At 47.1% G+C, this 144179-nt stretch overlaps 4 protein-coding genes and 1 long non-coding RNA gene across 6 annotated transcripts in view; 2 read left to right on the top strand and 3 right to left on the bottom strand.

The window, feature by feature from the left end:
- LOC135824569 (UPF0193 protein EVG1 homolog) overlaps positions 1 to 7654 on the top strand; it is a 15443-nt gene extending 7789 nt beyond the window's left edge. Inside the window, exons 5-6 of the mRNA XM_065337301.1 lie at positions 3525 to 3625; positions 7570 to 7654. Coding sequence (XP_065193373.1) covers positions 3525 to 3625; positions 7570 to 7635 — 167 coding nt within the window. The 3' untranslated portion in view covers positions 7636 to 7654. The remainder of the gene's footprint in view (positions 1 to 3524; positions 3626 to 7569) is intronic.
- A 12273-nt stretch (positions 7655 to 19927) lies between these two features.
- On the bottom strand, positions 19928 to 24736 carry LOC135825258 (uncharacterized). Its single transcript, XR_010555041.1, has 2 exons — positions 24549 to 24736; positions 19928 to 20501 (listed from the first exon to the last, which is right to left on the bottom strand). It is a non-coding gene; the product is annotated as an uncharacterized LOC135825258 (long non-coding RNA).
- Positions 24737 to 27123: 2387 nt separating this feature from the next.
- LOC135824591 (uncharacterized) lies at positions 27124 to 70621 on the bottom strand. 2 transcript variants are annotated; one of them, XM_065337324.1, is made up of 13 exons: positions 70509 to 70621; positions 63932 to 64007; positions 61661 to 61969; positions 57309 to 57386; positions 54949 to 55056; positions 45796 to 46185; positions 43285 to 43368; positions 41784 to 42104; positions 38905 to 38994; positions 33550 to 33639; positions 31405 to 31674; positions 28334 to 28618; positions 27124 to 27575 (listed from the first exon to the last, which is right to left on the bottom strand). In XM_065337324.1, exons 1-13 carry the CDS (start codon positions 70551 to 70553, stop codon positions 27565 to 27567), a joined length of 2157 nt encoding a protein of 718 aa, XP_065193396.1. In that variant the 5' UTR covers positions 70554 to 70621; the 3' UTR covers positions 27124 to 27564. The 2 variants fall into 2 exon arrangements, with proteins under 2 accessions (XP_065193396.1, XP_065193397.1); XM_065337325.1 differs by lacking the exon at positions 70509 to 70621 and adding an exon at positions 65201 to 65419.
- Positions 70622 to 82677: 12056 nt separating this feature from the next.
- Positions 82678 to 105234, top strand: LOC135824779 (uncharacterized). The gene is made up of 8 exons (XM_065337485.1): positions 82678 to 82797; positions 84396 to 84521; positions 90704 to 91069; positions 94370 to 94693; positions 96384 to 96419; positions 99037 to 99129; positions 101879 to 101968; positions 104831 to 105234. Exons 2-7 carry the CDS (start codon positions 84410 to 84412, stop codon positions 101965 to 101967), a joined length of 1020 nt encoding a protein of 339 aa, XP_065193557.1. The 5' UTR covers positions 82678 to 82797; positions 84396 to 84409; the 3' UTR covers position 101968; positions 104831 to 105234.
- Positions 105235 to 140437: 35203 nt separating this feature from the next.
- Positions 140438 to 144179, bottom strand: part of LOC135824471 (28 kDa heat- and acid-stable phosphoprotein-like) — a 7474-nt gene continuing 3732 nt past the window's right edge. Inside the window, exons 5-6 of the mRNA XM_065337206.1 lie at positions 143136 to 143299; positions 140438 to 141053 (exon numbers count right to left, since the gene is read on the bottom strand). Of these exons, the coding sequence (XP_065193278.1) occupies positions 141025 to 141053; positions 143136 to 143299 (193 nt within the window). The 3' untranslated portion in view covers positions 140438 to 141024. The remainder of the gene's footprint in view (positions 141054 to 143135; positions 143300 to 144179) is intronic.

The raw sequence follows: 144179 nt of genomic DNA, 5'->3' as shown, positions 1-144179 counted from the left end.
GATGCCCTCTTGGGCGGACATTTGCAAAGTACTTGAAGTGTTAGGAGAGAGTTGGAGAGGGTATTCTTTTTTTTCTCTTGTGTAGCCAAGGACTTGGCACGCCTGTGCGCGGTCGAAGTTCATAGCCAGATTTCTGGTTACGAAATACGGATGTCTACCCTGTATTACACAGTTAGTTGACCATCGTAGTACAAGCAATAGGTATTGTTTTGGGTGAACCGCGAGTACCGTTAAGTCTTGCATAAAAGCCACAGCTTCTATGACTTTCTTGGTGAAATTTTGCAGGCTTCTATATGAGACAGACTTCTATACAAGACAGGTATTTCTATGTATGTCAACACTAAAACCAGGCTTATGTGTGATTTGATGGGCCCAAAATTGCGGCTTCTATTCAAGTGCGGCTTTTACGCAAGACTTTACGGTATGTAAAGTATGGCTTACACCGGGTGAAATACGGTGGTTGATAAAAAAATTACTTCACACCCTGAAGCTCTTGGGGTATTTTTCTTTTCCTTTTTTTCACGTGGACAACCAATCATCACATGTACCAGAGGTCAAAAGAGACAGAAGCGGAAAGGGCTAGCACTATATTGCTGCCCTGTACATGAGCTCGAGTCAACTGCTGCACATAGCTGCCAAACAATAGCTCAACTACTGTTCTATTATTATCAGAGCTCAAAATGGACAGAAGCGGAAAGGGTTAGCACACAACATTGCTGCCCTGTACGAGAACTGTTCTATTATTATTGATTATTACCATTATCATTATGAAGCTGTGGTGTACCTGCATGGGCGGTTAACAATGGTGATATTGAGTGGGATGACGAAAGTGATGATGAAGCTGATGCAGACAAGGGATGTCCAGATTCTGTTTTCAATTTTTTTGGCATTTTGGGGTAAATCTACCCCACTTTTGCATTTCCGAATTTTGCCTGTTTCTGCACGGTTTCGACCCAGAAAAGGGCGGTTTTCCTGTGTTTTTTTGCTCTACGTCACGAAGTGAGAAACTTCGCAAGAAATTTCGCACATTTGGCCGCGAAACTTGCAGGGAACGCGAAATGAAAACGTGCAGAACACAAGGTTCGTGCGAAACTTTCGCTCTACGTCACGAAATGAGAAACTTCGCACGAACTTTCACAACTTTGGCCGCGAAGCTTGCAGGGAACGCGAAATGGAGCTTTGTTGTCATGGTAACGAACGCATTTTTTCCGCGGTTTGGCTAAAACAAATTGAATGTTTTAGAAAATTTTAGAAAAGCATAAAAAAGACGATATGCATTTTGATAAGATTTGGCCGCATTTTGCATTTCAATTTTTCCACAAAAAACGCGCAGAATCGGGCCAACAGGACGAAGAACGTGATGATGTTGTTGCAGAGGATGTACGAGCGCCTCCAGCAAGAGAGAACATCGCCGGCAGTGCTGACTCGAAGAAATCATTCAGCCGAGAAAAGAAACTTTCCGTACTTACCTGGATGCGGAACAAGAAGACCAGCAAAGAAGAGACTGCTCGGCATTTCGGCCTGCCACATCACAACTATATCAGTCGCTGGTTGGCGCAAGAGCAGCAGCTGCTACAGGAATCGCGCGGAGCTCGGAGCATTGGCTGAGGACGAAAAGCTCAGTGGCCTCAGCTCGAAGAACGGCTTCACGCCGAGTTTCGAAAAAAGCGCGACGCCGGCATCAAGGTAAAGGGCTGGTGGTTCGTGACGAGGGCGAAGCAGCTGTTTCGTGAGCTGTATCCTGAGAAAGTTGGAGACGACGACACCAGCCCGTTCAAAGTTTCAATGTATTGGTTTCGGCGATTACAGAGCAGATGGAACGTCTTGATGCGGGCGACGACGAACGAGCGCAGGAGGAACCGGAGAGAAAACGTGTACATGTCTGTAAGTTCCATACCGACATCCGCTCAGCTGGAGAGTTCGAGAAGAAGAACATCGCTAATATGGACCAGACGCCTCTGCCCTTTGATCTGAATGTGGGCAAGACGTACGCGGAGAAGGGCAGCAAAACTGTTTAGTGTCGTAGTGTGGGAGGCTCAGGCATGGATAAGCGCCAGGCAACTGTTCCGCTCACCATATACGCCGATGGTGAACGCCGCGTTAAGCCCCTCATAATCTTCCGGGGCACTGGACAGCGTATCACACAGCAGGAGAAGCAGCAGTACGATCATTGCGTGACTGTTCACTTCCAGGAGAACGCCTGGTGGGACGAGAGTGTCTTCCTTTTCTGGGCACGGCATATGTGGCGGCGCGACGTTGCGACAGAAAAGCTTCTCGTCATTGACAGCCACCGGGCCCAGATGACAGCTAGGGCGAGGACAGCGCTGAAGGAGGAGTGTAACACCGCTGTCGTCTACATCGGAGGTGGACTTACCTCAACCCTCCAGCCTCTTGACGTGCTATTCAACGAGCCGTTCAAGCAAAGAGTCGTTGACTTGTTCAATGAGCACCTGTCATCTCACCTTGACGAGTATGTGCAGGGTACCATTCCTGCGAAAACGTCGTCGTGTCCTCATGACGAAGTGGGTTGGCCAGGCGTGGGCTGACGTCAGCAGGTCGCTCCGTTCCGCCGTGCAGGAATCATTCTTGTCCACAGGCATTGCTGTCTCTGTGGACGGAAGTCAGGATGAAAAGATCAAGCTTCGGGGTCTTCCTGACTACACGTATGCCGCACCAGCTGCTGATTGAAGATGTTTCATGAACTGCCAAGAAAGTTTGCCCAATTAAAAACCTCCATGGATATTGTGTGTGTGCGTGCGCGTGCATCCAGTGAGGGGGGGGGGGCGGGAGGGGGGGGAGGGGGGGGGGCGGGGGGGGGGGGGGGGCGGGGAGGGGGGGCATTTTTCAGGCAGTATTCTAATCTGGCTAAATCTGCCTGCAGCAGACGCCGTTACAAAAAAGAAGGGGGGGGGGTATTATTTTCGGGCACGTACTTATTTACGGACTTTTACGGTATGATTATCCTGAGCTCAACATCTCAATTTCTCAAATTTGGCGCTGGGCGTGTTTTGCATCTAAACCTTTCGTTTGTTCTTGGTGGCCAAGGTACCAAGGTACGGAATATCCAGGGTTGTGCAAAGCTTGCTGTGTTTCTCGCAGCTAGAGAGCAATCTGACTATGATGCTTTGAGCCGGTTTTTGGATACTTTGTTGTTGATCAGACTTTATTGCTATTGGTTTGGCCAATAACTGGGCTCCGCTGACGAGATTTATCAAGATTCCCGCTGCGCCACCAGAGGTATTCATGGTGTGATCACAGGTGTATTACCGATGCCTTTGTGGGATGCAACGTCATGTGATAGTGCTGAGGTTTAAAACATCTATTAATCCACGATAGCAGAAACGTTTTTTGCATGTGTGTGTGTGTGTGTGTGTGTGTGTGTGTGCGTGCGCGCGCGTGCGTGTGTGTGTGTGTTATGTGTGTGTGTGCGTGTGTGTATGTATGTATATGTGTATGCGTATGTGCACGCACACTCGCGTGTGCGTTGCTGCCACACATTTTTCCGCTTCTGTCTTCATATCCAGTTCTTGAAGAAATTGAGGAAAGAAAAGTGTTCCTGGCAGACATGGAGGCGGTGGGTCGGGGTGGCGAATACCGCGCCATTATCAACACAGAAATCTCATTGGTAAGCGTGCGCGCTCATCTGTCACTCACTCTCAAGTGAAATCCTTTTCCGTTGTTTTTGTGCAGAACACGTTTTTGCAGGAAGTTTTTTCTTGCCCGTCCCATATCTGACTCTACGTAATTTTGGACAATGTCTGCTTTTGCCGGAAGCCAGTCTGCCAGTCGCCTGCATGCTCGAAATGTTCAGCCAGAATCGAGAGTTTCAGACGTAACTATCATGACCTTTCGCGGATAGCTGGTGCAGGAGATTGCAATGATGTGATGGTACTCTGGCAAGCAGGCGAGTAGCTCGCATAGGTCACCGGGGGGGGGAGGGGGGGGGGGCACATGCCCCCCCCCCCCTAAATTTTCAACCTAGGTTCAGCATGCACATAATGACCATGAATGACATGCACCAGCCATCCTACACATATGCGGCTGTGCACCCCCCCCCCCCCTGGAGTGGGGGGGGACCAGCTACGCCCCTAGGGATGGTATTAAAATGTAGCACATCGGAGGTCCATCATAAAGCCGTTGACGCTGATCTTCAGTCGTTCACCTACCATATTCCCCCATGTTAAGCCGCCCTGGATTATATGCCGCACCGGGATTTTTGGTCACAAAACACAGACATCTATAATGTGTGTCACTGTTAGTTTGACCATCGTGTTATAATGAACTCGGATGGAGAGCCAAGGGTGGATTTAAAGTAACGAAAAAAGGACCAAAGAACCAAGACCAAGAATGAGCTGATTGTTTAGTAACTGGTGGTGTTAGTGGACAGTATAACGTAACTTGTAGTTTCTTGGTCCTTTTTCTTTACTATGAATATCGTATTATAAGCCGGACCTACATTTTCTAGGAGTGAATTACCTCTAAGTATGGATTAATAATAATAATAATAATAAAACAGGTCGCGTAATGAAGCAGCATAACGATAGATGTGCAACGTCATGATGCCTGGTCCGCTTCTGTCCTGGGTTCACTACCCCGTGCGTTGCAGCCGCGAGCAAAACCAGCTCAGGCTGAGAGTTCCCTGCATGATTGCTTGTCCAAAGCGCGCATTCTGAGCCCACTCAGATCTCACTCAGAAGTATGGATTACTGGTGTTTAAAGTGCGACTTAAACTCTGGATAACCGAAAACTCAAACCATATAGACTGTCAAAGCCATTATTCTAACGAGGCGCATATAATAACGATTTCCCAAAATTGACTGGTTTACGTGTACCAAAGGTAACGATTCTCACACATTCTCAATGCTCAATAGGACAGTATATGAGTCGATTTCTGTATAACGATTTCTATTTTAACGACAGATTTCTCCTCGTTAGCTGGTTACAGTAGCACTTCGTTATACTGTATAAGCAGAAATATTCGTCTGGAATTTAATTTCGTCTTTTTCGTCCAAGCAACTTTTGGACTAAATTAAATGTCGGACTAATGTCGATTTGTCCAGCCTTTCTATACACTCTTATGATCCATGGTCGAAATTTTCAACCGGACGAACTCCTTTTCTTTGGAGTTGGACGAAATTTTCTGCTTCGACAGTACATTAAAAGTATGGCTTTTACAGTAGATGTGGATTATTAAAAAAAGTCTGAAATTATACGTGGTCCCATGCAGTTCAGCTAGGGTGCACACTATGTTAACAAGCAAGGTCAAAATTAGTACAATCATGTAAGTACAGTAAAGCATGTCATGGCGACCACTAGAACATGGCGACCACTCGACCATGGCGACCACTCGGGTATGGCGACCACTCGGGTATGGCGACCACTCGAGTATGGCGACCACTCGGGTATGGCGACCACTCGGGTATGGCGACCACTCGGGTATGGCGACCACTCGAGTATGGCGACCACTCGAGTATGGCGACCACTCGGGTATGGCGATCACTCGGGTATGGCGACCACTCGGGTATGGCGACCACTCGGGTATGGCGACCACTCGGGTATGGCGACCACTCGGGTATGACGACCACTCGGGTATGGCGACCACTCGGGTATGGCGACCACTCGGATATGGCGACCACTCGGGTATGGCGACCACTCGGGTATGGCGACCACTCGGGTATGGCGATAACTCGGGTATGGCGACCACTCGGGTATGGCGACCACTCGGGCATGGCGACCACTCGACCATGGCGACCACTCGGGTATGGCGACCACTCGACCATGGTGACCACTCGGGTATGGCGACCACTCGGGTATGGCGACCACTCGGGCATGGCGACCACTCGACCATGGCGACCACTCGGGTATGGCGACCACTCAGGCATGGCGACCACTCGGGTATGGCGACCACTCGGGTATGGCGACCACTCGGGCATGGCGACCACTCGGGTATGGCGACCGCTCGACCATGGCGACCACTCGACCATGGCAACCACTCGGGTATGGCGACCACTCGGGTATGGCGACCACTCGGGTATGGCGACCACTCGGGCATGGCGACCACTCGGGCATGGCGACCACTCGGGCATGGCGACCACTCGGGTATGGCGACCACTCGGGTATGGCGACCACTCGGGTATGGCGAGCACTCGGGCATGGCGACCACTCGGGCATGGCGACCACTCGGGTATGGCGACCACTCGGGCATGGCAACCACTCGGGTATGGCGACCACTCGGGTATGGCGATAACTCGGGTATGGCGACCACTCGGGTATGGCGATAACTCGGATATGGCGACCACTCGGGTATGGCGACCACTCGGGTATGGCGACCACTCGGGTATGGCGACCACTCCGATATGGCGACCACTCGGGTATGGCGACCACTCGGGTATGGCGACCACTCGACCATGGCGACCACTCGGGTATGGCGACCACTCGGGTATGGCGACCACTCGGGTATGGCGACCACTTGGGCATGGCGACCACTCGGGTATGGCGACCACTCGGGTATGGCGATAACTCGAGTATGGCGACCACTCGGGTATGGCGACCACTCGGGTATGGCGACCACTCGGGTATGGCGACCACTCGGATATGGCGACCACTCGGGTATGGCGACCACTCGGGTATGGCGACCACTCGGGTATGGCAACCACTCGGGTATGGCGACCACTCGACCATGGCGACCACTCGGGTATGGCGACCACTCGGATATGGCGACCACTCGGGTATGGCAACCACTCGGGTATGGCGACCACTCGACCATGGCGACCACACGGATATGGCGACCACTCGACCATGGCGACCACTTTTCCTTGTCACGGACGCATTCACATTCAAAACAGCTCGGATAAGGCGACCACTCACTCAACGCGACCGGCGATCACCCACCCGCGACCGGCGATCACCCACCCGGGACCACGTTGCACAGTGCTAGTACATGTAAATGTATGCATTGCATGGTGCACCATGCATGGTAGATCTACACATCAGTGCAGGAAGTGTAGATGTGCATGGTGCATGCACGACAATCGACAGGTCTGAGGACCCCAGGCAAATGCGTCGTGCTAGAGTAGCATAGGTGTGTGCACTGTGATACACTGATCAACATGATGTATCACATGTGGATATGGTCACGTGACCCACTGATAAGAAGACTACCTGGCCACGGCGACCAATTGTTCTCGTCCCTTGAGGGGTCGCCTTAGACAGGTTTCACTGTCAGTTCTCTCTGCATGCAGCCAGCAGGTCATGGAGTCGTACGGACCCCGCTTGCTTGTACAACTCCCGAATTCTAGCTTGCCATGTGCAACCAGATACGGCAAAGCTTGTTGTACACATTTGAACCAGTTTGCATACAAAATCATGCACCGGTATGCGTATCGTGAGGTCCGGTTATGTTATATGCAAACATAAGTATGCTGTAAATCGGTAACCAATGATTTTTCCTCCGGGTGACGAGGGATCCGGATAAAACCGGATAAAACCGGATAAAACCGGATAAAACCGGATAAAACCGGATAAGCATTGTCCGACAGTATCCTTTCTCTCCATCATGTTTTTCTGCAGAAAATCCGCGAGCTCGACGAGATTGATCGGAAGCGTTCGTCAGCGCTGCGAGATCGTCTCCTCTGACAAGATTAGATGCAACTCACACATGCAGACCTTGCCTTGTGGAGTATGCCGTGTGGTGTACAGTGAACTGTGTGTGTGTGTGTGTGTGTTTGTGTGTGTGTGTGTGTGTGTGTGTGTGTGTGTGTGTGTGTGTATGTGTTTGTGTGTGTGTGTGTGTGTGTGTGAGAAAAGGAAGAAAAAATGGAAAAATGAAAAATAGGGATTCACTGGCCAGAAAAAGTCACTTCAATCAGCTGTGTGGTGGATACCAGGCTAAAAATAGTGGCGGTCAATTCATCAGCCTTGCAAGCTGTTGAATGGTGTAATCCCAGCACAAGTTGCTATGTCTAACATACCGGTAGCTGTTTGCTATCATCGCTTCCGCGATGTGCAGGTCTGAGGTCTGAGGTGTGTTTGTGTGTGTGTGTGTGTGTGTGTGTGTGTGTGTGTGTGTGTGTGTGTGTGTGTGTGTGTGTGTGTGTATGTGTGTGTGTGTGTGTTTGTGGGGGTGGGGGGTGGGTGTGCGGGCGTGCGTGTGCGCATGTGTGCATGGTGTGTGACATTTTTTTATTCCAACGTGCATGTGCCGAGGGGTAATCGGTGGATAGTCTGCCTCGCGTTCCGTGTACAGGCCGAGTACAGTACCTGCCTCGATGGACACGCTTTAAACTGCCAATCTGTGTGCGGTCATGGTGTCGACCTGTACCGTATTTCCCCGATTATCTCTTAATTTGCTGGCCGAAAATCCTATATATAGGATTTGAAAATGTGTGCCTTTTATGCCGTTGTTATTGGTCATCACGACCAATAATAACGGCATAATGGTTTTCATGGAAGTTGTAAATATGTTTGAGGCATGAATATTTACATTTTAGATTCATAGGGTGATAATATTTCTGATGAATACCCATTTTCAGCAATAATTGGAAATTTGAGCATAATTGTTCAGCTGCTGTCATGGAAAGGACTGAAGCAGTGAATGTGCAGAAGAACATTGCAGGTGTGGCACGGGGTGGTTTCATGACGACATATCGCACATGCCGTCATGAAACTACCAGTTTTAAGGATAAAACAAGGTCCAATAAAATCTCAAATCCTATATATAGGATTCGAAAAATAGGGCATAGGCCTTAGTAATATTGCACAAGGAGATGAGCCTGAGATGTTAGTGTTTGAAAAAATTATCTTATTCAACTCTCGATATCTACTAAAACCTAGCAAGGAAGGATTGGTCACAAACTTTTTGCTATTCTCATGCCACACCCATTTTGAGTTGAAAAATATGACCAAAATCCTATATATAGGATTTAGCAAATTAAGAGATAAGTCGCACCCCCATTTTCAGATTTGAGCCATATTGTTTTGATAGTCACATTCAGTAGTAAGTCATGCTGGATTGTAGGTCGTACCCCCCCCCCCCTTTATAACCCTTCGCTTTTAGTGTAAAAAGGTGCGACTTGCATTCGGGGGGAATCCAGTAATCATGTCCCACGGCTGCAACTTCATGTCGACGAGTGTGGCCCCGGTCCTGGACAGTCTGATATCACGCGGTGCGGTACAGAAGCGGTGCACAGCGAGTTGGATCTTTCAAGTCAGCACTCAGTCTCTCTTGCTGTATACAGACAGTTGGATCTTTCAAGTCAGCACTCAGTCTCTCTTGCTGTATACAGTCACCTGCTGCCAGGCTGCTGGAAGTGGAGTTGTGTTAGCCCATTGCGCAATGACGTAATTTATACCATAAACACCCCACACAGCCACCTGGGCATGGTCGTCCGGGGTATTGAAAATGATCCCAGTGTACTCACGTGCATTACTCACGCATTCCAAATTTAGCAATGCGCAATGGGCGTATTACCAGTGATGCATCGCAGCAAGAGTACATTATAGCAATAAAAACTGCTTTATGGCAGTTTTCTAAAAAAAGTTATTGTGTTCTAGTCCATGGACCCCGTCTGAAAAGTAAGAAATTAACGAAATGTGGTAGCTGAAAATTAAAATTTCACACAAAACCTCACAATAATCACAACACTTGAAATGCTGCTTTCAACTTTAACTTGTACTGCACCAACAATTGGCAACATGCATGCATAGGAAAGAGGATCACGAGGGGAAAAGGTCTTTTACATGTAGCTTTTAATTCTCGGTGTGATTATTGTGAGGTTTTGTGTGAAATTTCAATTTTCAGCTATCACATTTCGTTAATTTCTTACTTTTCAGACGGGGTCCATGGACTAGAACACAATAACTTTTTTTAGAAAACTGCCATAAAGCAGTTTTTATTGCTATAATTTCTTTTGTTTTTTCTGTCACCAATCAATGGAATGCCCTATAGCTATATACTCGTCTCGTGTCGTCAGGTTGAGCATCTATCCGTTTTTGTTTCGCTCTGTAAAGAGCACTTAGGGTTCCCTGTAACAAGACGGCAACGTCTGTAGGGCCTTCCCTATCAAAATAATAAATTCTACTACTACTACTACTATATCAATATGTGAATGATGGCCTTCACATCATATCAAGAGGTTTATGTACTCTTGATCATATCAATACCGTATTATACGCATTGATGTGCAAGCCTTTTCTTGCAGAAAATGGCACTAGCATAATGCATGTTCTTCTGCGGGGAAACATGTGAGTAGTGGTGGTGATACTTTTTTTATACGGAGGTCATTCTGTGCTTGTTGCTGTTGCAGAATTTCATGACTCTGTCATAAATTTGTCTTGCCTTTCAGATATTTCAGATTTCCCCACCCTCGATCAGATTTATTTGAGAATTGTAGCCATGCGCCAGGTGCGTGTCGCAGATGTTTTTGTTGATTCTGTGTTTATAATGGTTTATAATCATGGGTTATCGTGATAAGGTCATCCAGCATCATATTGCACTGAAATCGTAATCCTGTTGATGTCGATAAAACTTTTGGAAGTGGTTCAATGACTTCAAACTGTTAGTCCAAAGATTTTCTAAAACAACACAGCAAAGGAGGAACAATAAACATGATTGTATTAAAATGTAAACAAATACATTGCTGAGTCCGACACCTCGTTCCAACAACTACACTAATCCTGAGGATAAAAGGGTCAAGGCTATGGGTCAAAGTGGAGGTACTGATACTGAGAGATAAACAAGGCACTCCATGATAATAAAATCTTACACATATTTTGGTGAGTATGAATGATATCCAGTCGAACCTCTTTAGGACGATCACCAAGGGACCGATGGTATTTATTATGTGAGTTTGTCTTAACCTATTTTATAACCAGTGAATAAAATTATTTCTCCAATAGACATACGAATAGATTTCTTCTACAGCGAAAGATTCTAAGCCACACCGACTCATCTCGTGTGAAACAAGAGTCACTACAGAGGTTCTGCAAAACGAAAATGCGTACAAACTTTTGCTCTACATCATGAAGTGCAAAACTTCGCACGAACTTTCGCAACTTTGGACGCGAAACTTGCAGGGAACGCGAAATGAACTGTTGTAGGAAATTTCGTGAGATCGCGTCATGGCGTACGTGCACTTGGCCCGCGCAAACTACGAAAATGTGCAGAACGCAAAGTTCGTGCAAAAATTCGTACACATTTTGTTGTTGTTGATTTTTATTTTACTTCGCGAGGCATTTTCGCAAGGACTGTCGCGAAACTTCGTTCGAATTTTCGTTTTGCAGAACCTCTCTACTGAACCTTTCTTTAGCAACATGACGGCAACTGAAACAGCAACAGAGAAAGTACGACACATGTACTGCACATTCTTGCAGGTGCTACAGGTACTACAAACAGATTGCAGATCGTAATTCTTGCTTTGGCGGCACGAAACTTTATTTGGGGCAGTGCAATCTTGGCGGTACTCACAAATCAAACAGCCCAGACTCGAGTAAACAAATCCAATCATACAAGGACGAGATTTTCACGAGACTGCACCCATTGGCTTGTTTCGTATGAAGCAAACAAGTTACTAAACCTCTCCACAATGGAGATTTTCCCTGATATGCGAATTTATTTGGCAAACTCGGTCAATGAGTCCTTGAACCTTTCTCTCCAGATTGGGAACTGCCAACGATAGTATGCCACTGACCAGTGCCTTACTTGTAACGTACTAATGTGCAATGAATAATATGAGTACTTCGACAACACATAATTATAACATAAGCCTTACCGTCAAGAAGGTGAACTCGCGTTCTTCGCACACTGTAGGCAAGGGCAAAGAGATAAAAATGGATTTAAATCCGAATATATCAGCACACGCTTCCGTAAATGAAAGGGTGAGCATAAGCAAATGAATCGAAGGAAACTGGTCAACTCGGAGATCACCTGTCATCGAGTATTCCGTAAAAGCAGGTCTCGGCAGCGGAAAAGCTAAATATAGATAGGAGATCCTGTCAGCTTTTCCATTATTTATTGCATTCCGCCCAAAATCAGCAAACTTTTCGTAAATGAAAGAGTCAACACAAGCAAATGAATCAAAGGGAACTGGTCAACTCACCTGTCATTGAGTAATATTCCGCGAAAGGAGGTCTCAGCAGCGCCGAAATGAAATAAGCCAGGCCAGGAGACGAAATATCCGAAACAGCTCATGCATGCACATCCGAAAAGGCAACAACAAAAAGTCTGCAATGCACACGCATGCGGCCAGCCGGCCGCGCGATGGTAGGAGCCATGGGCATGTAGTAGCTCCCTGGTCCAGGACCAGGTACCGAGCATCTTACGTAGAAACTTACGTAGCTACGTAGACAACGTGTCTGAATAGCGGTGTCGTTAGGTAGCGCCATGTGAACACAATAATAGAAAAGCTGACAGGATCGCTTTTCTAAATAACCCCCTAGAGTGTGCAACGCCGATCCAGCTCTGTGTAGGGTCTTGGTCGAGCGGAATCGGATCTTCTGATGTCATGCGTACACTTCACACCAGCGCAAGGCCGGTCTCGAGGCAGGGCACCATTGTTTTTGATCCAAGAGTACCCGCGACTCCCCGGGTTCCCCTCAGATGTGTACGTTATTATGATGCAAAGATCCGATTCCGCTCGACCAAGACCCTATGCAGAGCTGGATCAGGCGTTGCACACTCTGGGGGTTATGTACTCTTGATGTCACATGACACGACCCGATGGCCCGGCGATGGGAGTCTCGTAGCACACACTGTGAGTCACACGCCAGGATGATTGATGTCAATCACGTGACCTGACATGATGTGTGTCACATCATGTCATGTGACTCGCAGCACGTCATGTGACTCGCAGCATGTCATGTGTATAGCAGCACGTCATGTGACATGCATCATGTCATGTGACTCGCAGCACGTCATGTGACATGCATCATGTCATGTTAGTCACATGTTTGCTTTCTTTGAGAAGTTTGAGGTATAATGTATCAGATTGCAACGACCAGGAGGCTCTTAGTAGTGGCTGCAAATGACCGATATCCGTCACCAGGGTCACTTGCAGCTCTGCATCAGAGAGCTGTAGCTGGCCTGAAGAGTTGTAAAATTACTCCTTCGTAGCCGGGCGAGTCAGAGCGAGGGCGATTCACGGCTTGGTCAAAAAACTGTCGGCCTGGAACGTAAACGTCGATCTGCCGACACAGTTCACCTGGTTCACACGCCTGACCTGGCATGCTGCCTTGCGTGAAAGGAACATTTTTCGGAAAGCAAGCTTCTTCTCCAAATTTCGAAATTTCCTTCCAAAAATGCCGTCGTCCTTGACCTCGAAGCTGAATGTTGTTAGGATAGAAAATTAGCGAAGATGTAGCCGACCCATTCTGGCAAGTCGTGTGCCCTCTGGATATGCAGTTGTTCGCCATGGTCAACAATCTTCTTCTCCTTCGTTCGTACTTTCACTTTCCTGACCACGAATACAAGCGGTACCCATGCTCAGGTTAGTGTTTATTTGTCTGTCTATGCACATACATGTAATACAATGTACTGTTCGTGCTGCAGGCACTGGCCGATCATGGAAATAGAGGAAGCAGCCAGCTTTCTTTGAATTCTCGTGCTTTCAACAAAAATATGTACACACTTTCCTTGGCTCCTGATCCTCTTTCCCACCGCCACCATGCATGCACAATCGAGCTTGCTTTAATGCCCTGCATGCAGTGCAGAATGCTCCCACCACCGCAACTACCACCGCCGCCACCACTACCAGCACCACCACCACCACCACCACCACCACCACCACCACCACCACCACCACCACCACCACCACCACCACCACCACCACCACCACCACCACCACCAGCACCACCAGCACCACCAGCACCACCACCACCACCACCATCACCGTGACCACCACTATAGAAGCATTGTCGTGCACGGCACGTCTGCAAGAGAAAATAATAGTATGCCAGTGCTGTAATGCCCTGCAGTGCAGTATGCTCCCGCCACCACCACCACCACCACCACTATGGAAGCATTGTCACGCACTGTACATCGATCCACAAGAGAAAATATGCCAGTGACTTACTAGCACCTCCATGCTGCATGCGGACCTGGACACAGCACTGTTCCCTCTGCAGGAATAGGGGCGGGGGTGTATTTCATTGTCCCTGCCTGAAGTAATAATGACTACATGACATGATGTCCAGCTAACTTTGCCAGTAACGAACGACCCTTGATCGGGCATGAGAAAAGTGTTGCTATTTGGGAGTTGTCGTCATTCACGGGTTGAAAATATACGGCTATATTGTTACTAGGTCTGAAGATAGTCTCACTATCCGTGGGTTGTTATACCCGTGGTTGACTGCAGATACGTTTGGATTATTCTATGAGTATGTGAAGGGTATACTGTAAAAGCAGAAATTTTCGGTGGTGTTTTACTTTCGGTAACTTCGGTGCCGACAATTTTTACCAAAAATAAAACGCACCAAATAATTTCGGTACAACCGATACTGTATACGTGTAGTACTAGAAAAATTACCTGGAGAACGGGTTTTACCGAAAATTTCTCTCTACCGAACCGCCGATTTTGGAGAATACCGAAAATATTACAACACCGAAAATTTCTGCTTTTACAGTACGTTAAATATTTTCCCGAGGACATAGCACGAGGAAATTATGGGGAATGCAGTACATGTATAGAATGGTGCAATCCATTTCCCAAGACTCCTTCCAATACTCCTTCCAATATTCACTCTTGGTGCGACCCATGTGAACTGAGCGGGGTGTATCGTTGAATATACCCCTCTCAGAACGTCTACTGATTGGCTGAAATCGCCCAAATCATACCGTGCCATGGATCAATGCATGTCAGGGAGTTTAGCACCCAAGGAAACAACACGAGATCATGATACCCAAAATGATGTACTGTAAAAGCGGAAATTTTCATTGGTGTTTTATTTTCGGTAACTTCGGTGCCGACAATTTTTACCGAAAAAATGCACCGAAATTTTTCGGTACTACATATACTTAGTAGTACTAGCACCCTTACCTGGAAAGCGGGTATTACCGAAAATTTCCTTCCACCGAACCGCCGATTTTGGAGCATTCCGAAAATATTACACCACCAAAAATGTCTGCTTTTACAGTGCACAGATTGGATCCATGGAGATTCTACATGAACCGTGGTTTATGCAACTCGTGATCGCGGACTTTACCCACTGGCCCCAAGCATGGGTCAGTCAAGCGATGCTATATGCGAGCATGTATGTATCGCACTTGCCCCTAAGGCCCAGCCTTATGCTATGACTCCATAATGCATATGTACAGAAGAAAAAATCCAGGGGCTCCGTTGATGAACTATAATTCTGTTTTGTCAAGTGGGCATTTTTGATTATTGTGAATGGCGTGTAGTGCCATAGTACAGTTCCTTTTGCTACGTAACATTTGCACAAGTCACATTTCGGCAATTGAACTAGGAAGATCTATGTCTCTGATCTTGTCATTTGGCCCGGCTGGTGCTGTGCATTAACAACCATTGTCAGGCACCTTCGAAAGACCAGCAGCGATGAGTTCATGACCCAAGCATTATTTGGGCCGTTAAGTTGACTAAACGGGAGTGTAGCAAGCTTTGATCGGTGTACTTCCTTCCGTACGTGGTGAAATGTTATCCGAGCTGAATAGATTCTATCTCCTGCGGTTTAGTACAATAGTTTCACACCTAATACTGTAGATTCGACGTCTCCAAGAAAAATCTCCATGGAGACTGAAAACTATAGCAGATCATAAATGATGCAGCAGCTCAGCTGATTCCCTAGCTCGTGTCTAGGTTCATGTAATTTGGTCGACGTGTTGTGGCAGACTCCATGTGCAAAGCTGCATACTCTTGGGGTTATTGATTCTTGCTGATAATTCCTCACTAGTTTGAGGGAAAGAGATAATTCCATTAACGTTATTGCATAGATATGAACATCATAATAATTGAATGTTGGCAAGACCCAACAAGGTGTCCCTAATGACTTACATCAGATCTTCACAAAATGCACATACTGTAAGACATGTATATATAACGAGGAAGCAAATCTAACGTTTTAACGGATGACATTTCTTCGTTATAATAGATCCGTTGAGGCCGTACTGCTTCATATATGCTGTGTGTGTATATGGCAAAATACTGCAAGATTGTTAACATATCTTCTCATTAACTTATGAATTTTGGACAATCGTTAAATTTGCGACTCGTTATAATAACATGTCTTTCAGTACATCTTGAAAAGCCGTATTTTGGTTTCACATACACGTCTCATTTCTATCACAGAGATCAGTAGCCATGGGCCATTGTTGGCAATACTGGTAGGAGTCGCCCGAGGCTTAGCCAATAATTTCCGTTCTATACCCAATATACATACCCGAACTGGGCACAAATCTATCCCATTCCTTGGTGCTGACCCCTTTGATGCGCCCCCGAATCCCTTAGCATTATTAGTACCTCCAATTCATTTCATCATCAGCTCACCGCATGCTCAGTACTGTGTTGTAAAGTATGCAAATTTTCGACGATTTTAAATTGCAGCCTCCCCAGGGCAAAAACACATCTCGGCCACATTGAAATTTCAGCCTGTACTGCTGATGCCTGTATGCACTGTCACATTGAACCTTGCAAAACAAATTTTAGGCTGCAAATGCCCAGTAAATAAAGGGGGAGAAGGCACTGAACGAAGTGTCAACCTACGAATACAACCTCAGTGCAACAACGTGCTCTTTCTCTTTCTGCTTGTGCAAGCCGAAAGAGCATGTTGTTGCACTGAGGTTGTATTCGTAGGTTGACAGTTCGTTCAGTGCCTTCTCACCTTTGGTTACGTAATCTTGTTACCTTTTGCGTTTCCTCTAGTAAATAAAAGGGGGGTTGTCAAATGACAACCGCTCTATTCAGTTGCTATTCACTCCTGGCGCATGCGCTGGACGAAAAATTCTTTTATTAGTGATGTCGAAAAAGTATGCGGTTTTCAGTTGACAAACCCCGTTTTATTTACAGTTGCGTGATGTCCACCACTTTCCGAATTAAAAATGCACAGGCCGATAATAGCCGAAAATAAAATATGCGCCGAATATGCAGTACCTTGCGCACTCTGTTAGAAGACATTAGGGCTACTGGGAATGAATGCCCAAGTAAAATGATGAAGTACAGTAATACAATACTATAGGGAGTGCATTTGGCATGAATACACCAAGCCAACTCTCCTATACAAACAGTATAGTGTTGCTGCCAAAAATATGATTAGCTAAAGTTGCCTTTTTGCATTATTATGGTTGAACTTTTTTTTCCTGTAGCCTTGTTCCCATGCTGTGGATTTAATCACGAAATTTGTTAGCAAGACGAAGAGGTTTTATGTGAGCTTACTATTATTCTACCTGCACTTGCTTTTATCTTTTTTGTGCAGGACTCTGAGAAGCTGGAAGGACCCCACAAACCTCAAGCATTGAGGATACAACTTTTAACCAAGAACCAGGCAACATGATGTGCATGTATCACGTTCGCTGTGATTGCATCGTTTCAGGGTACACTGACAACATACTAGTACTAGTAACTAGTCCTTGATTAGCAGCAGTGGCCTGAATTATTGCCTGGCCGCTATTCATATAATCCTTTGGTGCTTACTCATCGCCTTGGTCTGTCTCTAAAATGGCGTATGGGTGTTCCGAGGCTTGTAATATTTGCTCAAGCCGCGCATTGGCATTGGTGTATGTCGGTAAATGCCAGCCACTGCTGCCTAGCTCAACATGTTTTGTATGATGTAGAATGCGCTCTGTGTATCTACAATCGAGTGACCTGCTTGTGTGGGCTAACTGTAACTACACCAACAGTTGCACTAGTATGTGCACTGTGCAGGCACAGTGTATCATACTCAGTCTTGTCACTTCTTCTCCCACGTTTACTGTATTGTTTAATTCACTGTACACATCTTGCCCAGCTCCTCTAAGGCCACACAGAATTAGTTTGTTGTTTTGGGCCACTACACTCAGCTGATGTAAGGTTGGTCTGCTTCCCTCTTCCTTCTCTTCGACGTGTCCAGCCAATCATTCATGTGAAGCTTTGCATAACTTAGATCACTGTCTATACAGTCACCTGGCTGGAAACGTCCATGGCTGCAAAAACACATCTTTCTTGAGGGACCCCATTTTATAGAGTGGACGACATTCACTTTCCTGATAGACTCACCTCAGATGTTGGTATTGTACCCATCCCTGATTTGTACATGCACCACTTTTTTGGCAACTCCGAACAGTGAGAATGTCTGCTGTGGATAGTTCTCATGCTTTAAACTCATTCTTAAATTGAATGTAAACAAGTACGGTATAATACCACCAAAATGTAGTTCATTACAAGCCGTCGATTGTGATCCTTTGTTGAGACGAAAGCTTCGGGACCTGGGAGTACTTGTGGCATACCCATGTCATACTCTCTCAGGTTCTGAAGCTGTTTGCTGTGTGCCAGGGGTTATGGCGATCGAGTGCATGTATGTTCGGATAAGGGCGTGGGAAAACGCTCATCTAAAACATACTCATTTCCTCATGCATACTTTCATTTCTCATTCTTTTTGGCACACACTCCAGCTCCTCGAAATTATCATGGGATGCATGTTGATGATAGCCTGCTACCATGCAGCCTGAGCAGTTCGGACAATCAATCATTCGGATAATCGGCATTCTATATTACTACAGTTGTAGCAGCTGTATTTCATGTACAGTACTACAGTAAAGTCAGGCGCCGAAGAACGTGTTGCCCAAGAATGTCCAGCCTGAAATGCTAAGAACGCCACCGCCTAAAGTTTAAAAGAATGGCGGTGTTGGTTTTCCGGCAGCTTTCGGGATACATAATTATGATCCTAACATGATTGTTTCTAAGAACATGCTACAAGAGCGCAGCCGGATGGCTGAAAAATAAGAACACCCAAGGCTAACCTCTTGGACACAACGTTCTTGGACGCTTGACTCTACTGTAGTATGGAAGAACGCTCTTCGGCAGGGATGTTACATGTTAGAAATCATGCGTACAAGATGCCTATTTAAGTCTGCTCTTCTTTTATGACAAGCTTTGGCATGCATGCAGCTCTTAATTAATCCCAAAGGTGGAGTGCAATGACATGTTTAAGAAGTCCCAAAGGCGGAGTGCAATGACATGCATTTGGAACCGTGATCACTAAAACCCTGCGCTTAATTCTAAGATTTAGAATTATAAGTGATGTTGCACACCCAAGAACGTCGTTCCGAGGGCCTAGGTCGGGGGCGTTCTTGGAAGAACATCATGCTGGATTGTAGATAAACTATATAACCCGCATGTGTATGATAACAAAAGTTGCGGTACAGTGCGGAGAAACTAGTATAACATACTAATATCACCAGTAGGTTTTCTAAACTTCTTGTTCTATACTGGAGAATATTCCAGCGAGTGAATCCAGAGCAAGTGCTATGGAAATGGACTAGCGAGAGCTCACAATAGCCAGACAGATCCACGAGTCCTTTCTTGAACCGAACAATAATCATCTATGGCATTCAACATGCAGTTTGGGAAGCCATGCAGTCCTGGGACAAATATCCAAATGCATTCTTGTCTCCAGACCAAACAACGATTGTTATCATACTTGACAATTTCCAACTCTACGACCACCATGCCAGCTCAAGCAAAAAGAAGCAAAGAAATGCCCTTTTCGCACATTCACACTCCAGTACAAAACACAATTATGCAAATATGTAATGCACATAATGTAACATTCTACGCTTGAAAGCAGATCAGCATTCGAACTTTTTCATTGCCTTCAGGCTGCAACAGCATATTGCAAGAGGGCACAATGGCCCAACCCAACATCTTCCCGTGAACACCATCGGCCATGGCAGTACAGACCATCTGACATCACTCACACCACCCACATAGAAGAGAAGAAATGTTGATACTTCATAGTTAACACGTTACAAATACTACTGAGAGTGCATATAGGCAGTACACCAGGTTCAGGATGCATTGATCCATTCTTCTGCTTCAACTACCTTAGCTGCTCATTTGATCTATGGCTATGCATGCTGTCATCAGTGAGCCACACCATTGCGAAAGACTGATGACGGAGAGATCATTGCGCGTGTGTAGTCACAATACTATCAGAGAAATACGTTTGGCAAATATAGGAATACTGTGGACAAAATTGTACACAATAACCTGCCTTGAAGCAAATCTCAGAAAGAAAGCGCTGTGCAATGCATGTCAGCCGCTTCAGATTCAGTCACTTCGTGAAATCCAATATTCTTCCAACTGTACTGTTCAGCCTTCGGTGATCCACAGAGACAGACAAACAATCTGTTCCGTCCTTCCACATGAGAAACAGAGAGTGAACATGTTCCAGTTCATTCCAGTATGAAGGTGGCGGATACAGGCAATGAAAGTCATCGTTGGGCCAACATGACCAGCCTTCAGACATGAGTTCTCAGAGACCTTCGCTCATGATAATGGTATTCACCCTTGGCTACTATCCTGCAAAACACGTGAAAAGATTGCAGCAAAACAAACTGAATGTTATAAAGAAGCAATTTAGGAAAACTAAGCCTATCGTATTTGTAGTACAGTGAAGCTAAGATACAACACCCAGCAGGCAGGCAAACTTGCTAATATCCGATGAATTAGCATGCCTGGTCATGGCACACCGGGTACCAAATATTTAACCAGCATAACGTTTCCACCAGTATTGATAATCTATCGTAACGTTATTATAAAACTACATAACTGCTAAGAATGTGCAACTACTAACATAAGGTACGATCGGGTCTTAATCCAATGATTATGAGCTAGCGCGCATATATTTCTACATGTGCCATGTACATAGAGTGTTTCATCAGGTTCAGTAGGCATGGATCCACAGTTCATTGTTCTGCTTCAACTACCGTAGCTGTGATGTACAAGTTTTGATCTCTGGCTACGCATGATGGTATTAGTGAGCCCAATGGCCCACAAAAACCGAAGTGATGAAGCTTTCTGCCGTGGGCAGAGGGATCATCGAGTTGCCCACTCTTGGTTATGTACTCATGCCATGACCAACTATCAGTGCACAAGTACTGCTACGCCCTCACTATGATCCATTGCAACAATATCACCAGGCACATGCATGCTACTGCACCCATTAAACCAAGAGTCGCAAATAGGAAAATCTTTGCTGTGAACCACAGCTATAAGGTGCTTTGAGTCCAGTTTTGTGGGAAAGTTGCGCTGCACGATGCACAATACCACATTGAGCGAAATTCTTTTTTTCACATAGCGTGAAGTGTCTCTCGAGAAATGCAATGCACAATGCATAGCACATCGCAGAAAAATCTTGTATTGCACCTGCAGTCTAAAACTGCTTGCCAGCCAGAGCTCTTGAGTCACATGCACCAGCATGCAGGAAGTGATGCCCATCACGTGTCACCCAACCTTGAAGTGGATCTGGACTCAATTTCCCGTGATACGACCTGTGATGGAGCTGCAACAACCAGCGATGCAAGTTTGCAGTCCAATTATTTGAAACTGGTCCGCTATGTTGCTGAGAACGTACTCAAGGCACCATTGGAGAAATTACCTTTCGAAAAAATGTTCGGTACAAACCTGGTCGGAAATTGTTTACGGTACTGTGTGAAGAAAACAACTATTTTATTGCATAGACTAAAGGAGCTATCCAGCATTATCGATAATTTCCACGAAATAAAAGAAGGACCCGCCTCCACCCCCAACCCCCCCCCCCCCCCCCGATTGATGTCTGTAATATCAATATTTTTTCGAAATGATACTCCCCTTGACCCACCCACCAACGAAACTTTTTCTCTTCGTGTAAAAGATCGACAATTATGGACCCGGCATTATCGATAATTTTCACGAAATGAAAAGTTAAGTGATGAGTAACTTGTGACCGTCCCCCACCCCCACCTACTCACCCCACAACGAAAAATAGCTGGAATGGACTAGTGTTTCAGCTATCAATATTTTTCATTACGAAACCCTTCTTGACCCACCTGCCCATGAACGATTTTTTTTCGCGTTTCGTGTTAAAGATAGATAATTATGGACGGCCCCTAACGTGCCAGGTTCGAATGAATGGACCGTAGAAGATTGTTTGTGATATCACACGATCAGAACAGGTGACAACCAACACTACATGGCTGTATACTTGATGTGCTGCATTTACTGGGTGCAACGCAGGGAGTTGGAGCATCTAGGTAGACGGCACAGGCGACTGTAAAGCTAAATGACATGGGGTTCGACCCAGGGGTTCCTGTTTCAGCCACCCCTGGGGCACCATTGGGCAGATCTATACACGCTCGTACATGGCATTGCTAATCTGGGCCGCTCTCAGGGTCAGTAGGTCAAGGCCGTGATCGCGGGTTGCACAGATCACGGAGAACCTCCAAATCCAGACCCAAAATTCTATAAAAGTATTGTGTAGTCTCCCTACAGTGTAGGTGCTTTGACTCCCTAGTATGTACCCGCTGGTAAATAGACAAATTGCAACCAGGCCATAATTTGGATAGAGCAGACGATCCTGTCCTGGACCCTGTTCCACATTCAAAGTATCTAGACTCATTATAGTGAGGGAGGAATATTGTGGTACTGACTCCGATTTTCATGCGCTAAGAAATTATCAAATACATTGTATATGTAACTGTAAGTGATAATCACTCAAAGTACGAAGCTAACAGTAATATTCACTGGTTAGAGGGAAAGGCACAAACGAGAAAGGTCTGAAGAAAAAATTGACTGTCACCACCAGGACTCGAACCAAGGACCTTCGCTTGAGGCCAGCGATGCTCTAATCACTGAGCTAAGGTGAAGACGTCATTCCAGCCGAGATCGTTCAACATTTTCTTCAGACTTCATAACGCACACTAACAACATCAGCTGATGGTATATTATGTACTCTTTTTCGATTGTACATGCAAGCTCTACCTTGTGATGTTGAGCTCTCTTCGTTTGGTGGGGGTACTCCGATCGTCTGATGTGAACCACAGTCCACCTACAATTCTACATTTGCAACGTTGTCCAATGTGCATCGGCACGCATTGTACATAACTGTTACAGCAGAATGTAGATTATCCGCACCCCTCGGGCGCACGCTTTCTCCAGGGGGTTCGGATGGGGAAAAATTCGGATAAGGGAGCAGTCACACATCCATCTAAGACTTGCACATACCTTCATGTTTCCATTATTTCTCACATTCTCTTCACAGGAACTAGACACACTCTAGCTCCTCAATATGACTCCACGGTGATACATTGTTGCTCCAACCTGTTGCAAACTATCTTGTGCACCGCTTGAATGGTGCTTGGGGTTGGGGAAAATGAGCAGAAGCTCATTTTCGTCCCTTCAATTCAATGGAAACTGGCATTTCGAATAAGTGATTGTTCGGATTATCGGCATTCTGTACCGTAAAGTCGCAGATAAAAGCCGGGCTTATAAGCACATAAGCCGCTTTCTGCATCAGGCTTTAATGCAAACCAGGCTTGTATGCAAACCATGCTTATGTGCACTACTGATATTTTTGCCAGACTTGTATGCCAGGCTTCTACGCGCGGCACGCGTAGATCTACCACTGACTACCGGTATGGCGGCAGTTTTACTATGCACCGACATAGCGCATGCACTCTTGACCCACCCGATCTGCGCTTGCATAGAAGCCAGGCTTCTACGCGCGACAGGCTTATATGCATTTGACCCGTTTGATTTTCAGGCTTCTATCTGCGATGTGCTTGTATGCAAACCCGGCTTTTATCCGCGACTTAACGGTATTCATATTCACGCTTTCGGTACAGTCTGGAACAGGAGATCCTAGTTCGACTCGGACTGCCCTTTCCATGATACGTTTCCCATGTACTCGCAGTTCTTTTATCGGAACATCTTTTCTTCCCAACCTCAAATCCTGTGCAACACCGGTTGGCTTTCCTCAGTTTTCTGAGTGGTGTTACCTCTCAATAGAAGCATGAGTGGCCATTCAATATACCGGTATAGTAAAACATGTCCATAATTATCGGAGAAAGGATCGGATGTGGCTAAATAATTTGAAACTGTCCACCTCTCCTCACTGCTCTTGGCCCACATTTACCACACCATAGCGAGGAAGTTCGTTCTTGGATAGATGCTCTACACCCTCCAGACATCTATCCAAGAACAAACTAGTTACTTCCTCGCTATGGTGTGGTGAATGTGAGCCAAGAGTGCAGTGGTGGGCAGTTGCAAATAATTTTACTACAATGTGCTAAGCAGAACAGAGGCACTAGCACCTGGGTGGAAACTATTCTGAATTTTGAATGCCAGGGAAGGCTGAAGGATACCCATGAAACCACTGTCAAAGCAAACACGAATTTGAAAAGAAGTGCATGCATGGTGGCGGTGGGAAAAAGGAGCCAAGGAAAGTGTGTACATTATTATTTTTGTTGAAAGGATGAGAATTCAAAGAAAGCTGGCTGCTGCCTCTATTTCCATGATCGGCCAGTGCCTGCAGCACGAACAGTACATTGTATTACATGTATGTGCATAGACAGACAAATAAACACTAACCTGAGCATGGGTACCGCTTGTATTCGTGGTCAGGAAAGTGAAAGTACGAACGAAGGAGAAGAAGATTGTTGACCATGGCGAACAACTGCATATCCAGAGGGCACACGACTTGCCAGAATGGGTCGGCTACATCTTCGCTAATTTTCTATCCTAACAACATTCAGCTTCGAGGTCAAGGACGACGGCATTTTTGGAAGGAAATTTCGAAATTTGGAGAAGAAGCTTGCTTTCCGAAAAATGTTCCTTTCACGCAAGGCAGCATGCCAGGTCAGGCGTGTGAACCAGGTGAACTGTGTCGGCAGATCGACGTTTACGTTCCAGGCCGACAGTTTTTTGACCAAGCCGTGAATCGCCCTCGCTCTGACTCGCCCGGCTACGAAGGAGTAATTTTACAACTCTTCAGGCCAGCTACAGCTCTCTGATGCAGAGCTGCAAGTGACGGATATCGGTCATTTGCAGCCACTACTAAGAGCCTCCTGGTCGTTGCAATCTGATACATAACATACATGTACCTCGAAGTTAGTAGGTTTGATCACGATGCCTTTGCTGGACCATCCAAGAAGGCCAGAAACAGAGTCTAGAAATCTCGATGCAGAATGTGATAATTCCTGAGAAATCAGCAGCATCCAGCATTTGATTCAACACTAGCTGGAAGCTGATTAAATATTCGTGGGTGATCTGTAATCAAAAAAAGTGTCAACAGTGATGGCTGTTGTAGTTTCAGTAGAGGAGAGCAGGTGTCTGGGTTGCATAATCTACGGCTTCTCGTGCTTTGCGTCCAGTTTTCTCCAAAATTCCTATAGTTGGGTCGCCGCTCTGAATTTTAAGTCAAATCTTTCCTGGACGAGGTGTCAAATGGCTCCTGTTAGATTTCTGGACCTGGCTCCAGGAATCGAATAGCAGTACATACTGTGCAGGCGCTGTGCATGCTCACCCAGATTAGAAACTCGCATGTGCGTCAAGGTGGCCATAAAGTCGAGACCCTAGGTCGGCGGAGCTCCCTAAACCTCACCACCACTGGCACGATTCAGGTCGTGCGTGATTCCCCTAGCTGCATAGCATGTTTAGTGTTTAAGTGGTCTGGGTGAAAAATTTAAAATATATAAAAAACGTCGCAAAAGTTGAACTTTCTTCAACTTTGCTGACTGATATCGACAGCTCGTGGACTTCCGTGTCGCAACTGTCGAAAGTCTTGCGTCGCATAGCAAAAAGGTGATATTGTGAATCGGCTTTTGCAACCCCAGATGTCAGGAGGAAGGATTGGCAGAGCAGAACAATGCATCTACTGTTGTGCAAAAGATGATGCTCGGAGAGCACTACATAATGCAGCGTTTTAAAAAAATCGGAGCCGAAATTTCAATAGCCTAGTCGAGCTCAACTGACGAGGGGTGAATTCTCCGAAAACACTGTGTATTGAGCAGTTTAGTGGTGCTTTCGTGCAGGTTAACCGAGTGGAAGGTTCGCTGTTCTGGATGGCAGTCGTGAGTAAGTCAAGTGTCATGTCTGACGGCAGAAGGCGTGAGCTCCGACGTTCGGAGTAGACATATTCTTCCTGTACTGTTGTGGACCGTGATTGTAGTCCCACAGATGACCGCAAACAGCCTTAGCGCGTACACACACCGTAGTTCGCGTACACATTGCAAAAATGGATCGGCAGTGCTCACGGCTGCAAGGCCTGCGCCCTGTGGCCGCTGGATTTCTCAACAGACTTCAATGTCCAAAACACTGTCCCCGGGGATAATCGCGATTCCACGGCCTCGTTTTTTCCGTGTTTTTTTTTGCGATTTTTAAAAGACTGCATTTCCCCGATTTTCCCGCGTTTTTGAACTTTTTTGTTGCACTACACGTACACACAGTGCACTGTTCGGTTAGCAACGTCTCATCGTGGCGGCGTTGTACTCAAAAATGACGAGTGCTTACACCAGAGACTTGTAACTGATTGATTTCACTACATACTCACTGAAAATTGCCTCACATCATTTGCAAACTTGCCGCATATCAATAATATTCACTGCAGATTTACCGTAAATTATGCCATATTTACCCGCAAATAGGGTTTTCCGGGTGTTAGCGGCCGTCGTGAGTTCCCTTCGGGAACGGACACGATAATTTACTTTTTTTACTTTACCCGCAAATTACACCGCAAATTCTGGGATTTTTTCCGCGATTTTCCCCGCAAATTCTGGGATTGTTTCCGCGATTTCCCCGCAAATTCTGGGATTTTTCCGCGATTTTCCCCGGGGACACAAACCAATACTAGGATACATTCACGGTGGCAGCCTTGGCAGGGCCGAAGCTGGAGTGTCAGTCATTGACCACTGCATTCTAACTTCAGGCAGTGGACTACGGTAAAACCTGTCAAAGCGACCACTCGGACAAGGCGAACACCTGTCCTAAAAGACCACTGGAACCAGGGCCAAGGGATGCTATTTCCAGTCAACTGATCGTGGATAAGGAGACCACCTGGTAACAGAGGTCCTATTTTGAAGGTCCCTTGAGCAGTCGTCTTCGACAGGTTTCGCTGTATTTCCATCGGAAAAAGGCAATGATAGATATAGCAAGGCATCACGAACACCACATCCCCTACGGGGTCTTGTTTGAGATTGAACTCCCATTTTATTGTTATACACTCACGAAAAGGACACATGCCCACCTCAATGCAATGGATGGACTCGAGACGAAAGAAGTAGAATAAATAGGGGGTAGCAGATTAGCAGCATTGTGCGCTGTATCCAAAACACACACACTGTAGTTATTGCTTTTACAGAGCAGTTTCGACAGTTCTCACAGGGTTAGGCGGAGAAGGCAAATGCCGTCCACCGCCCTGCAGGATTTCATACTAGGCTGCATGTGGCAACCCAGTTCGAACTGTCCAAATTAGGGTGATGGTTTTTCAAATAAAGAAAGAAGAAGATTCATTAGTGCGATCGGGGTCGCAGCAATCCAAATAGCCTGGCGGCAGGAAGTACGAAAGACCAGCCGGCTCAATCTCCAGGGAGCATGTCAACGATGGCCATTAGGTCATTACTGCATGGCAACACAACATACACATGGCAGACACACACACACACACACACGCACACACACACACACACACACACCCTTTTACTTGTACCCGCTCACTGCCAAAACTGGTCCCGTGGGGTCTCCCAAGGAGAGGGGAGAGAGACTCAAACGGAATCTTGGAAAGATGACTCAATTGGCTATTAAACCACCCAATGGCCGACAACCCGTCTCCCCCCCCCCCCCCAAAAAAATATGGGTAGACTTGGAAAAGGTCCCACTTATGGGCTCACCACACATCAGCAAGTGGGCGAGGACAAGGGTACAGAAAAGGGATTGACGGCATCAAGGTATCCGTCTGGGGATCCAACTGCAGTTACCCCTGCCCCCAGTGAAGGTAATACTTGCTACTAGCGTGGGTGGCTAAATCAGAGTGGACCTGATACAAGCTTCACTAGCACCATGATTACACAAGAGTTACTTTAGCCAGAAGTAGTCCATGGTTTTTGACTTGAGTCTACAGTTCCGCATTTCCTACCCATGTACCCTGGGGCGATTACACACCCATCACAAACAATGGCAAATGTTTCAGGGTCGCAACGGTGTCTGGATTTACTGTTGTCTTATCAACCCCCATCAGTCATCTCTCCCACATCTTCACACAACCATGGGCTTTCACTGCGTTTGCAAGCGATTAGTCAGTCTCCGAATTTTAGCACTTGGGCCTTCACCAAGGAGCATATTGCAATTGCAGTGGATTGGCGTTCTCCCGTTCGACTTACCAACTTCACAAATCAGGTACTTCATTTTCATAGAAGGGGGTGTAATTTGGTAGTCGTGACTCCTCCTTGGCTTTCTGGACTGCATGGAAAGTTTATTCTGAAGCCACATGCTGTACTCCCCTCTTATGCCCATCTGGCGCATAAACTCAGGAAGGCATGTTTGCCCGTTTAAGGAGACGAGATGCATGCGATGATGTTGGCAAGCATAGTTAGCTTGCTCAAAGTTGCGCTGACCATTATCCATGTAGTGGAGGACTACATTATACTTTTTGCATTCGTAAAAGCCTAGGAAAGAAGGAAATGATTTGCACACGTACACCGACATACGCACACACCCACACATGCGCACACACAGACACGCACACATGCACGCGCACGCGCACACACACACATACACACACACACACACACACACACACACACATCATGACATTATTATTATGAACCCAGCCAAACCACTGATTGGAAACAGGCAGTGTTGCTTTACCATAGCAGCTTGGGCTGTGGTGAGAACATGTCCACACACTGCTAGAATGATGAAACTAACCACGTCATTTATGAAACCTTTTTTGAAATTTGAGAAAAGCCACAAACAAAAGGGGCCATAAGTTCGTACACATGTCCACTCACTGTACACATACATCTTTTTTTGGGGGGTAAACGCCTGTTCGTTTCTCGAAAAATATCGATGTACAGTTGTGTGTGTGTAGGTAGCAGGAGCAGGTTGAGAAAATAAGAAGGAAAAATATCAATACCTGGTATGCACCATTTGTAAGTTTGTTTCTCAAGAAGGGGGAATTATTATTATTATTATTATTATTATGGAATGAAGAGAAATGATCAGTTTCCGGTTCTCAAATGTCATTTTCAAAAGACAATCTTCCACTAAATGCCCCTTTTGGCCCCAAGGGTCATTTGTTACTGGTTTTACTGTAATAATAATAATTAAACATGGCCTCAGACATGCCTGCAATAGAGCGTATTGGGGCCGAATTGAGGATCAAAAACCCACTCTAAATCTCAAAAATCTGGGTTTGGAATCTGCGTCTCCATACATGTTGCCATGCTGAATTTCTATTTCCCTGTTCTTGGACTTTTCTGGCCTCAAATGTGGCAAGGAGTAATTGCACGGGTCACACAATGCAGGATGTGCTGTGTACTGGTGTTTTCATGAGATCTACAACCACATGTATGTGCAGGAGACACCAAAAAGTTAGGGTGCCAGTTTCCAATGGATGAACTGTACAGGACTCTGCCCCGGAGCACAATATAATACTCTGGTAGAACAATATGTACTCTGGTAGCACAATATGTACTCTGGTAGCACAATATGTACTCTGGTAGTAGTGACTACACCCAATTTCCAAAACTTGCTCCGATCGCTTCGATTTTGGTCTCATTCCATTCTCCCAGGCGTAGTACATAGGAAATCTGTAAGTATTATTCGAATCGGCCCAGTCATTCTTGAGTTATAGTGAGTTGAAGTGCGCCAAGTTGGACTTTTGCTGGAAACAGAAATGAATGGGAGCGATGGGAGAATCGAGAACGACCGCACAGTCCGTGCATGCAGTACAGTGTACAGTGCACACGCCTCGACACTCGAACTGCGCGTACGAAATTGCATACTTAGGTATGCTGGCGCAGAACAAATTCGCTCGTAGAGGAAGACGAAAGCGTCTCACCGCCTTGTAATTTCACATGGTCAGTAGTTTTTCGACGCTGAAGACGATAGAATAGTCCGCGACGCTGCGACCCGACCAGAACAACCCGAAATTCATACCCTGAAAAAGCGCTGAGCGCAGAGCTCCTAAATTTTGTCGTATGGAAACGGGACTTCGGGTCTCAAGGGCACGAACATCTCCTCTCTCAGATAAAGCAATTCACTCGATGCGATATTCTACAATTTGACCTGGCCACGCCGAAATGCACTGCCATGTCGGATTCTCCCATCGGAAGTATAGAAACTTGTTTCCAAAAAATCAGCGTCTGGGTGCGAGGGAGTAAAGTCACTACTGGTAGCACAATATGTACTCTGGTAGCACAATATGTACTCTGGTAGCACAATATGTACTCTGGTAGCACAATATGTACTCTGGTAGCACAATATGTACTCTGGTAGCACAATATGTACACTGGTAGCGCAATATGTAATCTGGTAGCACAATATGTACTCTGGTAGCACAATATGTACTCTGGTAGCACAATATGTACTCTGGTAGCACAATATGTACTCTGGTAGCACAATATGTACTCTGGTAGCACAATATGTACTCTGGTAACACAATATGTACTCTGGTAGCGCAATATGTACTCTGGTAGCGCAATATGTACTCTGGTAGCACAGTATGTACTCTGGTAGCACAATATGTACTCTGGTAGCGCAATATGTACTCTGGTAGCTCAATATGTACTCTGGTAGCACAATATGTACTCTGGTAGCGCAATATGTACTCTGGTAGCACAATATGTACTTTGGTAGCACAATATGTACTCTGGTAGCGCAATATGTACTCTGGTAGCACAATATGTACTCTGGTAGCACAATATGTACATGTACTCTGGTAACATAATATCAAGAGTACATAACCCCCCAGAGTGTGCAACGCCGATCCAGCTCTGTGTAGGGTCTTGGTCGAGCGGAATCGGATCTTCTGATGTCATGCGTACACTTCACACCAGCGCAAGGCCGGTCTCGAGGCAGGGCACCATTGTTTTTGATCCAAGAGTACCCGCGACTCCCCGGGTTCCCCTCAGATGTGTACGGTATTATGACGCAAAGATCCGATTCCGCTCGACCAAGACCCTACACAGAGCTGGATCAGGCGTTGCACACTCTGGGGGGTTATGTACTCTTGATAATATTATGTACTCTGGTAGCACAATATGTACTCTGGTAGCACAATATGTACTCTGGTAGCACAATATGTACTCTGGTAGCACAATATGTACTCTGGTAGCGCAATATGTACTCTGGTAGCACAATACGTAATCTGGTAGCACAATATGTACTCTGGTAGCACAATAATACTCTGGTAGCACAATATGTACTCTGGTAGCATGGGCACACCTACCTCCAGCAACGCAGATGACACCCCTTCTTTCGTGCGCGTGGCGGTGTTCTCCATCGGAAGTTCTCGGATGCGGGGAAGGAAAGAGCCAGGTCAGGTCCACTTTGTACAACAAGGTGATGCCCCTGACAACAGGTTGGAGGTAGGGTCGTGGCAGGACCATCTTGTACTTCTTGCAGAAGGCTACGGCTTCTCCGTTGGTTTTCCGTGTATCCTTGAACACGTAGTACTGGTGGCGGATGTGAGCAAGCCCGTAGGTATGACGAATGACCACTGCACATGCAAATACAATAAAAAGTGAAAAAGACTATTATCATGTCCGTTCCCGAAGTGAACCAACTCATGATGTCCGCAACCGCCCGGTAACCCCGCCCGGTAACCCCGCCCGGTAACCCCGCCCGGTAACCCCGCCCGGTAACCCCGCCCGGTAACCCCGCCCGGTAACCCCGCCCGGTAACCCCGCCCGGTAACCCCGCCCGGTAACCCCGCCCGGTAACCCCGCCCGGTAACCCCGCCCGGTAACCCCGCCCGGTAACCCAATACAGATGCAGGCACGGTACTGTAAAGCGACAGACTTTCGCGGAGCGCAAATTTGGCGTTTCCCTAAATTAGGCTGGTTCACGATGAGAAACGTTTGCGATTCTATCTCTTCACTTGGATCTTGTACTGTCCACAGTCAATGTACAGAGAAGTTCGCGGCGATTTATATTCACAAATGTGCGCTGGTCGCGGAAACAGCGAAATTTAATCTCTAGCGAAAGTTTCCCACCTTACAGTAACCCTGTACAGATGCAGGCACGGTAACCATGGTAACCCTGTACAGATGCAGGCACGGTAACCATGGTAACCCTGTACAGATGCAGGCACGGTAACCATGGTAACCCTGTACAGATGCAGGCATGGTAACCCTATACACATGCAACCCTATACACATGCAGGCATGGTAACCCTGTACAGATGCAGGCATGGTAACCCTATACAGATGCAGGCACGGTAACCCTGTACACATGGTAACCCTGTACAGATGCAGGCACGGTAACCCTGTACACATGCAACCCTATACAGATGCAGGCACGGTAACCCTGTACAGATGCAGGCACGGTAACCCTGTACAGATGCAGGCACGGTAACCCTGTACACATGCAACCCTATACAGATGCAGGCACGGTAACCCTGTACAGATGCAGGCACGGTAACCCTGTACAGATGCAGGCACGGTAACCCTGTACACATGCAACCCTATACAGATGCAGGCACGGTAACCCTATATCCATGACTGTTACAAGATGATAAGCAGTCAGAAAGCACGCATTTCTTCTATTCTAATTTATTCACTTAATGGTTTGAGGGATTTATCCGTTCCTTTTGAGTGCTGCTGTGAGAGCAGTTTGTACATGTAGGTTTACTAGCCCCCGTCTCCTGAGGATTGATTTTCAGCTTAAAACTCGTGAGTAGAGACATTTACTCACTTTCTGTTCCACCGGATTTTCGTTTGTACGGTTCGTGTCCTGCGGCTCCGCTTGAATGCATGCGCATTGCACAGTTGTCCTTACAGCCTTCTATGCAGTAACCCTTTTCCCACTGCAGGGTGCTGCGACCTGTCCACTAGCGACCAGCATTCATTCAATGCCCGGACACCCCTCCATCAGGCCGTTGAAGGTCTCAATGTCCCTGTGTCAGTGTTGTGCCTTGTAGTCGCACTATCTGACTGTATAATATCTCGTTAGCTTGGTGGACTGCCAGTCATAACTCACAACTTACTGGTCCTTTCTTCTAACAATCAATGTTCAGAGTGCATTACAATGTGCTGTGTGTGTAGGTGCTGGACCAATCTGCTCATGCTAAACAGCACGTGAACACACCCACAGCATGGAAAAAGGGGTGAATTGTAAAACTTTCAATCTGCAATTGCGCTCGGTGAAATTCAACCCAGAGTACAGATTTCGCTCCCTCAACTTTCACGCTTGCTCCCTTGGCGCCCTGGAAGTGGCGCAAATGCGGCGGCTGAACGTACACACGCACCAATATAATGATTTTCTCAAAACACTGGTACAGGACGCCAGTTTTGTACTTCGGGTCGGATTTCGCCCAGCCCAACTGTAGGTATAACAACTGGCGCAGACGGCAGCAAGACCGCCATGTTCTTACATGATGTGCGCTCGGCGCAGCCTGGCTCCTTAAAGTATGGTAAACAGCTGCAGCCTCCTTTGCTGTTGGGCGTGCCATGCACGCAGACCCCTGTTAAAGAACACAGCAAAACCCACCAACACAATTGTGATTAGTCCAACCAGTAGAAGAAGAGGGCGAAGCACTTTGTCGTGACTCTCAAGTTTCACACACTACTACACATAGGCAATCATCCAACAAGAGTACTAAACGTCAAAAAAAAGTCTACCGAAGACAAGTGTAGGTGGCATCTCTGGGAGGATCCGTTTTGACTTAAAAGGATGGGGATGCCGAGATGCCCACTGGCAAACACACTGTCAAAACCCATTGTTAAACACAGTAGTTCGTGGTACTAGTCTTGTACTTGCTACGCACAGGTTGGCGAAAGAAACATTTGTCGAGCCATGGCTGTGGGTTCAACTGTTGTAACTCCAATCTGTACGTTTGTGGGAGAGAGGGGAGTTTGTATATTATTATTTTGGAGTTTGTATACAGATCAATAAGGGTATTATACCCTACGCAGTTGTTTATTTGGGAAATATGTATCTATTATTGCACGATTAAAGAGGTCAATATATGAAATATAGAACGAGTAAAAGACCGAGGTCCCCCCAGGGCTTTTACGAGGTCTATATTTCATATATTGACCGATTATGAGGGCAATAATAGATTTATCACGACATAGCATACCTAAACTGTTTTTAGCTGTGTTTATAGGAAGAAATGAATACTATTGTAATAGTACATAGTATATACATAATTATGCCGTTTACATTGGACATTACTTCTGTGTAAACAGAAGTTTTCAGTTGTCACTTGTAGTATGTTCCCCAAGTTCTTTGACTGAGAAGTATATTATTAACACATGGTATGGAGGGCATTATGGCTGATTTATACCCTGGCGCGTAGCCCGAGGTCGTGCACCGTAGCCCAAGGGCCGCAGGCCCGCGGGCTACGGTGCACGACCGAGGGCTACGCACTAGGGCATACAATCAGTCATAATGCACGACGCACCATGTGTTTATTATAGTTCATACATGCCACGTGCCTAGTTGTAGACAAATAAGGTAAACATGGTCAAGGGAGGAGGAAGGTTCCAATCAGCTGTCATATGAATGAAGGGTCGAACAAGATCGGAAGGAGCTTTCTCCGTGGAATGATAGAACGTTTTGTGTCAGATTTACTTGCAGTTCCAGGAATATGCCTTTGCATTTCGGTGTTAGTGTTGCCTATTGGACAGTACGGGAGTTAGCTGATTCGCTGCTGCTTTGGAGTTGACGTTGGACGCAAACATCCTTGACCAAGTGGCACTAGTAATTAGACTACTAGTAGTTTTGAGAGTACATTGTAAGTGTTCTTATTCGGAACAATGATACTTTTTCCCATACATCTGAGATTGTGTTCGCATTGCTTTCAGTTTACTTGATGTTGTTGTGAAATGATGTGTTGTTTTCCTGTGTGATGGCATTCCCCAAACTGTCTCGTCTAGTCGCGTGCATGTGTGATATGAGCATGCGCGATTTTGTAGTCGAGAGTCCTTTTGTCAGTCTTCTTGTTCGTCCTTTTGAGTGTTGTCTCCATTTCCGTCTTGTCAATAATAATTATGTAAACCAAACTAGTCTTGTCCTTTGTGTCCTGCGTCCCGGGGAACGGAATGGCTGTGATTCCGTTACAACGTGGTGCCGAAACCCGGGACGCAGAGGATGAGTAAGTTTGTCATGAGTCTGTTCGTCGTCGTCAACAACTAATACAAGTAATAGTACAACTAGAGAGTAAGCGTGGGGATGGAGGAGAGACGAGGAGCTGGTGGAAGCGGAAGACGACGCGGAGAGGAGGCAGAGAAGGTGATGACTAGAACAGTCACTGTGGACTGGAGCCTGAGACGGCAGGAACCGCGACAGAGCGTGTGGCCGTGGCTCGCCAGAGGACAGTGGACGAGTCTGGCGTCACCGACTGTGTGTCGTCCTTGTTGTTCGTCTTGTTGTCTTGCTCGCTGTGTTGTTCTCTCTCTGTTCAGTTCGTTGCTTGTTGCTGTGTTGTTTCAGTTTGGTTGTTGTCGGTCTGTTGCTCTACTATTCGTTCTGTTGTTCTCCATTGTTTTTGTTGTAGATTTATTTGGTGCGGGTGTGCGCATGTTATTATTTTGTTGGAGCTTCGGGCCCCCGTGTTTCGGTTGGCCTTGTGTGGCGTGGCCTGGTCGTAGAGCGTCGGCTCTAGGTTTTTGTTTGGCCCTGTTTCGTGGCCCGGAGATTAGAGCGTCGGCTCTAGGTTGATGGTTGGTTTTCGTTTTTCTCTTCTGCTGTGGTTCCTTTTGCTGTTGTGCATGTGGAACGTGGTGTCGGTTTATTATTTTGTGGAATGTCATCAAGGGGGCAGGTGTTGTGAAATGATGTGTTGTTTTCCTGTGTGATGGCATTCCCCAAACTGTCTCGTCTAGTCGCGTGCATGTGTGATATGAGCATGCGCGATTTTGTAGTCGAGAGTCCTTTTGTCAGTCTCCTTGTTCGTCCTTTTGAGTGTTGTCTCCATTTCCGTCTTGTCAATAATAATTATGTAAACCAAACTAGTCTTGTCCTTTGTGTCCTGCGTCCCGGGGAACGGAATGGCTGTGATTCCGTTACAACGTCCATATGTACACTGGATATGTAGCTAGGCACATTTGAAGTACATGTACATGTAGATGTAACTGTATATTTTGTAGGAGTTCGAGATACAATCTGATCTCTTCCAGATAGGTAACTTTGTGATGCATGTTCACCTGTCGACTTGTTCGCCTCAATTGACTTGAATTTAGTAATGCATGGTAATGACATACTGTGTCCTATTGTCACGTTGTTATAAATTACTTCTCCTATGTCGACATCTGGCTTGCAAGTGTTGAGTTTCGGAGAGAAAAGAGCAGTAGGTGGCATGTGGCCTCAATTTCCTATGTCGACATTGCTAGTAAAATATAGTTGTTTTGGACGGTGCATGTAAGTAGTTTCGTTTTGTGTGGTGTGTGCGAGTGCATGTGGTGTCCTTAGGGATGGTCCCATGTGTTCTACGTGCGCTGGAGTACTGCCAATTATGTACCAGGTCACTGCCGTAAAAGGCATGGCTTGTTGCATATTTGGCAGTGCACCAGCGTATGTAGTACGCCTGGGGCCATTCCTGATGGGCATGGGTACGACGTACCCGTGCATTATCGTCTGATAATGCCCTGGTATGGTGCTGCTCTGATTGGTCAAATGCTAGCAACGACCTGACAAAAGGCACGTGACATCAAGAGTACATAACCCCCCCAGACTGTGCAACGCCGATCCAGCTCTACATAGGGTCTTGGTCGAGCGGAATCGGATCTTCTGATGTCATACGTACACTCCACACCAGTGCAAGGCCGGTCTCGAGGCAGGGCACCATTGTTTTTGATCCAAGAGTACCCGCGACTCCCCGGGTTCCCCTCAGATTTGTACGGTATTATGACGCAAAGATCCGATTCCGCTCGACCAAGACCCTATGCAGAGCTGGATCAGGCGTTGCACACTCTGGGGATTATTGTACTCTTGGTAATGTATGAATCTGACAGTTTGTGTTCAAATCCCAACATTTGCCTTCAGATTTTTCTTCTTTCAGTTCTGATTTTTTTTCTAAGTTGAGGAAAAGGTTCTAAGTCCTCGGGCTAAGTGGTCAATATTAAGTGGTCCATATAAGCGGTCAATATATTATGCTGATATTTGACCGCTTAAAGATCACAAGTTTCTGTGGGGGTCAATAATAAGTATGTTATCGCATGGTTGCAAGGGCCTTATGGCATATTATTGCCCCGAGAGGTTAGCCCGAGGGCCGTAGGCCCGAGGGCTAACCTCGAGGGGCAATAATATGCCATAAGGCCCGCAGCAACCATGCGATAACAAATTTATCACATGGCCCACAGAGCAGACCATTGGGCTGCTGTTGAAATTAGCCCAAATGCCAACACATTATGACCACAATGTATATAGATGTGCTATCATTATCAAAACAGGAAAAATGAAGATATTTCTCCTACACCCTAACAAAAAGTCTGCTACAGGCCATCAGAGAGTGTACAGTACTGAAAGACGGAGACAGAAAAAAAGTGCCGGCACCGCATCGTCATAGCAATAGACATGGCAACGACAATAAAATACAGCAGAATCATAATTTCAGTTGAAAAATTAAGAGTGCTACCACAAAGAGTTTCTTCATGTTTACATGTGTATCAGGAAGTTGTCAAATACAGTACTGGAACAAGTGCAAGTATTTGACGACTCCCTGGTGTGTAATTCTGAGGACAATTTTTCTTCTTTTTTTCAGCTCCAGATAGCTGTATTTTTCATTGCAAAACATTCCTGAATTGTTGTGTTTGTTGTTCAAGCAAAGGTGAAGGCAGAGGACAGATGAGCCTGGTAAGAGTTTTGCGTGGCACATGAAGGCCACACACAGGCAGTGACTTTGCGAGGATTTGAAAACGCACGACGCTGAGTTGAATTTGTGTTATTACAAATAATAGTTTGTGATCACAGTACCACTTCGAGCAGAACTGAATCTTATCCACAAGCTTACCGACGGTCAGGCTGCCAACATGACTGAACAAATGATCCCTGCAAGCACCACACGGCAGACGTCCGAGGCCATGTCCATTGCCGGGATGTCCATCTCCAAAAAGAATTCCATCTTCGTCTCAATGCTACACTGCGACTCGTCGTAGAGTCGTACAGTCTACAGAGTCGTCGTAGTCACGCGATCACTGAAATAAACTATTTTTTTGCGGGCAAATAAACTATTTTTTTGCGGGCAATATCGCATATTATTGCCCGCGGCGCGAAAGGTGCTGATTCGCTGGAGTACGGGCAACAATCACGTGCCATGTGATAAGAGAGTGATAAAAACCGGTATACAAACCTCGGCGTCACCTAGGTTTGTATACCGGTTTACATTTTCCATATAATCAACTGGTTATGTAATAATTAAACAGTTTCCTCTGAGACAAGAATGCGATAATTCTCATATGAGTATTGAGTATATAATACAACCCAACAGTTCGCTTGTACGTGAAATATAAACCATCATACAAACCGAGGCGAAGCCGAGATTTGTATGATGGTTTATATTTCACGTACAAGCATACTAGTGGGATGTATTATACTTATGCTGACCTTCATACAAACTGACTGTCAACTTCTTCCTGTTTCTATGGTGGAAGTCTATATGGGGTTTGTATGGGGTTTGTATGAGGTTTATATGCCCAGTATAAGCCGCCAGCATGATGGGCAAGTTGACTGGAAGTTTGTATGAAAGGTCAGCATAAGTAATAATATTATTATTAAGAGAACTTACTTATTCGGCATTGTTTCCCAGTGAAGCCTTTGCGGCACACGCAGAAACGCCAGGTGCCCCTGTTGACGGCATGTCCATTCATGCAGAAGCCTGCATGGGATGTTTAAAAACACAACTTATTATCATCACTATGGGCGCACTTACATCACGCACACACACTTGTACTTGTACTTCTTCTTTCTTTCTAGCTTGCTCACTGCCAAAACTGGTCACGTGGGTCTCCCCAGGAGAGGGGAGAGAGACTCAAAAGGAATCGTGGAAAGATGACTCAATTGGCCATTGAATCACCTAACGGCCGACACCCCCTGACATCCCCAAACTAGGGTGGACTTAAAATGATCCCACTTATGGGCTCACCACACCTCAGTAAGTGGGTGAGGACAAGGTGCAGAAAAAGGATTGACGGCATCAGGGTATCCGTCCTGGGATCCAACTGCAGGTATCCCTGCCCCCAGTGAAGGTAATACTTGCTACTAGTGTGGGTGGCTAAATCAGAGTGGATCTGATATAAGCTTCACTAGCACCATTGATTACACAAGAGTTAATCTAGCCAGAAGCAGTCCATGGTTAACAGGTATGTATACTTCAAACAGAAAGTATAATGAACCCTGAAACCAACAAAGGTGGTAGGTACAACAATACACCTTCAAGCAGCCGAGCCCGTTGGCAACAGGCCCAGCACTATCTGGCCTAAGTGCACCCACCAACCGAACTAGCTGGCACACACACACACACACACGCACACACACACGCACATGCACGCACATGCACATGCACACACACACGCACACACACACACGCACATGCCAGCCCCCGCTCACATGCACACACCTCACCTCAGACCTGCCCATCGCGGAAGCGATGATAGCGAACAGCTATGTTAGACATAGCAACTTGTGCTGGGATTACACCATTCAACAGCTTGCAAGGCTGAAGAATTGACCGCCACTAATTTTAGCCTTGTATCCACCACACAGCTGATTGAAGTGGTTTTTTTCTGGCCAGTGAATCCCTGTTTTTCATTTTTCCATTTTTCCTTCTTTTTTTCTTTTCTTTTTTCTACACACACACCACACCACATACTCCGGCATACACTGGCTCTTGGTAACCAACCAGGAGAATGAAAGAAAAGTCAGGAAGAGTCCGAGAAAGAGAAGAAAGACGTGTGCGACCATAATTGTCGGGAATTGAACCCGCAACCTCTCGATTGGAAATCGACTGCACATACCACTGCACCATATGGGACACACACGCGTGCACACACACACACACACACACACACACACACACACACCTCAGACCTCAGACATGCCCATCGCGGGGGCGATGATAGCGAACAGCTTTGTTAGACATAGCAACTTTCTTGTGCTGGGATTACACCATTCAACAGCTTGCAAGGCTGATGAATTGACCGCCACTATTTTTAGCCTGGTATCCACCACTCTAGCAGCTGTTTGAAGGGACTTTTTCTGGCCAGTGAATCCCTATTTCTCATTTTTCCATTTTTTCTACACACACACACCACACCACATACTCCGGCATACATTGGCTGTTGGTAACCACGCAGGAGAAAGAAAGAAAAGTCAGGAAGAGTCCGAGAAAGAGAAGAAGACGTGTGCGACCATAATTGTCGGGAATTGAACCCGCAACCTCTCGATTGGAAATCGAGTGCACATACCACTGCACCATATGGGACACACACGCGCACACACACACACACACACACACACACACACACGCACGCACACACACACACACACACACACACACACACACACACACACACCTCAGACCTCAGACATGCCCATCGCGGGAGCGATGATAGCATAGCAACTTTCTTGTGCTGGGATTACACCATTCAACAGCTTGCAAGGCTGATGAATTGACCGCCACTATTTTTAGCCTGGTATCCACCACACAGCTGTTTGAAGTGACTTTTTCTGGCCAGTGAATCCCTATTTTTCATTTTTCCATTTTTCTTTCTTTTTTTCTACACACACACCACACCACATACTACGGCATACACTGGCTGTTGGTAACCACCCAGGAGAAAGAAAGAAAAGTCAGGAAGAGTCTGAGAAAGAGAAGAAAGACGTGTGTGACCATAATCGTCGGGAATCGAACCCGCAACCTATCGATTGGAAATCGCTGCACATACCACTGCACCATATGGGACACACACACACACGCACGCACGCACGCACGCACGCACGCACACACACACACACACACACACACTCACACACACACATACACACACACGCACATGCGCACACGTACGCACGCACACACACACACACACACATGCTCACACACACACACACACACACACACACACACACACACACACACAAACACACACACAAACGCACGCACGCACGCATGCACACATACATACCGAATTGAACATGCGCACAGAAGCACAGATACACAGGGCCAAGCCCCCGCCGCACATACCCACTCACACAGACGAATGATGCGTACAGGCAAAGCCAAATAGTTCGCCTAGTCCCCCGTACGGTAGTTGTTCCAGCTACTATCTAGATAAGAATCCCATGGTGAATATACGCATTGCGCATTGCCACAATGTGAAGTGAATGAGTGATGCACGCGAGGTCGCTGGGATCGGAAATGCACTGAGTGCGTTCGTTTATGCCCGCGAATCAATTCATGAATCGATTCGTGAATCGATTCGCGCTTTTCGCATCACCCCATGTGAATAGGGTGAATGGATTCCGAATCGACTCCAGGGCTCATGACGTGGAATCGAACGGCGCGATTCCATTCACGAATCGTAATAAGGCAACACTGCCGGTTTGTTCTTCGACAGTAAATAAACCAATCCAATCCGAGCCTTGAATAAGGCGTTGTAGACTTACGGATGCAGAGAAGGCGAGCTCGAGCTTGACGACTACCATCTTGAATTTGCGTTGCACGACTCGGCTGGATTGTCTCTCCGCCCTGCAGCCAGTAATGCGACTCACTCGAATATACCCGTCGGTGGTTCACCTTCTGCAGTTTGTTGAGGATCACGGCTCCCCATTTAGTCTTCATGAGCTCTGCATCTGCCAGTTGTGCATTGGCATCTCTGCACATTCGCTCTGCCTGGTTGTGGTGGAAGTGATGTTCGCTACCAAACACCACGAGTTGTCCTCCCAAATCAGGCACTCCAGAAAAACTGTATTTGAGATGTCCATTGTCTGTAAAGAAAAAGTGGACAAAAGAACAAGAATACATTGCGCGGTCATTCTATTACACACTAGCCATGCTTCTACGTGCTGGTGAGCCGATCTACTCACCTCTCACCGCTTTAGGAGCTGCATTTGCGCCTGGTGGCATTCCTACTGATGCGGAAAACTCGTCCGCTAGCCGGGTCGAATTTTTTTCTTCTTTCTTCTACACCTATCATCATGGAACAGTTTTTCGATCTAAGAATGTTTTCTTGTGATAATCATCAGTGAGAACACATCACTGAATGGTGAGCATATCATAATCAGAGTGCTAGTATTGCTTAAAGTCTCAACAAAGGGATACTTCTGGATATTGACTGTCCGCGCAGACAAAATATCTTTGCAGGTGTTAGGTTCGTCCTCCCGTACATTCCACAACCTTTTTCCAAGCTGGCCTGCTTGCGCCCTCGTACTTACCCTCGTACTCACCTTTTGGTCTGGTTGCCATGGTAGCTACTTGCGCGCCTTATAATAACCATAGCTACCAAGGCCCTTTATCTTGCATTCTCTCTCACTCGATCTCTCTCTCTCTCTCTCTCTCTCTCTCTCTCTCACTCGATCTCTCTCTCTCTCTCTCTCTCTCTCTCTCTCTCTCTCTCTCTCTCTCTTCCGTAATGCAGTCTTCGCCTTTGTCTCCGTCTCTTCGTCTCCCATGATAAATGTCCTTACTCCTACCTATGCCAAGTCATTCCGGTGTGTTCTTCTGGTGTGTAATTCCGGTGTGTCTAGAAGTATGACTCCTGTTTCTATCTCAACCCATATTTGAAATGAATGCATACAGCCACAACCACACGCACACAGACACACGGACACACAGAAACACATGCAGACATGCACACACACACACACACACACACACACACACACACACACACACACACACACACACACACACACACACACACATACGCACGAACACGCGCACACACACACACGCACACGCACACGCACGCACACACACACACACACACACACACACACACACACACATGCACGCACGCACACACATGCACACACACACACACACACACACACACACACATACACACACACACACACACACACACACACACACACACACACTACGTGCTTCTTAGATAATGCCTATTGTTCCAATCACACAGTAGATTGATATGAATAATAAACTCACCGCGTTTCTTGATCAGCTGATCACAGTTAGTACCCTTGAACCTATCATCCTCACAAAAGCAGCCTATACCACCGCAATCCACACCTAGGGGACAAGAAACATACGGAACCCGAACAATCCTTACCGGGGTCGCGAATGAAGCAACAGCTATTCGTTCACCCGCACAATGCCTCTCCCCCCCCCCCCCACACACACAATCCCCCCCTACCCTCGTAACATACCCCCCCCCCCCCGCACACACAGAACATGAATGAAGCAACAGCTATTCATTCTCCCGCACAACCCCCCTCTTCCCCCCCCCCCCACACATACAATCCCCCTACTCTCGTAACATACCCCCCCCCCCCCCCCACACACACACATACATACAGAACATGAATGAAGCAACAGCTAATCATTCTCCCGTACAACCCCAGCCCCCCCCCCCCCTCCCACACACACACACGCACAATCTCCCCTCGTCAGGCGAAATTACTGGTCAGTCGGCAACACGCATTTTTCACAAAAATTTGCGTTTCACCTGCTGGGAGAGTATGCGTGTACTCGAGTCTCATCCTGAGCACGTTTTTTTCTTCTTTTTTTCAGCTCCAGTATAGCTGTATTTTTCATTGCAAAGCCGTCCTCTATTGTTGTGTTCGTTGTTCAAACGAAGTGGACATTCAATCATGAAGGCAGAGGACATAGGAGCCTGATTGGAGTTTCTCGTGGCATAGGACGGCCACACAGAGACACTTTGGGATTTTCTGAATATAAAATACCGTACGCACGATGCTGAGATCAATTTGTGCGATATCAAATTGTTTGTGATACCACATCGAGCAGAACGGGATCCAAACACAAGCTTACCGACGGTTAGGCTGCCGACCTGACTGGACAAATGATCCCTGGCTTCACCAGACGCCAGAAGTCGGACACCATGTCCTTTGCCGCGACGTCCATCTCCAAAAAGAACTCCATCTTCGTCGTGAAAAGGCTTGAAATACTCAATATTCAACCGAGATTCGCGGTCTCACCCTTTCTCAGATCGAATCATTTTTTGTTGTAGCAGTTGCAGGGCAGATCCCTGCCACTACTTCAACAGAAGATGGCTCCAAAGCATGCCTGGAACAAGCCATATCGAGGTTGCAAGCCACCCCTCTTAGCACTTTTTTTGAAAAAATTCGAAATTTCAATGGTGGAAGATATACTATGAAGAGAATTTCAAAAAGTATGTTTCGCGGAGCGATCGCTCAACCTACGTCATTCAAACTTTGCAGGATGGTACAGACGTACATGCTAGACATGGAACCACAGAAGATGATATCATAGCTGACATATGTACATACAGAGTCACACACACAGCAGATTCGTGTGCACAGATACTAAATTAGTGGACGTCGTCATCTTCTTCCCGCTGATCTCAAATGTACTATGACGTGCTATTTCGCCTGACGTACTCTCATAACATACCCCCCCCCCCCCAACCCCCACCCCAACACATATCAAAACAGTTGCCTAGCAACACAGTGGGAATGGTGTCTAACCAATGTTGTCTATATATGGGTATCTTACTGGAACTACTGTAGTCTACTCTACTACTACTTCATAACACTCTTTATGCTATCTCAGACTGCACGCAATTATGGGTTATTATAATAGTTATACCGTATTTCCGTGCATATAAAGCCATGGCCACCCTCACTTATAAAGCCATGGCGTTATAAGTGAACAAAATTCAATGTGGAGGAAGTAGCATCTGGAGTTAAAGGTGAGTTCAATTCTTTCAGTGAACCTACAGCAGCGGTGATTCTCCCTGCATGTACCCATCCCCACTGTCACATGCCATACCGCCACCACACCATCACACAAGGTTGTATGCCACCTTGTACACAATAGGTTCACAATTTGAAATTTTCAGGGAAAATTGAAAGTACATGGATGCTCGACATGAAAGTGCAACGGCACCATACGAGTACTCGAAGTTCATACTCTGCCGTTTTCTGCATGTACGCGTCTCTCACTTTTAGCGCCATGGCGTTAAAACCGATGCTATTTTCTCCAAATATTTGGTCCAAGACAGCGATGTTTCACCTATAATGCCATGGCTTTATATGCGCGGAAATACGGTATTAATTGACTTCGAGAAGCACAAAGAGGACTAAAGAACTGGAGGGGACTGGAATAATTACAAGGAGAAGACTCAGAGAACAACAAGGAGAACCACTGTGAGAACTATACTGCGCAAGCGCAGCCCTCCGGGTATAACTAAAGCCATGGAGGGAAAATTGGGTGCATGCAGTTAGTGAGACAGGCTGAGCGGGCAAAGGGGTCAGCAGTGCATGCAGTAAGGGAGGCAAAAGGGCAGCAGGGCAAAGGTCAGCGGGGAGTGCATGAATGGGTGTGTGTACAGGGATGTGCAGATGTGTATGTGTACGGGAAGTGTGTGCATACGGGAATGTGTACGGGGCTAAAGGGCTCATACAACAGGAATCATAGTCGTTGCCTGGCAACACAGAGGGCATCACAACTTACGGAAACAGGCCGCTCTGTATCTGGCCCCAATGGCGGTTAAATCGTGCGGGGCCCCAGCGGCTGTGAGCACCTCTCCACGTTGCACTCGGGCGACTCCATCGCTTAGCAGGTACGTGTCCTGGTCGCCGCGGCCCAGCATTCCGGCGTTTTGCAGAACACTGCGGAAATCCGACCCAGAATGGTACAACCTGTTGAAACGGGCCACGGTCAGCAGCTGGTAGTCGTACACTTCAGTTGCCGATTTGGCGCACAGTCGCTTGCCTTGTTCTCGGGTGAAATAAAATTCCGGGTCGGAGGGACTCGACCAGGTAGACTTAGTGGGCCGCAAGATGATAGTACGTGGATCATTCCTCTTTCTTGCATGGTGGACTCTGTATCCTTTCATAAAACCTGCGGAGAAGTACAGGCACACACACACACACGTACACACGTGCGCACGCACACATGCCCACGCAAACATGCCCACGCACACATGCGCACGCGCACATGCGCATGCACACATGCGCACGCACACGCACGCGCACGCACACGCACGCGCACACACACACACACACACACACACTTTGCTGTGCTGGCCCGGCTGAGCATTGTAACGGAATCTCAGCCATTCCGTTCCCCGGGACGCAGGACACAAAGGACAAGACTGGTTTGTTACATTATTTATATTGACATTACGGAAATGGAGACAACACTCAAAGGGACGAACAAGAAGACTGACAAAAGGACTCTCGACTACAAAATCGCGCATGCTATTATCACACATGCACGCGACTAGACGAGACAGTTTGGGGAATGCCATCACACAGGAAAACAACACATCATTTCATAACACCATTCACACACACCAGCACGTGTCATCGTCAGTAAAAAACCACCAGATGTCTCCATCGAGTAAACTGGGACATTTTCAGTATCGACCCCCAAAGGAAACAGCAGCAAGACTTTGATGCCCACAGCAATATCCATGATATGGTTCACTCTTTCACTTCTATCATGTCCACACTAGACCAGTATGCACCATCGGTACCCCAGCGTAAACGCGCACGCCGCCCGTGCCCCTTGCTGACTGATGAGCTTGTGGGTGCAGTTCTTAAACGCATACATTTACACCGGCTCCTCATGAGAGATCAAGCGAATGTACAATTGCGTGATCAGCATAGAGAAGCTTGGGCCATGGCCCGTCGACTCGGCAGGAAGCTGCGCAACCAGTTCTTCACTGAACAATGCCGAACGACTGTCCAGCGCAAACTGTGGAGAGTGTTGAATGTTGTAACTGGCCGTCAAAAGAAAGCCCAGGTCCCACAGGCATCCTTACAGGAACTCAGTGAAACATTTGGTTGTGTCGTACATGACCCAGCGCGTCCCATCACTCTTCAAGCTCCCTTGGGACCAACCCAACAATGTGGTTTCTCTGCCTTCCAGCCAGTCGCAGTTTCTGCCGTCGAGTCCTGCTTGAGTTCTGTGGACCTAAGTAAGGCGACTGGCAGTGATGGTGTGCCTGGCCTACTTCTACACAAGTTCTCCTCAATATTGGCACCCAATCTCACCAAAATTATCAACTATTCGCTCAGAACAGTCCAACTTCCTTCCACCTTCAAATCCTCACATGTCACCCCTCTGTTTAAGGGTGGCGACCCAACCTCACCTACAAACTACCGCCCAGTTTCCCTGCTACCCATCATCTCCCGTATTCTGGAGGCATTTGTAAAGAAACAGCTCACTGCCTATCTCGAATCAGCACAGCTTCTACCCACCAGCCAATTTGCCTATCGTAAACAACACTATTGGGAACAACACAGAGTACGGGACAGTTGTGACTTTTGAGCTCTGCAAATTTTTAAGCCCAACCGGCACTAGGCCGGTCTGGAGGTAGGCATAACCGGCCCCTGGATGTGACAATGTCGTCTGAGGAGTCTCCCACCGCACCAGCAGATGTAGACCTTGCTGTGATGGACAATCAGGAGATCCGGCATCTCGCCAAGAGTCACAGACTGGAACACTCGGGACTGTCCCGTACCCAGATAGTCAAGCTTCTTCGCGACAACGGTATTGGTTCGTCGACAAATTTAGCAGGTCAGTCTGACAAAGTGCGCGATGTTGTTCAGCAGGCTTTGGCCGGTATTGCAAAAAATGTTAAAGAATTGGCCGCCAAGGTAGCCCTAATTTCTGCCTTGCAGTTCGAGGTGTTGTCCCTTCGAGGAGAATTGGCGGCTCTCAAAGAAAGGAACTCTGATCATGACCCTGTACAAACTAGCACACCTGAACCTCAACCCGTACGTGTACAACCGCCTGCTGACAGCGTCAGGTTGTACAGCGCGGCGGCACGTGCATAGTCGTCACAGGTGCGAGCACGGGATAACACATGGGGAGGCCCCAGCCAGCAGGCCAGTACTACACGACCCCAAACAAGTCACCCAGGGCCAGGCACTCAGGTCACGTCGTACTATGAAAACCGGCCCAAGCGCTCTGATCAACTACAGGGAGGATCCCGTACAAAATGTTGCGCTTTGTATGTGGGCAATGTCAATAGTGGGTGTACATCAGAATCGATCGCCAAATGGTGTGAACGCCGAAATATACCTGTCATCAAGTGCTCCGTGTCTGAGACAAAGTACTTCGGGTTGGCCTTTGCTCACGTAATTCTGCCAATACAACAAAAAGCTACTGTTCTGGAACCGGAATTCTGGCCTTCAAATGTCAGAGTTCGAGAATGGCGCTTCAAGGCTGACAGTGTAGCAACTGGTCGAGCTGCAGAGGAGCACTAAATGTTCTGTTTAAATCCTCACGCAGCCCCCTTTCAACCCTTGAACCCTCATGCACCTATCTTTCAGCCACGAAATGTTTGCCCCACTGTAAATCCCCTACAGCATGAATTAAAATAGGATTCCTAAATGTTTGCCATCTTCTCAATAAAAAGCATGAAATTGAAGATTATATTCTTTCCCATAAAGTAGATAATTATAATGATGCTAGCAGAGACTTTCTTGACAACCTCTGTTTCCGATGACATCCTACGCATACAGAATTACACCCTGGTCGAACGCGACAGGCCAACTCATGGCGGAGGCTTAGCAGCATATGTAAGAGATCATCTCCGAGCCCGAATTGTGAAGGCTGACATCCAGGTGGAAATGCTCATGTTAGAGGTCAGTGGGCAGCGTTCCAAGGTTCTCCTTGGTGGTGTGTACCGTCCTCCAGGCACTCCTGTGCAATTCTGGCAAGACTTGACGAATGCACTAGACACTGTCATCTCCACACTTCCCACGTCACCTCTGGTCCTTTTTGGAGACTTCAATGTCGATGTCAGCTCCCGCGACAGCCCCCAGCTAAACAGCTTGCTGCACCTGTGTAATTCTTTCGACATCAAGAACCAAGTGGACAGTCCTACCAGAGTTGGACCCCAAGGCAGCCAAACAACCCTGGATCTCGCTCTGGTCGGAGACGATCATGTGAACTCTTGTGTCGTGGTACCTTGTACAATCAGTGACCACTTCGCTCTGGCACTTGATTTGCGACTCACAACATCCTGCACACCGACAGTGCGACGTGGCCGTAACATTGCAAGAATTGATATGTGTCAATTTGCATACGACCTTCTAAATAGTGATCTAGAGAACTTCTGCTTTGCGCGGACGGAAGATGAAATGTGGGATATGTGGCTGGAGAAACTTGTCGCTGCCTTGAACACTCATGCTCTTATCCGTCTACACCGCCCAAACGCTCCTACCCGGAAATCCTTCCCCTGGAAGACGCCAGCTCTACATGACCTAGTCCAGCGACGTGATGCGGCCCATCGACGGTGGAAAGCATCACCTGCAGACCCTGCTCTACGCAATGTCTTCACTTCTGCCCGAGACGAAGCCAAGCGTATGTCACGACATCTCCGAGCCACCTACTTTAGGGACCTTCTTGCTGCTAGTCAGGCCAACGCACGAAAAACCTGGCAGACCATCAACTACCTCAGCGGTCGTAACAAGTCCTCAGTTCCACCAGCCGTCAGTGTCTCACAGCTCAGTGACCAATTCAGCGGTGTTGCGTCAGACCCAACTAGACCACTACGTCTCTCAGCCCCATTGGGTCCCACGAAGAAGGAATGCCTCGAAGAATTTGCTCCAGCAAGTGTGCAAGAGATTGCTAAGCTGCTCTCCAACATCGACGTGCGCAAAGCTGCAGGCAGCGCCCAGGTTCCAGCTGCAATCCTCAAACACTGTTCTCCTGTCCTTGCACCGTCCCTCACCATACTAATCAATGCATCTCTGGCTTCTGGTGTTGTTCCTGCATCTCTGAAGACTGCGGATGTTCGTCCCCTCTTCAAGGCTTGCTGAAAAAGCTGAGCCACTACGGTGTTGACGGCAAGGCTCACAATTGGCTCGAAGCCTACTTGACAGGACGCAGGTTGAAGGCACAACATCCGCCTTCATACCAATACCAGCGGGAGTGCCCCAGGGCTCGGTCCTGGGACCACTTCTGTTCCTGGCGTACACCATTGACCTGCCCACTGCCTGTGAAAATGCTACAACCTCGTGTAGCCAGTTCGCGGACGACACCGCACTGATTGCCATTGCAGGCAGCTACATTGAGTGTGAGGCTGCGCTACAAAGAAGCGTCGATGCCGCAGCAGAATGGCTAGAGCGCTGGCACCTGCTAGTCAATAAAACGAAAACCGTCATCCTCCCGTTCTACCATGCTAACCGACCCCCACCACGACTACCCGAAATAAAACTTGGCCAAACCCTACTAGAAACAGTAACACAACATCGTCACCTCGGCATCATCTTTCAGCACGACCTAAGATGGTCAGCCCACCTGCCCCAAGAGTTCAAGTCCCTCGCCTGCCATAGATCATTCAAGAGACTTTTAAAGGTTTATATTTATGGTTAGCCAGCATCTAGGCTTGGACTTGGAGTCGTGACTCAACTGTGACTCAACTGTGCTTTCTTCTTCTTCTTTTTTTTTTCTTCTTTTTTTCCCTTTCTCTTTTCTTTTTGAGTATTTGCAGTCTGTGTTTTCTGTATTTTTCTCTCTTTCGTGGAGGCTTGCTTGTTGTATCCTTGGCTCTCGGCCGTTACTTTATCGCCATCATAATATTGGGCACCATTGCCCGTTTGGTCTGCGATACAAAAATAAAATTTCAACAACAACAACACTCCACAGAGGATGCACTTGTCTTCGCAGTCAACAGATGGTCTCTACAGTCTGTTTCAAAAAGATTAGCAATCAAGTTTGGGTCTTTTAAAAAGTATGAAGATCAGGCAAATTTGGACAACAAAGTACATAAAATGGCTTGTTAGGGCATGGCAAATTGTTCTGTGAAGGTTTCAGAACAATAGGACCAACCGTTAAGGAGTTAGAATCTCGGCCAGGTTTCTTGCCTTTTCCCATGGTTTATAATTTGCCCTGGAAGCCAGTATCGATTTGTTATCAAAACCCACGATGTATCCCTTCCTTTTTGGCCTTGTGGTTATGAATGCTGTCTGCTGACCAAGAAGTTGTGAGTTCAAATCCCAGCAAATCTTCAAGTCAAACATTTTCTCTTCATTTTTTCATTGTTTTGGTGATCACGCTGGTACAATTTTTGTACAAGAGTCAAGACAAAGAAGGTGGCTGCGCCAAACGACTTGTTGTTGGAGCTCGCGTTTCCTGCCGAACTGACTGACACTTGACTGGCTCACGCCATGTGAAGTTGTGAATTTATTTTAGTATTTCAAGATCGCCAATTTATTTGAATTTAGGAGTCAACGCCGTCTTCTATCAGCTTTCACAGGCGTCTGCTTTTCTCAAAATGTCGTCGAAGTCACACGGATAGCTTTGCCACATCAAGGCCTTGGGAATGAGTCTGTGTCAATGCCGTTTTCGTCACATCGTGAGAGTAAATTGCATCCACGGCAGCTCAAAGAATCTATTTGGTCACAAAACGAATTGGGACGCATCCCGCTCGTCAAAATTTACCAGACTTTCGACATGTCCTCTCTGACTCCATATCGATACGAGGAAGAACTCGTTTGTTGTAAACCAGACGAACACAAAGTCATGTACGAGTACCGACGTCAGTGAGTTGTCATTTTTCATGCTTTCGCGCGGAATATTTCTTCGAGTTCACAGTGAGTTTTTCCAGGCAGCCCTCGAGCGCTCATACGGTAAGACGGCAAACTCCCCGGGCGATCGCCAGGATTGCTAATCTTTTTGAAACTGACTATAGCCACATCTCGACGAGAGTACACTGGAGTTGTGTTCGTAGACATGTCAAAAGCGTTTGATCGCGTTCAGCACGAGTGTCTTCTAACTGAACTCTTCTCTCTTGGCATATCTGGTACCCCACTCACTTGGTTTGCCGATTACCTCTCAGGCCGCTTCCAGCAGATCAGAGTTCAAGGACATCTCTCCTGCCGTTTCTTGTTCTCGAAGTGTCCCACAGGGCAGCGTTCTTGGCCCCCTGCTATTTGTCTTGTACACTAGCACATTGAGCACGATCCTGCCACCAGCGGTAAACCACCAAGAATTTGCGGACGACATTACTCTCGACTGCTCAGACCCCGACCCCACTGAAGTATGCCGAACCCTCAGCCATGCCATCACAAGCCTCGCCACGTGGCTAGAATATATTGGTTTGCTGCTGAATGCAGCAAAAACTCAGCTTCTCTTCATAATGCCCCGTGGCGCAGATGACACACAGCCTGAGGTGTTCTGCCATGCTGACAAACTCGCTGTCACACCTTCGGCTAAGTATCTCGAGGTAATACTCGATGAGGAGCTGTCCTGGAAGCCCCAAATTGCGTACCTGAGCCGCAAGACTGCTAGGACCATTGGCCAGCTCTGGAGGACTCAGAGGACTCAGTTTGTGCAAGACGCACTTGGTTCCTCAGCATGGTCCTGTCTTAGCTATGCTATGGTTCGAATAGCTTTGTTCCTGGGCTTTCTGCCCAGTTGCTTGGATGTCTGGAGAAGAGTTTCAAAGCCGGCATTCGTGCAACCTTGCAACAGCGCTTTCTCACCCCCACCCCACTGCTTCTGGCACTTCTTAGTATTGTCAGCCTGGCGTCAGGCGAAATAGCATGTCATAGTACATTCGAGATCAGCGGGAAGAAGATGACGACGTCCACTAATTTAGTATCTGTGCACACGAATCTGCTGTGTGTGTTACTCTGTGTGTCAGCTATGGCATCATCGCCTGTGGTTCCATGACTAGCATGTACGTCTGAACCATCCTGCAAAGTTTGAATGACGTAGGTTGAGCGATCGCTCCGCGAAACATACTTTTTGAAATTCTCTTCATAGTACATCTGCCACCATTGAAATTTCGAATTTCTTCGAATTTTTTGCTGAGAGGGGTGGCTTGCAACCTCGATATGGCTTGTTCCAGGCATGCTTTGGAGCCATCGCCTGTTGAAGTAGTGGCGGGGATCTGCCCTGCAACTGCTACAACAAAAAATGATTCGATCTGAGAAAGGGTGAGACCGCGAATCTCGGTTGAATATTGAGTATTTCAAGCCTTTTCACGACGAAGATGGAGTTCTTTTTGGAGATGGACGTCGCGGCAAAGGACATGGTGTCCGACTTCTGGCGTCTGGTGAAGCCAGGGATCATTTGTCCAGTCAGGTCGGCAGCCTAACCGTCGGTAAGCTTGTGTTTGGATCCCGTTCTGCTCGATGTGGTAGATCACAAACAATTATTTGATATCGCACAAATTGATCTCAGCATCGTGCGTACGGTATTTTATATTCAGAAAATCCCAAAGTGTCTCTGTGTGGCCGTCCTATGCCACGAGAAACTCCAATCAGGCTCCTATGTTCTCTGCCTTCATGATTGAATGTCCACTTCGTTTGAACAACGAACACAACAATCGAGGACGGCTTTGCAATGAAAAATACAGCTATACTGGAGCTGAAAAAAGAAGAAAAAAACGTGCTCAGGATGAGACTCGAGTACACGCATACTCTCCCAGCAGGTGAAACGCAAATTTTTGTGAAAAATGCGTGTCGCCGACTGACCAGTAATTTCGCCTGACGGCACACACATACACTCAGAAAATTCTATTTTTTGTACACCACTTTATCAATGGATATTGTAGCCCACTCCTACAGCAACTCTTTACAACGACTGCTCCAAACACTGTGCTTAACGATCAGCGCATCACTAGGGGCCACGTCTCCAACTTGCTCCAAGTCCCTTTCCTTTGCGGGCCTGCTGGTCGCTCGAGTATGATGTTTCACGGCAGTATTGCATGGAACGCCCTCTCGGCTGATGTCAGATCGACAACTGCTGCCGATCAATTCAAGAGAGCCCTATCTGATATTGACCTACTTAACTTGTAAACTCTATGCCAACAGTCAAACACCTCTCGCTGTACTTCATGTTCCCTGGACTGCTAAAAATTGTGCCCATCCAACAAAGTCTGCCAATGGTCACGCATATATATTCATGAAATGCTTCCACTTCATTATTATTTGTTATCGCAATTTAAAAATTCACACAAATTGAGTGTCAGCATACACTCAATGTCATAACAAACATTTCCAAAATAATAACTATACCGCTTGCATGTCTTTATCTCTATACATTTCCTCATATAATTTCCTTCATCTTTCTGTGAGAACCGGACCTATAGGCCGGTAAGAAGGCAATCATGCCTGTGCAATTGGTGAAGTAAAATAAAAGTCAACAACAACAACAACAACAACAACAACAACAACAACAACAACAACAACAACAACAACAACAACAACAACAACAACAACAACAACAACAACAACAACAACAACAACAACAACAACAACAACAACAACAACAACAACAACAACAACAACAACAACAACAACAACAACAACAACAACAACAACAACAACAACAACAACAACAACAACAACAACAACAACAACAACAACAACAACAACAACAACAACAACAACAACAACAACAACAACAACAACAACAACAACAACAACAACAACAACAACAACAACAACAACAACATACACACATACAAAAATCTTTGTGCGTGTGCGGCACGCTACACTACGGCAATCAATCACGAAACCGTTGTCGCGAAAGTTGACCACGGCTCGGCTTTTCGGCACGCACGACGCGAGACGCACGCCATCGGAGCCGAGGAAGGCTTACACTGTGTAGGAAAGTGTTGAAAAACGAATAACTTACCTTTGTCACAGTGATAAACATTGTAAGGGTCCTTCTCATCATTCTTGCAGTTCGTTAGAGGGCAAAGTCCTGGAGTGGTCTTCGCAAGGCAGGCAGTCTCCTGCAAAACTGGGACAACAAAGGCAACAGCAGCAGCAGCAGCAGCAGCAATGGCATTATGACATCAAGTTTGCATAAAGGAGCATGCTTACGGTGTTTGACGGATGCTGTGCGCAACTTTGAACTGTTGAGTGGGAGAGCTTGTATAGCCACGCACAAATACGTCTTGGTAACTCAAATATGGAGTGGTTCCGGTTCACGGAACGACATTGCACTTGTTACTCGAAAGGATTAGGTGACTTGAAAAGGAGTGTCACCAGAAAACCTTATTTTGAGACAAGTTCTAGTTAGTTGAGACAAGTAGAGACAAGTGAAGCATGCAAAAGGGAAAAGGCAGCGGAAAAGGAGCCCCAGGCTCGCTGCGCATGCTCCGGGCTGAGAGCTGCAAAATGGTGCACGCGATAAGTGCAGCATGACCTCAGCATGACCTCAACATGATGTAACACATAAACAAATAAAGACATAATAATGAGCGTAACGCGGATTCGTGATACATATTCACGACAGATGCGTTCGGAGAGTCACCAAATGAAGAAGAAACCTAAAAAGTAACAGAGATCACGTTTTTCTTCTTCTTTTTCCGAGTTCAACTTTTTTTAAATTTTTTGCTATGCTCACATAACCAGCTCGAAAAGAATAAGGGAAGACAATGGTAGGAGAGTAGGACAAACTGACCCTATCTAACAATCTCTGCTGACCGTACATGGCAAGCTGGCTAACATGTGGCAACTCCAGCTAGCCATCAGGTCTTTTAATATCTCCACTTGGGGGGATAAGCCATCAAATCAAGTTCTCAACTGGAGATCGCCCATCAGATCAATATCTCCACTCGAGCTAACCCGCCCGCCTATTGCCATATGCAGTGGCCCTCACTGAAATCCAATGCAAAGTGCAAAGCTGGCCCGCTAGACAAGTCCTGACTACATCATTGTATTTGTTTATGTTCAGCTGCAGTCATGCCACTTCCGGGGTGTCGAGGACCATGCAAATCGAGGTCGACAACTACAGTCAACTTTGCATATAACGACACTCGGCCGGGCATCAGAAAAGTGTCCGTATTCGCGAAGTGTCGTTATACCCGAAGTCTCATTATATGTATTACGGTTAGATGGGACTTTGCTCTGGGCATGGAAATTCTGTCGTTATTCGCGAATGGTCGTTATATGCGCAGGCGTTATTAGCGTTATTAGCGAAGGCAATTTGGGTCGGATTTCACCGAGAGCACTGTGATAGCCCGTGATGAAGCCCTGGGCGGAAACTTTAGTGAAGGTCCAGAACATGGGCATCAATATGCGCGGGGCGCTAATGTGAGCCTGAACGTTGCTACGGAAAAGCGAGATCAGACTGATTTTCACGCCAACATGCCATCATACGTAATGTAAGTCGACAATTGTTCGGCCCATTCAATTTTCGGCCTCCCAGGGCTAAAACCCATTTTGGCCGCATTATATTTTCGGCCTGTACTGCTGTTGCCTGTATACACTGTCACACTGAACCTTGCAGAACAAATTTTCTGCCACAACACATTTTCGGCCTAACATGACCAGGCCGAATATCGCCAAAATGAACACTCTAATTTCAGAAATTTTCTGTGCTCAATATTTTCGGTATGAGGGCAACAGGCTAGGCTAGGTGAACAGAAATTTTCGGTACAGAGAAGCAGTTCCCTATTGCATTATGTGTGTTAGTGTTTGTTCGGTGTATTGAAATTTTAGGTATGAAACAGACGCACCGAAAGTACCGAAAATAAATGTACACCGAAAATTTGTGAAATTACAGTATGCGCCGAATATTTGTCGACTTACAGCACACAGTTAGCACAGTGTACTGTACTCTATACTATCTATCATTGTACATGCAAGTACACGGTGCAGTGCAGTGTACTGTACACTGGGTCTGTGCTCTCTCTCTCCGGGGCATTTACACGGGGGTGGGCTGGAAAATTGGGACAGGAGCGTTGAAACCGGGCGCCTGGGCGTGTACACTAGCAGGGGGCGCTATACTGGGTGGGCGTTGATACGGGGCTTCCACGGTATGGTGTGTGTGCTATGCAGTTTGGAGATTGCAAAGAGAATCAAAGGAGCAATGTGATGATCCGAGCCTCATTCTGCCCAGCCTGGTTTTATCCAGACTCCAATGGCGTGCTGATAAGAAGACCAGGTGGTATCTGCCCAAGCACGCAAGACAATCCCTTATCAACCGTCATACGTTGGCAAAATACTGTTGCCCGTGAAGCACTTGGTCTTATCGACAGCACTTACGGGTTTCACAGCTGGCACCGGTGTACCCTGACCTGCAGAGGCATTGATTTTCCAAGAAATATCCATGGACACATCTGACTGAAACATGCGCATGCACGCACATGTACACATACGCGCACACACGCGCACACACGTGCGCACGCACACACACACAAACACGCACACAGAGACTCGCAGATACACACTCAAGTTCACACACATACACACACGTGCGCGCACACACGCGCACACACACACACACACACACAAACTCGCAGATACACACTCACACACACACACACATACACACACAGCAACACACAAATGCAAGTCAGCAGAGCGATTTACTGAGCGTGGACCTGAGTGCGTGATTGGTGAGGTCGCACACGATCATGATGTTGATGAGCGTCCACCACACAGGATGCATGCATATTCACAGGTCACAAACAGGGTTCGTGTATGTGCTCTTGTGCCTGGAAAACCCTACACTCACCTACAATTACAATCATCAAAAAGTGGGAAGTCTCGGCTTTTTTTCTTTTTCTTAAAAAAAATAAAAGCTTGCACACTCTAAAAGCAGAAATTTTCGGTGGTGTTTTATTTCGGTAACTTCGGTGCCGACAATTTTTACCTAAAAAAAGAACGCACTGAAAGTTTTGATACCAGTACCGTAAAGTGCGCTGCAGACGCCCACTTCGCTGGAAACGCCCACTTCGCTGCAGACGCCCACTTCGCTGCAAACGCCCACTTCGCTGAAAACGCCCACCCCAGCGGGTCCATACTATTTTCGTCGTTTTCAGGTCAATATAGTTGGCATGAAGGTCGAATGCGTACGAAAACGGCTGTAGTGCCTACAAGCTGCCTGTGTCTTACCAGGAGGCTCTGCAAAAGCGATTGTCATTGTCTTGCCGACTTGCTGCAAAGAAAAACTTCTGTCGAGATTTCCTTTCATTCAATAAATGAGTCGTATTTGTGGTAGTTCACTCTCCATGTGGTAATGCCGTAGAATCCATCTGATTTTCATGAAATTTCTGCAGTGCTTCGATGACGCGCTTTCAGAAGGGAATTGTGATTGTTCTGACGAAGCGTCATTCAACGACTTGACTGGTCGCAGTATTGCAGTTGCAAGTCGAACAGGGTATGTCACAGAAGCTACACCTACAAAGTCGCTGCTAACTTGTTGAAAACTCGGAAGTGCTCGAGAAAAATACTTGCCTCTGAGCGTTGTGTGATTTGGAAATGATGGCTTGAAACACTGTCAGAAGTGTATTTGGTTCGTGCAATACTCTGTTCTTCGCTACCTTATTACTCGGAAGAAACTCCCGTTTGGATTTGAGAACTAAAACAACCATCATCAATTCATCATACAATCACGACGAGCTAGCTCGTGGCTAGTGCCCAAAGTTACGGGCCAAAGAGATTTTGAAACCAGGAAAGGGGACATAGTTTATCGTAGCAAAGCGCTCTTCGCGCTACGGTGTGAGATGCACTTTTGTACAGTAGGAGTGACAGTGCATGGGGTCAGTGTGTACACGCCAGCAGATCTTGCAAAAATGGGGTGGGCGTTTGCAGCGGACTTTACGGTACTAGTACGCTTACCCTTTTCCCTCCACGGAACCACCGATTTTGGAGAATATCGAAAAATGACACCACCGAAAAATGTCTGCTTTTACTGTACCGCGGTCATACAATGATCATCCTAATAGTACAGTTGAAGAGTGCAGAAGAGCAGCAGTGGTGATTATTCCCGTAGCTATGAAGAAGACGTTACTTCAGTAACGTCTGGCGCTAGCCAGGGTCCACACAGCTTTAATTCCCGTAGCTATGCAGAAGACGTTACTTCAGTAACGTCTGGCGCTAGCCAGGGTCCACACAGTTTTAATTTGTTGTTTGTTTGTTTGTTTGTTTGTTTATTTGTTTGTTTGTTTGTTTGTGTCACGCCTCGCGTTATCCCGTATCTGTCCCGTACTGTACCGTACCAGCAAAGACAGCTGACCACAATATTTTTGTTTGTTTGTGCCATCGATATGCCTAGCGCTATCCCGTACCTGTCCCGTAGCATCAAGAGTACGGTACCATCAAGAGAATGAGTATATATGCGAAGTGTATCGGGGGAATGCATTCAGTGCAGTAACATTTTCTGTGGGTTTGTGTGCGAGGCCGAGATCCCACTAGCAGGCTGGCTGGGCCGCCTGTCGACCAGCCCGGGAATCGCATGTAGGCCGATAGCCTAATAATTATAACGTATATACAGTCATTTAGATCTATAGCAGGGAGTCATATTATGTAAACGACTCCCTGCTGTATGGGGAGATTTTCTGAAGAAAAAAACGAAGTAGGGAGACGAGTAAATGCAATCAGAATGGATGTTAGTTGCCGTCAGTATAATAATAATAATAATAATAATAATAATAAGAAGAAGAAGAAGAAGAGCGCCCGTGATCGGCAGAGTCAGCGCCGGTCCCAGGAAACGTCAGGACAGACATCCCGTCGACTCCAGAACGCTCGTGATCGGCAAAGTCAGCGCCGGTCCCATAGCTATGCAAAAGACGTTACTTGTACTTCAGTATCTCATTGAAACGTTTTTGCAATACAATGATGTAGCTAATCAAAGGAAAAAGCATTTCCATCGGTTCTAACAACATGCACGATGAGCTAGGCAACAAAGCATAGCGCAGGGCCCTGAGCTTCCAAGCTCTCTCGTTTGGTGTTTGTTTGTTTGTGTGTTTGTGTCACGCCTGGAGCTATCCCGGATCTGTCCCGTACCGTACCGTACCATCAAACACAGCTGGCCACATACAGCTGGCCGCAATATTCAAATAGGGCTTTCAAACGCAAGATCATAACGTGAAGCAACTTGGCAGAATGAGTATGAATGCGATGTGTATGGGGGAATGCATGTAGGGCGATAGTGCGGGTTCGAATCCCAGGTTATGCCTAAAAAATAGGAGAATTCGAAAAATGTATAGCATCCCTATGCTTCTTTTGCCTTGGTCATCAAGGCGGTAGACGGTGTCGTATTACCCTCGACCGTACCTGTCCCGTACCTGTCCCGTACCTGTCCCGTACCCTACTGTGCCATCGAAGACGGCTGGCCACAATGCATATTCAAATAGGGCTTTCAAAAGCAAGATAATAACGTGAAGCAACTCGGAAGAATTAGTATGTATGCGAAGTGTATCGGGGGATGCATGCAGGGCAATAGTGCGGGTTCGAATCCCAGGTTATATCTTTTAAAAAAAGGAAAAAATTATATGAATTTATAACATCCGTATGCTTTTTTTGTCTAGGTCATCAAGGCAAAAAAGCATAGCGTAGGGCCCTGAGCTTCCAAGCTCTCTCGTTTCACCGAATCAACTTCGAAGTACTCTAAATTCAGAAATTTTGGGTGCTCAATATTTTCGGTACAGTAGACTCGTACGCCCAAGAATGCGGTGGTTTCACAGGGCCAGCCTAGCAAAGTTCTTATTTTTCAGCGCCCCAGGCTACGTTCTTATTTCGCGTTCTTACGCGTCCAACATGACCCGTGACGCTCATGTACAATGCACTTTGCGCTACATGTGCCGGTTGTACACTTTACATGCACGTGTAGTATGTAGCGCTGCACTGGGTGATGTTTTCGTGAGGACCCGACAAGAGTGCAATACCAAAAATTGTCGCGTTCTTAAAAATCTTGGAGTTTGTTCTTAAATCCAGGCTGGGGTGTTCTTAGATTTCCAGCCTGGACGTTCTTGGGCGTGCGAGTCTACTGTATGAGGGCAAAAGGCCAGGTTAGGTGAACAGGCATTTTAGGTACAGAGCAGCAGTTCCCTATTCGACTACGCGTGTTAGTGCTTGTTCGGTGTATTGAAATTTTATGTACGAAACAGATGCACGGAAAGTACCGAAAATAAAAGTACACCGAAAATTTGTGAAATTACAGTAAAGCAATTGTCTGCATTCCCTTTTCAGAGTGTCAACATTGTAATTCTATTGTTCTGCTGATTCCGTTGTAAAACTTGCTATTCTATCTTGAGAGAGCGAGAGAGAGCGAGAGAGAGAGAGAGAGAGAGAGAGAGAGAGAGAGAGAGAGAGAGAGAGAGAGAGAGAGAGAGAGAGAGAGAGAGAGAGAGAGAGAGAGAGAGAGAGAGAGAGAGAGAGAGAGAGAGAGAGAGAGAGAGAGAGAGAGAGAGAGAGAGAGAGAGAGAGAGAAGGCAGCGAAGTGCTTCGCTGGCCATGCTTCGCAGGGATGTATTATGGTGAATATGTCTGGACCTGTATTGTACCAGTCTCAAATTTCATTACTAGAAGAGAACAAAGGAACAACACAAGACCCCTCGAAATTGACATAACCGCCCAGACCCTGCAGACGCACCAGCCGAGTTTGCACTTACTGACGCATAGTTTCAGGAATTCCCTGCTGGCGTCTACGTGCTTCACCACCACCTCGTTGCCCTCCTTGTGGGCCATTTGGTGACCGTGGAACAGGACGGTGTGGTCGTCATTGTGAAAGAGGCCAAACTTCTGGAAGACCCGCGGTTCGTGCTGTAGAGCGAGCTTGTGCAGCAACGAGTAGCCCATGTCGGCACAGGCAGTAGCAGCTGCATGCGGCGTAGTTTTCTTGGTCAGGTCGGCCTGAACGGCAAACAGGTGGCGAGATCCACTGCTGAAGTAGTACCTCCACTCGCCGTCGTTTTCAATCGCTGCCGCGCAGATACACCAGAGACGCAGAAAACACACATACGCACAGCTTAGAAACCCCGACAGATAGCGCTTCCTCATTGTCCTTTTTTCCCTGTTTTCCGCGCTTTTTTTCGTTTCTCTGTCTGATTGTATCATTCGTTAACAAATATAAAATCTTACAATTCTCCCATTTTTGCATCCCTCCCTCAAACCAGTGAATAAAAATATATCATAACATAAAATTGCCTCACTTCACTTAAAATATCTGCGATATAAAACAAAGGCGTGCCCACATTTCTGACAATTGTCGCAAATATCATTGCATTGCATGGTGCAACTAATCAGCCGACAAAGGGTTGAGCACTAATTCATCCCTATTCGGGTGAGCAGGCAGCATTGCAAGTCCACTGAATGCACTCACTTTGGGCGGGGCGGGTGACGAGTGTTTGAAGTGCCCCCTTTACTCAGGAAATCTGGTACATCTACAACATCCCTGTTTATGTCATATTGCAGAATGCCATGCTTCTGCTGTGCACAATGTATTCAATTGTCATTCTCTGCATCATGCTGGTAAATGTTCTCCACCGGCGTATTCAGGTGACATGTTATAACTGTTAGAGGTAATGGTATGTCCCATTCTACCATTCCTTTCTAACTGGCATGAATGAAAATATGTACATAAAATAGGATGCTAGAAGTTACCTTCGTTTGTTTCTATCTGTCCCTCTCGCTGTCTCTTCTTTCCTCTATGCCTTTCGATCTGTGTGTCTGTCTGTTTATTGCCTGTTGATCTGTTTGTCTCCATGCCTCTCTCTCTCTCTCTCTCTCTCTCTCTCTCTCTCTCTCTCTCTCTCTCTCTCTCTCTCTCTCTCTCTCTCTCTCTCTCTCTCTCTCTCTCTCTCTCTCACACACACACACACACACACACACACACACACACACACACACACACACACACACACACACACACACACACACACACACACACACACACACACACACACACACACACACACACACACACACACACATACACATACTCTCTCTTCCAGTTGAGTTTTGGTGTATATTTCCCCTAAAGATGAATCACAAGGAGGTTAATATGTCGTTCTTCGTTTGACTTTTTCAGATTTAACATCAGTGGTTACACACAGTTATACTAGTGTTAAGTACCTCCTCCCGGCCTCCCGTACCTTTTCTAGCTGGCCTGCATGCACTTGCGTACTCACCTTTTGTCTCCTTTTGTTCCGTTGGCCTGGGTAGCTACTTGCGCGCCCATGATTGCCATAGCTACCCAGGCCCTTTATCTTGCCATTCAGACTTGATCTCTTTTCTCACTCTTCAGTAATCACCATGTAGTCGTTTCGTTTGTCTTGGTCTCTTGTCCCGTCTCTAATAAATGTCGTTCCACCAACCTACCTGTTCCCGTTGTATTGTCTGGATAATGTGTCGTCAGTCGTCCTTTTTCGTATTCAACACTAGGTACTAACCCCCCCCCACCACCACCAAAACCCATGTCTGGCAGAGTTAAAATTGATTTTGAAGGCCAATTCTGTCTAAATCGGATTTCAATTATTTTTGTGAAAGCACTGCAGACGGAACTGTCATCATGGCATGGACTTACCCTCCACCAGCCGCTACATGCTGACGCAGTCCGCACAACGGCAGCGGACCAACAGGCATGGCGTGGAGCCCGCCCCACCTAACAGGACTGATTCTCGTGATCCATGTGATTCCGCCAGACATGTTGTATGCATATTCTATTTTATTTTATACTTTGGATGAAGTTTCCCATTAGTCCTATTGGTATTGTTGCTAACGGCTTTTGTTGACGTCACTTCTGTCATTTCATTGTATCGTATTTCTCTTCAGACATCAATCCTGAATGGCATAAGCGAAAATGGCACCCCCGCCACCTACGCAGACATGCTTTCAATAATATAATAATAATTATACTGCTGATGCGTATGTAATGAACGTACCTTCCACCATACTCACGCATGCCATCCATGAGCAAAGGAGGAGCAGTAGGGACAAGTTTCGAGACAACATCTTGATCTGTGAAGGACACAAGCACAGAAGTGCGCATTCGTGTAGATAATGCACGCACACACACACACACACACACACACACACACACACACACACACACACACACACACACACACACACACACACACACACACACACACCACACATACACACACACACATACATACACGCACGTACACACATACACACACACACATACATACACGCACGTACACACATACATGCATACACACACACACACACACACACACACACACACACACACACACACACACACACACATACGCACACACACGCAAATGCACAGATTTTCTCTTATAGCAACGATAGCAGAAACACACAAACACACACACACACACACACACACACACACACACACACACACACACACACACACACACACCGTAGACCATTTGGTACTCCTGACAGCACACACAATAGCAGCCCATGTCCAGACAGAACCAGTACAAGAATTGGCTTCAACAATCTAGACTGGTCTAGTGCACAACACCATTTTTGAAGTGTTCCTTTGGACACTGAGGCCCCACTTTTTGGTCCTTATCTTTTATTTTATTTTCTATGCAAACAAACACTGAGCTGGTTGTGTTTCTCAATACTACCCTGGTAACCGTGGTAACGCCGATGTGCAGACTATACTCTTTTTTTTACACAAACAACACAGCATTTTGTAATTCTTTTTGATGTTTCTGCGGTTGCCATTTCACTGCTCGGGGGCTTATCTTTCGCTCAACGTGTCCATTTTTTATTTACGAGCTGGGAACCTGGACGTTAGTAAAAGAAAAAGAAAGAAAAAGCACCTACTCCACCATGCTAGACGCTGGCTTCTCAGAAAGTTTAGTACAAAACAGAATTGATATCAGATTCTTTATGTCATTCACCTCCAAATGAGAGTCCTCCGTGTCTACGCAAACACAATACTAGGTCTTTGCAAAGTGAACACCCAACCCGTAACGTCACCTGAAGGTGATCTGCTCACAAAGTATCTGAGACACTGGAGTGTCTGGTGAAGTGTTCTGACCAGACGAACCTACTACTTAGCCGCGAGAATCACAGCGCCAGTGTGCAGTGTCGGTCGGATTCTGCTAAGCTTAAATAAGCAACGGGTACGGCCCGGTGGTCAGTGGACCAGAGACAGTAACTTTAGTCCGTGCTAACTAGTCCGGCAGTATATGACTCACCTTGCAATCAGCAACAATGGCCGGTAGGAACGAAGGACGAGCTCACGCCGTATCGCGGCTAAGCGAGGCACTTGCAAAACAATTAAGTGCTTTCCGTCGACTCGAGGTGGACTTCTCCTTCCCCACTAAACACTGTCGGTAGCGCAGCTATTAAAACACCTCCTGCTTCGTTCAAGCAGCAAAGATTTCTGAGTCGAGGACAGGAGCTGCCTCGGAAGTTATCTTCTGAAGGAAGAAGAGAGACGTCAAGTTGTATGGAACATGTACGAATCGCATCCGGGTGAGGCCGTTAGTAGCCGCCTCTGGCAAGGATTTTGACTCCCGCTTCCGAATAGAGACCCTACCCTAGTTATACCTGTACAAGTTACCAAAAAGGAATCCACGTGTAGGGTTTATGCCTTGTTGGGTGTTCGATTTAGCTATGTCAGGGATACACTTCTGCATCTTGCACACACGCACGCGAACGAAAGCATACCCGAGGTGCTCAAATCGAAACTTGGACCGGACCTCATGCCGCTAGGGTCCGGCTTGGTGATGGTCTTGGCTCCCCTTTCCGACTGCAGGCTCTCCTTGGGGCGCAGGCACCCACTGCTCACGCTCACATGAATGTACACACGTAGAGAGTCTACGAGCAGGGGGTGGTGCGAACGACTCCCCCGGTACGCATTTCAGCAGGGGTGCTGCAAAAGATTACGAGGAGACGTTTATGTGTTGTCTTTCACTAGTGTTATTAATAAGCGGGTACGGGTATTGTATGCCAGGTGGTCATTTGAAGTTGGTTTAACATGATTGTGTAGTTGGTTTCGGGGCAAGTTGTCCCCTGGCAAGTCCTTGGTTTAGACCTCTCCCGCCCGTGGCTTTTGTTTAGAATCGTGCCCCGACATCAGAGTGGAGCCCCAGTTCCGCTGGCTAAATCCAACGTAGATCGCGAGCCAATGATCGCATAACTTGTGCCCGCAATTTCCCATGATACATTTATTATAATATTTCTTCATTATTTATTATAATATATTTGAGGATTTCCCAAAGACGTAGTCTAAAAATTGAAGGGAGTTCCATAAATCGAACCTCTTCGCAGTATGTACTTCGAGCGTAGTTTCCGGACTGTTTTAGTGTGCCACTCGCCATAATTATGTCGATAAGAAAATTTTAATGATGAAGAAATCACATAGACACGAGTTACGAAGCAACTATCCACGACTGTAACAAGATAATGAGCAGTCAGAAAGTGCGATAACAGGGCACCAAAGTGGATATTTGCTTCATTGCTCGTTTCATGTGATTTCTACTATTTTACTTACATATTAAAAAATTCATTGGCTCAGTATCCGAGTTAGAACTGATAAAGATACTCGGTGATGTAAAGAAAGAAGGAAGAGGAAAACAATGCACAAAGCACAAAAGAGAAGGCGGAAACAAATCATCAAGGGAGTACTACAAGTAACGAATAAATTTTGAATTAAATTTTGATGTCGTGTTTCATGAAAATCACGCGACAGATCCGAAGGTCCCAGTACACATGGTACAGGGGAATGTTGACAGTAAATAATTGACAGTTTAACGGTACTTCATTAATTCTATAGTGGAAATCAAAACAGGCATAATGACGTCTAATGACATTGGACCCACTGTGAATAAAATTTTAAAGGATATTGTGGAAAAGTAGAGATAAGAAAAAGAAAGAAAAGAAAAAGGAGGGTTGGTTGTACCGAACAGATATCAATCCAGTGAGCAATGGAAAACTTACGTAGCTGATAATATATACTGCAAGGCTTGAGATTTGAAATCCAAATACCTGCATTGTATTTGAACATTTTGCTCCTAGTTACGAGTCGTGACTCGCGAGGTCCCTTCGGGAACGGACACGATAACTTACTCTTTTCTTCTTTTTTTAAAACTTTTATGAGTCTTTATTATTATTATTATTGTTATTAATGCAATGAATATAACTAAATGCGCACTCATATCACAACCATGGGGACGAATCATGTATTCCAGAACGTTTTCTTGTCACAATTATCAATGGAATTCGTGACTAAAGAGAATGATGAAACTACAATAGGATTTATACACTTGCAGTGGAACAGCGAGGATACAAGCATGACTTGATATGAGTGCGCATTTAGTTATATTCATTGCATTATTAAGATTATTGTCTCCACGTCGCCTTATTATTGTTATTATTATTATTAAGAAAGGGTTTGCTCCCCACACCGGAGCTCGCGTGTGGGGAGCAAACCCTTTCTTACAAATTATCGCCGAAGTCGCAACCACTATTTCGTATTATTATTATCAAATTTTTGATAGGGCAATCCCCACAGGCCTAAGTCCTTCTTACAGGGTACCCTAGAAATGAAAGACTTGAGATCTTAGGAGAGGCCAAGGGAGTTGACTTGGCTAGTACTCGGGTGAAAGAACTCCCGTAGATGTTTGACCGTATTACAGTATATTCAATCTGCGGACAGAACTGTTTCGTCCTTTGTGGACTCATCAGCGCAGCACGGAGGAAATGAGGCCGAACCTGATAGCAATGAAAAATAAATGTTCCAAAGCCAGATTTAAACCAGGCCCAAACGTACCTTGCCAGAGTGCTCAAACTGACAAGTCACATGGTGAGCTCTGCATATTTGCCCTATTCAAAATTTAAATAATAATAATAATAATAATAATAACGTATTCTGTAATTCAACGACGGCCGACGGCCAATAAGGAAGATTATTATGAAACAAGTCAGTGTACAACCAAATCATATCAATCTAGCAGGAAAGGCAGTGAGTCGCAGAGGGGCGGGGATGGAGGATTATTATTATTATTAACTGGTTTATTATTTATCGCCTGTGTGGATTCACAGGAAGTGTGAGTTACGAAGTCTGAAGAAAATGTTGAACGGCCTCTGCTGGGATGACGACTACACCATAGCTCAGTGGTTAGAGCATCGCTGGCTACAAGCGAGGGTCCCTGGTTCGAGTCCTGGTGGTGACAGTCAATTTTTTCTTCAGACTTTTCCCGTTTGTCTCTTTCCCTCAAATCAGTTAATATTTTATGACTTGGGGCTCCCCGCGTGCTAGTTTGTACGTGAAGTGTGTGGGTTACAGTGAGGGCTGCGTCCCACCCGCCTGTGTGGATTCACAGGAAGTGTGAGTTACGAAGTCTGAAGAAAATGTTGAACGGCCTCTGCTGGGATGACGACTACACCATAGCTCAGTGGTTAGAGCATCGCTGGCTACAAGCGAGGGTCCCTGGTTCGAGTCCTGGTGGTGACAGTCAATTTTTTCTTCAGACTTTTCCCGTTTGTCTCTTTCCCTCAAATCAGTTAATATTGGTTTATTATTATTATTATTAAATTTTTGATAGGGCAATCCCCACAGGCCTAAGGCCTTCTTACAGGGTACCCTAAATGTGCCAATACAAGGTTACGGAAGCGAGAAACAGATGTGCATAGGCGAATGTCAGCAGGTAGAGAGTTCCAACGATCTGAGCCTAGAAAACTAAGAGAAAAAAGACCATACCGATTTGAAGCAGGGGGAAGAGCAAGGTATGCAGAAACTTGAGAGCGTGTACAGGAGTTTGTATGTGACGGTGCACTGCGCAACAAAAAGCAACTAGAGAGTAGGGGGCTTGTGAGATCATTTAGTGAACGGAAAAGAAGAACAAAAAGTCTGAGCTGATACCGAGCGGCGAGTGGGAGTAAATGGTTGCGTTTTTGAAGTGCACTGATGCTGTTGAAGCGAGTGAGGTTGAACGCCTTGCGCACGTCTACTCAAGCGAACCAGGCGCTCATATTGACCCTCTCGAAGGCAGTGAGCAAACGGATGTGGACAACATTAACGAGTATTTGAATGTAATTCTTTATTTGAATTCGCAAGTGAACACCGGGCTAAACGCCCAATTACATGGAAGTGAATGTGATAATGGAATGAAAGAATATGGTTGGGGGGGGGGGTAGATGTACAACTGCTTGATTAGAAAATCGAATTATGTACAGTTTGAGTGATTTGTTGCAGAAAATCACTGCTGGAGGCGGAATTCAAGTGCCGGATTAAAACGTAGAAAATGAACTGAAACAATCCGTTTTGCCAGAAGGTGTGCTGGTTTACAAGGGTGCTGGATAAACAAGTGCCAGATTAGAGAGGGACGACTGTACTACCAGCCTGAACCTAGAAAAGCCTGGTAAAGTGTATCTTTAGGGTACCCTGTAAAACGGCCCTAGGCCAGTGGGACTACCCTATTCAAAGTTTAATAATATTAATACTAATAATCGACGCAGAGACAACAATTTTATAATAGCTATAAAGAGAACAAATTCTGCTGTCATCGCCACACTACAACAAAGTCATGAAGCTTTACCAAAATCGATTTTCTTGTCACTACAGCGTTTTAAGAAGATAATATTATGTGAAATGTTTCTAGCCACGTAGCTAGGCCCCAGCGGCAGATGCTAGCTAAATGTTGCCAAGATGCTTTTTGGGATGCTAGCTGACAACTCAGAAAGATGCTAGTTTGGATGCTAGACAACACGAATTATGCTACCTATTAATGGTAATGGTGAAACATTTGGGTTGAAAACGGTGTTCTGTGCTATTTATGAATTCTCACAAAGCAGGTATGTAAAAAGAGTTTTTAAAGGTGCGATGTTGGCATCATGTTGCTATGGAAATATTTGAAATACAAAAGAGCAAATACCAAGAAGTACCAATGGCAATGTGGGTCTTGGTCACAACTAGGTAATGCAAACAAATTGAATATAGTGCATGCAATTATCAATGTGGTAGTACCGTAATACTAGTTTCATAGTGTAATCTAGACCGAATTCCACATCCAGAATGCCAAAATTGGCAAAAATGTATTGGATGCCGGTAAAAACTGCTGTTTATGCTAGCATCGTGTGGAGTCACAAAAAGGCCCTTTTATGCTACTTTGGGTGCTAGCATTTGCCGCCGCTGGGGCCTACACGTAGCGTTTTAAGAAAATCGATTTTGGTAAACCTTCATGACTTTGTTGTAGTGTGGCGATGACAGCAGAATTTGTTCTCTTTATAGCTATAATAATACTAATACAAGTAATAATCTTTTCATTCACAGCCCAGGGTCGGTATTCGCCATGCTAACTGCATGCATGCATATCACGAGACTGTGAAGCCGTTCCCACTCGGATACAGCGCACATCGTGCTGACAGAGTTGTCCTACACGGCACCACGCACGCATACCTAGAACAACTCCCTTATGCGCCTCCCTTATACCACCCCGCCCCGCAGCACATTTCCATACACGCAATAATGCACTCAGACCAACAGAAATGTTTACTCACATCTTCCCAGAAAGTATTAGTCCAATCAAGAAGCCAGAGGGGCATGTGGTGAAGTCAGAACTAATTCAAGAACTATCAGAACCGACTCCAGAGCCTAACAGGTACAATTACTTTCACATCAAACGAGGTGAAATGGAGCATACTTGTAATGGTCACGCCAGTTATATGCAGTCGCAGCCGGTGGAAGTCCTGCCTACTAGTACTACGCTGACGAACCGGCGAGCAAGCAGCGGTGTGTACCAAATTGGCTAAATACAGCACTTCTTAATATGGTAAATGTGCAAACTAATGACTATTGGTACTACCGCTATACGATACAATCTTCCAACGGACCCCCCACCCCCCACCCCACCCCCAACCCCACCCCCCATGCAGGCCTTCCCCACCCCAATACCCTACTAGACTACAAAAAGTTGTAGCTGCACTCAGGAGCAGAAGTGCTAAATATGCTAGAAATCCAGGAGTTCATGACCCCTCCATTTGTTTTCACTTTTCATGTCCAAATGGTGGTAGTTCGACAACTGCAACATATTTGGTTGCTCCCGATCCAATGTTCCAATACTGGAGGCTAGCTGGCGCCTTTCCTACAACTTCAAGCTACAGAACTTTTCTTTGCTTGACTTACTCGCGACAGAGCACACTAGGAGTCCATCGAACCTTCCCCTCGGAAAACCTGCAAGAAGACACCACTCCCTGCTCAATACACAGTGTTTCGGGGAATTAACTCCTCATCAGTTGAGTTTGAGTAGGCTGAGGAAGATGGTGCGTGAATGGCACCACTTTTGCAGTGCTTTCCAATGCAACACTGTTTGCGAAGTCGGAGGTTCAATGATCTGGATCGCAGTCAAAATACTTCATCAAATTTACATTCGTTGCTTGTAGCACTCTCTCCTTCGTTTTTGTTTCCATCTTCTCTTTTGTGCCTTTTTCATTGTCTATTTTCTTCTTGTCCAAGCCAGTACGTCTTCTTTATCTTGCGAGAACTGTAGCAGTACGCCGAGTGAGTAAGCAGACGTTACCCCTGCCTATGGTAACATAAAATAATGCTAAACAACAATCACAAGTCCAACCGGCTCGAAAGCGAATGATTTGGTGCTGGTGGTGTTGTTGCGTTTCAGCAAGAGTTCATAATGTACTCTTGATTTATAATTGTAGTCATTCTTCCAAATAAGCAAACATGCCTTCCCAAAAGAATACAAAACAGGAAAGGAGACAAGAGGGATGGGACGGAAAGGAAAAAAACCTCGGATATAACAACAACTCGTGAATAACGACCTCGGATATACATGTACATGGTGCATCAACTCGTGTATAATGACCTCGAATATAACCACAACTGGTGAATAACGACCTCGGATATAAGCACAACTGGTGAATAACGACCTCGGATATAAGCACAACTGGTGAATAACGACCTCGAATATTTAATATTATTATTAATTTTTAACTCGGATGTTGACCATAAATAAATGTAGAAGAGAAAAGGACATAATTATGGATACGAGTGAAGAGTAACTATCCATCACTGTAACATGATACTATATACAGTCAGAAAGTGCAATAACTAGGCACAAAACTGACAGAGTACTGAGACATTCGACGTTCTGACACCTAGCTTCAACACATCTCCGTAGCGCTAACCGACAGCCTTCCAACTTGGAAGTTTCAAGGTTATGGAAAGACCAAAGAGGGGAAGGCAAGCGCAACGAAAACGAGCAAAAGCTACAGTCCCAACGGAACAAAGAATGTCGATTGTTACTGGACGATGACGAGAGCTCTGTCAGTTTTGTGCCTAGTTATTGCACTTTGTGACTGTATATAGTATCATGTTACAGTGATGGAGAGTTACTCTTAACTCGTATCCATATGTCCTTTTCTCTTCTATATTAATTTTTGATAGAATATAACCACAACTCGTGAATAACGACCTCGGGTATTAACCACAACTGGTGAATAACGACCTCGGATATAACCACAACTCGTGAATAACGACACAACCACTCGACCCAGTGACCTTTTCACTGCATACATTCAACGTTTGATGCTCGTAGTAGTAGTAGTAGTAGTAGTAGTTTTTATTATTTTACTAGGGGAGTCCCAACAGGCTACTCCTCATGCATGACACTATTGTGGACGAGTTGACTACGATAACACGCAACTAACTGTATAACAGCTCTAGCACATCTTGGATGCGCACTCCAACAGCCTTCCAACTTGGAAGGTTCTAACTTAAATAGGATGAGGAGGGGAAGGTGCGCGCAACCAAGCCAAGCACGAGCTGAAAGTCTCAGCTGTGAAGGACGTTGGCGGATGTTCATGCATGTCGATGACGATACTGGCAAAACCATTGGACAATACGGTCAAACCACGATTCAAGGGCGCAAAGCAACATTCATTATCTCTACACAACGTGTGTGGCTCTAAATATGCGAAGATCAATATTATTTATGGGGAAGCTATGCAAACACTAATCATGCAAAACCGAGTGCCTCAGTAAAACAGCACTTTACTTCGACTAGCACCTTCTGTAACAGTTCCCTGTTAGCGCTAACCTTATCTGCCCTCTAGCTCTGTATCTTGCACCTTTCCCTATCCTGTCAGCACGCGCGTTATCACCTTAGGGCACGAAGTGCCCTATATCAGTTGTGTTGCCTTGAGCAAGCATTGTCTTTTCCAAGAATACCTTCAAACGGTTACACTGGTAGCGGAGGATGGTTAACATGGTGTTCTTGGAGCTCGCCATTGTCGTGGCGATCCTTGTTTTTTCTGTGTTGCTATTCAGGTTGGCCAGCGAGGTCCGTGAAGCCAGTCGCCAAGTCAGCGCCCGTCTGAGCAACCGACAACAACCGCTCCCTGTGCCGCCCGCTCATTCGTCCGGGAAGCCTCTGCACGCTAAGGAGCCGCCGATCTTCGATGGCAAGCCCTCGCAGTTCAAGGAGTGGGCTTTCTCCATTGAGCTGGCGATTCGGTCACTGGGAATCACCGACTCATCGGTGATGGTGGATTACGCAGCGGGCTTCCTGAGCGGCAACGCCAAGCTATGGCTCATCGCATCGTTGGATACGGGTGTGGAGTTATCGACGTGGCCAGCGCTGCGTGAAGCCCTCGCCAAGGTGTACGGTCCGTTGCATCATCAAGAGCGGGTGCGACTGGATCTCTTCGCTGTCAGGCAGCACTCAAGCTTGGAGAGCTATGTCACCGAGTTCTCGCGCCTAAGCCTACAAGTGCCTGAGATCGACGAGCTGACCCGAGGACTGCTGTTCGTAAATGGACTGCACCCATCTGTCAAGACCCGGGTGCTGCGAGAGCACCCCACTGATCTGAGCCAAGCGATCAGGTCAGCGCAAACGGCGGACCAACAGCCGAACCCGATTCAGCACCGAAGTCAGCTCGTACGACCCCAAAGGCTAACACCGGAGGAGAGGCGTCACCTGAGTCGGCAGGGTGGATGCTTCGCTTGTCGGAAGCCAGGTCACCTAGCTCGGGATTGTCCCAGCAATCAACACCCAAACGCTGGTCGCCAGTGAGAAATGGCGTGCGCTCGCTGGCGACCAAGCGGAAAGCACCCAACGGTTACCCGGTTGACATACGCAACCGTTACAGCGTACTAGAGCTGGAAGAACCGACGCTGCAAGCTGATTCGGAAGATGTTGCCGAACAGGAATCCCATGTCAGCAACGTTGATATCGCAGTACAGGACACGGAGCTTCCTTTGGAGCATGACCTTCTCCGTGTTGAGGGCAGGATCAACGGCCGCCGGGCAATTATGCTTATTGACTCGGGATCGACGCACGACTTCATATCGGAAGCTTTCGTGCAAAGAAACGGCCTTGTTACGGAGAGCAAGGACGAAACACTGAAGGTAACCCTGGCTGATGGCTCATCGACATCATCGGAACTGCAGAGGACCGGTCCGGTAAAGGTTATCGTGAAAGACTTCAGCGACACCCAATCTTTCACAGTTTTTCCGTTGAGCCGCTATGATGCTATCCTGGGCAAGCCATGGCTGACCAGACACAACCCGGATATCAACTTTCAGACCAACGAAGTCAAACTGAACGGAGAGCCGCTCGTTGCTAAACCCCCTTCCGGCCAAAATAGTGATACGGAGCGTCAGGAGTCGCCGCCAATTGAGAGCATGCTCATATCTGGTTCTCAGGCTCGCCGCGAGTTGAGGAAAGGCGCGCAGGGAATCCTGGCGTGGGTCAACGCTACTGACGACGAGGAGGAGGACAGCAAGCCATCAGCCGCCAGACAACACCCAGATCATCAAGAGCAGCTGGCTAACCTTCTGCGGCGGTACTCGGACATCTTTCCAGACGACCTGCCGACCGAGCTTCCGCCAGAGAGGGATGTCGACCATGAGATTGTGACTGAGGAGGGTGCCGTTCCTCCATCACGGGCTGCCTACCGTCTCCCCAAACCCGAGATGGACGAATTGCAAGCCCAGCTCACGGAACTCCTCCGCAAGGGCTTCATCGAGCCCAGCAAGTCACCATACGGTGCCCCAGTCTTTTTCGTTAAAAAGTCTGATGGCTCATTGCGCATGGTTTGTGATTGGCGGAATTTGAACAGGATCACCATCAAAAACAAAGCTTGCCTCCCAAACATTGATGACCTGTTTGATACCATTCAAGGTAGCTCATACTTCAGTAAGCTGGATTTACGCTCGGGATATAATCAGCTTAGGATCCGTCAGGAAGATGTACCTAAGACGGCTATCAATACTCCCTTCGGTCATTTCCAGTTCCGGGTTATGGGCTTTGGATTAACTAACGCCCCTGCCACGTTTCAGTCATTGATGAACAGTATTCTCCAACCGTACTTGCGGCGGTTTGTGGTAGTGTTTCTGGATGATATTCTTATCTTCAGCAAATCCTGGCAAGATCATCTTGAACATATCCAGACAGTTCTTGAGACGCTCCGGAAAAATAGGCTATTCTGTAAGCAGTCGAAATGTGAGTTTGGTGTCGAGGATGTTCTGTTTCTAGGGCATCGCATCGACGGTGAATGTATCGCTCCAGATCCAAAGAAGCTTAAAGCAGTGAGGGAATGGCAGCCACGGAGGTGAGACAGTTCCTTGGTTTTGCGAACTACTTTAGAAGATTTATTGAGCACTACTCTACTATATCGCGGCCATTAGAGGAGATCACTGGCAAACATGCCAGGTTCGAATGGAGTGGCCCCCGTCAGCATGCATTCGAATCCCTGAGACAGGCCTTGTTGAGTGCACCGCTGTTGAAACTAGCAAACGTGCAGAAGCCTTTCAGAGTTGCAACAGACGCAAGTGATTTTGCAATAGCAGGCGTCCTTCTCCAACAAGGGGAAAGCGATAGTGCTTGGCATCCTGTGGCATATGCCAGTCGTAAGCTGTCACAGGCGGAGCGAAATTACACTGCTGCAGAACGCGAAACCCTGGCGGTGGTGTTTGCACTGCGATCCTGGAGAATTTATCTATTCCAGCATTTTGAAGTGTTCAGTGACAGCATGGCCGTAGTCTACTTGAGCACAAAAGCCAATCTCACTAAGCGCGAAGCTAGATGGGTTGAATTTCTTGCAGACTATGACTTCACAGTTAATCACAAACCCGGCAAGGAAAATATGGCTGATGCGTTATCCCGCCGTCCTGATCTGCGCGGGTCAGCAATAGGCAATGTAGTTGAGGAAAAGGATTGCCCACCCATCCTACCAGCACCCCATTTGAATACGATTGAGTTTGCTTTGAAACTGAGTGATAGGGTTGCTGAGATGATTTCGGAAGCATATCAGAATGACGAGCAGCTTTCCCCAATAATTCAGCGGCTGCGCGGCGATTCCTCTGATAATCTACACGAGCGGTACTATTGGGATGAAGAGTCCAGGTACCTATACCTCCGTGCAGCACCAAACAATCGCTTGTGTGTACCCAAGTGTGCAGTAAGGCTTCAGCTCCTGCAGGAGTACCACGACTGTGTTACGGCAGGCCATCAGGGACGGGATCGTACATATTTCCGGCTTCGTCAATTCTTCTATTGGCCCAAGATGGGCCTTGACGTGAAGAAATTTGTTAAGTCTTGCGGCATATGTCAGCGCACTAAGGGTGGGTTGCCTAGATCCGGTTTGCTGCAATCGCTCCCAGTACCAGACACCCCCTGGAAAGATATTTCCATGGACTTTATCGTTGGCTTACCCCAGACCCCTCAGGGCTTTGATGCAATTTATACATTTGTTGACCGGCTTACAAAATGTGTCCATTTAGTCCCCACGACTTCCAAAATTGACGCTAAGGGTTCTGCTGATTTGTATCTCCAGAATGTGTTTAGATTACACGGTTTGAGTTCCACTATTGTTTGTGATCGGGACCCAAGATTTACTTCTGAATTTTTCCGGGAATTGTTTCATCAATTAGGTACCACCTTGTCGTTTAGTACTGCCAATCACCCACAGACCGATGGGCAGACTGAGAGAATGAATAGAGTAATTGAGGATGTGCTTAGAGCGTTTGTTAACCACAAACAAGATAATTGGGACAAGCTTCTGCCTCTTTGCGAATTTGCAATTAATAGTTCATATCAGTCTTCCACTTCTAGCACGCCGTTTTATCTAAATTATGGACTTAATCCCAAGTCCCCACCAGATTTCCTGGCACGGAGGGGAGGAGGGAGTGCCCCAGACTGGATCCAGGATCGGGCGGATGCCGTAAAGTTGGCAAAGGACGCCATGATTGCCGCTCAGGCTAGACAAGCTCAGTATGCAGACAGGGGAAGGGTGCCCAGCAACCTGAAGGTTGGCGACATGGTGCTGGTGTACAAGGATTTCCTAACAACCGCAGAAGCCCGGGATCAGCCTTCACAGAAGCTACGCCCTAAGTGGTTCGGGCCCTACCCAATCATCAAGAAGATCGGACCCAACGCCTATCAGCTGGATCTACCCAGCGCTATTCGGTGCCACCCTGTCTTCAATGTCACTGCTCTGCGCCGGTTTGAGCAGAATACTATTCCCGGCAGGCGGCAGCCACCCCCGCCACCGTTCACTGACTTGCACGGTCAGACCAGATACATGGTGGAGAAGATTCTTGACGATCGCCAGCGAAGGCATCAGACTCAGTACCTTGTCAAGTGGCAAGGGTACCCAGACGACGAAGCGACCTGGGAGCCAGAAGAGAACTTGCTGGACGAGGCCGGTAGGCCGATAGTTGCTCTGAGGCGTTACAGGGCGTCCAGGGCATGTTAGTGACACTATGGTTACAGCGAAATGTTACTCGCTCAAATTCAATTGCACGTGTACCTTGAGAATTCCCACTTGATCCTTGTTGTGTTAAGCAATCCATTCCCCTCCTGTTTTAGATTTTCTCCATTTCCGTTATCTTCACTCACCTGACTGTCCTTGGTTACCTTGCACGGTGCTTCAATTAGATGAGCGTTGTTGGGTTGACACGATTTCATTTTGATTATTCCTAGGGGTGAAACAATTATACCGAGTACTCGAGTACTCGCTCGGTTTTTTCAAAAATAATCGTACTCGGAATAAATCAGAGTACTCGTTCATACATGGTACATGCATTTACTACAGAAATCTGCAGTTTCAGGGCAGCAGTCGGCAGATGGTGATGTGCAGGCTGTGTGGTGAACATTTGTTCACGAGTAGAGAGAGCCCAAATGACCCACCAACCAATATACCCGAGAAAAATGACTGCTACTCGGTTCAATCAGGGTTGTATCATGTTATTTTAAAGCCCTTGGTGTGCAATTTTTAGGAGATGAAAAATACTCGAATACTCGAATATTCGATCGGAGAAAATCAGAGTACTCGAACTCGGGATCTCAGTGCCAACTTTCACCCCTAATTATTCCCTTTCCACATATTCCTCGACTCCCTGGAGGCACATGTGCCTCGCTTAGGAGGGAGGGATGGTGTAACAGTTCCCTGTTAGCGCTAACCTTATCTGCCCTCTAGCTCTGTATCTTGCACCTTTCCCTATCCTGTCAGCACGCGCGTTATCACCTTAGGGCACGAAGTGCCCTATATCAGTTGTGTTGCCTTGAGCAAGCATTGTCTTTTCCAAGAATACCTTCAAACGGTTACACCTTCCCCTCCTATGTTATTCCCGTTCTGGTGGTGTTAGTAGACATTATAGCGTAACTTGTAGTTCCTTGGTCCTTTTCTTTTCTATAATTGTTTTCTTATTAATTTTTGTTAGGGATTTCCCAACAGGCAATGTTGCCTTATCCTTGACTCTTCATCCGAGTACATTCTTGCATACCTCTTCCTCTTTTCTTTTCATTTCATTTCTCTCCGCTGTTCCCTCCTTTCCCTTTTCCCTGTCTTTACTGCGTGAGCTTGGCAACGAAGGCTGCAAATTGTCCATCTAAATTGTCATAGTCGAAGTACAGTGCTGTTTTACTGAGGCGCTCGGTTGTGCATGATTCATGTTCGCATAGCTTCCCTTTCAATTGATCTTTCCATCTTTAGAGCCACACACGTTGTGTGGAATGTTGCTTTGCGTCCTTGAATCGTGATTTGACCGTATTGTCCAATGGTCTTGCCAGTATCGTCATTGGAATGCATGTACATGTGTATCCGCTAAGACTTTCAGCTTGTGCTTGTCTTGGTTACGCGCACCTTCCCCTCCTACTCGTGTGACTTATTATTTCTATATCTTAGAACGTTCCAAGTTGGAAAGCTGTTGGCGTTCGCATCCAAGATGTGCTAGAGCTGTTGGCCAGCTAGTTGTAGAATGTCAGTATCGTTGGTCGGAGTCGTGCAATGTTATCGCATGAGCTGATTGTTTAGTAACTGGTGGTGTTAGTGGACATTATAGCGTAACTTGCAGTTCCTTGGTCCTTTTCTATAGAACTGCAAGCGAAAGGAATTTGCAAGAGCATGTGAGAGTATTCCTAAAGACGATACATGTACCGCGGCAAGAGACAGTCGTAAGAGAGAACGTTATGCGAAGAGGTTACTGTGTTGAGACACAACCGCTTAGAAGATATACCACCTGAGCTATGGGGAAGGTGAGACATGAGGTAGGAAAGGAGAAGGAGATCACCGCGTCAGGTTTATAATGCTGATTACTCAATCTGCGGACAGAACTGTTTCGTCCTTTGTGGACTCATCAGCGCAGCACAGAGAAAAAATGAGGCCGAACCTGATAGCAATGAAAAATAGAACAAATTCAAATGTCTCAGTACTCCTTGTCCGTTTTGTGCCATATTGTCGCACTCGCTGACTGTATACGATCTGGTTGCGTTGGTGGACAGTTAGTCATAACTCGTAACATTTTGTCCTTCTTCAAATTTTCCAAAGCCAGATTTAAACCCGGCCTGAACGTACCTTGCCAGAGTGCTCAAACTGACAAGTCGGTGAGCTCTGCATAATGCAAACAGCTGAATAGTACTTCAGCAAGGGCTACAATGCTCTTGGTTTGGAGCAATGCAGACAGGCACAGTGGGATGGTCTAAGACCAGGATTGAGAAACAGAGGGCCCCAGGTTGAAGTCCTGCTTGGAAGCGGACGGATTTTTTTCCAGCCGTGCTGCGACCCACAGTAAATTGGGAACTCGTGGCCTGGCACGAGGGAAACATGGATGCAGTGAATGGAATTCGACACACCCACTACACAGTATTCAGACACGGCCCTGCATCAAGGTTGCAATGGAGAGCAGCCACTGGAGAAGCGATCATGCAGTCTGATTACGGATAGGTGGGGGGAGAGCCTGAGATTGCGGCAGCTTCAGAGGCTGATTGACAATGCATCCCTTACTGGAAGTAATTAGTCAGACAATGTTTGACGATGCCTTACTCCTTTTTTGTTCCAATATAACAATTAAAATAATTCACCGTTTGCGTGAGACTGGGCTGGAGGTCGAGTTATTCGCATCCGCAGGAGCGCCACCACGCCCTCGGATAAACGTGCAGATGCAGTTCCTAAGCGGTTTGAGGTGAGTAGATCAGACCCACCGCAAAGTGGAAGACGTCTACTATCGCCACCTCCATATCTTGCCTAAATTCAGATGGGTCAACAAGATGCAATTGGCGTGACTGTCGGCTGCTTTGGGCAAAACATGGCACATGGATAAAGAGACTTTCTTTGACTGCTTGATGGTCACTGAAGCAGAATAGACGAGCACGACAACATGATATTAGCCCCACACTTGCCAGAATCAAGTCAATGGTCGCCCTGTTCGCTTCTCCACAGGCCAAGCCTCAATCGAGGGAGTCTCCGTCAACAGCTTATGAAAAAGAAGCTCAGGAGAAAAATAAAGTGGAATGTCCTTTGACTGTGTGTATTCCTTTGCGTAAACCTGTTCTCTGTAAACAAAAGAAGCATGTTTTCGCTCTGAAATTGTTTTGTTTATAAAAGTTCTTCCCTTTTTCCTCAGTTTGTTTCTCTCATTTTCACAGTTGTCACTTTCTGGTTTTCTCACCTTCTTTTTTTGCCATCTACTTACCATTGTTCTGTTGCATTTGACTTGGTTGCTGCATGGTGATGACCGCAGAGTTAGTTCTATTTATTGCTTCACTCTCGTGTGGGGTAGTGCCTTTGCCGTTCGCGTTATGCAGAGCTCACTGACTTGTCAGTTTGAGCACTCTGGCAAGGTACGTTCAGGCCTGGCTTAAATATGGCTTTGGACAACTTATTTTCATTGCTATCAGATTTGGCCTCATTTCCTCTGTGCTGCGCTGATGAGTCCACAAAGGACGAAACAGTTCTCTCCGCAGATTGATGAGTATTGCTTTATTAGAATGCTGGGGTACCCTGTAAAACGGCCCTGGCCTAGCGCCTGTGGAACTGCCCTATTCAAAATTTAATAATAATGATTATTAAATACTAGTAATAATATTTTGACTAGTTTGATGGAAAGACACAAACGGAAAAATAATAATAAGTATTATTATAATAAATGACATTGTAACACTAACAGTGTACCAGGTATGTAACTTCATTGCATTGACTTGACTGAGCTGGATAGAGTCCAGGCCAGGTTTGAAAGATCCTACCTTAGGAAAGGCAAAATCCGAATCGACTTTAATACACCCAAGCGGGATCTTAATAAAAAAGCTAACATTGAATCCCTTTGTTTGGCTTTATTTAAAGTGGAGTTCCAAAACAGGCCTAAACCTAATGACACCTTCTTTACCCCAGACAGTTTATAAGCTTAGTTACCATGCACACCGGTTATTTTCAAGTATCGACGTTGCCTAGCTTCATTCCATTTCAATATCACGCAGAGTGCGAGACGCCCAAACAAAAGTATTCTCCCTAAAGCAAAGACCACATCAAAATCGTTGTTTCTCTTCCAAACCTCCCTCTTATGGAACTGCCTCCCACCAAGACTAACTGCAGAACCATCCATTATTGTTTTCACGAATGAGCTTCGCAAACTCACTTGCAAACATAGTGCTTCGCTCTCCGGTATGCCTACGCCATGTACATACCCCCCCCCCCCCCCCCCTTGTGAGCTCCCCAACGCATTCACGCAGCACAACTTTTCACTACTTTCACTATAGCTCATACATTTACATGTACATGTACATTGTACATCCTTCAAAGCGGTGAACCCCTTGATAGGCGACAAGCCTCTGGGTCATCCTAATAAAGATATTATTATCATGTACTCGGGACTGTCTCGGGAGTCGGGGTGATCGAATCGGGCCCAGCCGAACATGACCATAATGAGCGCAAGCATACGCGAGGCGCACAAACGGCATCCATGACCTGAGGGGGTTATAGACCCAATACGGCGTTTATGCCGTTTGTAGCGTCTTGTGGTGCTAAGTACGGCTCCCATTTCCGGTTAGAGGCTCGGTATATAGCCGAAGCTACCAAAACGAACTCTGCACCTACTCCAGAAGCTCTGTTGGGCATTCGATTTGGCTTAGTCAGCAGCACAGATGTACGCGACTGTGCTGAAATCGAATCCCGGACAAGACCTTCAGCATATATGCCAGTATGGTCCGGTCTGCAAACGAGGCATAGCGTACACGAGGTGCTGTGAACAAATCCATAGGTGCTGTGAGCGAATCCATAGCTTGAGGAGGTGCCACCGGCGGCTGTTCCGGAGACGATTTGGGCTCGTGCTTCGTACAAATCGTGCAAGGTGCCACCCAAAGCGGGACGTGTGATTGTGTGTATGTGTGCGGGACTACGCCGAGGAATCGCCTGCTGCTTCCAATGACTTCGCACACCCACCGCAGCAAACAGCTCAGTTACAAGACTATTGGACCAAGTTCGTTTGGGAAAGAAGTGCGTGTCAGAGAAACGTCCGCCGTGTTGTGCGTGGGTTGTGTACTTGGAGTCTATTTACCAGGTAAGCAACATAGAGAGTCCCTAAAGTGTCCGTAAGATCTGAGCGTGAAGTGATGGCGACATTCTGACCCCTACTCTAAAAATAGACTCGATATCACCGAGATCATTACTCAGCAAGCCCTAGACTCGGGATGGTGGAGTCTATTGCCAAGGGCCAGCGAGACTGCGCGAGTTCGAGGGTCTATGTGAGGGTCTACTTCTGTCTGTGTCGAAACGAAAATGCCTAACCGCAGCCCAATCCTTTACTGATCGTGCCTACCCACAGGAGAGCGCGCAGCTGATCGGGGGTGCCATGGCGCCAGTAGTGCAGGAAAACCCGAGTGTGTGTGTGTGTGTGGGGGGGGGGGGGGGGTCAATCGATATACCGACGAATTCGAGAGCCATCATTGTGTGCTGAACTGTGATGTTATTTTTTCATGTTTGTGCCGTATGTCTGGTTCCAGCTCTGCCATTACTCACCGATGTACAGTGCTGGCAACTGAAATCCGACACCTTGAGCAGTGCGCTCACATGGCAAAGACCCAACACGGGATTGTAAAACTACGAAATAGAGCCCACTGGAATGTGAACGCACCGCTCAGGGGTCGGATTTCAGTTGCCAACACTGTACTTATTGGCTGATTGACTAGCCAGTTGTAGTTTACTTCAGTTCGCCGGAGTGACAAGGGGTTGCCGCGGTTACTTCGCCGGAGTGACAAGGGGTTGCCACGGTTACTTCGCCAGAGTGACAAGGGGTTGCCGCGGTGCCTTCTTGCATGGACGAATGAGTTTTTCGCGCCCATGGGGAATGATGACGAAGGGGAAAGAATATGACCGGCGACATTTCACGTGCAGGCGATGTCGTCGTCGTGGTCGTTGTTGTTGTTTTTTGAATTGTGTTTAAAGTTGCAACACAAACAGGCGACAGTGCCTCCTTTTATACATGTGCGCCACTCAACAAATTGTAGTAAAGGGGAGGGGAGGACGAAAAAATCGGGTGGAGGAACAAATCGTAAAGCGAAAGAAATAGCAATGTCGGCAGTAGCAGGAAATCTCAGCTGCCAAATTGGCGTAACGATCAAATCCTGACCTCATCCTGATCATGGTTTCATGAGATATCCCATGGGGACTTGCTATCTGTTGTGGGCTTCAGGCATTCGAACTGCCTCATTCTCACGCGCAACAGAACTAAATAATTTTAGAACGAAAACACATACGTTCTGGAGACAGCAGCTTCGGTACAGCCACAAGTAGAGCTAATTTAGCTGTAAGCATTTCCTAATTGGCGACATGCATTTCGGTATTGGATACAAGTGCTGTTTTCTCTCTCTTTGTGTGTGTGTGTGTGTGTGTGTGTGTGTGTGTGCGTGTTTGTGTGTGGTGTATGTGTACATGTGTGTGTACGTGTGTGTACGTGTATGTGTGTGTGCGTGCGTGCATGTGTGTGTGTGTGTGTGGATATGTGTGGATATGTGTGTGAAATTATGTTTGTGTGCATGTGTGTGCGTGTGCATGCATGTGCATGTATATGTGTGTATGCGTGTCTGTGCATGCATGCGTGTGCGTTCCTCTGCCATATTTGCTGCTTTGCTGCTTGTCAATGTGTGTCATTCCCACCAGTGACGAGGAACACGATGAAGCCCTCAATCTCTCTGTTCCTGCTGGCCAGCATATTTCTGCTTTCTGCTTTGCTAAATGAGGCCGCCGGGAATTGCCCCAAGGGAAAATCAGGACCTGGGTGTAAAGGTGAGTAATCACATTGCATACCAGACTCCAGCAGAAACCGAACATTATTCATGTGCGTATGTTTAGGGGCGATCCACACAGCCGTTGAATTTACAGCTGATCGGACAGTCACGGCACTCAAAAACGCTGGCTCGGGCTCCTGGAAGCGATTTGGTGGCGATGAAGCAGGGAAAGAATATCGAGGCGAGATGTCTTAAAAGAAAAACAATTGTACTATTGTATCGGTGAAAATAGTAAAATTTAATCAAATATTGTTCTATTATTACAGGGTCCGACAGAGCTCTCGGCCATTGATGAAAATGTTGAGTCACCTCCACCATCACACTGCGCTCTTTAGCCGACTAGACCCTCCTGCACACAACCATCACCATTGCGAAGGACACTTCCGTAGACGATATTGATAAACTCCTTCAGACAGCTGTTTCGCTAATACATAGCTCATCAGTGAAGGTAGATGTGGAATGATTAAAAATATAGACCAAACTGCTACTATATAGGGGGTTTCCACATACAAAACTGGCATAGCTGAGGTGATAACGCGGGAAAAGGAAAGTGTGAAGTACTGTTGACGCGCATTGGACATGCATGCAGCGTTGAAAATTCGGCGCGGAAAATCAATCACTATTCAATGCAGAAGTAACATGCCAGAATCAGAGTACAGCCGTCCCTCTCTAATCCGGCACCTTGTGCTACGGCGTTTTCTGCTGGATTAACGAGGGTGCTGGATTAAGAAATCCTGCCCTCTGACCCGGCCCTACCCAATTGCATGCATGTATCATGTGTACGTCAAAACGCAGGGTTTTTCCGTGTCGACCCAAGTATTTGGTGCACGGCTTTATTCTCAATTGTTCTCCGGGAATATACACAGTGATAAAGTGATAAAGTAAAACAGAGAACATGTTCACATGTACTCTTGCACACACACGCACACACACACACACCTGAAAATTGGCAGGACACTACTCCTTGCTAAAATAAGAAAGTATGGTTGACTGCCGTTGTCTCCTGGACAACCTTGACCAGATCAGACTGGCCTAGCATGGCCTGGCAAGGAGTGCACCTGTACGGTACGCGATTTACGACTGCCGGATTATGAAATCAAACTACGTGCAGTTTGAGCGATTCGTTTAAAAAAGTCACTGCCGGAGGCGGAATTCAAGTGCCGGATTAAGATGCAGGAATTGAACGAAAAAATCGGTTTCGTCAGAAAGTGCGCCGGTTGGCAAGGGTTCCGGATAAACAAGTGCCGGATTAGAGAGGGACGACTGTACTATGTAGCTAGTGAGAGTCGTACTAGTATTGCAGTTGTCCGAGCGCCATGAAGGCCTGCGAATGCACCTCACAACCGAAATATTGTTCTACGAACTTAAAAGTTGCGACTTCGGCGGTAATAGTCATGAAGTTGATTGTTCCAACTAGGAACACACACTTCTTGCCGAACTTGACACTCAACTGACTTGCGACTGCAAACATTGTTTTATTGCATTTTAATCCATTGTATTAATATTTCCCCTTAAAAAGAGGCTCGTAGACCTAACGGCGAGGCGACAATAATTTGATGACCGCAGTCAATAAGACAAGCTGAATCGACATTAACACTTCATTCATGCAAAGTAAAACGGTGTGGAGACGATCTGCAATAAAACAATGAAAATAGGAAGAGAAATAGTGTAGAGAAGAAAATTAGGATTCAACAAGTTTTTGTTAGCGGTGAAACAATTATGTAGTAGCTGGCCCTCGGAGACAATTTCACACACTCAAACAAAGCACTCACTTTGTGGTTTCACGAATACTCGTAAGGAGGGAATTATTAGTTACACACTCGGCAAGTAAAGATAAGAAGTGAAAAAGCACAAGAAAAGAACAATGCAAGAAGACAAAACACGCGGCGAACGGCAGCCATGTTTTTAGGTCATCAACCAATCAGTAATTTATATAAACCGGTTGCTGACGAAATTCTAGAATATTCCAGAGCTGTGAACTGTGATTGGTTAATTATGCTAATGTTCTAGAACAATAACACTAGCAGCAGTCATACGGGTAAATACGGGTTTAGCCATACACGACTCATACATTACTCACGAGCGACTCACGGAAAGGGTAAAAACATGCAGATACAAAATACGCAAGGAGAGAAAAAATGTAACTAACTGCCCATCTTGGGGTTTGAACCTAGGAATCTGTATCAACACAAGCTCTACAAATAAATACTCTTTTACTGACCGAATATTCGAGTACTTGCTCGGGTTTTTCCAAAATAATCGTACTCGGAATAAATCAGAGAACTCGTTCATACATGGTACATGACTGTGTTCACCACAGAAATCCACAATTTCAGAGCAGCAGTGGGCAGATATTGATGTGCAGAGTGTGTGGTGAACATTTGTACACGCGGAGAGAGAGCCCAAATGACCCGCCAACCAATGTACCCAAGAAAGATGACTGCCACTCACTTCAATCAGGGTGGTATCATGTGATTTTAAGGCCCTTGGTGTGCAATTTTTAGGAGATTTAAAATACTCGAATATTCGATCGGAGACAATCACAGTACTCGAACTCGATATCTCAGTGGCAACTTTCACCCCTAGTTTCTGTACAACACTTATCAGGAATCGTCGTTGTACTAAAGGACACTGAAACAAAATTGAACTTTTTAGAAAATCTAAGTTAGAGAAATAACACCAAGAACAACAGCTGTGAACTGTACAAGTGTGAATTTTAATAATCATCGAGAGCAATCATGAATGCGTGTGATAACAATAAACTGGCGAAATGAAAAATGAACAAACAAGAGAGAGAGAGAAAGAAAGAAAGAAAGAAAGAAAGAAGGACAAAGTGATAACACAGAACAGCAGTACATTTCGCCTAGAACATTAACGGCCAAGCTTGGCCGCACCACACACGATGCGTTACTTGGACAACTTCCACCTAATTATACTACCACTCTGAACACACCAAATCAGGCTTACGCTGATAAATGGCTGATTGCTGTGGTAAAAGTCTGCGATTCCCGAGATCTAAAATTCAGGCTCACTCAGTGTACCAGGAAGCACAAAACTGCAGGGCAACTTTGTGCTACTGATACACTGCCAAATAATAAGCCCAGTCTCTTGTGCCCCAGTCTTTAATATACAGTACGACGTGTCTAATAAAACGAGGAAGTAAATCTAACGTTTTAACGGATGACATTTCTTCGTTATAATAAGATCCGTTGAGGCCGTACTGCTTCATATGTTGTGTGTGGATATGCCGAAATACTGCAAGATCGTTATCATATCTTCTCGTTAACCTATGAATTTTGGACATTTGTTAAATTTGCGACTCGTTATAATAACATGTCTTACAGTAAGCGCGGGGTCCGAACTGGTTGAAAATATATAAGCACTAGGCTTGTAATGGAGAAAAAATGGTATAGGCCACACTGGAGTATAAGCCGCACCCCCCCCCCCCCCCCCCCGTTTTCGAAAAGAAATGCAGACATCTACTCCATTTTATCAGCGTTAATTTGATCATCGGAGTATAAGCCACAGTAGCCTTTTTGGGGTGAGTTTTGAATGTTCAAAGTGCCGCTCATACTCCGGCTCGTAAGGTGCTTACCATACAAGGGAGTCTCATCCAGACTGCTCAACAGTCTCACACACTGTAGAACCGGAAAATTTCACTGCAGTTTCATTTTCGGTAACTTCGGTGGAGGTATTTTGTGACCTTAAGAGAGCATGTCTGAGAATACCAAAGTATGTGTGCAAGTGGATCTCTCCGATTTCGCTCAAAATTTGCAGGTAGGTTCCCTTTGGGGTGTGGATCGCTCGTGCAAAGCCCTTGAAAAAGTTTCTGAAGGGAACCTTGAAATTTGCATACCCCTCAAAAATGGCCGAAATATCACATTATTTATGGGTCTAGAAACGAGTCACGCCACAGCGTATACGAACAAGCTATGAACAAAACTCCATCAAGCCAACATTGCCTCACCTTAGAAGAGTTCCTGGAGCAGTACCGCTTAGCCACGCCAGCATCCCAGAAGACGAGGTCCATCACCCCCTGACGCCACAAATGATCGTCTTGAAAATAGCCAATTTACAAGCGCTGGCAAAACAGCCAGCTACGTCCTCAATTGGCCAGAACTATACACCGGCAGATAGTAGAACACCTCTTCTAGCGCTGAGGACATGTCCCCCATCTTCCTTTTGGGGTTTTCTTGAAATAAACTTTTTTGAATTTTTCCACTCGACCATGCTGAAATACGGCCAAAGTCATACCTGCGCAGGAAAGCTCGCCACTCCGCGACGTCTCCTCAGCAATTTTTACTCCAACACTACTCCCAAGGCCGCAGAACAACGTGTAGTGTTGACTCTGACAAGGAAAAGCAGCGGTGATCACTTGTCACTCCAAACGACAAGCTTCTCCTTGCGCCACCAATAATTTTTTGTGCGACTGTTGCTGCAAAAGTGACTGAAGGCCTGAGCGCAGTTTTTGAATTAAAATTATTTTATTGCAAGATGCACGGTGAAATCACGTGCCTTGTGACGCAAGAATGCCAAGTCGCGTGGCCCACGGCTCACGAGATTTCAGAGTCACCTTTGTCAAGTACGCTTGTTACTCGCCTTGAACGCCCGTTGGTCTGGAAGTGATCACACTTGTGTTGTTACGGCGCTCAAGAACACGCTGACCGTGTTGTAGGCCTACGAACCGGGACTTTCCCTGACCATGTACGTCGAAGACCAGTGAAATGATGATGAAATCACATTCTTTATGACGTAAGAAATCTCGCATGCAGTTCACGCGACAAGTGCGTGCAGCCAGTGCTGCTCGCGTGCCAGTCAACACAAAGGGACCGAGCTAGTCGCTTTTGTCGAGCATCGACATGAAAACAAGGGATTTTTACTGTTGGACTATGTTCGGGATTGCAGGAGGTAAGTGTGAAAGACGAATAACTCTCCATGCTGTACGGGGCATATTCCAACGGCTTGCTGCCATTGCAACACTCCTAGGACAGTTTGTGGGGGTTCTCAGCAGTTCAAGCAGGAAATGAAGCTCATCTTACCTCTGCCATCATGGTCTGTTCCGAGTAGCGTTCCAGGCACATTCGCGATCGATGGCCGCGTAACGTGATGCAGGAAGCGTCATCCTACGTCACAGAGCACGCGATCTCACCGTGCATCTTGCAATAAAATTCAAAAACTGCGCTCAGGCCTTCAGTCACTTTTGCATCAACAGTCGCACAAAAAATTATTGGTGGCGCAAGGAGAAGCTTGTCGTTTGGAGTGACAAGTGATCACCGCTGCTTTTCCTTGTCAGAGTCAACACTACACTTTGTTCTGCGGCCTTGGGAGTAGTGTTGGAGTAGAAATTGCTGAGGAGACGTCGCGGAGTAGCGAGCTTTCCTGCGCAGGTATGACTTTGGCCGTATTTCAGCATGGTCGAGTGGAAAAATTCAAAAAAGTTTATTTCAAGAAAACCCCAAAAGGAAGATGGGGGACATGTCCTCAGCGCTAGAAGAGGTGTTCTACTATCTGCCGGTGTATAGTTCTGGCCAATTGAGGACGTAGCTGGCTGTTTTGCCAGCGCTTGTAAATTGGCTATTTTCAAGACGATCATTAGTGGCGTCAGGGGGTGATGGACCTCGTCTTCTGGGATGCTGGCGTGGCTAAGCGGTACTGCTCCAGGAACTCTTCTAAGGTGAGGCAATGTTGGCTTGATGGAGTTTTGTTCATAGCTTGTTCGTATACGCTGTGGCGTGACTCGTTTCTAGACCCATAAATAATGTGATATTTCGGCCATTTTTGAGGGGTATGCAAATTTCAAGGTTCCCTTCAGAAACTTTTTCAAGGGCTTTGCATAATCGATCCACACCCCAAAGGGAACCTACCTCCAAATTTTGAGCGAAATCGGAGAGATCCACTTGCACACATACTTTGGTATTCTCAGACATGCTCTCTTAAATGAAGCGCGGCCTAAAATTCAACAGCTCCATGCCACGCAGTGTGCAAAATGTATATTCGGACCTGGAAAACCGGTTTACCAAAGTTTTCGCGCTACTGAACCGTTAATTTTGGGAAGTATGGAAAACATTACACCGCCGAAAGTTCCCGTTTCACAGTGCTACTGTACCTGGCCACCAAGCAATGTACTCGTCGACTGACCTGGCGTTTGTCGTTCATTCTTTCCTGTGTGTGTTCTCTCAGTTATCCACCGTCGCTGCCCGGACCGTACCGAACCGACAAGACTGTTTTCGTGGGTAGCGCTAGCCGGAACGTGCGACGACCATTCTTGCAAAACACCGAAGACTTTAAGCGACGCCAAAGCCCGATGCCATGAGCAAGGCTACAGGCTCTTCGACTTTGGAGTATTTACGACCCTGCCCATCGGCAGCAGGTATCAGGTTGACTTGATGATGGAGGAGATGCTCCAAACGAGACATTATGGCGACAATGTGCAATCATGGACAACGTACAAACACAAGGGACAGGATGTCGTCTACAACTTAGCCAGGACGGGCACATCTGTAAACCTCTTCAGGTCAAATCAGCTCAGCGACGTCATCTGCACAGGTAGGTGGGGTTTGGGTGAATACTAAGGCCGACCAGGGACTTGCTGTGCCTGTATGCCTCTGTGCTGTATGCTAAGGCCGATCAGGGACTTGCAGTGCCTGGATCTTTTGAGCAGCTACGCTCCAGACTGTGGAGCTTTGCTCATGACGAGCAAGGTCCCAGGTTCGAGTCCTGGCAGGGTTGGCATTTTTTCCTCCTTTCAGGCAATTCTGTTACCTAACAGTTTGCAGTGAATCTGAAGATCTCCCAATCCTTTAAAAAGATGTAACAATGAATATTATGAAGAAGAGGTTCGTGCGACTTTGGCGGTATTTAGGGAATTGTGTGTCATTCCTTATGTGGGAGCTTGCACTTTTCCTGCTGACTTGAATCTCACTTGTCTATCTCTCTCTCTCTCTCTCTCTCTCTCTCTCTCTCTCTCTCCCCATGGCTCTCTCCCCCTTTGAAATTCGCTTCCATAGAATTGGGCACCATTGCCCGTTTGGCCTTGCGAAGTAAAATAAAAATCAACAACAACTTGACTGGCTCACGACTGACATCCAGAGCACACGAGAAGCCCACCGAACCTTCCACTCGGCAAACCTGCAAGAAAGCACCACTCCCCGCTCAATACACAGCGTTTCGGGGAACTCACCCCTCATCAGTTGAGAGCCGGAGTAGACTAATGAATTTTGTGCTCCGCCAGCACTCTTCAATTATGACATCCTGCTGGCTTGTCTCTTCCTTTGCCTTCTTTTCCTTTTGTTTGTATTCTCTTATCTGTTTTACTGCTGTGGTTGGCTTTCACCCTTGTCTCAGCTTTACTGGCCTTCATCATGATGTGCCATGATGTCATCATGATGTGCCATGATGTCATCATGATGTGCCATGATGTCATCATGATGTGCCATGAGATAATGATATAATTACAAATACAAATGTAGTGCTGTCCAAGCATAAACATCACTAGGGATAGTACCTTACAGTGAGAGTCCATTTTCAATTGTGCTGTCCCCAGCGTGGGCTTGAGAACTAGATGGTTTGGAGGCAACGACGTTGTGAATGGCCAACGGTCCTCAGCGCTTGATCTGCACACCCCCCCCATGAGTTCCACGTAAGGAGCGACACACAATTCCCGATGAATGATATTACTGTTGAGATACTATAAGACGTCATTCTCTCCGACACAACGGACAATGGGCAAGGGTAGGTGGAACGACATTTATTATGGGAGATGAAGAGACGGAGACAAAGATGAGTGAAACGACGACATTGTGGAAGAGAGGGAGATTGAGTCAGGGCGAATGCAAGATTAAAGGGCCTGGGTGACTATGGCAAATATGGGCGCGCAATAAGCTTCCTTAGGCCACCGGAACGAAAGGTTGGTACGGGTTGCGTGCAGGCCGGCTTGGGAAAGGTTGTATATTGTGCGGGAGGAAGTACCTAACATTATTATTAGAGAGGTTCCGCATAACGTAATTACGTTATTAAAAAGCGTAGTCGATCTACAGAAAGTCTTACGTAAACTGCATGCGCATCTGTGCTCCGCCATACGAAGCTTTCAAATCACGTAGCTGCCCTTGGCAACTCCGAACGCGGCAGTGTACGACCAGATCGATCTGGGAAGAGAATCATAAATTTGTACCCCAATCCACTTATGGAGCGCCTACGTTATCAGAGCCCTATCTACGTACTCTACGTAGAAACCTTTCCGTAAGTAGAGTGCAAACTCGCGAATTCACGGGTTTTTCGTGCCCGCTATTACGTAAAGTTGCTTAGCTTTTAATACGTGGTGCGGATCCTGTGTATTACAATGAGGACTGCGACCCACCCGCCTGTGTGGATTCACAGGAAGCGTGAGTTACGAAGTCTGAAGACAATGTGGAATTGCCTCTGCTACGATGACAGCTGCACCATAGCCCAGTGGTTAGAGCATCGCTGGCTACAAGGAAAAGTCCCTGGTTCTAGTCCTGGTGGTGACAGTCAATGTTTTCTTCAGACATTTTCCTGCTCGCATCTTTCTGTCAAACCAATGAGTATTATTAATTCTATTATGTGTACTTCCTCCGTTAACAAAAACTTTGTGATGATTTTTAATGGATATGAAAACGCTTAGAACAGGTCAAGAACAGTTTGTATCGACTGTAAATCACTGGACAGAGGTGATTCAGCCTATGTACAGCGTCTTTACAAGAGAAACTGTTGGGGGAATGAGCAGAGAATTCAGTTTGCGTCGCTTTCGCTCGACTCATTTTTGACCTGCGTCGCTGTCGTCATCTGCTGCACGCAAGTCGTCATCTCTCTCGAGTCGTTGTTCAGCTCGTTCCAGCCTTGCCTCGGCTTCTTTGATCACACTCCGGTGACCTTGATGTCGCCGTCGTTCAAGTAAGTTGGCTTTCAAGCTGCGTGATCCGCCGCGATGGCGATTACTCGTTTCCACCAGGGAGTCGTAAAACATATTTTACGACTCCCTGGTTTCATCTTCGCTCTCCTGAACTCAGCGAAACGGCGCAGCGAAACTGATTCCATTTTCTCTGATGGATACCCCTGCCAGCATTGAACGGCAGCGGCTAGCAAGTCCAGTTGACTTTCTGACTTTAGCCACGAGACTCGCATCGGACTGCAGACTTCTGAAAGAATGCATGGTCATCAGCATTCGAATCTGGGCTTTGCGCAGGTTGAACAAGAACTTGAGTTCAGAATTATTTTCGTTGAGCTGTACGATCGGAGCAGCTCCTTGTTCACACGCTCATTGTGTGGGCTCGCTGCTCCGCTTTATCGCTCTCTATCACTCTCCAACTTACTCAGTGCTGAAGTAGTAGAGAGGCCAAGCAGCGCAATATCCCCTCGGAGAAGTGGTATTTCAGTTTCGCTCGCCGTGACTGTCATCATCTATGTTTCCACAGCGCAACCATCGATTCCGCTCGGCTTGTTGTGAAAGGTCGCTTTCTAAGCTTTCATGGCATGCCAGGGAAGGCCACGAAAGTTATTGCGACTCATTTCACGGCAGTTTGTGTGCAAATCAGCCCCTCCAAAATCCATCACGAAGTTTTTTGTCAACGGAGGAAGTATACATTCTAAGGTTGTTCCCCCTTTCCCTTTTAAGGCTGTGTTTGCATGAAAGATTTCAACCCCGGTTGAAAGCCTGTACGATGAAAAAAATAAGTCTGTGTTTACATGAAGACAGTTGACCCAGGGCAATTACTGATATGCCGTCTTCTCTCTCTCTCTCTCTCTCTCTCTCTCTCTCTCTCTCTCTCTCTCTCTCTCTCTCTCTCTCTCTCTCTCTCTCTCTCTCTCTCTCTCTGCGTCTACCTGTAGGTGTCTGGAAGACTTGGCCGGTCAGCCATAAAGGTGGCGAGTTCCTTCTTGCTAGACTGGATTCTCGTGCTTTTTCGTTTAATTATTCCCCCAAGACTTGCGAACACAATGGGTACCAATCATTTACTCCTGCCCATAGTGACTTTCTACGAGACACCACGGAAGCACTACGAGATATCGGTGCATTTGCTCACCAGTTTAGGTTCGGGTGGGCCACGGGGAAAACACCTACAAGAGACTATTTCCGTCTAAACGCCGGGCGGCACCCATCTTTCCACTATCAAGGTAGTGGACATGCAAATTCCGATTATGCGCTTTGCTACGGTAAGAGAGTGTCAGGTGCTAAATGTGTTCTGTTCATGGTCCTCAGGTTAAATGCATACACTGTCGACTCCACTTCATAAGTTAAAACGGACTCACATAATTATAGCGAATTTCGTGATATAGCGAACCCTTGTCCATGTCCCTGTTTGAACCCATACGAAATTGACCCCTTGTAGCCAACAGGTTTCGTTTACAACGAACCAAATATGGTAGGGCCGCTTCGGTAAACTAAGTGCACACATACTGTCAAGGGCCACTTGCCAGTCATGACTTGCTGCTTGTGTGGTGTGCATGCATTTCTGTTATAACAAACTTCGGCTATAAAGAACTAATTCTCCTGCACAATGGTGTTCGTTGTATGAGGAGCCGGCTGATCAATCATCAAAGTTTGGAACGCGCAGTGAGCTGGCTCAGGAAGATTTTTTTCCATCGAGTGGGTGTCTTTGTTGTCAAAGGAGCTTCAAGTGTTTTCAAGTGGGTTAGGTCTATCGAATTTAGCGCCAGGTGAGAGCTTATCAAACGCTGGTTGAGATTGGACTCAGCGATGGTGTCAGGTGTCGCAACAAGGTTCCAGAGTCATTGGCGTGAGAGAATTACTCCCCGTGCGGAGCAGCACTGAAAGTTCGCGCGCGCGCGGACGCGCGATGATTATTTCTTTGGTGAGGACCTCGCTGGGTTTGACCAGAAATGGTGCATCTCAGCGATGAAGAGCGCTCATAAAATCGTATTTGTATATCGATAAGAATCTTGTTGCAGACACTGCTGAAGCGCTGTTCACTGCGCAAAACAGAGAGGCACTATTATGCCTCCCTTACCGGTCGAAGCCAAGCTGGCTGCTGCCTGTGCTGAGAAAGGGGATGATCCCTAGAAAGGTAAAGCAGTTCATCGTCTTGGGACAACATATTCACATGCTGCGAAACGCTAGTACTCGCGCATGCAAATGCGATAAATAATTTGTCTGGGTGAAAGTGTGCAAAGGTGTGGATGTCAATGGTATTGGTCTGTACATATGTCGGTATAACCAGCTACTTGAGTGGCTTGGTTTTTTTAAATTTCTACCGCCCACGTCAGCACAGAGTCCTTGGCTACACAAAATGAAAACCCCTCCAAATCTCTCCAAGACAAACTTCAAATTCCTTCCAATTTGCAGGTGCGCTTCGTTGAGCTGTGTAACGTGTTACGTTTGGTGTATTTTTCAATTTCGTTGATTTCGGTAGATAGCCAGGCACGTACATTTAGGTTTCACCTATACGGTATGTACACTGTATGCGAAGAAGAGCCTGGTCACCTAATTCTACATATCGCCTCAAACCTGCCTGGTTCCTGACACCGAAATAGAAATTTTCTGTGCACCGAAAGTGACGTGTAGCAACAAGCCCATCGTGCATTGGCAAGTATGGAATGCATGTGTGCAATGCATGTGAGTACGCTGGAAACAGCATTCAGCAATGCACGACCATGCCAGGTGGCTGTGTGTGGTGTGGACCGACGGTACAAAATTAATGACGTCACCACTCGATGGGCGTGTGCAGTATGCACACACACACACACACACACTCCACCAATTAGGCACCTGGCTGAAAAAGTGGTGGAATCGGTGAGAAATGTCCGTCCACTGCAGCGCTAGGTCCAACTGTGTAGCATATCTTACTCTTCTCCCTGGTCTGTGTTGTTTCTCTGATGTTTGTAGGATGCCAGGAAGGTTACAGTGGCAAATGGTGCAAGCGTAAGTTGAGATTCCCTTACTGACTTCCCTCACTATTGTTTGGGTTCTACAGTCCATTCATAACAAGAGGGGCCCTGGCTCTGGCGAGCTCCCGCATTTGGTGATTTTGTTTCCTGATTTTATCGTACACAGTGCATGCTGCGAAATTTGAAATTTGAAAAAGGGTGCAAAAAGGGTACCTGGACTGGGGCTTGAACCGCACAATGCACTGTTGCAGGCAGGGTCAAACGGCCTGGATTTTGACGTTTTTCCCCAATTCAGTGCTTTGGGGGCAAAAACTGGCCGAAATCCTATTCTTGTTATGGCTTGCTTTTTGGACAAATAGACTTCAGCAACATAATTGGAAGAGGTTTCCATAGGGGTTTGCAGAAAACAATTCTTCGAAAACTCAACTTTTGACTCATTTATGTCCAAAAGCTACAAGTCCATCTTTTTTTGAATGGCCTGTAGGCAAGGGAGAATGTGGATGGGCCATAGCACCCTCCTAATCTGACTGAGCCCCCCCCCCCCCCCCCCTGTGAAAAAGTAGCAAGCCCTTACTTTTTGTATGCAAGTTTTTTTTTTTAATTTCAAATTTGGACTTCACGGAGAATTTCAAAGTATTAGGAAATTTAGAGGCCACATGCCACGTACTGCTGCTCTTTTCACTCCGAAACTCAACACTTGCATATGAAAGCAGCTAGTGTTGAAACGAGCGTATCTATAACAAACGAGCGATCGGTTCCACTAACGAGCAAGCTATCGAGCGAGCCAACGAGTTTCATTGATGTGGCAAATATGTTTTTTTTGAATATTTTGTTCTAAGTTAGATTTTTTTCAGCTGGTACAAATCATCACCACCGCCATTTGGGATTGCTGCTGCTTCACTTCGGACTGCTGTTTGGTGTCGAGATGTCTTTTCAGCGCCGTCGTTGAGTAGCCTTTGTAAGAATAGACCGTTTTGCAAAGATTGCAAGTAGCCCTGGTCTTCGCTGCATCGCGGGAGAAAACTTCCAAACGACTGAGCGTAACTTTCACTCGAATGGAGAGGTGACCGAAGCATATCCTGCGACAGGTCAGCAGATGCGGAACAAGACATCAGTAGAGTCCACCAAAGCTGCAACGACAACTGAAACAACTCAAATGTCGTGCAGGCATACAGTCACCGTAACTGCGAGTGATTTTCACTTTGCGCGGGACTGGACTCTCGATCGACCAGTCAGTCGTAAAATATTTTACGACTCCCCAGTCGACATGTACTGCCATGTGTACGGAGTACGGTGTACGGTGTTCGTTAGTGCAAACGAGCTGGCCGCACAAACGAGCCGAGTTTCTGGCGAGCGAGCTAACGAGTATCCGGTGAGATCGTCTCAACACTAAAAGAAGCCCCTAATTTCCTAATGTTTTTTTTCTCCGCTTTATCCTATGTGTTTTGGCATTGGTCCTGCATGGTCAATGTTATCTTATGCTGAGGGTTTGGCACTCCAGGGACCTGGGCAAAGGGCCATTATAACGGACTTTTATTAAACGAATTACGTTGTAACCGGATCTGTAAACAGTTGTATAGACCAGGTTTCGCCAGGGCTATTCAGCACTCTATTTACTAATGGTGAGGACCTGTATTGGGACCCGGCACAAACTCTGCAGCCAAAAGATTGCTTCGCCTTGGCACACATGCCCTGATGTCGCAGCTACTGTAACTGCTATGGCAATGGAGATTAACACTTAGGTAGATAACACTCTGCAGACTGACACTCCATAGGCTAACACTCTGCAGACCAACACTCTGCAGACCAACACTCTGCAGACCAACGCTCTGCAGACCAACACTCTGCAGACCAACACTCTGCAGACCAACACTCTGCAGACCAACACTCTGCAGGCCAACACCTTGCAGACCAACACTCTGCAGACCAACGCTCTGCAGGCCAACATTCCGCAGACCAACACTCTGCAGACCAACACTCCGCAGACCAACTCTCTGCAGACCAACGTTCCGCAGGCTAATGCTCTGCAGGCCAAACTCTGCAGACCAACGTTCCGCAGGCTAACGCTCTGCAGACCAACACTCTGCAGACAAACGTTCCGCGGCTAACACTCCGCATGTATGCTCCGCAGGCTAATGCTCCGCAGGCTGGGTTGCGGTGTGTGAATGCAGTTGTTAGTGTGTGTGTGTGCGTGCGTGCGTGCGTGAGTGCGTGCGTGCGTGCGTGCGTGCGTGCGTGCGTGCGTGCGTGCGTGCGTGTGTGTGTGTGTGTGTGTGTGTGTGTGTGTGTGTGTGTGTGTGTGTGCATGATTATGTGTGTGTGTGTGGTTGCACCCCAGTCATGAAATGACGGTCATTCATTATCCAGCCATTTTTCAACTAAATCCAACTGATCAATGTTGTGTGAGCGTGTGCATGTGCGTGCATTTTTGTGCTTGTACGTGCGTGTGTGTGTGTGTGTGTGCGTATATGTGTGCGAATATGTGTTTCTTTTGTACATGTGTGTGTGTGTGTGTGTGTGTGTGTGTGTGTGTGTGTGTGTGTGTGTGTGTGCGTGTGCGTGTGCGTGTACGTGTACGTGTGTCTGCATGTGTGTGTGTGTGTGTGTGCTTATACCTCCCGGATTTCTTCTTTGCTTATTAATGTTCTCAGCCAAGTGCGCAATACACTGCATGAATGGAGGAGTGTGCTCTGGATCAAAATGCACTTGCCCCGCTGATTTCACCAACCCTGACTGCTCGATAAGTAAGGAACAGATACTAGTAGTCATTAAGTCCTGATCAGAATCTTGCCTTCTCAGTTCTCGTTGTCCTTCGTCTTGTCCTCTTCATCTCTTTCTCCGTCTCAATTACTGTATTTCCCGGCCTCCGCCTCTCAATCTTGCTCTTAACCACTTTCTTTCTTCCTCTCTCGCTGTTTGCATCTCCCACCCTTTCTCTATCTTTCCTTTCTCTCTCTCTCTCTCTATCTATCTATCTGTCATGACCCGGACTCGACTCGTCGTGAAAGCGACCACACAATGAGATTCAGCAGCCAAAAGCTGGCCTCCGAAATATTCTAGAGTTCTGTAAGAACCATGATTAGTCCTGCGAAGGATTTGGCACTTTCGTTAGTTGAGCAATCATGGCTTACAACTCGTGGCCTCAAGTCACAAGTGTTGTCGTACGGCGGCTACACCTTCAGTACAAGTCGTCAGCATTGTACTCACTACACTGTTGAGCTTGAGGGGACCCTGCTTAGTCCTGCAAGGGAGCTGATACCTTTGTTAATCGAGCAAGCATGGCACCTCTTCTCGCGTCGTACGACGTAAAGGGTCCTGCAAGTGCTTCGCGCACTGCGGACTCCGTTATCCTTTTTTGGGAGAGGTCGCGGCTTGACCGTGAAGCGCCCTACGGGGTAATGAGAGGGAAGAGCCTACGGGGCAGAAGATGAAGGGTGACCCAATCAAGACACCGTACGAAGGCGGCGCGCTCTAGCTGCAGCAACATCCGACAGCGTACTCCAGGCTCCGTCGCACGATCGACGTACGAATAACCTCGGAGATCACTCATATTTGTAACACTATCATGTAATGTGGGTGAGCGAGCTCCCCGAAGCTATACTAAATATTTCCTACTAATTATTATATCACAATTATACTATAACCAAAATCACATAAAAGCCGCCTTCTTCCAACGAATAAAAGTATCTTTGATCGCTCCCCTTCAACCTTCGACTACCTTGTGTGAGCCGGAAAACAGGTGGGAGCTAGCAACTTGGATGGCGACTATATTGGTCGTCTACCTGGGTAGCCACTAGACTGATCTAAGCCAAGTCACAAACCCGCCAAAGCGCGGCCATGACATATCTATCTCTGTCTCTATCTATCTCTCTCTCTCTCTCTCTCTCTCTCTTCCTCTCTCTCTCTTCCTCTCTCTCTCTCTCTCTCTCTCTCTCTCTCTCTCTCTCTCTCTCTCTCTCTCTCTCTCTCTCTCTCTCTATCTCTATCTCTATATCTATCTCTATCTATCTCTATCTATCTATCTCTCTCTCTCTCTCTCTCTCTCTCTCTCTCTCTCTCTCTCTCTCTGTGTCAGAGTAGCCGCATACGCCATTATTGTTGTTCATGAGAAGTCGCTAACATTGCTATGCCTGAGCCACTGTATATAGATGGATGACCAATGCCTTGTGAAATTCTAGACTGTTTCGTTTTCCGGGCCATCACTGTTCAGTACACTGTTCTTGGGTTTGTGATAGTTCTGTTGTGCTATGCAGTAGATGTCACCCAAAAACACTGAAAATATAATCACTATAGTAGCAGTAGCAGAGGTAGTTTTATAATTTTTGCTAGGGTAGTACCAACAGGCTGCACTGAGTTACCCAGTTTCTGAACCTGTGGCTGGAAGGTGCGATGGCCATCTAACACTAAACCAAGGTAGTTGGCAGTGCTCGCAGGAGTAAGAGCCTTTTCTTGACAGGTCGAGGGCCACGGCAACTGCAGCGCTGGGGGCAGGCGTGGCCGCTGCAGAATGAGAAACTGGGTCTGGCCGGGGTTCATGATGAGCTCCTTCTAATCTAAATGGAGTTCCAGTGCAGTATGATTGTCCTGGAGGTCCTGTAACATAGCAGGAAGGTCCAGTCCGATGATGAAGAAGGCAATGTCATCGGCGTTGAGTTGTGAGATACTGTGCTTGAGAATTTCCGGCACCTTGCGAATATAGATGCAAAAGAACAGAGGACCCAAGACCCACCCTTCTGGCACGCCCCTGGTGCAAGACACAGTCTTACCATGCTCACCATTGGCTGGGATAGTGGCAAGGAGTGCCCAAAGTATGTACGTCACTAACAATATTTTAACTATCGTGTTACCTGAAATGTCACACTAATGTCGCACTTTGCTACCTCGCTTTGCGCGCCTTACAACCTTCGCACGCTTTACTTTCCTACCTGCCTGCGTATAAATTTGTACCCAGATGATGTACAGGTTATCAGTTGTCTGAGGATTGCCCTGGGCAGGGGCATAGCGGCCGGTCCGGCCGGTCCGGCTTTCGCCCGCCCACTTTTTCGCCCAGAAGTGCCCAGAATGCAGGATTTTGCACCCTAGTTTCAATTTTTTCCCAGCGGGGACACTCCCAGACCCCCTCCAACCCAACCACCTACAACGGGGGTGCTACGCGTCTGCTATGTTTGCTAGGTGCATGAGACGCAGCGTTACAGCAATGACCTAGCTGCTTGTCTCTGTTCTCTTCTGTCTTTGTGCGTCGTACACATTGCCTATTTAACTTCGCCCTAGATACAGGCATTGCTGCCTTCTTGCTGTGGATCATGAACGCTGTCACAGCTCCTAGGCTATGATGGGGGGGGGGGGGGGTAGTTGCAGGTCACGAGACGTGAAGGGTTGCCGACCTTTGGCGGAGAATCCAGTTGAATGGCGCACGGTGATTCCGTTGCAAGCATTTTTGCAAATTTGTCATTTGCTTGATTTATTTCTTCTGCTTCTTGTCATTTGCTGCAGGGAACTGCCTTAATGGAGGAGTGTCTGTTGGTCGTAAATGCTCGTGCTCAACGGGTTTCCATGGTACACGCTGTGAACACAGGCGCTAAGGTGCGTGTTACAATGCATATAAGCCCTTATAAGCCCATTGTGCTTTGCCAAATGTGGACTGCATACTTAACCCTTTAAGAGCCGCCCCATACTTGAATGCGTCGTAAACGACGCATTCAAATGCAAAACTTCAAAAGATCGTAACTCAGTCTAATCTCGCTCAAATCCATCGATCGAAATATCCAGGGCGAAGAGAAAACTCTCACCTGTCGGGAGAAACAATCCGCGAAGCGCTGCGAGCAACGGTTCCCGAGATAAATCACTCGTAAGTTGAGCCGCGATCGCGGCAATTTCAAAAGCGCGCAGTGCAACTTTAGTATTGAGATTTTTGAGACTTTTCGTCACGCTGGTTTACTCGAATTTGCACGGGTTTCACTGTTGATATTGTCAAGGGTACACAGCAAAAAAATTGGAACTCCACGATCGAGTAGAATGAAATATCTGGAGCGGGACCCAATTGGACGCATTTGGGGCATTTTTCGTACTGTCGCTGCGATCTAGCGCTGGATAGACGGTGTGCTGGCTATCATGATCGACCTCATTCTCTTCCTCTCGCGAATACCTTTCCAGGAAGCCCTAGATTGTGAGGATTGAGTGAGTAGAACTGAAGCTATGATCCGAGGAACATGAAAAAATGCAGATTTTTGAAAATTTCCTGTGGCTCTTAAAGGGTTAAGGCACTCGGCCGGTCGATAAAAGCCAGGAAAACAAAAATACATGTCCACTGAAAACTCCGAACACGCTGTGTGTGTGTGTGTGTGTGTGCGTGCGTGTGTGCGTGTGTGTGTGTGCATGTGCACGCGTCCGTGCGTGTGTGCATGCGCGTGCGTGCGTGTGTGCATGCACGCATGTGCGTGCGTGTGTGCGTGCGTGTGTGCGTGCGTGCGTGCGTGATGCAGATCAACACTAGCACAGGACTAAAATTGATTGTCTCACTGGAGGTTCTTGAAAATTCCAGCACAGATGTGCACTATTCAGAAGAGTCCAGCATTCAAGAGAGGGCACTATTTTTTTTTTTTCAATGCCGGTACATTTACGTCCTCCAGCATAAAACCAAGAAGTAGTAAAAGAACACACAGCGCCTAGAGTTCTCTGTAAACTATTTACTCTGCATAAACAGCAACAAGAACTGCGATCTTGATTCTGAAACAACCTGGGGCCTGGCTATACAAGAACACCAAACGTAGGGCCTGGGTAGGAGTGGACAAGAACACCAGACGTAGGGCCTGGGTAGGAGTGGACAAGAACACCAGACGTAGGGCCTGGATAGGAGTGGACAAGAACACCAAACGTAGGGCCTGGGTAGGAGTGGACAAGAACACCAGACGTATCGCCTGGATAAGAGTGGACAAGAACACCAAACGTACATATGCCCTTGGGCACTGTAAAACCGGAAAGTCTAACGAGTCGCAAAGTCTAACGACCAATTTTTTTCGTTATTTGAAGAAACGTTATCGCGAGATGTCTGTGTAAAGATGTGCATACAGATGGGCGGCCAGGTAGCCATCGTTAAACTTTCTGCACGTTATAATGCCAGAATTGCAAAAACCTTAAACTATGTTGGCCGTTAAACTTTCCGGTTTTACAGTACAAGCCCGGGGGAGGGATCTCTATTCAAGAGAGGGCTACTATGTTTTCACTGTTTTAGAGACAGGGGACACTCTTCGAGATAAAGCACTATTAATGAGAAGGCTTGAATCATTCCAGTTCGATATCAGTGCGTGCAAAGCAGACAAATCCGAGAAGACCCAGAACAAAACACCGTCCGTCATCCGAAATATCCGAAAACCTACGCATGTAGTCTCCCTACCATTGTCTTTCATTATTCTTTTCGAGCTGGGCATGTGAACATAGTAAAAAAAATTTATAAAAAGCCGTGCAAGAAACATAGAAAACCTTGTGTGGCGCTGCCCACTAAGCAAGACAGAAGGGGTGCTCTATACGTTATGCGAATGACTCATCATAGTACATTTGCCACTGAGCTATGGTGTGGATTCAAGTCTACAGAAAGGTGTCTCGCGAGTTGGTAACCGTGCGGCAAGCTAGACTTCATTTTTGCGTCAAGCAAAGCGGCATAGCGCAGGAAATGCAGTGCTGGCAACGGAAATTCGGCACCTGATTTCTGCGCTCGAGTGCAGTACCCATTCTAGCGGTCTCTGTTTCGTAGTGTTCCAATCCTGTGCTGGGTCTTTGCAATATGAGCGCACCGCTCCAGCAGTCGGTATTCAGTTGTCAGCACCGGTTTGCTGGCAAACATGAGCATGGACATCGAGAAATGAATCAACCGTAGGTATGCTTATCCGTGTCACGGGCAGAAGAACGAGCAGTTGCTGTTTTGAAACTCTGAGTTTCAAGAACCGAATCGATCATCAGACGAAAATTGAAACCGACCCTGCCCTGAGAGTACTGCTATGATAGTACCATAAATGTGGCAACAGCCCAGTGCTGAAGCATAATCTGTGCAGCGCAATGTAGAGTGTGTGAGAAAGTGGTACCTGCTTGTGCGTTGTCACGCGATACTGTATAGCAGGAAATGTTCGGACGGAATTTATTCTCGTACAGTTTCGCACACTGCCTCTTTTGTACTAAAATTAATTCCGTACTAAAATATGTTCCTGTGAAATCGTGTACACTATACATGCGTACTGCATGCGAACACGTGCATTTAGCATGCAGCACTGTACGAAAATAAAACCCGTGCGAAAGGTCGAATTTCGGCTTTGTCCGAAAATATTTCCGTCCGAAAATTTTCCGCTACACAGTATTGCTTGTGGAATCAAGTGACAATGTTTGACAATGTTTGGCTTTTTCCATGTCTGCTTTTTCTTGTTCCCACTGCTCCTTTTGCTTCTATCTGCTTAGAGAGATGATTCGGGTGAATGGCGCCTAAAAAAAAGGCCGGGAGCAAGGAGTTTGGCATGCAAGGCAGAAACGGATTTCTTTCAGTAGTACTGTAGCACCATCCATACGTATCAGACAAGCTACGAGGAGTGTGCTGCGAGAACGAGGGAAGCATCTGCAATGTATGTTGATTCGTCTTTTTTTCTTCTTTCCTTTCGTTGTCTGCGGGAGAGGAGGGGAGCTGCTGGATTTTAACATGTGCATGTGCATCACATGTGCATAGCCTCTCCTTTCTCATTATCTGTTCTTCTCTTCGAGTGTGTTTAACACTACACGTAGAATGCTTTCCTCCCCCACTCACACATTTGATCTGCCCGGTGCTGACATATTTTGGCCTTCCTATCAATTATCGTACTGAACAAGAATCGATTCTTCCCTGTCTTCTTGCATCCGGTGACCAGGGGATCTTGCCCCCCCCCCCCCTCCGCCACACTGAGGAGTGGTGACTAGTTTGACCAGGGAATCTTACCTCCCCCCCCCCCCAGCCAGGGATGGGTGGTCACTGGCTTCAACAGGGGCTCTTGCCCCCACCCCACCCCCAAGGAAGGGTTGTCACTGGTTTGAACTGGGCTTCTGGACCAGGGGATCTTGCCCCAGGGATGGGTGGTGACTGGTTTGACCAGAGGATCTAGCCCCTTCCCACCCCCACCCCCCCCCCTCCAATGAGGGTGGTGACTGATTTAAAAAGAGGGAACCTTGCCCGTTTGCCAAGTGATAATAATTGGTCCTGGGTTTGGTCACCAGGAAGAGAGTGGTCAGTTTACATGTACATGTTTGGCATGTGCCAAAAAATTCGGAGAATGTGATCATGGCAAGTGGACTTGTGAGTTGAAAAACACTACTCCCATACATAAAAACACTACTCTCATACATAGAATTCTGTCCAAGGGAACTTCATACAATGTTCTCCACTTGTGATACCAAGAGTGCATACCTTCCCCGAAGAGTTTGCAACTCGACTGTGGGTGCCAGAGAGTCGTCAAATACCGGTATTTGAAGACTCCCTGATGGGTGCTGCCCCGGCAGAATTTCAAGTTGACACCATTAAGGGACCATCGCAAAAGTTCGCAGAAGCCCCCGAAACGAAGACCGTGAGTTTCGGGCCTGACTCCCCTCCCTCCCCCCTCAAACGAAACGACAGTCACAATATGGGCTTCATTTTTTCACTTGGATGCTCACACATAATAATTATTATAATATTACACAAGCATTGTTGTATCAGTGTGTAACAATGTACAGCACTTTATAAATGCAACGATGATATCACCTTGCAGTGGGTGATCTAAGAACGAGAACAGCTAGAGCTATGCACTTGTATCCTTTGAGCATTACAATGAACGTTGATTGGTGTATATTGCTTTCACATTCCCCATACGCGTCCTGACAATAGAGAGGTTAAGATGCACGTTATTTCTGACGTGACGCGAAAGTTCAGCTCGCGTTATTTGCTCGCACGTCGAAAAATCAATGCGAGTGACCTGCTGCTCGCGTCGAAATTTGGAGTTTTACGCCAAATTTGACGTCAAATTGCGCGTCACGTCGGAAATAACGTGCATCTTAACCTCTCTAGTGACAAGCGATCTACGCCGGCTGTGATGGCATGCTAATCCTACAGCTCCTATAATTATGTCGTCAGGCCATCCAGAATTAATTCGTTGTTTCGGGTCACCGTCCCGACCGACCTTCTTTTTTCACCCGACCGCAAAATGTTTTTTTTTTATAGTGGATGCAAATGTACAGACTAGACTATGTACACACGCGACCCTCATAAATTAGAATAATAGCAGTCCAGATATCGACCTCAGAAGCAGTCATCACTGCCAATGATTATGGTCATGGCTAGCCAAATGACAGGTGCTTGGTGATGACGTTGTCTTCTATCTCCGATCCGCAATCGATCCTGAAACAGCGTCAGCTCCGCCACCTTGTCGCTATTTACAGAAGTTTTCAAGGTGAGAGCTGCTCGTCAGACTCGTTTGCCAGCGAGGCCAAGATCTGGTCCTGGAGGGGACCTGGATCTGATGGGACAATGACTGCGCTGGATTGTCTACACTACAGTCAGATTCAGTGATCGACTGGCTAGATGGACACAAGCTATTCGAAGTATATGTATGCACGCGCACATTATTTTATTTTTATTTATTAAATTTTTTAATAGGGCATTCCCACAGGCCTAAGGCCTTCTAACGATGGACGTAACCAAAATAAAAAATAAAATAAAATAAAAAATAAACCCGACCGACCGACCCTGGTACGGATGAGTGAAGTGACCCGAAACAACGAATTAATTCTAGGTGGCCTCAATACTTTTTTGAATTGAAGCCCGGTTTGCGATTTTCGCACCGACTCCCTCCCCCCCCCCCCCCCCCCCCCAAACGTATGCTCTTCGTTTCAGGGGCTTCTGCGAACTTTTGCGATGGTCCCTAATTTTGTATGATGTAATGCACTGTTCACGGTCATGTACGTACATGAAAGAATATTTGCCCTTGACCGCAGAACTCCCACTGAGACCCTGTACGCTTACACGAAGATCTACACACTAGAGCAACGCTTAAATTTCAAGCAATACGTCTTTGTCTTTCGCTGTCTGCATGGTTTATCTAGCCCACTTCTCAGCCTCCTATTCACTCCCCGCTGCACTGGCCCACATTCTGCTGCCACAACTCGGGGCCAAGCTACAGCTGCTCTTGTCTTGCCTGCCTGCCACTCCCGGTATGGTTTCCATTCCATTGCGTATCTTGGTGCCGACAGGTGGAATGCGCTGCCTCCATCTTGTCGCCTGGCCGAGTCGCCTGCTTTGTTTCGCGCTCACACAAAGTCTCATTTAGGGTTCCCAGTAAAAAGGCAACATTGCCTGTTGGGAAATCCCTAACAAAATAAGAAAAAATAATAATAATAATAATAATAATAATGTACCGCAGGGAGTCGTCAAATTGACGACTCCCTGATGCACCGGTATTATCAGACGTATCCTGAACCTGTGATACATGGTCGACAAAGACCCATTTGATCCTCGTACAAACTAGTGCAAAGCAGGGAGTCGTAAATATATTCTAAGACTAAAATATTATAATGTAGAAGAGAAAAGGACATATGGATACGAGTTAAGGGGGCACATCACCCAAAAATTCGCTGAAAAATCGAATTTGTAAATTCATATTGAGTGCTACGTCAGTTGAAAGAGCATGAATAGCTGCAAATTCTCTGAAAACTGTGTCCCTATCTGACCAGCCGTTCAAGAGTTATGGCCGAAAATGTGCCCTTGCAAGGAAAGATTTTTTTGTTGCATGCTGTCATTTGTTGGCAGCACTGTATTTGAATGTGAGCAGACCGTGCGCAACTTGTCGTATTATGGAAACACGCGAAAGTGTGCAGAATTTTGCCCCAAGTCCAAAAAATCACGTTAAAAAACCACGTATTGGGCTGCACGGCGGCGGGCGAAGCCCGCCGCCGTGCAGCAGGACTTTTGCCAGCACCCTCGTGACGTTGCAGATATGTGGCTTGATTATTGTAGTTGACGTTGATTTAGTGACTCTGGCAAGTTTGAGTCGTGTCAAGAAGTCAGGTAGGATTCAGTACTAGGCAGTAGTGAAACGTGAGTGGCAGTCTTTGCCGGTTTCTGAGGGCATCCTGGATTTGGTTTGCAGCGCTGTGGAAATGGCTTGCTGTGGAGGTCCCAGCACTGGATGTTGTATCAAAGGTACGACCTCGTAGCACGTGCCAAACCTAAAAAAATTCAAAAATTGCCTTGGGTCTGTGGGAGTCCGTGAAAGAACGCCCACTCGTTCCGTTGTGACAGATTCCAGGGCCACGTTGAGGGGCCCTACCCCACCACCCATGGCTGCTTCTGGACTTGTTTTAGGTTTGGGTCCCGCGCACGGACAGAATGGGCACGAAAATGTGAAAAAAATGTAAATGCATTTGTTTGGCTCCTGGGTGGCTCGCACACCGTAGCACTATGCCGGAAATTTGAGTTTTTCCGGCCTGGAAAGCCTGTCAGTGAGACGCAAGAACTTGTAAATCATGTCCTGAGGGCCAGCATAGTGGCAGGAGTGTGTGGTCAAAATTTCACTCAAATCCACTGAGAAACACCAAAGTTACGGTCAATTGAATGCCATATGAAATTTTTGGGTGATGTGCCCCCTTAAGAGTAACTCTCCATCACTGTAACATGATACTACACTGTATATACAGTCAGAAAGTGCAATAACTAGGCACAAAACCGTCTGACAGAGTACTGAGACATTCGACGTCCTGGCACCTAGCTTCAACACATCTCCGTAGCGCTTACAACCGACAGAGGGGAAGGCAAGCGCAACGAAAACGAGCAAAAGCTACAGTCACGAACCATACGGCGAAACCATACCAAACCATACGGCGAAACGTACGTCGTGTGAAACAACTTGTTTTGTAGTCCATCACAATGTCATGCATGAGGAGTACTGTAGCGCAGTTTAGCGCGTATTGGCTTATGATTTCTTTTTCTTCTGTTTGTATTTAGCGCTTGACCGGTTATTATTTTCCTCTCTCTTTATTTTGCGCTACATATTATTATTTTTCTGGTATTATAAACGTAAGGGTGCGAAAAACAAACGAAAAAAATGAGGAGTGCTGTACGAGGTGGTTTGGCTTTTTTTAACATGGTTGTAAAATGACGACGGAACAAAGATTGTCGATAGTTACTGGACGATGACGAGACCAGTAGGCACTGTAGCTTGTGCTCGTTTTCGTTGCGCTTGCCTTCCCCTCTTTGGTCTTTCCATAACCTTGAACCTTCCAAGTTAGAAGGCTGTCGGTTAGCGCTACGGAGATGTGTTGAAGCTAGGTGTCAGGACGTCGAATGTCTCAGTACTCTGTCAGTTTTGTGCCTAGTTGTTGCACTTTCTGACTGTATAATAGTATCTAGTTACAGTGGTGGAGAGTTACTTTTAACTCGTTTCAATTTAATATGTCCTTTTCCTTTCTACTTTTTATTGATGGCTCAATACCCGAGCTTCAAATTATTATTATTATTCAATTTCAGAATCAACTCGTAAAAACTCCAAGTCAATCTCCAATTGACACAAACATCGTTTATTCAACATAATCATATCCTATCCAATAAAAACAGTTTATAAAAACAGTTCATAAAAACAGCTTCTAAAGCGGGATTCACAGAAGCTTTTTTGCGATGCGACACGCGATGCGACGCGGTCTGCGATGGATGCGTGCGATGCGAACTCGCGAAATACCATTCACAGAAGAAGTCAGCGATGTGACAAAGTTTTGCTGATTTGGGTACGTCACCATGATATTCGCGCGGTTTGACACAACTTGTAAAAATTTATAGGCAACTCTTGCACCTTTGTACAACTTTGCTGTAGAAAAGGTCAAAATCGTACACCAAATCGCTTGTCGCATCGCATCGCATCGCAAAAGTTGAGCCAAGCTCAACTTCTGCGATGGCCCAGTTGCGGCAGTTGCGTGGGCAGCGACATGGCTGCGATTTGGGGTTTTCCCGGTTTCGCGCCTGTCGCATCGCGTGTCGCATCACAAAAAAGCTTCTGTGAATCCCACTTTAGGATCGGACCCAGTCCGCATAACCAAGAGAGCTAGCCCCCTTGGCTGCTGTTGGTATTATGCAAGCATGGCCTTCCAGTTCCAGATAAGGTCTAACAAGGAGAAGTGGCTATAATTATGAAAAGAACACCGGTAACCATGGAGACAGACCACACTCTCATTATACATGAAGATACTGGCTATAAATAGACCGAATAAGGAAAATGATCTGATAGCCTATGAAGAGTAAAAGAAATTGAACCAATGACAACAAATACTCGTCCAGCACACGAGTTGTCATAGAAACACAAATAACAGCTGTCCACTAATTTTGTTGTTGGAGATTGAGTAGGAGTTTTTACTGGTTGATTCTAAATACAATAAATGCTCCAGCCTTGGGTTTATGACCAATAAAAACTAATATGAAGCTTGAGAATACCCGTACTTGTACGGTAACTGCTAATTCTATATTCAGACTTGCTTCTCTTTGCTTCGCCCTGTGTAGGTTCTTGCCTCTTGAAGTTTGTCACTTCGCCTTGTTTTTTTTGCCTACTGCCAGCCAGGCACAGTGGGTTGGTCAAAGACCATGATTGAGATACAAGAGGTACCTGGTTCAAGTCCTGCCTGGGAGCGGTTTTTCCAACCGTGCTGCTACCCACAGTCAACTGGGAACTTGTGGCCAGGCACAAGGGGTACATGGATGCGGCTAATGGGTTCTTTCTCGGCACTTGTGCCAGTGGCTGTGAGACTTATCCACTCACCCCCACCGTTAGGCGCTGCATCTGCCGCTAGGGTTTACCGGGTGTTAGCGGCCGTCGTGAGTTCGAACGGACACGATAATTTACTCATTTACTTTACTTTTAGTCTTTTACCTACTGCCATGGCTGGACTATCCCCCCCCCCCCAATATCGGCGTCTATTCTCTGGCGAAGGCACAGGAAGGTGAAACGGAAATAAATAGATTTTAACTCGGATACTGAGCCAGTATAATGTAAAAAAAAGGGAAGAAACACACGAGTCCTGCGTAACCATGACCCTTCCAAGTTAGAAGGCTGTGGGTGTGCGCAGTGGAGATGTGTTAGAGCATGGTCGCAGGTCGCTGAATGTCGCAGTAGCCTGTCAGCTTTGTGCCCTATTACCGCACGTTCTGACTGTTTATCATCTTGTCACAGTCGTGGATAGGTGCTGCATAACTTGTTCTCATGCGTTTCTTCTCTCTTTTTTTAAGAAAAAACTCACAGGTCTGGTACGAAAACGAGAAATAAGGTCCACTAACTAGTTACCTCCAGAGAATAAGCACTAGAAACAATTTCAAACAAAAAAATCATGGTTCGCGTGAGATCGACTAGAGCTATAGATGCCGAGTTTTCCGCATTCGTAGTAACGCCACCACCCTTCCAGGATCAAGGCGCAGATGCAGCCCCTTAAGTGGTGGGAGGTGAGTAGATCACAATCGTCAAAGTGGTCACAAAGACTGAAAATCCCATTCGCTGAATCCATGCTTCCCTCGTGTCAGGCCACGAGTTCCCTGTGGGTCGCGGCACGGCTGGAATAATTCTTCCGCTTCCGAACAGGACTTGAACCTATATTAGCAGTACTCTCTCGTTGCTCAACCATGGTCTTAGACCATCTCACTATGGCCACTAAATTAAGGAAGCTCCACGCGGCTCCAGCACTATACTATAGGCAAGAGTACATAACTACACCTGAGTGTAGTTATGTACTCTTGCCTATAGTATAGTGCTAGCACTGTTTTGTGGAGAAGTGTTAAATGTCTCAGTTGTCCAATCCAGTAACGATTACAAGTTCCATTCTCCGTTTCGGGACGTGCGCTTATTGACGAATCCAGAGACATGGATGGTGGGCCATGGGGACTGGCTTCAAATTTATGTCATTGGGCGCAATTCCCGATTAAAATTGAAGCATTACTGGAGTTGTCCAAGGCGACCCACGTTCCCCGATAATGTATATCATGTGTGCTGAAGGAGCTATGCGTAAAGTTGATTTGATTTCCTTGCCTTCAGTTCTACCCTGTACTGTCCACACTCTCAGTACGCAGACGACACCACCCTTCATGCCACTGAGAAAGAAACAATTACGGCCCTCCTACCTAAGTGCGAGAAATTTTTCGCCGAAGACAACCTTAAACTTAATAATAATAATAGGTGTGTCAACGAAAACGAGTTGCAGGATGTGTGGCAGGGACAAGGAAACGGTTTTCCACCTTATTGGAGCGTGTACAGCTTGTGCGGGAAGTCACTATATCAATCGCCACAACAGGTTAGCAAAATATCTCCACTGGACATTGTGCAGGAAGTATGGTGCATCGGACATTTCGAATAAGTACACAAGTCACCAACTCACCAACGTCGTGTACAGTGCTGAAACGGATGTGTCAATCTACTGGGAAGTGCCAATTCCAACAGCAGCGCCCGTTGGAGCAAACAGACCCGACATTATTATCAAGGGCAAAGATGAAGCGTTCCTTGTGGACGTAAGTGTCCCTCTGGATAGGAACATCCGCCGAAAATCTGTGGAAAAGATACAGAAATAGCAAGGCCTGAAGCGTGAGGTGGAGCAGATGTGGCAGGTGCGGGCCAAGATCGTGCCAGTAATTGTGGGGGCATTAGGTGGATTAACCCCCTCGACTGCTGACTTTGTGAGGGAACTGGATGCCGGAGCCAGTGTATCGATCTTGCAAAAGGAGGCGCTCCTTGGCACAGTTGACATCATCAGGTCAATAACTCAGATGAAATAATAATTACACTCTAATAAGTTACATTGGTTTGCGAATGCCCATGGTTCGAACTATTAGTTGAAACACCTATTTGCAGAAAATAATAATATTATGATCGTAATATTAATCACTTGCCAATAACAAAGACAACAATAATACCATCAGCCCCCATTCACCGGTTTTGACGGTGCTTCACTGATGTTGAATGAGAAGAATTATATTGCTGCCTTCAGTGCTATTGTGTCGCTGAAGGGCTCGATTTCAGATTTGATGACGGTTACTTTTCCACGGATTTTGTTTTCTGATTTAGCTCTCTTGCTATTACTGTACCTGCTTGTGTTAAGTCTCATTCTCGCAGATTAGTACTGGTTTTACACAACTTGTACGCGACCGCCCAACACGTTTCTCCGCCGCAGGTCAGAGCTCTTCTCTCCTGGACCTTGTTCTCTGTAACCAACCATTCCTCATCCACAACCTCACCACACTTCCCCCTGTTTCTGATCACTGTCCTGTGGTATTTGATCTCGCAATACAGACTCGTTCCCAGCAACCAGTGCACTCTGATTTGCTCGTGAACAACTATGCAGCCACAGACTGGCCCGCACTTAATAACCACCTTTGGAGCCTCCCTCTTCTCGCTGCTGTACAAGAAGCCAGTAGTACAGATGAAGCATGGGTCTCCTGGCGAACACTAGTTGACACAGCCATATTATCTTTTGTTCCGAAGGTTCGAAAACGAACAAATCGTTATGGAAAGCCTTGGTTCACCTCTGTGCACCATCGCCTCCGTCAACGTCGAGATCGACTATTTGCTGCAGCAAAACGTGTCAATACCCCTGAGTGCTGGGCTGCTTATCGCATTTCAAGGAACTGCCTCGTCGCTGCCATCCGTAAAGCTAAACGTCACTTCTACGACCAGATGTCAGAAGGCCTTCATGCAGATCGAGGATCTTATGACTGGTGGAAGAGAGTCAAGAAAATGTGCCACATCAATTTTCCTCACACCGCTATACCTGATATACAAGGAGTCGATACCTTAGCGGTTACCGACCCTGAGAAAGCGAACATCTTCTGTCAACAGTTCGCCAAGAATAGTCAAGCTACACCGTCGTCGGATGCAGATCATCGTGATCTCGCCATGCCTTCTTCTTCGGAAACATTTGCCATCCGCCCTCTGTCTATCGTAGAAGTATTCAAGGCACTGTCGACCCTAAGTGTGCGAAAGTCTACAGCTGGCAGTCTTCCTAACAGGATCCTACGAGAGACAGCAGAAGTGCTCGCCCAATCCCTCACTGCTCTCTTTAACCGCTGCACCACTTACCGATCCCAACCCCTTGAGTGGAAAGTTGCAATCGTTACCCCAATTTACAAGGGTAAGGGAAGTCGCAATGACCCTGCTAACTACCGGCCGATATCTCTGCTGAATGGTGTGGCAAAATGCTACGAAGCGTTAATCAGCCGCCAGGTGTACGCGTTTGTAGCGAAACACAAACTACTGTCGCCGAAACAGTTCGGGTTTCGCCACCACCGAAGCACGGTTGACCAACTTGTGCATATCACATCAACTGTCAGCTCTGCATTTGATAACCGGGCCCAGTGTGATGCCGTCTTTCTCGATTTCTCGAAGGCATTTGATCGTACCAGCCATCGCCTCCTAGCCTCATGTCTGTCCGGTTGGTGTGCACCTGACTCATTCGCGTGGCTGATGGACTTCCTGGAAGGCCGATCGATGTCTGTGCGGGTCGGAACCTCCTTATCAACCCATATGTCGCTCACCGCTGGTGTGCCACAAGGCTCCCACCTAGGCCCTCTATTATTCAACCTTTCTATCAACTCCCTTCCCAGCATTCCCCAATCCAGCGATCTGACTCTGTTTGCGGATGATTCCAACATGGTCTGCGTTTCTCCGCCTACTGTCGTACCCGCCGCGCACACTGCCTCCCTGCAACTAGACCTTGATAGATGTGTGAACTGGTCCCATAAAGCTGAAGCAGTTTTCAATGCTAACAAATGTGTCCATGTTCCCTTTTGCAGACCTAAATCAAACCCACCTGAACCCAGGACCGTCACCATGGCCGGTACGTTACTGACCCAGCCCTCTTCCCACCGCCATCTGGGCATCATCCTCACTCCTTCACTCAATCTGTCCCCCCATATTCAACACATTACCAGCAAATTTCGAGGTCGGGTTTTTCTTTTAAACCACATGTCCAACTTCCTTCCTTTTCCTGCTGTGAATCTTTTGTATAAATGTTATGTTTCTTGAATATGCTGTTCCCGTTTGGATGTTTTCCGTTTCAGCCACCATGTCCACAACCCTTGATAAACTGCAGGCTACTGCTGCTAGAGCATACTTAAATAGTAAACTCAAGCGTCGGCCTGACTGGACGACTTCCAAAGAAGACCTCAATGTTCTGTCCTCTTGGGAATCGTTAGCATGGCGACGGCAGATTCTTGGCCTTGTCTATTTCCACCATGTATTCTCCCAATACCCCTCCTTGTTGTCTCACTTTCAGCTACCCTCCTCTTCCCAAAGCAGTCGTCACCCTTCATCCATAATTCTTCCTAAAGCTGGCACCTGCTTTCGTAAATCAACCCTTTTTTCTTTGAGTGTTGCCTGGAATAAACTTCCTGAAGGTATTCGTTCACTCTCTACAACAGCGAAATTTAGTATTGCTGTTCGTCGGTATCATTCGCAATCTATGTTTTCTTTGAAAGGTATTCCTGACTTTTGTGTCTAGGCTAACCACATCTATGATAGTTTCAATAGTTTGTGTATATGTCAGTCATAGTAGTCCGCAATGCTGCTTTTCTAATTCTCATTATGATTAGCATGCAATGTACTACCCGAAGTACTGAATTTACTTCTTCTGTACTCTATATTCTAATGTATCTTCTACCTCTTCTCCCTTACGAACATACTTTCTCATTTTCCATACTTACTTAGGAGACTCCCTTCGATAGGCATCTATTTGCCTCTGGAGGATCCGTGAAATAAAAATCAATCAATCAAAGTTGTAATTGTACATGCATCATTGTAGATTTGCTGTTCACAGTATTTCTCTCTTTTTTCTTTCTTTTTTCTCAGTCTTCCTTATTATATTTGTAGGACTCAGTGACCAGTCAAGGCCCCGTGACCAATCACGGTCCCCGTGACCAGTCAAACAGTCACAAAACCCCCATGACCAGTCACAAATTAGTTTACAAGTCACAATGCCCCATGACCAGTCACAAATCACCATACATTTACATGTGTAAAGTACACAGTTCGTGACTGCTCGCAGGGTGCTTCGTACTGCAGGATTTGTTGTGGAAACTATAATTCCCTATGAGCGGTCACAGAATGCAGTTGTGACCACTATAATTCAATGCGAACAGTTACATGCGGAATGTACAGTTGTGACCACTCTTTCTCTGTGAGTAGTCACAGGCAGAATATAGGTATTTCTGTATTACAAGAGAGATTGGAGGCTTTGTCACAACTCTGAGTTTCACGTATTACTACGATCGTCAGGCAACTGATGGCTCCTAAACGGGCAGCCTGAACATAAGAGGGAGCAAGGTGGGAAATTCTGAGGGGTATCATAGTGCAAGAGTCAGGTGCAGGCGTGAAGTTGCCAAGTCTTCAGACTTGGGGCTATGCAGCAGCAGTTCCAGCGTGAATGACATAGTATAGAGCTGGGGACCACACATGCCCACACCATTACACACACATACACCCACGCTCTCTCCCTTTTCTCACATACACTCACACGCGCACACACACACACTCATTCTCTAAATCTCTCTCTCTCACACATACGCACATATGTCATTCATTCTCTACATCACACACACACACACACACACACACACACCTGGCCTGGTGTACAGCTGCCAAATGCTTAGCCACGCCGCTCCCGAGACAGGGGGAGAGTAGAAGAGAGAGTTTGAGACACACACACACACACACATCCACACACACACACACACACACCTGGCCTGGTGTACAGCTGCCAAATGCTTGGCCACGCCACCCCCGAGACAGGGGGGAGTAGAAGAGAGAGTTTGAGACACACACACACATCCACACACACACACACACACACATCCACACACACACATCCACACACACACATCCACGCACGCACACACAAACACACACACACATTCTCTAAACCTCTCACACACACATTCTCTCTCTCTCTCTCTCTCTCACACACACACACACACTCTCTTTCTCACGCATGCACACACACACACACACACTCACACATGCGCGCGCACACTTACTCTCACACACACACACACACACACACACACACAAATAGGCAGCGGGACTACCAGCTAGATTCACGTGACCTTGCGGACAAAGTTACGGAGGTAGAACTTGTTTTCACGACGACACTTGGACACAAGTACTTCTGTATTATTATTTTATCTCTTTTCAACCAATCCACAAGCCAAGAAGAGATGCGTAGACGGAAGAACCGTACTCTTGGTGATACTGATCGCAAACATGATTAATTCCTCCAGGCCATTGAGCACCCAATTCTAAACCTTATCTAAGCAAAGCAGCATGCCAGTTCAAGAACATCTCGTCAGACATACATATCGATACATGTCTGGTGCACTCTCACTAACAAGCAGGCATCGCAGGCTACATTCGCACCAGCAATCAAAAGAAGTTGAAGTGAGTGAATATTTCTATAAAATTAATAATTGGAAGACAAATGAAGGTGTGGAGGACCGCCCAAAAACACTGACAAGGAGACAGTAAACGGTACACAGTACTCGTATGCATGTACTTATACACGTTATAGCAGCACAACGAGAAAGACCATGATGCATAATGTTGCATCAATAAATTTTACAGAGTTATTTTGGGAGTAGAAATGAAGATGTGTTCGAACTTCGAAGCAGTAAACTGCGTAAGCACTACGTTGAGCCAGAATATTGAAATACAGTTTCCTGCAGTCAAAACAAGACACTCACACTTCTCTGGTCTAGTTCGCCATTCTTATCGATAAACATGACTTGATTTAATTTCTTACGATGGTCCTTGAGAATGGATCAATGATGTCTTGAATAGATGTCTTCCTGAACGACTTCAACTGAGAGGCAGTTTCAGTTTCAACAAGCTGGACATTGTTTTTTCTGTGGAGTCTTCCACAAGAAAGACAGAGCCACACACACGAAGGTGCTTGATGTACTCAGTACCTTCTTGGAAATGAACATATTTTCATTTCCATCTTCATTATATTTTCGTCTCTGCATCGTCGACGATGTCCACTTCTGACTCCGTAATCCTGTCACCCATCCTCTCCAAAAACACAAATCGAGTGCTGCTTGCATGCTGGATCAGTTGAAGTCAGTCTCTGCTCTAGCAAGATCGGCATGCAAATATTACATGACTGAAAATATTCCGAAATAGCTTTTCTGAACGACGAAGTTTGTTCTTCAAATATGATGAATAGCACAACCTACTAGCCAGAACGTCCTCTCAAAAGAGATTCTATCTGAAGCCTGCAAGATTTTCGACCACCTTTCGTTTTGGAGAGGAGCCCACACACACCAGACTCGAGCTACAAGTAAACTACGCGGAGATCGAGAGTTGATCGAAATCTTTCTTGCTCACTTCTGAAACCTGTGAAGGAAAAAAGTATGCTGAACGCGTGAATGCCTACAGTTGAGTCGTAATATTTTGACGTGGATCCTGTGACCGTTCACAGAGAAAGTCGCGGCTGTTTCTGACTGGTCATCGGGATTCAAACTGGTGTGTGACTTTATGACTGCTCTTCGGGGATTTGTGACTGTTTGATTGGTCACGGGGATCGTGATCGGTCATCGAGACGTGACTGCTCACTGAGTCCTACATATTTTCTTCACATACAACAGCAGTACTCCCCATGGTCTTAAATGACCCGGGATGCTGCATAATACAAACACAAAACCAATAAAGCCACCCCCATAATAAAGGTTTGCTCCCCACACCGGAGCTCGCGCTAGTCGTGAGTCAGTCAAGTGTCAAGTAAAGTCGGCGGAATAGCGCGAGCTCCGGTGTGGGGAGCAAACCTTTCTTACAAATCATCCCCGAAGTCGCAACCACTACTTCGTAATAATAATAATAATAATAATAATAATAATGATAATAATAATAATAATTGTAGAAGAGAAAAGGACATATGGATACGAGTTAAGAGTAACTCTCCATCACTGTAACATGATACTTTATACAGTCAGAAAGTGCAATAACTAGGCACAAAACTGACAGAGTACTGAAACATTCGACGTCCTGACACCTAGCTTCAACACATCTCCGTAGCGCTAACCGACAGCCTTCCAACTTGGAAGGTTCAGAGTTATGGAAAGACCAAAGAGGGGAAGGCAAGCGCAACGAAAACGAGCAAAAGCTACAGTCCCAACGGAACAAAGAATGTCGATTGTTACTGGACGATGACGAGACCAGTACGATATTTGACAAAGCGGTCTAACTACAATTCGAAGCAGCAAAGCAGCACACCACCCAACTTGGGTGGGTCATAAATATCAAAGATAAGTAAAGAAAGGGAAGCTTTGCGAAAACGAATTGTACAAGCCGAAAGCCAAACTTCTACAGTACTCCTCATGCATGACATTGTGATGGACTAGTTGACTACAAAACAAGTTGTTTCACACGACGTACGTTTCGCCGTATGGTTCGTGACGGCTCATCAGGTGTGCAATATGAAACTCGGATGTTGAGCCATAAATAAATGTAGAAGAGAAAAGGACATATGGATACGAGTTAAGAGTAACTCTCCATCACTGTAACATGATACTTTATACAGTCAGAAAGTGCAATAACTAGGCACAAAACTGACAGAGTACTGAAACATTCGACGTCCTGACACCTAGCTTCAACACATCTCCGTAGCGCTAACCGACAGCCTTCCAACTTGGAAGGTTCAGAGTTATGGAAAGACCAAAGAGGGGAAGGCAAGCGCAACGAAAACGAGCAAAAGCTACAGTCCCAACGGAACAAAGAATGTCGATTGTTACTGGACGATGACGAGACCAGTACGATATTTGACAAAGCGGTCTAACTACAATTCGAAGCAGCAAAGCAGCACACCACCCAACTTGGGTGGGTCATAAATATCAAAGATAAGTAAAGAAAGGGAAGCTTTGCGAAAACGAATTGTACAAGCCGAAAGCCAAACTCCTACAGTACTCCTCATGCATGACATTGTGATGGACTAGTTGACTACAAAACAAGTTGTTTCACACGACGTACGTTTCGCCGTATGGTTCGTGACGGCTCATCAGGTGTGCAATATGAAACTCGGATGTTGAGCCATAAATAAATGTAGAAGAGAAAAGGACATATGGATACGAGTTAAGAGTAACTCTCCATCACTGTAACATGATACTTTATACAGTCAGAAAGTGCAATAACTAGGCACAAAACTGACAGAGTACTGAAACATTCGACGTCCTGACACCTAGCTTCAACACATCTCCGTAGCGCTAACCGACAGCCTTCCAACTTGGAAGGTTCAGAGTTATGGAAAGACCAAAGAGGGGAAGGCAAGCGCAACGAAAACGAGCAAAAGCTACAGTCCCAACGGAACAACGAATGTCGATTGTTACTGGACGATGACGAGACCAGTACGATATTTGACAAAGCGGTCTAACTACAATTCGAAGCAGCAAAGCAGCACACCACCCAACTTGGGTGGGTCATAAATATCAAAGATAAGTAAAGAAAGGGAAGCTTTGCGAAAACGAATTGTACAAGCCGAAAGCCAAACTCCTACAGTACTCCTCATGCATGACATTGTGATGGACTAGTTGACTACAAAACAAGTTGTTTCACACGACGTACGTTTCGCCGTATGGTTCGTGACGGCTCATCAGGTGTGCAATATGAAACTCGGATGTTGAGCCATAAATAAATGTAGAAGAGAAAAGGACATATGGATACGAGTTAAGAGTAACTCTCCATCACTGTAACATGATACTTTATACAGTCAGAAAGTGCAATAACTAGGCACAAAACTGACAGAGTACTGAAACATTCGACGTCCTGACACCTAGCTTCAACACATCTCCGTAGCGCTAACCGACAGCCTTCCAACTTGGAAGGTTCAGAGTTATGGAAAGACCAAAGAGGGGAAGGCAAGCGCAACGAAAACGAGCAAAAGCTACAGTCCCAACGGAACAAAGAATGTCGATTGTTACTGGACGATGACGAGACCAGTACGATATTTGACAAAGCGGTCTAACTACAATTCGAAGCAGCAAAGCAGCACACCACCCAACTTGGGTGGGTCATAAATATCAAAGATCATATTGCACACCTGATGAGCCGTCACGAACCATACGGCGAAACGTACGTCGTGTGAAACAACTTGTTTTGTAGTCAACTAGTCCATCACAATGTCATGCATGAGGAGTACTGTAGGAGTTTGGCTTTCGGCTTGTACAATTCGTTTTCGCAAAGCTTCCCTTTCTTTACTTATCTTTGATATTTATGACCCACCCAAGTTGGGTGGTGTGCTGCTTTGCTGCTTCGAATTGTAGTTAGACCGCTTTGTCAAATATCGTACTGGTCTCGTCATCGTCCAGTAACAATCGACATTCGTTGTTCCGTTGGGACTGTAGCTTTTGCTCGTTTTCGTTGCGCTTGCCTTCCCCTCTTTGGTCTTTCCATAACTCTGAACCTTCCAAGTTGGAAGGCTGTCGGTTAGCGCTACGGAGATGTGTTGAAGCTAGGTGTCAGGACGTCGAATGTTTCAGTACTCTGTCAGTTTTGTGCCTAGTTATTGCACTTTCTGACTGTATAAAGTATCATGTTACAGTGATGGAGAGTTACTCTTAACTCGTATCCATATGTCCTTTTCTCTTCTACATTTATTTATGGCTCAACATCCGAGTTTCATATTGCACACCTGATGAGCCGTCACGAACCATACGGCGAAACGTACGTCGTGTGAAACAACTTGTTTTGTAGTCAACTAGTCCATCACAATGTCATGCATGAGGAGTACTGTAGGAGTTTGGCTTTCGGCTTGTACAATTCGTTTTCGCAAAGCTTCCCTTTCTTTACTTATCTTTGATATTTATGACCCACCCAAGTTGGGTGGTGTGCTGCTTTGCTGCTTCGAATTGTAGTTAGACCGCTTTGTCAAATATCGTACTGGTCTCGTCATCGTCCAGTAACAATCGACATTCTTTGTTCCGTTGGGACTGTAGCTTTTGCTCGTTTTCGTTGCGCTTGCCTTCCCCTCTTTGGTCTTTCCATAACTCTGAACCTTCCAAGTTGGAAGGCTGTCGGTTAGCGCTACGGAGATGTGTTGAAGCTAGGTGTCAGGACGTCGAATGTTTCAGTACTCTGTCAGTTTTGTGCCTAGTTATTGCACTTTCTGACTGTATAAAGTATCATGTTACAGTGATGGAGAGTTACTCTTAACTCGTATCCATATGTCCTTTTCTCTTCTACATTTATTTATGGCTCAACATCCGAGTTTAATAATAATAATAATAATAATAATAATAATAATAATATTTGAAACTCGGATGTTGAGCCATAAATAAATGTGGAAGAGAAAAGGACATATGGATACGAGTTAAGAGTAACTCTCCATCACTGTAACATGATACTATATACAGTCAGAAAGTGCAATAACTAGGCACAAAACAATATAGTACTGGTCTCGTCATCGTCCAGTAACAATCGACATTCTTTGTTCCGTTGGGACTGTAGCTTTTGCTCGTTTTCGTTGCGCTTGCCTTCCCCTCTTTGGTCTTTTCCATAACCTTGAACCTTCCAAGTTGGAAGGCTGTCGGTTAGCGCTACGGAGATGTGTTGAAGCTAGGTGTCAGGACGTCGAATGTTTCAGTACTCTGTCAGTTTTGTGCCTAGTTATTGCACTTTCTCACTGTATATAGTATCATGTTACAGTGATGGAGAGTTACTCTTAACTCGTATCCATATGTCCTTTTCTCTTCCACATAATAATAATAATTTTGAAAGGATTGGGAGAACTTCAAATTCAAAGGATCAGTCGGGGAAGTGAACTGCCTGAAAAGAGAAAAAACGCCAGACCCACCAGGACTCGAACCTGGGACCCTGCTTGTCATGAGCAATGCTCTAACCACTGAGCTATGGGACCAGGCTGAACCTAGAAGGTGCTGACAAGTTTTTCACTCCAAAGGCAGCTCACAACATGTGCCACACATACTGATGGCACTTGGGTCTTTTTCCCTCCCCCAGGGGACCAACCACGGTCAGTTTCTGGAAACTACCAGAGGTGAAAGAAAGTGATTAAATTTGGAAAGGATTGGGAGAACTTCAAATTCAAAGGATCAGTCGGGGAAGTGAACTGCCTGAAAAGAGAAAAAAACGCCAGACCCACCAGGACTCGAACCTGGGACCCTGCTTGTCATGAGCAATGCTCTAACCACTGAGCTATGGGACCAGGCTGAACCTAGAAGGTGCTGACAAGTTTTTCACTCCAAAGGCAGCTCACAACACGTGCCACACATACTGATGGCACTTGGGTCTTTTTCCCTCCCCCAGGGGACCAACCACGGTCAGTTTCTGGAAACTACCAGAGGTGAAAGAAAGTGATTAAATTTGGAAAGGATTGGGAGAACTTCAAATTCAAAGGATCAGTCGGGGAAGTGAACTGCCTGAAAAGAGAAAAAAACGCCAGACCCACCAGGACTCGAACCTGGGACCCTGCTTGTCATGAGCAATGCTCTAACCACTGAGCTATGGGACCAGGCTGAACCTAGAAGGTGCTGACAAGTTTTTCACTCCAAAGGCAGCTCACAACACGTGCCACACATACTGATGGCACTTGGGTCTTTTTCCCTCCCCCAGGGGACCAACCACGGTCAGTTTCTGGAAACTACCAGAGGTGAAAGAAAGTGATTAAATTTGGAAAGGATTGGGAGAACTTCAAATTCAAAGGATCAGTCGGGGAAGTGAACTGCCTGAAAAGAGAAAAAAACGCCAGACCCACCAGGACTCGAACCTGGGACCCTGCTTGTCATGAGCAATGCTCTAACCACTGAGCTATGGGACCAGGCTGAACCTAGAAGGTGCTGACAAGTTTTTCACTCCAAAGGCAGCCCACAACACGTGCCACACATACTGATGGCACTTGGGTCTTTTTCCCTCCCCCAGGGGACCAACCACGGTCAGTTTCTGGAAACTACCAGAGCAGTATGTGTGGCACGTGTTGTGAGCTGCCTTTGGAGTGAAAAACTTGTCAGCACCTTCTAGGTTCAGCCTGGTCCCATAGCTCAGTGGTTAGAGCATTGCTCATGACAAGCAGGGTCCCAGGTTCGAGTCCTGGTGGGTCTGGCGTTTTTTCTCTTTTCAGGCAGTTCACTTCCCCGACTGATCCTTTGAAGTTCTCCCAATCCTTTCCAAATTTAATCACTTTCTTTCACCTCTGGTAGTTTCCAGAAACTGACCGTGGTCGGTCCCCTGGGGGAGGGAAAAAGACCCAAGTGCCATCAGTATGTGTGGCACGTGTTGTGAGCTGCCTTTGGAGTGAAAAACTTGTCAGCACCTTCTAGGTTCAGCCTGGTCCCATAGCTCAGTGGTTAGAGCATTGCTCATGACAAGCAGGGTCCCAGGTTCGAGTCCTGGTGGGTCTGGCGTTTTTTTCTCTTTTCAGGCAGTTCACTTCCCCGACTGATCCTTTGAATTTGAAGTTCTCCCAATCCTTTCCAAATTTAATCACTTTCTTTCACCTCTGGTAGTTTCCAGAAACTGACCGTGGTTGGTCCCCTGGGGGAGGGAAAAAGACCCAAGTGCCATCAGTATGTGTGGCACGTGTTGTGAGCTGCCTTTGGAGTGAAAAACTTGTCAGCACCTTCTAGGTTCAGCCTGGTCCCATAGCTCAGTGGTTAGAGCATTGCTCATGACAAGCAGGGTCCCAGGTTCGAGTCCTGGTGGGTCTGGCGTTTTTTTCTCTTTTCAGGCAGTTCACTTCCCCGACTGATCCTTTGAATTTGAAGTTCTCCCAATCCTTTCCAAATTTAATCACTTTCTTTCACCTCTGGTAGTTTCCAGAAACTGACCGTGGTTGGTCCCCTGGGGGAGGGAAAAAGACCCAAGTGCCATCAATAATAATAATAATAATAATAATGCACCTGGTTTGGCGGCGGATGTGGATGCTGTTTCTGTGGAGGCCCGCATTCCCGCCACTACGTGACGCTAAGTCCTCCTGGGGTTTGCCGCTCTCCGGTCCTCTTTCATCCCGTTCTCCCCTCTTTTTTGGGGATTCTTTGTACTTCGTCTTTCTTGTTTTTTCTTGTTCCTTTGTTTTTTGTAGGACAGATTTTTGGTGTACTGATTTCGGTTGTTGTTGTGTCTGACTCTATTCCCAATATCTAATTCTGTGTTTGGTTTTCCAACTCATTGGGTTGTAGTTTCCATCATGAGTTTGATTCCATCGTGAGTTTGATTCCATCGTGAGTTTTGATTCTATTTGCTATTTTTCGTTCCATTTTATAATAATAATAATAATAATCTTCACTAGTAATTTTTTTTTTTTTTTTTTGAAGTGCAAGCCTCTTTTACGGGCAAAAATTAACACAATGTATTAAAATGCAATACAACATACACTGGAGAAGAAATCAGGAAAATAAAATATGAGCTCAAAAATGGAACGAAAAATAGAAACTACAACCCAATGAGTTGGAAAACCAAACACAGAATTAGATATTGGGAATAGAGTCAGACACAACAACGACCGAAATCAGTACACCAAAAATCTGTCCTACAAAAAACAAAGGAACAAGAAAAACAAGAAAGACGAAGTACAAAGAATCCCCCAAAAAGAGGGGAGAACGGGATGAAAGAGGACCGGAGAGCGGCAAACCCCAGGAGGACTTAGCGTCACGTAGTGGCGGGAATGCGGGCCTCCACAGAAACAGCATCCAAATCCGCCGCCAGACCAGGTGCACGGAATGCACGGCGACTCCCACGAACCATCAGGACGGAGTCGCGGACAAGGCTGAAAGCCAGGTCCGTCCGCAGCTTTCCCATCACGAGGGGATAAGGCTGCGAGAGCTTGGTGGAGAGCTTCGTTCCGAGCAGCTTCAGGAACCGGGTGGCCTCCTTCGCCAGGGCACCAGCAGAAGACAGGACGATCGGGGTGAACGACGCGTGCTCAACTTCCCGGATCCGGGCACCGTATGCCGACTGCTTCTGACGCTCGTGCCATTGGAACACCTCAGCCAGCGGGCGAGATCGGTACGACTGTGCGTTGGGATAGAACACCCTTACATCAAAAAATGCATCAGTCTGTACCGACCAAAACCCCCTGGCCTTGATGTCCGGTCTGGCGTCGTCCGCAGTGAGCAGGGCAGGACCATGGTCAAACGTGCGGACCGTCGGTAGAGGTTGCAGCGGTGGCTCCAGCTGCACATCCTCAGACACTTGAGAAAGAAGTTGGCCCAGGTAGTTGCGGACATGGTTGTGCCGGTGGATGGGATAGCCGCCCAACTTGCAGATCATTGCGTGGTCGATGGTGAACGGCCGGCCGCATGGACACTCGGTAGGTGAACCGTGGATGGTGAGGCCATACCGAATGCATAGGGCATCAACGAAGGACCGCCGGTCGAGGGAGTATCCATGCTCGCGAACAGGAAGACAGGTCAGCCATGCACCTGTTCCCTTGGCCTGGAGGTGCTCCAGAAGCATTGGTGGTAGGGCCTCTGGACCAGCTGTCTGCAGGACGGTCTTGGTTGTCCCAGACTGGGCTTGCTTGGCAGCAGCCTTGGCGGCGCAAATGGCTGCTGGGTCCACGCTGTAGAGGGAGGACTGGTCCGCGATAAGTTGCTGGAGACTGCTCGTGATGGACAGAGATGCTGTCCGCTGTTGCGGGGCAGCCTCAACTGGATTGAGCACTGCAAGGCCACCATGACGCACAGGCAGAGCAAGAAGGCTGCGTAGAGGGGCAGGGACGACTGGCACACCCAATAGAGCTGGCAACAAGACGGAGCGAAGAGAGGACTCGAGAGGCTCGAAGACGTCTGGTGCACAGCTCGACACGCGCATCAGGAATGTCCAGCGGTGACGGTACCCAAAGACCAGTGCGGCATACACGGCTTGGGGCTCGGCCTCGGCCACGTTCGCCTGCTCACGCATCTCAGATGCCCAAGCCTCCACTCGAGCATTGCAAAATGTTGTCTTGAAGGCTTCCGAGCCCAGAGGAGCACCCAGGTAGGGGCGGCCCTCAGTGGTGATGTGGACATCGGTGTCGGCGAATGCAGCGTTGGCAGCATCGAGATGCTCGGGCTTGACAACCAGCCAAGTCTTGGCAGCGTTTGGATAGTAGCCGAATGCTGGGCCAAGTTGACAGATCTGGTCCCACCAGGTGCAAAGGCGCCGCAGCAGGCCAGCGGCTCCCGCGTCATCGGCATACCATAGCTGGATGGTCGAGGCGTCCGGTCGAGCAGCGGACGCACCGACGCCGGCTGGTCTCTCAGGCGATTCGCGGTCATGCACCGTGCCAGCTGGAGAGTCGTCCATAAGGGCGGTGGCGAGGGTAGTGACGAGTGGCGTAATGGCAATAGCGTAGAGGGGCATGGCTAGTGGGCAGCCTTGCGTGGTGCCTTCAGCAGACCAGATGACCGTACCGCTGACGTGGAGAGGTACTGTGCTGCGGTAAAAGTTTTTCGAAATTGTTGCTATTGATGGACATAGTAGGTGGATGTTGTGGAGCATAGCTGCACGGTTCAGGGAGTTGAACGCGTTGGTAGCATCGACCAGGAGTGCTCCCTCTGTGTTGCTGCTGTCAAAGTGGCGACACAGGGCATGTGCAGCGGCCTCCGCCCCACCCTCCTGCCCAGCACAGGTTTGAAGTGCCCCCGCGGCCTCAACAATGTCCTGACGCGTGATGCGGAGGACCACCTTGGCAATGAGGCGACGGAGGGTCTCCCCAATGCCGATCGGGCGCACACCAGGATTCTTATCCAGGGGCACAAGCCTCCCAGCCAGCAGCGGCGCCAAAGCACCCGAGTCGACAGGAGAGGTGGCGAGGCGCTTCGTCAGCATGGCTACAGCGTTGCATAGGCCCGTGGAAGATCTTCCAAATGAACAACACATCCTCCGCCAGGCATCTGCATCCAGCCCAGACACCCCTGCCGCACCAGACAGGGAAAGAGAGGTAGCCCGGACAAATGCAGCATTCACCGGTTCGAACAGCACGGGATGCGTTGGGCGGCACGGACCCTGTAGCAGTACATCGGATGAGGGGCCATCCAAGTCCGGTGATGGGTGTTTGGCTTTCAGAATATCTATGGTGGACTGGCCACCACCGCAGTCAGCCTGCAAGGGAAGGACGCCCCCCCCCCCCCCCCCCCCCTGCCTGAGGTGTGCAGGCAACGAATTGCTGCTTTCACTTTGCCCGCGAGCATGAGACGGGTAAAGCCTTTCACCGCTGCGTCATCAGACCGCTGGAGAGGACCAGATGGTAGGTGGTCTTGGATCTGCCGACCCTCGTGGAGCAGGGAAGTGATATCACCATCTTTCCATAGTTGGAGTCGACGCTGCAAGCAGCGGACATGATCAGCAGCCTTTAATGTCCGGAAAGGTTTCTGCAGGAGAAGCGGCGGAAACACCATAGCAGCTTTCAGAGCAATGCGTTCCTGAGGTGTGTCAGGGGACAGGAGTTGCAGGAGACGAGCCTGCTCCTCCACGAACGCACAGCCTGCTTTTCCAGATGGTATTGCAAAAATGTTGCGGTGCCAGTTGACGACAACTTCTCTCGCGTGCTCCAGGGCTTGCTCAAACTGCGATGATGGGACGGAAGCCCAGGTGAACGGCTGGCAGTTTAGGGCTGGTGCAGCGTCAGGGAGTCGATCAGGTGGCTGAGAGGCGTCCAAGTTCGCAAGCAGGTCAATGTCCTGGGATGAAATGGCAGAGTAGTCCAGGGCGTGCGCATCCCCAGTGCTGTGCGTACCGGAAGGCGGCTGAGAATTCTCTTGGAAGTTTCGAACCTGGGGAGTTTGAGTGCCTGAGGCAGAAGCCGCAGCGGGGCATGAGGATGAAACAGACGTCTCCGCGGCAGCACCGCTGGGTTGTGAGGACGTGGTAGAAGGGTTTCCGCGACCATCGTGGCAGGAAGAGGAGGCCGATATTTGAGATACTCCTTGAACATTCGAATTTCGAGTTCTTGAATTTCGAGTATTCACGGCGGAGGGTACTGGGCACGATGAAGAGAAAGCCAGATGAGAGGCGGCAGCAGCGCTGCCGGCCGTCTGTGACGACGCTGAGCGACAGGAGTTACGACACGTTCCATGGCGATTGGCGGAGCAGTTAGTACATTGACGTCCAGCTTTGGCGCATTTGCAGCCTGAACAGGTCGAGGCCTTTCCGCACGTGCAGCATGGCGGCATAGCTATAATATTATTATTATCGTGCTCGGGTCGCCGCAGCCAGCGCCGACGGGGAGGACACCCCCGAGGAGGGCAGCGACCCCTCTGGCGCCGACTCTCCACGTCCCGAGGAGGGCAGCGACCCTCCTGGCGTCGACTCTCCACGTCCCGATGGCGACGGAGACGGAGACGAGACGGAGACGAAGAAGACCTGAAGTAACTTCTTCACTAGTAATAATAATAATAATAATAATAATATTAACTGGTTTGAGGGAAAGAGACAAACGGGAAAAGTCTGAATAATAATAATATTAGGAAACCAGAGGCCATATGCCACGTGCTGCTCTTTTTCTCTCCGAAACTCAACACTTGCAAGCCAGATATGAGAAAGAAAAAATCATCAGTCACACCACCGGGATTCGAAGCAGGGACCTTGCTATTCGCGAGCAATAATAATAATAATAATAATAATACGAAGTAGTGGTTGCGACCATTTGTAAGAAAAGGGTTTGCTCCCCACACCGGAGCTCGCGCTATTCCGCCGACTTTACTTGACACTTGACTGACTCACGACTGCCATCCAGAGCACACGAGAAGTCCATCGAACCTTCGACTCGGCAAACCTGCAAGAAAGCACCACTCCCTGCTCAATACACAGTGTTTCGGGGAATTCACCCCTCATCAGTTGAGCTTGAGTAGGCTGAGGAAGATTGTGCCTGAAGAGCACCACTTATATAGTGCTCTCCAGGCACGACCATCACCAGGGATACAAACTTACAGAGACGCTCCGTTTTCAGCGCGACAAACACCTCGTGAGCACCAGATAGCAGCGTGAGTCAGTGTAGCTCCTGGACGGTGAGACAGACGTCGAGGACCCTCGGTCATTCGCAACGCTGTCACCTCCAAACCAACTAGTCGCAAGCCCGCGCTGGGCACAACAGTACGAAGTAGTGGTTGCGACCTCGGCGATGATTTGTAAGAAAAGGGTTTGCTCCCCACACCGGAGCTCGCGCTATTCCGCCGACTTTACTTGACACTTGACTGACTCACGACTGCCATCCAGAGCACACGAGAAGTCCATCGAACCTTCGACTCGGCAAACCTGCAAGAAAGCACCACTCCCTGCTCAATACACAGTGTTTCGGGGAATTCACCCCTCATCAGTTGAGCTTGAGTAGGCTGAGGAAGATTGTGCCTGAAGAGCACCACTTATATAGTGCTCTCCAGGCACGACCATCACCAGGGATACAAACTTACAGAGACGCTCCGTTTTCAGCGCGACAAACACCTCGTGAGCACCAGATAGCAGCGTGAGTCAGTGTCGCTCCTGGACGGTGAGACAGACGTCGAGGACCCTCGGTCATTCGCAACGCTGTCACCTCCAAACCAACTAGTCGCAAGCCCGCGCTGGGCACAACAGTACGAAGTAGTGGTTGCGACCTCGGCGATGATTTGTAAGAAAAGGGTTTGCTCCCCACACCGGAGCTCGCGCTATTCCGCCGACTTTACTTGACACTTGACTGACTCACGACTGCCATCCAGAGCACACGAGAAGTCCATCGAACCTTCGACTCGGCAAACCTGCAAGAAAGCACCACTCCCTGCTCAATACACAGTGTTTCGGGGAATTCACCCCTCATCAGTTGAGCTTGAGTAGGCTGAGGAAGATTGTGCCTGAAGAGCACCACTTATATAGTGCTCTCCAGGCACGACCATCACCAGGGATACAAACTTACAGAGACGCTCCGTTTTCAGCGCGACAAACACCTCGTGAGCACCAGATAGCAGCGTGAGTCAGTGTCGCTCCTGGACGGTGAGACAGACGTCGAGGACCCTCGGTCATTCGCAACGCTGTCACCTCCAAACCAACTAGTCGCAAGCCCGCGCTGGGCACAACAGTACGAAGTAGTGGTTGCGACCTCGGCGATGATTTGTAAGAAAAGGGTTTGCTCCGTGGTGCTCTTCAGGCACAATCTTCCTCAGCCTACTCAAGCTCAACTGATGAGGGGTGAATTCCCCGAAACACTGTGTATTGAGCAGGGAGTGGTGCTTTCTTGCAGGTTTGCCGAGTCGAAGGTTCGATGGACTTCTCGTGTGCTCTGGATGGCAGTCGTGAGTCAGTCAAGTGTCAAGTAAAGTCGGCGGAATAGGGCGAGCTCCGGTGTGGGGAGCAAACCCTTTTCTTAATAATAATAATAATTCAAAGTATCAGTCGGGGAAGTGAACTGCCTGAAAAGAGAAAAAAACGCCAGACCCACCAGGACTCGAACCTGGGACCCTGCTTGTCATGAGCAATACTCTAACCACTGAGCTATGGGACCAGGCTGAACCTAGAAGGCGCTGACAAGTTTTTCACTCCAAAGGCAGCTCACAACACGTGCCACACATACTGATGGCACTTGGGTCTTTTTCCCTCCCCCAGGGGACCAACCACGGTCAGTTTCTGGAAACTACCAGAGGTGAAAGAAAGTGATTAAATTTGGAAAGGATTGGGAGAACTTCAAATTCAAAGTATCAGTCGGGGAAGTGAACTGCCTGAAAAGAGTAATTACATCAGTGTACCGGAAACCAACGTTCACCGGCTTGTACATTGTTTGGGACTCGTTTACTGCGAGGTCGTACAAAATTAATCTCGTTCGTAATCTAGTGCCAGTAGTGGATCGTGCTCGTCGATTATGTTCGCCTTCAAAGTTGGATGAGGAGCTGGAGCGGCTACGCACTTTGTTTCGTTTAAATGGGTACCCGGAATTTGTGATATCTAAATATGTCGTAGTTAGTACACTGGGTGGAGCGAAGGAAGTGTCCTCCGAGGCCACTCCGGTGTATCTTCGTTTGCCTTGGAAGGGTGAAGCTGTTTGCCGTACCATGCAACGTCGAGTTAAGTCAGCTGCAGAATCGAACTTTCGTAATGTTAGTGTCCGGTTCGTCTACACAACAGCTCGTGCCTTCATGGTGAAGAAGGATGTCCTACCCACTCTTAAATTATCACATCTTATTTACAACTTCGAGTGCCGGCAATGTGAGAGCCGGTATGTGGGTAGGACCCTTCAGCACCTGGAGGCACGGATCCACCAGCATGTGCCTCTTCACGTTATGCCTGTTGAGGCACGGTCGTCAAGGCCTAGACGAGGTCGTCCCCCAAAGATTGGTACTGCGACTGGAGGTGCACCCTCGCTGGGGACGGAACCAACTGGGGTGTCGTTGTCTTCTTCGTCGGCATCGGCTTGTTCGTCATTGCCTTTGTCTTTACCGTCTCTTCCTTCTATCCCGTCATCATCGTTGGTATCTGCGGTTTCGTCTTCTTTGACTTCCTTTGTACCGTCATCCGGTGTGTCCACCTCCGGTGGCAAAAAGCGTGGCCGGCCACCGAAGAAACCACCGGATGGTGTGTCTGCGGGACCAGTGACTCGCTCTAGGGCGAGGTTAGCAGAGTCTTTATCGTCTCCGTCGTTGTCGTCATCGTCGTCGTTAGCGTCTTCCTCATCTCCCTCCTCCTCTTCATCAACATCAACAGCCATTGGAACGTCAAAGGGAGCATCATCGCAGCAGGCAGTGCCAGTAACGGACGTGCCTTTGGTACGGACATCTACATCGGCCTCGTCTGGATTGGCAGTAGCGGCAAGGAATGTCAGGTCGGTTTCATTGTCACGTAATTCCAAAGTATGTACTGGTTCTAGTAGCGTTGTTAGGGTGTATGAATCTTCTATCGCCAACCATCTTGTTCAGAATAGTGATTGTCGTTCTAGTTATGCTGATGATTGCTTTTCTGTTTGGTCTCGTTCACGTAGTCAAAGGTATTTGCGTGTATTGGAGTCTATTTACATTTTTACCACCAAGCCGATTTTGTGTAGGCAGAAAAAGAATTTGTTTACGTTGAAATTGTTTGTGAATTTAGATCAGTAGTTCTCGTTTGTGGTTGCATGGTAACTTTCTAGTGGTGAATTTATCGCATCTGTTGTCACCTGATATCGTTGAATGGTGTAATGTTTCTTCAGCTCTCATTTTATCGCGCTAGTTAGGGTCTAAATTATTACTTGCATTGTGCGTATATATATTGAGTTTTAGCTTTTGTTGATTTGCCAGTAATCCTCTGATGAGATGGCGACGAAAACGTTTAGGAACAAGCTTCTTTATTTACATGAAAACAAGTTTTGCTTATGGTGTTTGTACTGAGTGCGCAGCTTACTCTATTTATTGCGTTGATTATCTCTTTCCCTCAAACCAGTTAATATTATTATTATTATTATTATTTTATTTATTTTACTAGGGTGTTTCCCACAGACCTATGGTTTTCTGCACACTTTTGTGAGAAATCGCACCTCGATATTCCAGTGCTGTCATTGTATCGTGTCACCCTACCTTGATTGCAATAATAATAATAATAATATTTTGACCTTGAAATCCTGTTTTCAAGATGATTTCACTGATAGAACTAGAGGCAGGGTCAGCTAGAGAGCTAGAGAGAAGATTAGTCCTTATGCACATTGTACAGATGTACGAAGTTCTGTACTAGGGCCGTAGGTGTGTACATACCCGGTTGGGTGTTCATTGTGTGCTATACATGCGTGTTTGACCCATTTAGCCTCATAATTCGCGGCGAACAATCACTTTTCCAGCTTCTTCACTTTGGGATTGAACTAACGACTCGCTAGATCACTGTCGAAAAAGTGTTCGTATGAAATGCCTTCAGCCTCAGGGCCCATTTCGCTGTGGAAATAGTTTTTATTATTATTTTTTTTTTAGTAAAATAAATAAAATAATAATAATAATAATAATAATAATAATAGCAATAAACACAATAGGGTCCTGCACATTCAACACCCAACCGGGTCTACGGGATTCTACGGGATTTCGTGCATCTGTACAACGTGTATAAGGCTGTGTTTACATGAGAAATTTCAACCCGGGTCGAGTTCAGCCCGGGTTGAAAGTCTGTACGATAGACAAAAGAGGTGAGCGTTTACATGAAGACAGTTGACCCGGGTCAAATACTGATATGCCGCCAAAAGTCCACTTCTACAGTCCTCTATGGTCACGTGAATACGTTCGCGCGAAATTTGCATGTGCAGTGCTGTTCAAACCTGGCGCGAGATACGCACAGAAGTACGTTTGTACGATTTTCTTGACCCGGGTTGGTTTCAACCCTCCCCTTGGGGGGAGGGTTGAAATCAACCCGGGGCGAAATTTCAACCCGGGTCAAGCGCAATGCGTCATGTAAACGCGCCATTCACTTTGTGCACATGGGGGGTTGAAATCTGACCCGGGTCGAACTCAACCCGGGTTGAAACGCCTCATGTAAACACAGCCTAAGGCCTATAGGCAGCGAAAAACGGAGATTTGGTGTACAGATTACATAACTCATAAGACAATAGACCTACGTTGTACGTGCTGTACGCGATACCATCATGCGAAGCGTTCTGATGATCGCTTGTCGAACTGACAGCTAGCTGGCATGGCAAGCAGGGAGTCGTAAAATATATTTTACGACTCCCTGATGGCAAGTGAATCCCTAACTTGCCCAATTTATACCGAATGAATAATTATTCCAAGGCCATGCGCCACCCCATGCCCATGGCCCATACATATCCCTGCCTGGCCGCTGGCAAAATATTCGAATCCCGTATATAGCCATGTGGACCCCAATGGCAATGGCCTCCACCGATCCTGGGCCAGGATGGATCTCACATGGTGCACCGTGCGTACATCGTATCACCGTATAGTAGCACGTGATCTTGACGTCTGATAATCATAGGAAATGCGATTATGCACTACTTGCCGGATCTGGATGTTTGTATATCTACCCAGCAACACGCGGTGCACACGTTTTCCCTCTTCCTGATGTGCATCCTGAACTATCACTATTGGACTGCTGTCGTTTCGGACCTGTTTTCTGTTGTTGACGACGCTTATTTGTCGGCAGGGACACGTCAAAGGGAAAGGGAACAAGTTCTTGAAGTCAGCTTCGTCTTCCAGTGAAGAGCCCCTGTTGGCTGACAGTTTGACTTTCAGGTTTGACATACTAGTGGAAGCCAGAGACTCTCTTGCCATTTTGGTGAAACGGGCGAAGGTGCCACCCGGCCTGGCGAAAAGAAGAACAAATTGTGTTTCAGGGACTCTCTCTCATCGTTTGCTAAAGTACGCATAGTACTTGACAGTAAGCTCATCTCGCTTATCTCTCATCATCTCGGCGAGAGGATTGTAGAACTCTCGATATGGACAGAGGGAGAGCAGCTGACAACTTGCGCTGAGTCGTTGATTCCCGACGGACGTCTCCATCCTCCACTTTTGTCTAATGGAGGACGATCAACAGGAGGCGGATGCCAGCAAACTCCCTACGAAATCAAATCGAACGCCGCTGGCTAAGGCTGGAGGGTTTCTGAGGGCCGTCAAGGATGGCGAGAAGAAGATCAATAATACTACGATGGGCAGGAAGAAAAGAAGCCTCTCCCGGTCCGTGGTGCCAGACATTGCACTGAGCGAGTCCAATCAACGAACCATGGGACATGGTTTCGGCAGCAGCGAATGTCTGAGTAATTCCGGTCTCTGCTCGCCCGAAGCAGAGGAGGATGGCGACACATGCTCGATCAAGCCTTCCGTGAGTCTGGAAACCATGTCGCTCGGCAACGCGCTTGGCATGCGCGCCGAGAAGACCAACTCGTCGCCGTCCCTGGTCGTGCTCGGCAAGACCACGTCGTCGTCGGGCAAGACGCGTAGCATGACTGTGTCCAAGTCGGTCTCAGCGATAGCGGCCAGCGCCACCAACTGGTCGGTGAAGTACCGGCGCACCAACAGCACGAACAGCAACGGCACGGGGACGGCAGCGGGGGCGAGCGGCGGCGCCAACTCGTCGCCGCAGGGGGGCAAGTCGGGCAACCGGCGAGCGTCGCACTCGCCTCACGAGCGCCTGAGCTCGCGTGTCATGGACCTGACGGCGAAGCTGCGCACGGACAGCGTCACGTCTCACCACCACCACCAGCCGAAGTCCTGGCTGCCGGAGGAGCAGTGCTGGCGCCCGGCCGTGACCAAGGACTTCTCCGAGTGCCTCCCGCTGAGCAATGCTGTGTTGTTCCGCGACCTGCAGCAGGAGAGCATCGCCGAGAGCGAGCACGACGAACGCACTCCCACCAAGGACAGTTTGGTGAATGCGGAGTAGTGACCTGCCAGTGCGCTCCCACGGAGGACAGTTTGGTGAATGCGGAGTAGTGATCCGATTATCGCCCTGTGCACTCACACGGAGGACAGTTTCGCGAATGCGGAGTAGTAGTGATCTGATCTCCCCCGGCATGTTCCTCACTGCTGCTGCTGCTGGAATCGTCTCGGCTGAGCATGAACCTCTCGTGTGTTCTTGTACTCAGCGATGCCGTCTACCGCTATTGGAGGACGTGCTATTGCTGTCGGAAGTTATACCGGCGGCGGTAACGATGATGATCAGCTGACATGACTGTTGTTATTCATGTGCAAGCTCCATGCTCCTTTCCGAAGAAAACGCACTGAACGCCCCCGGAGCAAACGCTCTCAACGGCCCCCGGACCAATGCTATAGCTGCAGCAACCGTAGGCCCGGCAAGAACTTTCGAAACACAACACCCCCCCCCCCCCCAACCATATGTCCCCATCCTGCCCCTCCCCACCCTGCACTGCACCCCTTCATCCTTGATATACCTGACCCATAGGTTCAGCTCTCCAGAATACAGCCCCCGGACAAGAAACACATATAGGTATCGAGTACAAGTGCGGTGACCACCGGCAGAGATCTTAAAGTCAGCGTCGCTGGCAAAGAGACAGAGCTAGAACGCATGCATCGCCCGATGCATGCCTATTATCAACGATATTTTTTTATTGCATTCTATTTTCACACTCTAGAATAGCACTTCTTTGTGTCATAGCCGGCCGGGGAGTAGTACAATAGCGGTATTTTTCTACTGCCCGGTTCTAGCCTACTGGCTTGTGACTAGTCGTCTCAATTGGACTTAAGCCTGTAGACGATCCGCAAGACCTTAGAGAAATCGTTTCTCTGCCTATACGTGTGTGTGCGCGTGTGTGTGTGTGGGGGTGGGTGCGTGCGTGTGTGTGTGTGTGTGTGTGTGTATGCCTTCACCCGTGATTTCTTTTGCTCCTCTGTGCTTCTTACAGTTGTCTGTCCGTTCCTGTTCGGTAGCCTCTAGCTGAAATAAGATCATCAAGAGACCGTTGTTGTCCCACTTGAATTTATTTATGATATGAACACTATCAAGAGTACATAAACCAGAGTGTGCAACTGTGCATATCAGATCTGAAACAGCGCAGTTCGTGCACTACGTCACCCTGATGAGATCAGCCAAGCCGCGACTTGCGTACAGCTCAAATTTTCATGTTTCATAGCCCGGAAATCAGCCAAGTTTGCTTGATTTTAGACGTCCTGTTTCAGGATTTCGGTGTTTTGTGTGACTGTGTACGCTGCGTACATCCACCGACAAGTAAAGTCACCAGGCTATCCGTCTCAAAAAACCGAAATCAGGACAAACTCAGTGAACTGCACCACCGCGACTGGTTACGCAACTTTTCACCGTACCTGTGGCTTACCATGCCGTCAGAAATGACGTAGTGCACGAATTACGCTCCCACAGGAACCATCCCGAGTTGCACACTCTGGTTTATGTACTCTTGACACTATGCATGACTGTGTGTGTGTGTGTGTGTGTGTGTGTGTGTGTGTGTGTGTGTGTGTGTGTGTGTGTGCGTGCATGCACGAGCGAGCGTGATTCCGAGCTGCGTCCTTTCCCCCAGTCTCTCAGCAAGACCCGCCTGGCCAGATGTTGCTCGCAGGGAACAAGCATAAACATAATGTGCAAAGCATTTTGCATTCGTCTGTACCCGTGTCGTCTAGTCAATTAAGACCGAGTGAACGTCTCATTTGTGCCATTGCCCGTGCCGGCGAACTGGTCGAGAAGTGGTATTCCTATAGCGAGTGCAATTGCGAGAGCTTTTCTTCGCTTCATTCAGAGGCCTCTGTCACTCCCGAAAGAGCATTGCGTGAAATCACTAACCCACAAATGGGAGTGCATGGGTGCCTGCGACGTACAGTGCGCGCCGCTGTTGTCTGTGTGTGTGGGGGGGGGGGGGGGGGGCATGGCGCGAAACCACAGCAATAGCAAGAGACACCTACAGATGCATGCCGTGCGTGATAAGCCGCAGGACCGCCCGGAAGCAGTTTTCACCTGGCCCAGTCGTACCAAAGTCTTTCATACTTTGTGAGTTTGTGCATAGTATGATATGGCGGGGACATATCCCGTCCTCTGTGGCAAACATGCATTGGTAGCCACATAGTTGGTCCGGTGTTAACCTGCCCCGCTACATGTACCGTAGTTTACAAGCAGGCTGTATTTTCTTTTCTCTTATCAGTGGGACCAAGAGTACCGGTACATAATTTATGTACTCTTGGTGGGACCATTGTTATTAGGTTTAGGCTTGTTTTGGAACTCCACTCATAAAGCCAAACAACAGCAACAATGCGACACGTGATGCCGCATGATTTTCAGCGTGGCAATACGCGCACTCGGGCCACAGATATGCAACAAGCCGTAATTGCACGGAGCGAATGCCAGTAGCCATGTGAAAACGTACCGCGATAGCTGATGTTCTTCAATCAATAATATTATGGTGAGTGTAGGCAGTTTCTTTGCCAACATAACCGAATGTATGAAGTCACACAGGGGGTGGGGGAGTGGGGGACAAGCACACTTTTCCGACCCCGATGATTAGTATCATGCTCCAATGTGGCACTACTGTACATATACAAATTTTCGGCAGCTATTTAATTTCGGATATATTCGGCACCGACCCAAAACGTCTAAATTAAAACGCCGATGAAATTTTTCACAGCATCTGTCGCCCTATACCATGCCCTCTACCCCACGCCGAAAATAAATCGCCACCGAAATGTCAAAAATCGTGAAGTGCTGACATTTTGCAGCGCCGACATTTTGTATATTTTACAGTATCCATTATCGGCGTCACTGTCACGTGGACTAGGAGATACCGGTATGCTGAACCGCAATCTTCTTCTTCATTGCTGTATCGCTGTGTGTGTGTGTGTGTGTTGAATGGTGCAATCCCAGCACAAGTTGCTATGGCTTCTGCTGTAGCATCGCTATCATCGCCAGAGGCAATGGGCGTCCAATGGTGTGTGTGTGTTTCTGTCCCTCCAGGAAATCGCGATTTCACGAATGCAACAAATTTCGCGATTTTCGCCCAAACCCGCGATTTCCCGCGTTTTTGTTGTTTTCTGCACTACATGTATATCTCACTTTTTTATGCACTTTTCACGCAGTGCTTCCCATGATCCTGTACGTTATTTGCACAGTACGACTCGTACTACTCCTAAGTAGATATACGATGCAACAAATGTCGTGATATGGCCCAAATCCGCAATTTTCTGTAAATAATTCCGCGAATTCCTGGCAAGTTCTGCATCATTCCGCACTTTTTGTTGTTTTCTGCCGCAAGTTTTCGAGAGTTTTCCGCAAATTCCCGCAGGGACAGGTGTTTGCGTGTATGTACATGTACATGCATGCCGCCCAGGGGCACAACACGGATGCAGCTAGCCAGGTTGAACCCCTAGCCGTTGGGCACGGGTTTGGAGGATCTCCATATCCCATGCGCCCTACAGGTCTCTGCGGTATGCCCGGCATCAAGAGTATAACCACCCAGGGGATTGAAGTGGCTTTTTCTGGTCAGTGAATCCCTTAAACAAATTTTTTTCCTCATTTTTCATTCTTGTTTTGACACACACGCACACACGCCACACCACATACTCCGGCATACACTGGCTGTTGGTAACCACCCAGGAGAATGAGAAAGAGAAAAAAGTACACACACACACACACACACACACACACACACACACACACACACACACACACACACACACACACACACACACAGAATCCCTACGGTCAGCACCAGCCGCAACTGAATTGAAGTTACGTAGAGGATGGAAGATTTATAGTGAATAAAAAGAGGGGAAGAACAGAAGCAGTTGAGTCGCCCGAACAGAAGCACAGCAGTGTGACACAGAAAATAACGACACTCCTGTGAGAGAGAGAGAGAGAGAGAGAGAGAGAGAGAGAGAGAGAGAGAGAGAAAGAGAGGAGAAGGCGAACAAAAATATCAAATGCACTGCTCGACTCGGCCATCAAGATTGTCGGTTCAAATACGGAAAAAACCCTGTTAACTGGTGGAATCCAAAGCCTCGCCGTTACCAAGCAGTGGTGGTCAGCTACAGACGGGTATGCGCAAGACACCAGGGCACGACGGGTAGAGGAATGCAGAAGACAAGCGGAACACGAAATCACGTGCGGGGCAGCGCGTGTCTTGGCCGCGACACATGCATCAGTTTTTGCAGCAGCACGCGTGCGCGAGCAACGCATGCCCGCCCTCAACGCAGTTAATGTACAGTAGTAGCTCGCGCACGCACGTGCACACTCGCGCGCAGCCACTCTCGGACGGCGAGCGATAAAGTGTGAGACCACTCAGGACTACCGCTTCGCACGAGACGACTCCGCTTCTGCAGGCAAACCAGAATAAAAACATGTGTCAGGACTAGGCCACTGACAACACTCTCAGCCAGCAGGTAGTAAGCAACTCACACATCAGGACAAGGCCACTGACAACACTCTCAGCCAGCAGGTAGTAAGCAACTCACATATCAGGACAAGGCCACTGACAACACTCTCAGCCAGCAGGTAGTAAGCAACTCACACATCAGGACTAGGCCACTGACAACACTCTCAGCCAGCAGGTAGTAAGCAACTCACACATCAGGACAAGGTCACTGACAACACTCTCAGCCAGCAGGCAGTAAGCAACTCACACATCAGGACAAGGCCACTGACAACACCCTCAGCGAGCAGGTAGTAAGCAACTCACACATCAGGACAAGGCCACTGACAACACTCTCAGCCAGCAGGTAGCAAGCCACTCACACATCAGGACTAGGCCACTGACAACACTCTCAGCCAGCAGGTAGTAAGCAACTCACACATCAGGACAAGGCCACTGACAACACTCTCAGCAAGCAGGTAGTGAGCAACTCACACATCAGGACAAGGCCACTGACAACACTCTCAGCGAGCAGGTAGTAAGCAACTCACACATCAGGACAAGGCCACTGACAATACTCTCAGCCAGCAGGTAGTAAGCAACTCACACATCAGGACAAGGCCACTGACAACACTCTCAGGCAGCAAGCAGTTAGCAACTCACACATCAGGACAAGGCCACTGACAACACTCTCAGCCAGCAGGTAGTAAGCAACTCACACATCAGGACAAGGCCACTGACAACACTCTCAGCCAGCAAGCAGTTAGCAACTCACACATCAGGACAAGGCCACTGACAACACTCTCAGGCAGCAAGCAGTTAGCAACTCACACATCAGGACAAGGCCACTGACAACACTCTCAGGCAGCAAGCAGTTAGCAACTCGCACATCAGGACAAGGCCACTGACAACACTCTCAGCCAGCAAGCAGTTAGCAACTCACACATCAGGACAAGGCCACTGACAACACTCTCAGGCAGCAAGCAGTAAGCAACTCACACATCAGGACAAGGGCACTGACAACATTCTCAGGCAGCAGGTAGTAAGCAACTCACACATCAGGACAAGGCCACTGACAACACTCTCAGCGAGCAGGTAGTAAGCAACTCACACATCAGGACAAGGCCACTGACAACACTCTCAGGCAGCAGGCAGTAAGCAACTCACACATCAGGACAAGGTCACTGACAACACTCTCAGCCAGCAGGCAGTAAGCAACTCACACATCAGGACAAGGCCACTGACAACACTCTCAGGCAGCAGGCAGTAAGCAACTCACACATCAGGACAAGGTCACTGACAACACTCTCAGCCAGCAGGCAGTAAGCAACTCACACATCAGGACAAGGCCACTGACAACATTCTCAGCCAGCAGGCAGTAAGCAACTCACACATCAGGACAAGGCCACTGACAACACTCTCAGGCAGCAGGCAGTAAGCAAGTCACAAACATATTCACGGTTCGCGTGGGATTCGACTAAAGGCCGAGTTTTTCGCATCCGTAGGAACGATCAAGTCCTATCTAGGGTTCCCTGCAATGCAAGTAAAACTCCCCTAGTAAAGTATTACATTCTACTGCCAAGAGTACAGAACCCCCCAGAGTGTGCAACTCCACTATGGGTGCTGTCCCGACAGAATTTCAAGTTGACGTCATTTTGACGATGCAATGCGCACTGTACACGGATTATCAGACGAATCCGGAACCTGTGGTTGACCGAAGCCGATCGATCCTGTACAAATTATTGCAAAGAAAAACGTGTGATGCGTTGACACACGTACACATGTTGTAAATCACTGGTGCAAGGAGCATTGCGTCATAAATAATGACGTCAACTTGAAATTCTGTCGGGACAGCAGGGTATGTGGGAGTTGCACACTCTGGGGGGTTATGTACTCTTGCTACTACTAGTACTAAGCCCAGCCCCCCCCCCCCCCCCCTCACCCCTGGGGCAAAGGGATGAATTAAGTGCCCCTAACACTTTGGACATCAGCAAGGAAGACAACCAGAAGAAACGAATACACTTGGCGCTGTGACAAGGGAACTTACTCTTTTTCTCCTCCTCCTGCTTCCGCTTTTTCGCCACGGCCGCCTCCTCGCGCTGCTTGCGGACGAGGGCCAGGCGAGCGAGATCGGCACGAGCCTCGTCCGTCTTGCCGGCCAAGTGCATCTTCTCGTAGCGCGCCTTCGCCTTCTGCTTTTCGAGCTCCTCTCTGCAGGAACAGTGTTGGCAGCAGTGGACATGAGGAAGAGTTCGTACCCGTAGTGAGGCGCATTAAAGCGCATGTATGCATAAGCGCACAGTCACATACAAGCCGCTTGGGCTTATAAGTGAACCCAATGATCCCACAACACACTGACGCCACCACGATACCATCTTTACAGTGTGTAATGTGCCTATACGTGAGATCAATCAACTTTCAAAAATTTCAAATATGGCAAAATCTCGCTTATAAGCGCATGGGCTTAACCCTTTGGAACTGCACTGATCACACGACGTCAGGAGATAGCTGCAATTGCAAGTATATTCGTTCCAATTTCCATCATGACGCTGGTTCCACTTCACCGATTTTGACGATCTTGGGCTCGTTGGAAAGCTCTTGGAACGAGGATAAGAGCGAGCCCAAACTCATTCAGGAGAGCGATTGCTGTCCGCTACTGAATGCCAGGAACGCCAGCCGAATACCAAATTCAAAACGGGAATAGTCCTTGTCTCGCCATTTCACTCGTGCTAGCTCAAAATCATTCAAATTTTTTCTAACAGACTCACAAAAGCCGTGACAAAAAGCGCTGGGAGTGATGTCACACGCTGCGTGGGCAGGAAGAGGGAAAATCCCACTTTTGAACGAAATTTGCACTTCGCTGACGCATGAGAAATCGAGCGAACATTCGAGCACTTGCCGCTCTGTTATACTAGCTCGTATCGACCCCGGAGTTTTTCCAGCCGACAGCTTAGATTCTCTGCTACCTCGTAGGTATTTCGATTGTTGAATTCGGTTGAGATTTGACTGAGTTGTGACTCGTTGAGCGCACTTGCACACATGACATTGGCATCGTTCGAATTCGAACGATGAGCTCCAAAGGGTTAAACGT

The sequence above is a fragment of the Sycon ciliatum genome, chromosome 9 (genome assembly GCF_964019385.1).
Source record: "Sycon ciliatum chromosome 9, ocSycCili1.1, whole genome shotgun sequence".
NCBI lineage: Eukaryota > Metazoa > Porifera > Calcarea > Leucosolenida > Sycettidae > Sycon > Sycon ciliatum.
Note: the sequence above shows the minus strand (reverse complement) of the source record. Positions and strands in the feature narration are given on the sequence as shown.

Excerpts from the sequence above, each read along its gene's own strand:
- LOC135824591 (XM_065337324.1), bottom strand. The coding sequence starts at position 70,553 with ATGCCCCTCTGGCTTCTTGATTGGACTAATACTTTCTGGGAAGAT. Across the intron at positions 46,186-54,948 it reads TGTTTATCACTGTGACAAAG|GTTTTATGAAAGGATACAGA; the intron begins GTAAGTTATTCG and ends ACTTCTCCGCAG. Across the intron at positions 43,369-45,795 it reads ATACAGAGCGGCCTGTTTCC|GTGTGGATTGCGGTGGTATA; the intron begins GTAAGTTGTGAT and ends CTTGTCCCCTAG.
- LOC135824779 (XM_065337485.1), top strand. The coding sequence starts at position 84,410 with ATGAAGCCCTCAATCTCTCTGTTCCTGCTGGCCAGCATATTTCTGCTT. Across the intron at positions 84,522-90,703 it reads ATCAGGACCTGGGTGTAAAG|TTATCCACCGTCGCTGCCCG; the intron begins GTGAGTAATCAC and ends GTGTTCTCTCAG. Across the intron at positions 99,130-101,878 it reads CAACCCTGACTGCTCGATAA|GGAACTGCCTTAATGGAGGA; the intron begins GTAAGGAACAGA and ends CATTTGCTGCAG.